This window comes from Neofelis nebulosa, chromosome 14 (assembly GCF_028018385.1).
Source record: "Neofelis nebulosa isolate mNeoNeb1 chromosome 14, mNeoNeb1.pri, whole genome shotgun sequence".
NCBI classification, from domain to species: domain Eukaryota; kingdom Metazoa; phylum Chordata; class Mammalia; order Carnivora; family Felidae; genus Neofelis; species Neofelis nebulosa.
Genome location: NC_080795.1, coordinates 55,774,680 through 55,918,858, shown reverse-complemented (window position 1 = coordinate 55,918,858; position 144,179 = coordinate 55,774,680).

The window sequence follows — 144,179 nt, the reverse complement described above, 5'->3', positions numbered from 1 at the left end:
ATTATCTCACGGTTCCGTGAGATTGAGCCCTGAGTCAGGTTCTGTGTTTACAGTGTAGGGCCTGCTTAGAATCTCTGTTTCCTCTCTCTCTCTCCTCTCTCTGCCCTTCCCTCTGCTTGCTCTCTCTCTCTCTCTCAAAAAATAAATAAAACATGAAGTAAAAAGTAAAACTTTAAATTTGCATTCCTTAAATATAAATATGTTAATTATTTTGGCTGTTGATAGAATAATATTTGTTAAACAATCATGAGACACATGAAAATATGTCATATGTATTGTATCAATAAAGAAATGGCTCAAGAAAACATTTTACTGAGAAAACATCTCAAAAAACTAATCAAATTAAGAAGTCAACTTTTCTTCAATTAAAAACGGCATCTATAAAAAACTACAACTAGTGTCATATTCAATAGCGAAAGGAGGACTGTTTTTTCCCTAAAATCTGGAACCTAGTAAAATTTCCTCTCTCCTTATCCAGTATGGTACTTGAGGTCTAGCCAGTGCAGGCAGCCAACTGGGCAAAATAAAGAGACCAAAAAATACCTGGTTTTAAAACTATACTATTCATAGGAAATATGAATATATATAAAGGAAATTTTAAGAATTATACACACACACACAATCTATGAAAACTAATGAGCTCGGCAAAGACTCAGATAAATATACAAACATCAGATGTATTTCTAGCAATAAATAATCCAAAATAAATAAGAAAGCAACTATATATCATATATCCATAGCATCAAAAAGAATAAAATACTTAGAAACATATTGAACAAAAGAAGGGTAAAAGAAGTACACACTAACTCAAAAAACTTGCCTGAGGGAAGTTTTTAAAAGAGCTAATTAATGAAGAGTATGGTGTCCATGAATTTAAAAATTCATTATTATTAAAGATAGGAATTCCTGATCTGTATAGATTTAGAGCAATCTCTATCAAAATCTAAGCAGCATTTTTCAAAAGTTACAAGCTATTTGTAAAATACGTATGGAAAAGCAAAAGACTTAGACAATCAAAACACTCTAAAAAAAAAAAAAAAAAAAAAGGAAAACTTAGACTAACCAAAAGTTATAAAAAGGAATGACATTAGCAACAATGGCAGGTAGCTTCGATGGCTCATGTCGCCATAAAAACAGTGAAAAAAAAAAAGAGCATAAAGTGTCAGAATCAACTTGTTGGTACTCTGGAAAACGGAGAGGTTTAGAGGAACCAAGGAAATGCTAAATCAAGGAAAAGCCACGTTTAAAATGGTAAGAGAGTTCGCAGCATTTCTGCTTATCCAACACCACTGCACACCCCGACTCACCAGCAGTCTTGAAGACAGCACCCCAGTTCCCAGCATGTGACCTGGCTCCTGACCAAGCAGAGCAGATCTCAAAAAATTGCATTGTCCGTTTTAATCTGTCTAGAGGCTGCCTGAAGAATTGATGCAGGGTACTTCGCTTTGTTACATCTAAATTGGAATTCTCTCAGGGAGGAAAAGGAGCTATGCTGAGGGTACTTCTCGAAAACGTTGAAAGATGAATATAACCTCTCTAGGACAAAAGATTCCAGTTAAGACAAACAGTACTGGAGGAAAAAGCTGAGCAGATACTCTTTGGAGGAAGTAAGGCACTGAAACGCTCCGGCACTCCCTGAAAAACGCGGGCCGCTTGATTTGAAAGCTGTGCGCATGCACGCCACTGGGCGCATGCTCAGAAAAAACCTGCGAAGAGCTACGGTTTTTCCTGTGGCGGATCTTTGTGCGGAACCAGCGGGGTCAAGAGCGCTAACTGTGGAGAAGTAAACAGCGAACCCGAATGTCAGAAGAATACCCTAACTGAGCTGGTCTGCAAAGATGAGAAGGGTAGGTGTTTTCTTACTTTTTCTTTCTTTTTCTTCTTCTCTTCCTCACCTTCCCCCCTCCTACTCCATTTTTTTCCCCTTTAGCTCCAGGCATTTAATGAAACCTCTGTCAACAGGCAACTTGTACTTGTTGCAGAGCTTTCTTTTGTTCCAGGCTCCGTTCAAAACTACTGCTTTTCCGGTCAGTCAGTAAATGGGCCAGAGTAGCACACCGCTCTGAGAAGTATGTTGCCTGTAAAATTTCTAAGAGCCATTGCACGTGCGTGCCTGTGGTAGGAGGGGCCAGATACAGCAACTTCTCCATCACCTTAGAAGGTAGAGTTTATTTAATATGCCCACACAACTGGACCTCTAGAAACTTCACAGAGGTGAGAGGCCCCTGAATTGTTGGATTTCTTTCCCATCTTCTGACATACCAGTGTCTTATCAATATGTCTAAACTAGTTGTACTTCCTGATTACTAGGTCTGATTAGCATAATAATCATCAATGTAAAGGACCCTTGTGATGTCTTGTAGAAGGGAAAGGGGATCAAGATGTCTGTTGACTAAATTATAAGTCTGGAGAGCTGGTAAATCTGAGGTATCTACTCTCCTTGCCAGCTGAAAGCAAACTGCTCTGGTGGAAGAGCAAAAAGCATTTTTCAGATCAGTAGCTGCATACAGGGTACTAGGGGATCAAGTAATGAAACCACGTCTACAACAGCAACTGCACTTTGAGACACCACTTGATTAAGGTTACAGTAATCCACCGGCATTCTCCAAGATGAATTTGTTTTCTGAACACACCAGATAAGTTACTCGATACTTACTCTGTAAGTTCCACATACAGAGTATGTGGAAATCATCACCCCTGCATCGTTCAAGTGCATTGATGATGGTGGCATCAATCTCTGCAGTCCCTCGGGGAATGCATTGTTCCTTTCAGTATATTATACTTTGAGATAGAGGGAATTCTAGTGGCTTGCATTTGATCTTTCCTACCATAGCAGCCTTCACTCTGCGGGTCCTGCAGCCAATGTGGGGATTGTGTTACAGGGTCCAGTAATCCCTTTCGCCATTGTACAAACACCTTGATAAATGACCACTTTTTTACCCCCTTTGAAGAAGGCTGGTAGAACCATAAACATTGCAAATTTTTGTGTATCAGGGTCCTTCCTTAAGGTGACCTTAACTCATCCCTTAATTTGTGGGATTCTGAGTCTGAAAATTGACGCAAGTCTTGGAATTGATTGAGGGGGCTGTGACTGTCTTTTTTTGGTAATTCAGGTTAGACTTCTGTTTACTAGCCCTAGAACTCTTCTGCTTACACACGTCAAGTAAGGATTTAATAAACTGTGCATTTATATATTTTCTATGTATACAATGTTAAACTAGCCAACATTATAAGACTTTGCAAGACAGTGTTCTGATTAGTGCCTTGGTTCTATAGTTCATTAGCATAACCATACCCACCTTAACTTTGGCAATTAAGTGCAGTCACTAGGGCACTGTTATCCAGGCTCCAGTTATTCCCATTAAGTTTTAGGGATTACAGTTTGATGGTAGTAATTTCTAAACTAATCTCTAGCCTACAGACAAGAGCCACCACAGAGGTTTTCAAGGATGCCAGGGCTTCCCTCACAGATAGGTTTTTCATAGTCAAGGTGGAAGATGTATCCTTTGAACCTTCCAGGGGAAGTTGAGCAGATCTACATAGGTACATTCTAACATTACAATATCCCTAGTGTCTGGATACCTGCCTCTACATTGTGCCAAGGCAATTTTAGCATTTTAACTTCATTTAACCTAGGCTGTGTTTGCCCTTTCAGACAGACCCTCAAACTTAAACATCAAATTCAGAATCTTCCCTTAGTGGCCAATTTCAATACATTCAGCCTGACTCAACTTTCATTCTTTCTGTCATGATTGAACATCCTTATGATCCAGTTCCACACATGTTCCCCAGATTTTATTCTACATAAATTGTTCAATAATCCAGTTACTTGGGAGTGTGGTGCTCTTTCTCATGAATCAGACTTTTCATCTCACCTTGTGGAGCCTGCTAGGATTTAAGTCTAGTTGTAGTTTAAAAGCAAAGATTGATGATAGGGCTAGGTCCTGAGAAGAATCAGCTGTGGCTTGGTAGGTAACTATCTCAGGAGATTCAATTACAGATTCTTTAGGCAGAAGAGGGTTAACCCACACAGGCAAGGGAAGAATAGCTGCTTCTACTGGCAAAGAAGACTGGGCAGAATTGGGTTCAGTATCTCCAACTTCATCAAAATCTGCCCATACTTCCTATTCCAATTTTCAGGATCCCATTTCTTCCTAATCCATAGCTTGACTTTAGCAAGAGCTATACTATGTGGTTGATAATTCAATTTGTGCTGTCATACAACCACTTGCAGGATTTCTGGGTTTGATTTTCAGAAATTCCAGAAATTTTCAGTTACAGCAGATAAGGATTTCTTTCAAGGTATATAGAGCTTTTAGGTCATTCATGCACAGTTAGAGCTGGGAATTTAGAGCCCTGAGGTTTTTGTGACCTACTTTCTCTTCATAGGAGCAACCAGCCAATTCCATTATATTCCTTAGTTTGAATAAAATATTCTAAGGCAGTAAATATGTGATCGTGCAGAATCTTGCTTTCTGTACGTATTTGATTAGGAGTATTCAGTGACAGTATTTTCATATTGCTGTTATCACACTCTGTCATAGACTATCAGTGCCCTCTTGATTACTAGAAATACAGTCATTAGTACTTTTAAATCTAATCAAATTGGAGAACCAATTCTATCCCAGAACCAATTCAGGAAACTTACCTTTAAGATTTTATTTCTCTAGGACTACTTCAGTTACCAAAATATTTATCAGTCAGGACTCAGCCAGAGAATCAGAACAAATAGGGAATATATTGAGATAGTTATTGCAATAGATTGACTTATATGATTGTGGATTTGGCTAGGCAAGTGTGAAATTCCTAGTGCAGAACATCAGGGACCCTTGGACACAAGCTAAAGCTGCTGTCCACAGGCACATACATATTTTCTTCAGAGAAGGCTCAGCTCTGCTCTTTCAACTGATTGAAGCAGGCCAGATTATTAGGATTATTCCCCTTATGCAAGATTATTAGGATTGTTGCATATTCCCCTTGTGCAAGATTATTAGGATTATTCCCCTTACTTAAAGTCAACTGATTATGGACTTTAATCACATCCACAAAATACCTAGAGTAGTGTTTGGTTGAATAAATGGAAACTGTAGCCTAGCTAAATTGACATATATGCAAAAGGACTATCTCCTATTGTAAATGTATATATATATATATATATATATATATATATATATATGTATATACATATATACGTATATATATATACGTATATATGTATATACATATATATATATAATTCATAGAATCTTAAACTTTTTATTTTTATTAACATTTTTAAATTCTTAATTTTTTAAAAATTTAAATTTTAGTTTTAAATTTAAAATTATTAAAATATTTATTATTAAAAGAAAGTTACCATGCATATGTCAAATTTATTTGTAAAGTAATGGATCCTTTGACTTTTGGATCAAGAATAAGATAAGGCTAAATGCTATCCTTATTTAAATTTGACTTTGCTGTTAAAGTTTTAATTGATACAATAGATTTGGAAGTAGCAAAATTAAGAATGATTATAACTAATTTGGTTTGAACACCAGATAAAATTTGTAGTTGGTTGGATTTAGAGTCCATATTATGTAATAAATATCTATCATTGAACAGTAGCTTACAGGCAGCACTGGATGCCTATATACCTAAAATCCACTCAAAGTGCTGCACTTCCCCTTGAATTCAGTCTAGGGCATACGTAGAGTGAAATCCACTCTGTTTAAATTACTTGTCTCTCTCTTTTCCCACTTTTTGCTAAGAGTGTAACTAATAACAATAAAGCAAATGAATCTTTAGATAAAGATACATTAGGTCATATCTCAGTCATTTTTATGTTTAGAAAAATTTTTTATGTGCAATTAATTTAAAACTAATATTGTAAAGAAAAAACCCTCGAACCTCTCATACTACTTTTCCCCATATGCCGTATTTATATTCCAGAAAACTGCAGAGCTAGAGAGGTGGCTTGCAGAGAATGATCCTACTAAGAATGCTGGAGGAAAAGTACTGAGTAGCAATTGATTATTGACAGTTTCTCTATCTGTCCCCCTACCCTGGTGGCTCCTCACAAAGAATGATTTGAACTTTACCTCTGAGTCAGATTCAGAATCACTGTGTTTTTCAAAAAAACAAATCTCAATGTGTTTGATACGATTTTACTTTGTTGATAAGATTTCACAGACAATTCTTATCAGCAAAATATTTTAATTTCTGGTAAATCTATTAAAAGAGGTGAGTCCCTAAATTATAAATGAGAAAACTGAAGCTTAAGGAAAAATGGCTAAATATTTTGAAAAGTAGTAATATAAAACTAATATTTATAAGAAACAGAGTATATAATAAATTAGTATTTACAGAACATGACCTGTTTATCTGAAATTTATCATTGTTTGAACCAATATGATTCTTTTGGAGTAAGAGCAATCATATATCACCTCTTTTGGTATAAATCTGTGGTTTTGGTCTTTTTCCTTCAATAAGTATGTGTGATATGTAAAAGATAGAAAATAAAGTGTGATATAAACTTTAAAAATTATTACAGCTATTTTGGAAATTTAATTATAAATTTAAATATACATTTAATTATAAATTATAAATTCAGTATAAAGAAGGGAACTGGACAAGTCAAAAAATTACCAGCTGATATAGAGTGTTGGCATGTGTATATCAGTCTCATGCATTGCACTGAGAGTCTATTACAGAGATTTTTAAAATGTATTCCATTGATCCAGCAAGTCTTTTTAGCTTAATTAAATAAATAAGATATGCATAAAACACATATAAAAAGAGAGTTATTATAGCACAAGTTATCTAGCATAAGTTACAACTTAGCCAGAAGAATTTAATTTTTCCACAAATAAATACTTGTGTAAGTATTTACTGACTTTTTTTTTAATCAGTGAACTTTAATGAGACTTTTGAAATTTAAAGACGTGACCTCCATGTAGTTTCTCAAAACTTAATTTGTAGATAACAATTAAATTTATTATATTAAAACAAAAATATTTTATGAATATATAATCTAATGGAATACTGTTAAAAAGCTAATCAAAGAGAATATAATTCACAGAACACTACATGAACCACAATATTAAATAATATCAATTCATTTTCACCAATCTCAGTTTTTAATCCTCTGAAATCATAATCCTCTCAACTTTTTCTTTTTTTGCTTTCTTCTTAGATGGCACTTCTCTTCTCAGAGAACTATTAAATATTATTGAGGCAGCTGAGGTGTCAAAAAGTCCTGCCTGATTTAGACAATTTATGTAACCGACTCCACGTTATTTGGGAAGTTATTAAATAATTCAAAACATTCCTAAATTTGGCTTACTTCCAAAAGATTATAGTGCCAATCATGGTGATTCATTGGACCACTAGCTGATCAAGAATTCTGGAGTTAGTAATTGAATGATCTGGAAATAGTTTGCCTAGTAAAACTGGGAGAGGAACATAGAAAGATGGTCAGTCAGTTACCATTTTATTTGGAATTTTTATCTATTTCTTTGAAATGGATACATCTAAAGGGCTTTATCAAAAAATTTAAAATGTCTCAAAACAAATATAATACCTATGAACAAATATTTACTCTTACTTAGATGAATTTTCTGTAAAGGTATCAAATTACCCAGTAATGGTAATCTTTGCTCAGTCCTATTTTTTCTTCATAAAGTATTATTTTGCTACTCTTCTTAGAAATTATTATAGTATCACTTTTATAATGAATATAATTTTACTTTGTAAACTGAAAAAAATGACTGAAGATTGTAAAAGTAGTCTTTCTTCATCTGCATTACTCATCATTTTGAGGGATTGAAAGTGGCAGAGTAATGATACACATCAAATGAAAGATCCATGGCTGCTATGAATATTTAGCTCTAAAAGCTAGAAAACCTGTTCAGGAATATTTTTTTAGCTACAAAGTTCATAAAATAGTTTTATTTTATACAGGTAGGAATACATGGTAGCACTAACAAGAGCAAATTAGAATAAAGCAGAAGATACCCTCTGCCATAATTTGATACACAGGAAAGCAGATCTAGAAAAGTATAAGATTTAATAAAAATAAGATCTCAGTGTCACCTTTTGATAGTATGAAAAATCATAATAATAAAACTTGCATTTTGAGTGTATAATATGTACCTGAAATTATATAATATTAAATTATTTTAAAACTAATTTGATAAAACAATTCTAAAACATAGTGTGAAATTACACCTAAGGTTATCCTTATAGTTGTTATAGTTATTATATTAATAGCTATAGTTACTATAATTTTGAGTTCTTAAATGAACAGTGCATATCTAGCATAGTAGAATCTTAAATATTAAATATCCAAAAAAAAAGTACACAAAAGTTTAATATGAAAAAGTAAAAACCAAACAGAGTTCTCTGAAGTATTGACTAATAGTGTTATGAAATGATGAATTTACACTAATTTTTTTAGCATAGTCCACTGTAGTACTAACAGCACACCAAGCTATTTAATAATGATTTATAGAATGTATGAATTAAAACACTGGTTTAGAGATAATTATTTTCAAATTGGATTTGAGCCATATTACATTAAGTAATTTTCGAAGCCCATGTTCATGCATTCTTTAATCATGTTATTCAAAATTTATTTAGCAAACATAAAATGTGGACTCTGTTTTAAGTTAGGATGACATTAAAAATTGAATAGAATATAATTGTTTACTCTAAAACATAATGCAAACATTAGTGGGTATGCAGATGTATTAGTTCTGTATGGCTGTTATAATAAATTGCTACAAACTTGGTGGCTTAAAACAACAGAAATTTATTTTCTCACAAATTGGGAGGCCACATGTTTGAAATTAAGGTGTCACCAAGGTCACATTCCCTCTGGAGACTGTAGGAGATAATCTGTTTCTTGCTTCTTCTAATGCCAGCAATTCTTATTTTATAGCTGCTTCAATCCTAATTTCTGCCTCCATCTTCACATTCCTCTGAATCTTGGTTTCTGTGTTGAAATAACAATATATGGAAAGATGAGGAACACTTGGAATAATAGTTGTATTTTCTAATATAGGGAATACTAGAAGTGGAGTATTTTTAGAGAAGATCAAGTTCCATTTGCTTCTGTCGAATTAAGATTTATTTATGACATCTAGGAAGAGATTTTAAGTGTGTCATTAGATATTTTAGCCTGGAGATAGAGGTATAAATGTGTGGGTTGTCTGAGTGCAGGTGTTAATTTAAATCATAAGCATTTTGGTATTCTATATTAAGATGTAACTGTGAAAGTAAAGTGACCCTAAGGCCAGCCTTGAGAATCAGTTAATAGTTAACAGAACACAAGTTTACAAAGAATAGAGAGAAGGATGGTAAAGAGAATTAAGAAAGAAATAAGGGAAGTTGAATATTAGAGGAGACAATGGGATATATCGTTTAAAGGAGGAAGTGACAAGAATTGTCTAATGATGCTGAGAGGTCAAATGAGATTAGTAGTTAGCCTGGCCAGTGGATTTAGAAATATGTATGGTATTGCTGTGATTACAAACAATACCTATGGGAGGTAAGTGAAAAAATCAAACCAAAATACTGAATGGGAGATTAAGAAGTAAAGATAGGAGAGGCAACTGAGTGGCTCAGTTGGTTAAGTGTCCAGTTTCAGCCCAGGTGATGATCTCATGGTTCGTGGATTTGATCCCTGAGTCAGGCTCTGTGCTCACAGCTCAGAGCCTGGAGCCTGCCTCGTATTCAGTGTCTCCCTCTCTCTCTCTGTCTCTCTCTGTCTCTCTCAGAAAAAAATAAACATTAAAAAAATTTAAAAAAAGAAAAAAGAAAGAAGGATTGGAAATACAAACTTTAAAATATGAGAAGTCCAGAAAGGCTGTAATTGAAGCAGTATACGAATTTGTTGTGTATTATATTGTTTCCTATTTTTAATAACAAGGACTAATGTGAAAAAAAAAAAAAGAAAGTTAACCTGAGGAATCAAAATGAGAGACAGTGGTTTGGTATATATAAACAGGAAAGGGAAAAGGATAGTTCCTGTGAAAGAAGATTGGCAGTCTCAGGAAAAGGTATTATTTTATCTTTAAAGAGGATGACATGGGGCGCCTGGGTGGCTCAGTCGGTTAAGCGTCCGACTTCAGCTCAGGTCACGATCTCACGGTCCGTGAGTTCGAGCCCCCATCAGCCCAGAGCCTGGAGCCTGCTTCTGATTCTGTGTCTCCCTCTCTCTCTGACCCTCCCCCATTCATGCTCTGTCTCTCTCTGTCTCAAAAATAAATAAACGTTAAAAAAAAAAAAAAATTTAAAGAGGATGACAGTCCCTCTATTAAAACTAGATAGTAATATAATAATATATACGTGGATTCATGTATGTTTGCACTTTGGCACTGAGAATGCAAGTTGTTACTGACATTCTCTTTTGTTTGTTATTTTTTTTTTTTTAACGTTTATTTATTTTTGAGACAGAGAGAGACAGAGCATGAACGGGGGAGGGGCAGAGAGAGAGGGAGACGCAGAATTGGAAGCAGGCTCCAGGCTCTGAGCCATCAGCCCAGAGCCCGACGCGGGGCTCGAACTCACAGACGGCGAGATCGTGACCTGAGCTGAAGTCGGCCACCCAACCGACTGAGCCACCCAGGCGCCCCTTTTGTTTATTTTTATCTACTGAAAGAATACAGAAGTGGTGGGAAGGGGTTAAGAAAATAAGTGGTAAGCATGAAAATAGAAAATGCATGAAGTAATAATTTTTAAGTAGCAGAAGTTAATATATGATTTCAAGGGGGCATTAGTGTAAGTAGGTTTCAGTGTATGGTATAACTTATCCATAAGTGCTTGCTGCTCCACTATTTATGATGATATGAGGATGTTTAGGTTTAGGTTTTTGTGAGATGGAGTTTCATCCAGACAGGTAAAAAAAAAAAAAAAAGCCTTTGGTCAAGAGTGTTATTAAAATGATTATGTATTCTATAACAGTACAAAGAAAAATATAGAAAAATGAGTTCTGAGGTGAGTTGTAAAAGAATGAGGGTTTAAAAAAAAACCAGAAGGTAAACAAGTGGATTGTATGCACCTAAAGAATAACTAAAAACCTATAGAAATATATTCTATAGGATCGCACTATGCACAGTTTGGAACTAGCAAAGACTTGGCTCTGTCTGGATCTCTTGGAATCCTATTAGGGGCTTAATGACCTAATACCCTTTGAGGTATCTCAACCAAGCCTGATCAAAAAAATTTTAGTAGATGAAGTACTGTTCAAGATAGAGTACAGTATTACCCAGAGGAAGATAAACTGTAGTTCAGATATTTCCAAAAATTATCAAAGTAGTACTGAAAGAGACTTCCACTGTTAAGTCTCTTTAAGTACTTTAAAGTACTTAAGTACTTTAAGTACTGATAAGTACTACTTATCAAAGTAGTACTGAAAGAGACTTCTGTAAGAAATTCCACTTACAGTAATTTGGATGAATTAACTGAAAAAGCATCCAACTATAGAACATCAAAAATTCTGGGCAAAGTAAAATACACCTCCCTTTTATCCAAACTTGTAATCAAATAAGAGAAATATCACAGACCAAAACCAAAGTGGAGTCAGGATTCCAAAGTGGAAACATAATTTTGAGATCCTAGTGGATATAAGGTCCTTTGCCAAAACCTAGTACCTCAGCATTATGTTTTAATATTCATACAGAAAAGACAGACTCTTAACTTTAAAGAACAAACTAATGGTTTCCAGAGGGGAAGTGGTTGAGAGGGTGAGTGAAATGGATGATGGGGATTAAGGAGTATAGTTGTTGTGATGAGCACCAGGTGTTGTATGTAAGTGTTGAATCACGAAATTGTACACTTGAAACTAATCTTACACTGTATGTTAACTGGAATTTAAATAAAAATTAAAAAAAATCAAAAGACAAGGTCTTAGATGCACCATTGGTAGAGATTCCTTTATTAGTATGAACTTGAATGAACAGAGCATTAGTGAAAGAGTGGGCAGGAAAATCTTGGCACCCTGGGAAAAGAAGAGTCTTCTTAAACTCAGGTGTGTATAGGAAAAAAGGTAGTAAAATAAGATTCCTCTACAAATCTGTAATTTTAATGCTGCATTCACACTGGTGTAAAGTTTAATATTATACTACCTGAATGGTCTGGCTTAGAAACTAAATTAAAGTGGTCTCAGGTTGGTAATAAAAACAGATGCCTAAATAATTCAAGAGCAAATCCTCTCTGGAAAAACAGATCTATTCAAACCCTCATGATCCCTGGCAATGACATTGAATGTGAGTTCACAATAAAACTTTTTAAAACACAGGGAAGCAAGTTGATATAAACAGGAACAAAGAATAGAGTCTGAAAGTATTTCAGTTTAGAATTTTCACATACTACTGTTAGAATACAAGAAAAATAATGAAAAAAACATATAAAACAAACACTAATCATAAGAAAGCTAATTATAAAAATATATTTCTAATATATTAGAAAGCAGTTATATTAGTGTGAGATAAAATATTGTGGCTAAAGGCATAAAAAGGATACAGAGAGTATTTGCTTAATGGTAAAGAGTTTAATGCAGTAACAAACTACATTTAAACACTTATTAAAACTGCTTCGATTTAAAACTTTTATAAAGCATAAAAATAATCTCAAATTATGTGAGACAAAATTTTTCACAAGGGCGGAAAAATGACAAATCCACTTTCATGTGTGGAGATTTAAAAGTTTTTCTGGAGCAACTGATACATTAAACATGCAGTTTAGTAAGGATCAGAGGATCTTAAAATATACAATTAGCTTAATTGAAAGACATATGCATATATACTTACACAATATATTTTGAAAACTTATTTCAAGCACATATTAAACAATTAAAAACTGACCACAAATTGAAAGGATACAAAACCAAAATTTTATCCTACAATAAAATTAGTTTGAAAATTAATTTAAAATTTAATGAAAACTACGTAATAGTGGGATTCAGCTAAAGCACTATTTAAAGCAAAATTTAAACACAATTCATGTATATGAGAATCAAAAGGCTAAAAGTTAATGACCAAAAGATCCAACTTAATAATTTAGAAAGGCCAGCACAGCAAATGAAAGAAAATAGAAGAAAGAAAAAGATCAACACAGTATCAGAATTGTATAGCTAAATATTACTTCTTTCAATGTTAATTATTATGATGAATTTGATGTATAGAAAAATAAAAGAAATTAGAAAGCACTAGGGAGACATAGATACAAATGAAGGACAGATTAAATGTCTTTGAAAGAAACATAGAAACACAGTTCTGCCTGTAAAATGAAAACCTTATATTGTAGCATTCTAATGTTTATTATCAAACATATCAAGAAGAAACTGAAAAATATTTTTAGAATGTAGAATTTTATAAATTTGAAAAATTTATGCTCATATAGAAATTAAATCACTAGTTGAAAGTTGTCCTGGATAGCATCCAAGCAAAACTAAATGACAGTGTGTACATGAGAATATTAAAGTATGAATAAGTAGAGGTTAAACACTGAGCAGCAAGGTGATGCATGATGTGTCAATAGCTGTGAGGAGGAAGCACCAGGAAAACAGATTTTTGAGGGGCTTAATAACTAGAAAACACAGAGATTTCTAATAGGTACTCACCTCCAAAGTGAAGGATTATAAATGCTTAAGGCAATCTCAGCAGGCCAGTCTGATAAGAGCAGCCCAAACTGTGAGGGTCTTTGCAGGCCACAATTCCTGACACAAATATACTAAGAAGAAACTTCTAAGAGTAAAATTCAATGAGAAAAGAAGAAGAACATTAAGGGTGATCAAAAAAGAAAGTACAGATAAAAACATGTAAGGGAAGTAAACAAGGCCATTTTAGAAATTGTGAAGATACATCTTTTAATTATTTGTAATTACAACAGAAGAAGGAACATTAGAGCCAGGAAACTAAGGAAAACTGTCTTCTCCCCAGTACTGATTCCCTTCTAAGAGTATGGGTCCAAGGTCTCTCAACCTACACACTGTTGATAGATTGGACCAGATAATTCTTTATTGTGGAAAGCTGTCTTCTGCATTGTAAGGTTTGTAGTCATATCCTTGGTCTTACCCACTTGCTGCCAGTGGCAATCCACCAATTAAGAGAACCAGAAAAGTTTGCAGACATTTCCAGAAATTCCTGGGTAATAAAATTATCCCTAGTGGAGAGATCATCTCACCTAAGCATGAGCAATAGAAAATAATCGTGGTTGATTGTTGCAAGTTATTGCAAAGAGAAAAAGGGAAAAAGAGAATGAGAGAATGTCCTTATCCACAATGAAGGCACATCAGAAAGATAAATCCGTAAAACACATACTCAAAAGAAGCAGAAAGAAGTGTAAAAAAAAAGCTATTAAAAATCATAAATAATAATTAGGAAAGTTTCGGATATGAGATATAACAAAGGATCTTTTGTCGAAAGAAAGTTGACAAAAGTTAGATAAAACTTTTTGTGAAAAATAAATTATAATGTCATAAATTAAGGCTAAAGTAGAAGGAATACAAGAATGAAGAAACACCATGTTGGTGGCCCTGACCATGAGATCCACTGACGCATTATGTATCACACCATCCAGAAGATTAGGGGATTCACCCAGAGTTAATACTGCCATCTTGAGAAGAGCCAGGGAAACCCCATTGCAGTAATAAAATGCAAAAGTGCAGGTAAAAACCAAATAGGATATCCAATATCCTTTGCGTTAGTCTGAAAATGTAACATTTAAAATGTAATGATAAAAACGAGTTCAGTAAAGTCACAGGATACAAAATCAATGTACAGAAATATGACGTATTTTTATACATCAATAATGAAGTAGCACAGAGAAATCAAGGAATTGGTCCCATTTACAACTGCACCAAAACCATTAGATACCTAAGAATAAACCTAACCAAAGAGGTAAAAGATTTGTACTATGAAAACTGGAGAACACTTACGAAAGAAATTGAACACAAAGAAATGGAAAAGCATTCCATGCTCGTGGATTGGAAGAACAAATATTGTTAAAATATCTATACTACCCGAAGCAATCTACACATTTAATGTAATCTCTATAAATACCACCAGCATTTTCACAGAGCTAGAACAAACATCCTAAAATTGCGTAGAACCACAAAAGACCCTCAATAGCCAAAGCAAACTTGAAAAGCAAAGCTTTAGTCATCAAAATCCTGGACTTCAAGCAGTATTACAAAGATTTAAGCATCAGGAAGGACAGTATGGTATTGACACAGAAATGGGCACAGAGATCAGTGGAACAGAATAGAAAACCCAGAAATGGACCTACAGTTACATGGTCAACTAATCTTTGACAAATCGGGAAAGACTACCCAATGGAAAAAAGACAGTCTTTTCAACAAATGGGAGTTGGGAAAACTGGACAGCAACATACAGAAGAATGAACCTGGACCACTTTCTTACACCATACTCAAAAAAATAAATTCAAGGGGTGCCTGGGTGGCTCAGTCAGTTAAGTGTCCGACTTTGGCTCAAGTCATGATCTCACAGCTCATGAGTTCAAGCCCCACTTGAACCTGGAGCCTGCTTCGGATTCTGTGTCTCTGTCCCTCTCTGCCCCACCCCCACTCATGCTCTGTCTCTTTCTGCCTCTCAAAAATCAACACTAAAAATTTTTAAAAAATGAAATAAATTCAAAATGGATGAAAGATCTAAATGTGAGACAGTAAACCATCAAAATCCTAGAAGAGAACACAAGTAGCAAACTCTTTGACATCGCCTGGAGGAACTTCTTTCTAGATAAGTCTCCTGAGGCAAGGGAAACAAAAGCAGAAATTAACTATTGAGACTTGATCAAAATAAAAAGTTTTTGCACAGCAAAGGAAACAATCAACAAAACTATAAGCCAACCTTCGGAATGGGAGAAGATATTTCCAAATTACATCTAATAACGGATTAGCATTCAAAATCTATTAAAAAAGGTCTCAAACTCAACACCCAAAAAACAATAATCCAGTGAAGAAATGAGCAGAAGGCATGAATAGACACTTTTCCAAAGAAGACATACAGATGGCTAATAGACATATGAAAAGATGCTCCACATCAGTCCTCATCATGGAAATATAAATGAAAAACACAATGAGCTAGCACCTCACCTGTCAGAATGGCTAAAATTAACAACACAGAAAACAAATGATGTTGGGAGGATGCAGAGAAAAGGGAATGCTCTTACACTGTTGGCGGAAAGGCATATTGGTGTAGCCGCTCTGAGAAACAATATGGAGGTTTCTCAAAAATTTAAACATAGAACTACCTTGTGGTGCCTGGGTGGCTCAGTTGGTTGAGCGTTAACTCGTGATTTCAGCTTAGGTCATAATCTCAGGGTTCATGAGATCAAGCCCTGTGTTAGGCTCCATGCTGATAGCACAGAACCTGGTTGGTATTCTGTCTCTCTCTCTCTCTACCTCTCCCCTACTCATGCTCTTTCTCTCTCTCTCCCTCTCTCAAAATAAGCTTAAAAATATATATAACTACCCTAGGACCCAGCAATCGTACTACTAGGTATTTACCCAAAGGATACAAAAATACTGATTTGAAGGGATATATGAACTGTGATATTTATAGCAGCATTATCAGCAATAGCCAAATTATGGAAAGAGCCCAAATGTCTGTCAACTGAAGAATGGATAAAGAATACACACAATGGAGTATTATTCAGCCATAAAAAGGAATTAAATCTTGTCATTTGCAATGATGTGGATGGAGCTAGAGTGTATTATGCTAAGTGAAATAAGTCAGAGAAAGACAAATACAATATGATTTCACTCATATGGAATTTAGGAAACAAAACAAAGGAATAGGGGAAAGAGAAAAGAAGAGAGAGGGAGGCAAACCATAAAAGAGACTTTTAACTATAGACAAACTGAGAGTTGCTGGAGGGAGGTAGGCTGAAGGATAGGTTAAATGGGTTATGGGTCTTAAGGAGGGCACATGTTGTGATGAGCACTGGGTATTTTATGTAAGTGATTAATCACTAAATTCTATCCCTGAAATCATTATTATACTATATGTTAACTAACTAGAATTTAAATAAAAACTTGAAACATAAAAACAATTAGTATAAGGAGGCCTTCCAAAACATAAATAAAATGTAATAATAAAATTAAGGATTATTCCAAGGCAAAATGTCAAGCAAAGGGAAAAATCTTTTTTTCCTTTAGCTTTTCCATCCATATTTACATTGATTCTGGATTCTTATTATTTCAGCTCACTGTCAATATATTCTTTACCTTCTTAATTTATTTTAGGCATTACAAGCTATATATTAATGTGAATAAAGTTCATTTTTATCTGATTTCTGATGGGCAAAACTTGATAGGATGATGTTGTGTGCTTTTAATATTTCCATTTAACATAAATTACTTTATTAGAATTCTTCCAAAATATTGTTTAGGCAAAATAATTTTCTTAGCTAAGAAATTCTAATACTAATTGGATGGGGGTATCTGTTGGGTTTAGAGGTACTTGATAAAATTAAAAATTATACAATGGAAGTTTCCACTTTTACTGATTGCCTTCCAACAATGGTCAGACTAAACACATACTGGATTTTTAAGTATTCTTCAGAATAAAGGATATCCCAATAATTGAGGAATTTATATTCTAATGAAGACTTTCATTCTGAGAAGATTCTACTTCCATTGTGTGATTAAAAACACAATGCTATGTTCTTGGAAAGCATACAGATGCTGACATTAAAGAATACTCAAGATACTAGAAGGTATGTTGTAGTAAAAACTGTGTTTTGATGATAGGAAAAGAAGAATCATCTTGGAAACTAAAATAAAGTGTACAAAATATCAAAGTTTACGGTAATGGACTACAAAGTTCAGTTAAAAAATAAGCTAGATATGAAACAGCAGAAATGTATCAAATAAATAAGCTCTACACGTATACAGATATAATATGCCAAGCTTATTCATTTGCTTTGTTTAATGTTATTAACTAGTTTATTAATCTATACTGTTTTTTTAATATTTAAAGTGAACATTTAAAAAATATTTATTTTGCGAGAGAGAGTATGAGTGTGTGGGGGGGAGGGCAGAGAGAGAGAGAGAGAGAGAAAGAGAGAGAGAGAGAGAGAGAGGAGAATCCCAAGCAGGCTCCATGCTCAGCCAAGAGCCCAACATGGGACTTGATCCCATGACTGTGAGATGGTGACCTGAGCCACAATCAAGGGTCAGATGCTTAACCAGCTGAGCCACCCAGGAACCCTTGAAATGAAACTTTTAAAGAAATACTTTGTGTAAAAAAAAGCATTACAAGTTGTCACGTGCTAATGGAGGAAAACTTGTTGGAGCATATACTATTGTTGAATTAAAGATCAACTCCAAATCCCAGTTCAACTGGTGGTAGTTTAGAAATCCACCTCCGCATCAGGGTATAACTTGAGAGATCTGTGCACTAAAGGGAACTATCTTTCTAGGAGTGAAATCAAGAAATTATGACAGAGCAGAATATAATTGTGTTATTTTTTATTTAAAGAGAAAATCAATAATTTTCTAATATTTTCTTCCTAGGGTAATATGGTGTTTTGTGAAATATTTAGTTGTCTCTTGTGTATCAGCATTTTTAATGAAACAATTGTCATAAACAACACATTTTTACTTTTTAATGTGTTTTTATTTTTTTTTAAATTCACACTAATATTAACATACTCTAACTGTAAACAAAATGTTAGACAAACATGCATTCATAGTAAATTTTGAATATAATTTTCAACACCCAGTTCATGTTAAAGAAATGTATCTGAATTTGAGAATAGCAGATTTTTAAAATAGTTACACATTATGAGTGTTTAAAATCACCCAGTTTATTCACAGCTTGTGAAATTGCTGGTTTTAGTTTGGAGAAAAAAAAAAAAAAAGAAAACTCTATGCCCAGTGTTGAATTTATAGAATAACGTTTGAAAAAGGAAGTATTTATTTATTTGATAGTCATGATACCAAGCCTTTTTGGAAAATTAGCACAAATCATGAAATTTTCTCACATAGGCATTATAAGAAATTCGTCTAAAAATTGTCCAACAGGAAATTGGTATTATCTGTGAAAAAGACCTTTATTAAAGATTCAGCTTGAACAGCTTCATGTGAACCTCACGGAGGGCACTTGGCCCTTAAATCCTCTGATACTGTCACTGGCTTTGTCTGTTCCTTGTGACTGACATGTCAGCTTTCGTTTCTGAATCTCAAAATCCCTGATGAATCTATATTCTTTCTGGTTCCTGATATCTCAATCTCTTTCAAAGAGAAAACATATTTGTACAAATATTTTGTATAACTTTTGGCTCGCTGAATTTGGAGCTGGAGAGGATCAGTGGAACATTCTTATTTATAAATAAATCTACAGAAGGGAAGTAAGAATTTCAGGATTTTTAAATGGCTAAATTATTCCAAAGTCAAATAAAGTTTAAAAAATTAGGATGTGTTAACCACCAGTTTCTGCTTTTAATTTACATTTTCCCCAGATAGCTAAGAAGAGAAGAGAAAGCAGTCAAGTGAACAGTGGTATATATATTTTTGATGCCACTATTTACACCTTTCTCTGTCTCTGGCCTCTCTGCACTACTAGCAGTGGGTTCAACGTCAAAAATGAAGCCAAAAATAGGCTGAATGTAGAACTAGAGCTTTGCTCCTCTGCCTCAGGAAAAACACTTCAGCAAAGCCAGTAAATCAGATAGCATGCATTAAGTGTCTATTGCAAGCAAACCACTAGGTGAAGTTATCTGAGATAAACAAAAAGTATTAAGAGACAGCACCTTTTATTTGGAAGAACTTATGTTTTGGCTATAAAACCTTTAAAGAAAGGAAACAACTAAGGTATAAATACACAGTAATATATAGTTTGTGTATGTGTCCAGAAATTAAGAAGTGCTTGAGGAATGGCGTAACCATTTTAAAACGATATGGAAGCAAGCTTGCATGGAATATACTTACCAAATACAGACTTTGAATATCAATATATGTAATAATAGTATCAGATTATAATCTGAATGAAGTAAGATTAAGTCTATACTCATATAATTAATGAATGAATCAACAAGGGAAAAGAAAAAGTTCTCTTTTGTTTTAGAATACCAGCTAGTAAAATGTATAAAAACTAGTAGAATTAGAGAACCACCAAGTGGCAACCAAAATAGTTACAGTTTACCAGGGAAAAATCATCAATGGTTGCTAAAAATGTTGCTAAAATGAGACATAGGACTTTGTCTAGTTTCAGAGCATCTCCTCACCACACACTCATTAATTACAGACATATAATTAGTAACTTTCTGGAGAAACCTGACAGGTGGCACCTTAACCATGTTACCAAAATGAACATCACCAGTAGTGGAAGAAATCAAAATCATGTATCACCTAATAAAATATAAATGAAAAATACAGTTCTGATAAGATATAATGAAAAGAACATAGTTCTGTGATATTCCTGTCAAAAATTCATAACTACAATCTAAGAGAGGGAGGGTAAGGAGAGACATCAGAAAAACCTAAACTGACATACTCAACAAAGTGGCAACCTTACAGTCTTCGAAATATTAAGATTATGAAAAGACTAAGGAGTTGTTCCACATTGAAGGTGACTAAGGACACATGACAGTTAAATACTAGGTGAGATCCTGGATGGATCCTTTTGCTATAAAATTCTTTATTGGCTATGAGGTAAAGTTTGAATAGAGTTTATAGAATAGGTGGTAATATAATTATCGATATTATTTCCTGATTTTTATGGTTATGCTATATATATATTTTTTTCTTTTTTTCTTAAAGCAGTTTCAGTTTCTTGGCACAGCAAAATAGAGAGGAAGGTTCAGAGATATCTCATATACCCTCCTCCCTCATTAATAAACACTCCTGTCAGAGTGATACACTTGTTATAACTGAGGAACCTTGTTATCTTGAAACATCATAATCAACAGAATTCCATAGTTTGCATTACAGTCCACTCTTGCTGTTGTACATTCTTTGGGTTTTGACAAAGGTGCAATGACATGTACCTACTATTATAGTATACGGTGTATATTTACTATTCTAAAATGCTCTGTGTGCATTTATCCTTCTCCCAACCCCTGGAAATCATAGATCTTTTATTGTCTCCATAGTCTTGCCTTTTCCAGAATGTCATACAGTTGGAATCATACAATATGTAGTTTTTGTTTTTTTTTTTCAGATAGGCTTCTTTCACTTAGCAATATGCATTTAAGCTTTCTCCATGTTTTTTCATGCTTGATAGCTCATTTCTTTCTAATGCTGAATAAAGCTGCTATAAACATCAGTCTGTATATTTTTGTGTGGACCAAGGTTTTCAGCTCCTTTGGGTAAATACTAGTGAAAGTAATTGCTGGATCATATGTTAGTAAAAGCATATTTCATTTTCTAAGTAACTGTGAAACTTTCTTCCAAAGTGGCTATATCATTTTGCATTCCCACCAGCAATGAATAGGAGTTCCTATTATTCCACATCCTTGCGAGCATTTGGTGTTGTCAGTGTTTCAGATGTTAGACCTTCTAATAGGTGTCATGGTATCTCCTTGTTGTTTTAATTTGCATTTCCTTGATGACAAATTCAAAATCTTTTCATATGCTTGTCATATGTATATCTTCTTTGGTGAGGGGTCAGTGTCTTTGGCTCATTTATTAGTTTTCTTATTGTTGAGTTTTAAGTGCTCTTTCTGTATTCTAGATAACATTCCCTTACCAGATACATCTTTTGTAAACAGTTTGTCTCAGCCTATGGTTTATCTTCTCATTATCTTGATAGTGTCTTTCACATAGAGGAAATTTTTAAGTTTAATGAGGTCTAGCTTATCAATTATTTCTTCCATGGATTGGGCTTTTGGTTTTGTTTTGCATCTGTGTTTATCAGAGAGATTGGTCTGTAGTTTTATTTTATTGTAGTGTCTTTGTCTGGTTTTGTATTAGAACAGTCCTGACCCCATAGAACAAGTTAGGAAGTATTTCCCCTGCTTTTGTCTTCCAGAAAAATTTGAAAAGAATTGGCATAATGTGTTCCTTAGATATTCGGTGAAATATTATATATTGTAATTTTGTCAATATTCTAGCTATTTGTTGATTCATGGTTTTGCCACTTACGTCCCAGAGTGTCACTTCTGCCCCATTCTGTTGCTCAAATAAATTAGTAATCCTGACCTAAATTCATGGTTTCTTTGAGATGCTGACCTTCAGCTGTGAAGAAGGTGGGCAAATAAAGCATGAGGTTTAAAGCTTTGATTTGGTTTTGGGAGAATTATAAGTAAAAGAAAATCTTCTCCCAACCCAGAAATCCTTTCCATAAAGTTAGTAGAGAAAGAAAATACGTTTAGTATTGAATAAGCATTAAATCAGAATGTGATGCACATCACAGGCAATCCACAAAGAGATTGCAAAGACAGAAATCTCACTGCCTTATGTAGGTAAACATATACAACCCATTACATGCATGTTTTTCATGATTAAAGAATAGCTACTTCGTAGGTAAGACCTGATAGCACTCACTATCACACACAGTTTACACAAACTTCACGTGGTAATTAGGGGGACCATCTGTTAGCTTATTGAGTCTATCCAGAGGACAAAACAAACTTCTCATGTCTTTATATGAGTTTCGCAACCTGGAGCAAGGTGCCTATTGAAATTAGGCTCCTAACTGACTCCCAAACTGAGAAACAGGAGTGCTATCTTCCCTTGATGTTTACATTTCAAAGTGATGGCTCCTGGGTTTTTAAGAAGGACATCCATGGTTCAGAAAGCCCACAAAAATCCCATTTTATTTTCAAATAATTTGTATGCGTTTCACAGAGAGGAGAAATTATTTAGAATTTTAAGTTTTCTTATGTAAATATTCTCAGAAAAAGGAGAGGAAGGGGAATGGGATCGTATTTTCAGAAGATAATTAAGCTTCTTACTTTTAATTTTTGTTTATTCTTACAGTTAGCAGTTGGCACAACGTCACAGGAAACTTTCTAATCCCATCTTTCCGTGACATTTTTGGGAAGGGACATCCATATATGATTGAAATACACTACATCTCTGCAAGTCATGATCCCCAAGTTTGAAACTCTACCTCCAGCTGATTCATATTTTCTATTAATTGTAACTATAGAGACTTAATTTTCTTCCATTATCAAATATATTTTTGTTTATTCTGTCTCTTATTTCAGAATTTTCTCTTGTACATTGCAAATGTGACTGGAACTTCTAATTACCCATGTATGATTTAGTTTCAAGTTTCTTAAGTATCCTGTTTGTTCCTCTAAATTTGCCCAAGCTTGTGTAAATTTTTGAAATCCCATAAGTCTCCCTTGATCTGGCAGATATTGGATGGACTTAACTCTTTCTTTATAAACTAGACTTCATGATTATTTATTTCCTAATTCAAAAACACTCATATTAGTGTTCTTATGAAGTGTTTCAGTTAAAGTCACGGGAAACAAATATTATCTTTTGATGAGCTATTGAGAATAGTAGTGAATATAACAAATACACAAGTTAAGGGAAAATAACAAGAGTGAACTCCTCAAACATTTAAATGTTATATGGTTGGTCTTTTACTTAAAAATTAAAAGAGACTTACTGAGAAACTGCCAAATATATATGGACGTATCCAATATTGTGAGACATTAAAAGGTTTTAAATAGGAACTATGTAGCGATGCTTCAATTAGTGTGTTCTCTGTAGAAAATGTCCTTTCATAGTAAGTCAGCTGAATTAAAAAATCTTTATAATTCTGATGAAGCAGACTGCTTTGCAGCTGCATGAAAAAATATTTTAATCAGGAGCATCTATTTGTTATGGGCCAATTGAAACAAACATAGCCAACCCAAGGGAAATTTATGAAGTCTATCAAGTTTATTGTCCATGTACAATCTCCTCTTTCTTTCCTGCTATGAGATTGCTAACTTCAATTTCAAATAGAGTATCCTTTGCTTTCCTCATTTTATACTTATCCATGAAATTGGGGAAGACACTGATAAGTAGTTATTTGTAGATTATGACTGTTATACACTTATTTAAACATCTTCAATTAAACAGGTCTTTAAATGTTAAATAATAGATTAAAGGCTTTTGCTTTGCTTATTATTCCTCCTTCTCCTCCTCCTCCTCCTCCTCCTCCTCCTCCTCCTCCTTCTCCTCCTCCTCCTCCTCCTCCTCCTCCTCCTCCTCTTCCCCCTCCTCCTCCTCTTCTTCCCCCTCCTCCTCCTCTTCTTCCCCCTCCTCCTCACACTCCTACTTCCCCCCTCCTCCTCTTTCCCTTCCTCTTCTTTCTTGGAGGTATAATACTACTAGGAGATAAGATGTTAGTATAGTAGATAGGAAACCCTGAAGTTGTAGATTATCTTCTTAATTTTAAAGTAGGTGAAGGGAAGGAAAAATAAGATAAAACAGAGAGGGAGACAAACCATAAGAGAACAAACAGGGTTGCTAGAAGGGAGGTGGAGGGGATGGGCTAAATGGATGATGGACATTAAGCAGGGCACCTGTTGGGATGAGCACTAGGTGTTCTACTCCTGAAACCAATAATACACAGTATGTTAGCTAACTTGAATTTAAATAAACTTAAAAAAATTAAAAAGTACATATGCATACACACACTCAAACAAAATGAAGTGAACCTGTATGGTTATTCAGGTCAACTAATTGTTGTTTTTGTGCATATGTACTTCTGAATATGTATGCAGACAGTTTACTTCTGGTGTGTTCATATTTATACTTTGTTTATAAATATTCATATATGTTTTTGTGTTAGTTATATGTTGCTTCTGTAACATATTACCACACATTTTGGATTAAATCAACACAAATTTATTTTATAGTTCTTGAAGTCATAAGTCTAAAGTGAATCAGCAGCAGCCTTTCTTCTGGAGGCTTTAAGGGAGAATCCAATCTGTTCCCTTGCCTTTTCCAGCTTTTACAAGCTGTCAACATTTCTAGGCTCACATTGACCTCTGTTCACATCATCATGTCCTCTTCCTCTCTGCTTTTGTTATCAATTGCCTTCTCTATCTGTGACCTTCTTGACTATCTCTTATAAGGACCCTTTTAATTATGTGAGTCTACCTAGATAATTCAAGATAATAGCCCCATCTCAAGTTACTTAACTTAATCACGTCTCCAAACTTCCTTTTGCCATGAAGGTAAGATATTCACAGGTTCTAGGGTTTAGAGCATGGATATTTTTGGGAGGCCAGTTATTCAGCCTACCACAATTTTGAAAAAAAATTAAAATAATTTAAATTTTATTTTTTATCATATAAAAAAAAATTTAATGTTTATTTTTGAGAAAGAGAGAGACAGAGCATGAGCAGGGGAGGGGCAGAGAGAGGGAGACACAGAATCTGAAACAGGCTCCAGGCTATGAGTGTCAAAACAGAGCCCCATGCGAGGCTCAAACTCACAGACTACAGGATCATGACCCGAGCCAAAGTTGGATGCTTAACTGACTGAGCCACCCAGGTGCTTCTATGCTTTGTTGTTTTAATTACATTTTCTCCTTTTCTGCTTTCAAGGTTAATATTAAAAAAAAACAAAAACACCTTTAATTATTTTCCAAAGTAAAAGGGCACCGAAAGACTGAGACAAAATAATTGCAAACCACATGTCTGATAAAGTGTGATTTCCAAAATACATAAGGTACTCCTACAGCTCGATGGCAAAAAAAGAAAGAAAAAAAAAAGGCAAAACGAAATCTTGCCAAGGATACGGAGAAATTGAAATTGGAACTCTTGTATATTGTTGGTGGGATTATAAAATGGTACAGCCTGTTAAGTATAGAAATTCCTCAAAAAATTAAAAACAGAACTGCCATGTGACCCAGCATTCCCACTTATGGATATTTATCTAGAAGAACTGAAATCAGGATCTTGAAGAGATATTTGCTCTCCCATGTTCCTTGCAGCATTATTCACAATAGCCAACTTGTGGAGCCAACCTAATGTTCACTAAGCACTGAATGGATAAAGATAGCGTGTTATATACTTACAATAGGATATTATTCGTTTTGAAAAAAGAAGGAGGTCCTGTCATTTGCAACAACATGGGTGAAACTGAAGGTCATTATGCTACATGAAATAAGCCAGTCATAGAAGGACAAACTGCATGATTCCACTCATACGAGGTACCTCAAGTAGTCAACGTCATAAAAGCAGAAGGTAGAGTGGTGTTGCCAGGGTCTGCAGGGGAGGAAAATGGGGAGTTGCTGTTCAATGGGTATAAAATTCAGTTATGTAAGATAAAGAAGTTCTAGAGATCCACTCTACCACACTGTGGTTATATTTAACAATACAAAAATTTGTTAAAAGGGTTGAGCTCATGTTTGTTGTTATTGTTGTTTACTACAAAACGTGTCATTTGACTCAGTTACTATAAGTATTATGCAGATACTGAAACATGATTAACACCGTGAATCACAGAAATAGTGTAGAATAATAATAGACGTATCTCCAACACCATTATCACTTCCATAATTACTATGATGTATTACAGAAATATCTGATTCACAGTGCATTAAGGATACATAGTTTTATACATACATATAATTTAAAGTAAGTTATTGCAATGATTAAAAGGTTTATGCTACATAGAATTTCTAATATGCATTTTATAATTTAAACTCTTGTGTTATAATATTTGAATTTCAAATTACTATCGAGAAAAAATATAAAATTAATTTTACTTACAAAGAAATAATGATAGAAATTTGAAGGCACTGAATTATGATGTCAAAAATAAGCAGTCAAATCCAAAATTATTATCATAACATTACAACTTTAGTGTGTAATTTCACCTAGATATAGCTGTTTGAAATGATATATTTGGAAAATAATGTAATAGAAAATATTTAAGTTGGAACATTGAAATGAGTAGAAGTGTCTAAATGAATTTGAAAAATGGCAACTTGGATATATTTATTTTTTATACATAAAACTGAAAGTAATATATAGTTGGAATCCATAAAATAGTGGTGATAAAAGGATAAATAATCCTTTAAAATTAAAAGCAATATATATTTATACATTCTGCAATTATCTTACTTTATAACCACAAATAATTTAATCTAAAAGGAAGTTTTCAAGAGAATATCTCTATTTTTGGACTCTAGAAAAGAAATAGAGCTGCCACTGACTATCATCTAACCTTAAATATTTAAAATTGAGGCTACTCATGCCAACTCCTAAGAAAGAAACCCATGCTTAATACATTCTGAAATGCTGTTTCTAGAATAAGACTGCTGTATTCTTATCTTTTCAAACACACTGATATCATTAATGGAAATGTACTCTTAGTATAATTTTCCTAAAACATCATACTTATAGCTTCAAATGACATGTGAAGGTTAACAATGAACAGTAATATGTATTGCATTATAGTACTGAAGTAATTATGTGAGAGATAATTAAGATTACATAAAATGACCCACAGCTCATATAAATTATTTGATAACAAGAGACACCTTAATAAACATTTTTATTTGTGATACTTCCTGTTAGAAGGTGGAGGAGGACAGTATAGTATCCTCCAGTCTGAAAAGGCACTTTGAGACCAAAAACTGAATAAACCACCCCACACCATTTACACAGAGTTTAATTCAGAGTGGTTTACTGACAAGGAGATCTGGTGAATGGACTATTCACGTGGTACACAACTATTCTCTGCCCAGTCTAGACCAGAACCCACAGCGTTTTTAGAACAAGGGGATCATTTTGATAAGGTCAGAGAGAAGTTACCTAAACTGACGCCTTCTGTGTGGCACTTTAGGGAGGATCAGAACGAGCATTTCTGCATCCCGGTCAGGGCATACATTAACTTCCACAGGGTCTGGAATACAGGTCATGAGAGAGGTCAGTGTGCAGGCACAAACAAGATGGAGAGCCAAAGAGAGTCTGTATTGTCATCACTCCTACACTTTTGATAGAGAAATGGCAGAAAAATAAATTATGATTGTCTGAATCATGTTAGGAAGTAAATTAGGTGGTATCAGTGTCAGAAGGAAAGATGCTTATCCTAAGGTAGATGAACAAATGGAAATACATATAAATGCAAAATGCTTCGTATTGAACAGGGCACAACTTGGAAGGGAGTTGACCTTCCACAATTATAAGGAAGTGTCCATTTTATACTTTATTGTAGCTTTCAAATAAGGATGTCCTTACCAGTTACAGATATGTTACATTTTTTTTTTCACGAGTCAGTATTGGTAGGTTGTGTGTTTCTGAAAATGTATCCATTTCTTGAGGTTACCCAATCTGTTGGCATATAATTGTTCATAGCATTCATGTATGATCCTTTTTATGAGGTATCAGTTTTACTGTCTCCTCTTCATTTCTGATTTTATTTGCATTGTCTTTTCCCCCCTAGTCTAGCTAATTTATTAATCTTATAAAAACATATTGTAGTTTTGTTGATTTTTTTCTATTTTTTAAATTCTTTATTTCCTTTGTCTTTACAGTAATCTTTATCTTTTCTTCATTCTGTTAATTTGTGCTTACTTTATTTTCATTTTGTAGTTACTTTAGGACTAGTAATACTTTGGGATTTGGATCAAAATTTGTATCAAAATTTTCCTATTGGATTCTGTATGGCTGGTTTTGCTCTCACCCAGGATGCAGGAACCCATTAATTTCTGGATTTCTCACAAATGGAATTGGTCCATGTATTGATGAATGGGTGTGTCCATGAGGGGAAGAAGATTCGGGGCTTCTTATTCTGCCATCTTGCTGATGTCAAAGCCACTTACATTTTATTGGTAAGGAAAATAAGCTTATGGACAACCAGTATACTTTACCAGCACCACACAGCTACAAAATGTCCAAGACTTAATGAAACACGAGGTTTCTCCCTGTTTTCTGTGGAGTCTCTTGTGATGTTAAGTTGGGCAGAAACATTTATTTTTTTGCCTACTTTATATGAAGCTCTAAAATGAAATATCAATGTTAATAGTTTATTCTTTAGCCATGTGGTAATAACAAATTTAATTGACCCAGATGGAATTTGAGCCCACAATTTGTAAGTATCTTCATGTTCTAATAAATAGTAGTTTTTAAGTTTTGGTTTTGGGGGACAAGGCCAAGTCCTATTAACTAAGAAGCTTTCTGTCATTCTTCAGAGATACACTCATAACCAAGGTTTAGTAAGATCTTTTTATTCTTTGAGCAGTAACTACAATATAAAAAATAATTCTTATTTAACATTCTTATTTAACTTTATTCACTCTTATTGGCACCTATAAAAGTTGGAAGAATGTTGCTCTGGTAAGGAAAAAGAATGATTTACTTTCTAATTTCATGTCCTTAACTTGTAAATTACACTTATGTTTTACTGTTTACTTCATTAATGACATGTTTAATTAATTCCTTTTTACTTTTTGTCCAAATATTTGGCATCTGTTATGACCTCTTTGCATTGCATTTCCAAGTACATGTGGTCATTAGTGCTGATGATAGAATTTTGAATTAAGTCCATGCATTTAGGTACCTACTAGGTAAGCAAAAGTGCCTCTTTACTTGAAAACAGACCCTTTTTCATAGCCTAATGAATGCTTGTGAATTTTATGGATATAGTTGTGTCTGTTTAGTTTGACAGATGCTTTATTCAAATGAGACATGTAGAAAAAAAGAAATTAACAATGTCATGCATCAGTGAAATATGATGACCTTGATTAAATGTGACAGGCATCTTAAGGAATATTTGCATGGATCATAGGTCATGTCTAATGTTTTCTAAACTGCTGCAAATTTGTATGGAGCTCCATTAATTTTAACAGAAGTGATGTGGTTACAAATGTGAAATGGGAGATCTTCAAATATGTTAACACAAGTCAAGGATTGTCTAAGCTGCCACTCTATTGAAAATATAGTATGTTGTTTGTGCATGTTAAAATATAAAAAGCAAATATTCCCTCTTAACCAAAAATAAACTGAAGAAAAATATTATTTTTATTTTGCTGATTATTATACTGTTTTCCCCTTTACATATGCATTTGTTTTTGAGAATATTATATATTTTAAAAATATATAGAGCATGAGAGACACCTACTGGTTTTGTAAACTATTGAATATTTTAAGTAGCTATTAAAATTCTGTCTAGTTGGCAACTTTTTGAAATGCTTCATGTTTTCATTTGCTATGCATTTAAAAAATATTTTTAATAGAGTATTTTTAGAGGAATTTTAGGTTCACAACAATATTGAGCAGAAAGTTCCTAATCCCCATGTATCCCCTGCACTTGTTTCCCAGAGCTTTTTTTTCCACTATCTACAACCAACCCCCACCAGAGAGATACATTTGCTACAAGTGATGAACCTTTATGGACACATCATTATCACACAAAGTCCATAGTTTGTATTATAGTTCACTCTTAGTGTTGTTCATTCCGTGAGTTTTCAGGTGTTAGTAATTTCAGAAACCCTTAAGATGCAAACAAATAAAAATACCTATTTATCCCTGTAGAATAATTTTTTTAAAATTGTGACTATTTGAGTAATAACTTTAACCTCGATCTACTTCAGCAGGATGAACAAATTAAAATCATATGGTTTAAATTATATTCCCTACTCTTCTCTCTACCCTTTTGCCCTTCGCTTCTCCTATATTCGAAGCAAGGTATTCATTTCCTTTTTTGAGATTAATCTGTGTTTTCCATGTCATTCACTATCACCTAAATAGTTATATTTTGCTGTATATGTGCTTCAATACACTAGTAGTAACTGCCTGAAGTATTGAGAGGAACTCTGTTTTGGCATGATAACAGCTGCTTAACAAACTTCCAAATATAATAAAATATAATAATGTCTCTAAAAGAAGTAGAAGATTCTTTCTAATTAACCTACAACTCTAAACAGTTTTACCTGTTATCATTTATTCATAATCCATTCTAATTAATTCCAATGGATCCACCATATTTACAGTAGACTTTCAAAGAAACTCAAGCCACCAAATGAGAAGGAACATGGAGGATAGCATGTAGGAGATTTTTATGGGTCAATTCTGGAAGTGGTCATATCATTTCTTCTCTTAGTACATTATTGCTAGACCTGAAGCCAAGAGAATTCCAAAGGACACCTGAAAAAGTAGTACTAAGGAAAAATAGAAAAGAAGTTTGGTTACAAATTAGCTGTCACTGATAGATTGAATCTGAGCTGTGCTGGAAACTACTGCAATGTGTTAATAGAGGACAGTATGGCCTGGGTTGGCTGGATAATCTGGAGCCATGTCTGTCATATTGTAATAATAAAAAGCCCCATTTTCACTCTGAAAAGTCTCCTGGTTATATAATAAACACTATAGTGATTTTTATGTATTACATACATGCTTTATGGGGAATGTCTGTCCAGAGCCTTTCCTGAAGCTTTAAATACTCAACCCTACTCTATTTTAACCCATGTATTTTAGACATGTGTCTCCTCCATTCTGTCCTTGACTACCACATTTCAGTAGTCTTTCTGTTTTGTTCTAAATCTAGGATTTTTTTTTTTTTTACCCTCATCAGGCTACCATCCAGACTTTCCTTGTTTTATTGCCAGATTTTTCATATATGTAGATAGTAAGCATTACTTCTTACTTCTTTGTAATTACTTTGTCTTTTAACTTTGCAAACAAAATCTGTAGCCATCATTGAATGAAATATTGCTTTAAATGAACACTGTGATTTCCAGAGTCAGTCTGCACAACGTTTGGCAGTATTGATTCTTCCTTCTACTTTGATATCTCTTTCTTCCTCCCATAATTGTAAACTGTTTTGGCTCTATCCCTACTATTCTACCTCCTTCTTTCTTTTCTTTTTAAATTACGCTTTCTATTACTATTCCTTTGAATCAGTGTCACCTCATATTTAACCATATCTCTTCTTTAGTTAGAAATATTTTTGTTGTTACTTTTGCTCTGAGAAGTAGAATTCGTGGTTCTTGTGAGGAACTATTGTAAAAGCAATTTCATAAATTCTTTGCTGTTCTGATGTTACATAGAATTTCTGCAATCTGACAACCCTTTGTGCATAGGTCTTTGGCTTTTCTCTCTTAAAAACACAGCAGTGGGTAGTTGCCAGTTGATTATACAATCAGAGGTCAATATGAAGCAAATCAATAGACTTCCAAGAAAAAAACAAAAATAAGGAACAAAAAAGCAACATGAATAATAATAAGACAAATCTCAATAAATAGGATGCTAAGATAATAAAATGAATATAATTAATAAAAGCAGAGGAATAATGATATATCTTATTCTAGAAATGAATCATTTTTTTAAAAGAGAGCTGACTAGGAATTTGAGTGTTGGTTGCCTAATCCTCACCCATTCTTGCTGTTTTATCTGCTTACAGAGAAACATATTTGATCAGCTATTCCTCCATGTGACTCCAGGGAAGACAACCCCATTCTTTTTTCTAAGATGAGCATTTTGTTCTTCTACGCTTATTTCATTTGCTGTTTTATCAAGGTGACTTCATTCTTTGCAGTCTGATTTAGTGGGGGGCTTTATAGTTCATGCTCCAGCATTATTTGGGCAACATTTTTTGCTTTGCCCCTCTCATTCTTCTGAACTTGAACTCGATTGGATGTCATTTTAAAACTATTAGGAAAAGCGGCTTAAAATAATACACCAAAGAGAAGAGTCAAACAAACAAAAAGACAAAAAAGCAAAACGATGTGACAAAGAAATGGGAACTTGGAGGCATAATTGAGCCAATTTCTATTTGTCTAAGCTGAAAGCATCTTAGCTGATATAGAAATGGAAACGACACTTATTATGATAGATCCTAGATAATGGATACAAATGAAAAGTTAGCTATTGAACCTGAAGGTGGAGCATAGGAGTCCTCCCAAAATATAGCACAAATATATAAAGATTTGGGAAAGGTTTACTTAAAGTGTAAAAATGTAAATACTTTATGTAACATTTTCTTATGTTAAAGAGAAATAGAGAAGAAGAAGTTTCAGCACTCATGCTGCCATATTGTGTAGAATAACCTTGGTCTCATATTAAACTATACTTTGTAAGCAAACATGTTTTGGAAGCATTTTAACATAAACATAAATGTCCAAAGTCCGTAAAAAGATTGAAGGGTCTTGGTCTTTTCATTTTATGCTTCATATTGAGTTGACTGTCTTTATTTTCTCTTCTGAAAAAAATAGAGTCCTTTGAGTTTTTGAATATAATTATCACAGATTTGAGAAAATACTCCATTTCAACTATATCGGGAATTATAGAACATATTTCATTCCTAACAGTGTACACTTGAATACTTGTATTTTCTATTTAGCTTTAAAAACAAATCAGATGTTTTTCTATTCGATCTTTATAAAGAATAAGATGTTTGAAAAATTCCATTGTTTTCTAATTTAGATATTTTTATTATGATTTTTATTTTTTCTTCAGATAGTTTTTAAATTTGTTTTATGGGTTTTCTTGCTGTCTTCACTTGAAGATCAATTTCTCTTAGTTTTATTTCTCTTTCTCTTTATATAAATAAAGTTTAATGTAATTCATATATTATATATAGATTCTTAATACATATATACACTATGCTTAATACATTCATATATATGCTTAATGTAATTTTAGTTATTGAATCTGAATAATTGAGTTTTATAATTTCATACTTACCTAATAGTTTTCATATATATATATATATATATATATATATATATATATATATATATATATATATCTCAATAATATTATTCCATGCAAGATCAGTCAGTATGTTGGAAGCTTCATTGAAAGGTATTTGTTAAAATAAATGCCTTTAAACATGCTTTTGGTTACTTGGAAATAAATATTTCCCAGAAGTTTTTGTTTTACTTTTCATTAAGCACAAAAGTCGTTAGGTTTTGTGTTCATTTTTAAATTGATCCATAGAAAAGTTTATCTTGGGGGGGCGGCGTTAGTGGTAGATGGTACTGCCTTCTCTTGTGCAGTGCGATTTATACTAGTTTCGATTCCCTTTGCAGTTTTCCAGTGTATAAAAATGTCTTATAGTTACTACTCATGAGCACACCCACACACCCCCATGTACCCCGCCACACACAGACACACTCACACCCTAGCGTATTCTCACAGGCTTGCAGATATGTTAATGGAATTACTGAATAATTGATTGAATAAAATAATAAAATATTTGGTGATTAGGAACTACAATTTATGTATTATATTTACTTATGTCTGAATATATAGCACTCACTTGATCAATAATATTTTGGTTTTGATATTGCACGATTCAAACTTTTTTTCTGATTTCCTAAAGTAATTTTTGTATGAAAATCTCCAAATGATGCTTTTCTTATAAAATTTGTTCCATTAGCCTATCATATTTTCTGCTTAACATTATTTCCATAAATCTATTTATTTGGGAGACCAAGAGCAAAATCCTATTTTTCTTTGACTCAGTCATATGGCTGGTATTTAATTAAAAACAAAAACTGATTATAAACTAATGATTCAGAACATCCCCCTAGGGGATCAGAGAGGAAAAGCTGACATAATATGACAGATGCTTTCTTTCAACCACCAGTAACAGGAAATACATTCTAAATATGAAAGTCAATTTATTTTCAGAAAATATATTGCTGGTATAGTAAAAACAAAATTAAACAAATAATCTTTGAAAGAGGGAGACATCAGGGTTATGAATAGTAAATCACTGCTGTTTGACCTGGAAAAAAAATAAAGGAATACTATGGTTCATCAATTGTTCATTTCTGTTTGACAGTGAATTACAACAGGGGAAAAATCTGACTTCTGTGCAGTGGATGCTGCTGCATTTTAGAAGGCAGAAGGTAAACAGCAACCTCTGTTAGCTGAGGTTTTTACATATTTCAGTCTACACAAAGTATTTCATTTAAGTGTAGATACTCGTGACTTAGTAAGATAATTTAAAAAGAAAAAGTGTCATTTACATTTCATATGAAAATTCTTCTATATGTAATATCATTCACATTGAACGTACATGTATGTGAGTAATGTGAAAATGAGCGATAACTGAGAGAATAAAGATTTTATTATTAACAAATACTAGAATGTTGGACTTTAGGACACATTATGTCTTTATAATAGTTGCATAGTAAAGATATTTGCATAGAGGACAGAAAGCTATTAAAATCTATTCTAAAATTTGGCTGCAGAAAAACATGTTACTAACGAGGAACAAGCTGATGGAGATCAATGGCTATAAAACTGTATGATATATCAGAATGAGTCTTGCATGAATCTGTGCTTTGTTGTTCAGCTAGCTAAAAACTAATTTCTAGAAGATGGAATTTGTAGAAAGAGAATATATCCAACACCACTGTTTGCTCTTTTTTTTTTTTTTTTTTTTTTCCCTGCCTTCCAGCAAGAGAGTGACCGGATTTGGGCTGATAGGAATCCTGTTATACATTTTCTGGGATGTTTTTTAATTTTCCTGATATAGCCATATCCTTTTCTCTTCTCCTTTCTTCCTGTTGGAATGCAGATATTGTAGTAGAGATATAGAATCCATGTTAAGGTCACAAATAATAAAACTGAGAAAAGGAAAAGAGAATCATGCAGATACAGGCCCTGATATACAGTTGATCCACAGAACTGATGGTCTTAATAATGCCTGTCATCATCTTCCAAAGTCGCGTCCTTTAATATTAGCTGCATTCCATTATCTTGAGACTAAGTCACACATGATAACCAAAACAAGGCTTATTTTTTTCTTACAGCTCATTTTTGTTAGTTGTAAGTAGAGAGTATAAATGCAGAGTTGCTTGGAGAACAAACAGTAGCATAAGAAGATGTAAGGAGATAATTGAAAGAGAAATTTACCAAGGAGTATTAGTGGACAAAATTTCTGGGAAGCAGAAAAGGAGGCTTAGATACAATACAATAAGGAATAAGCACCTTATTCTGGAGTCTGACTGAATCCAAGTTTGTTTGCTGGATTTGCAGTAAAGTAAAGCCAGTCACTGACACATTTAGTATGCAGCAAGGAAAGGGTTTATTTGAGAGGAAGCCAGACAAAGAGATGGGAGGACAAGCCTCAAATCCTCCCCAAAGGGTGAGAGTCAGGGCTATTTAAAGGTAAACTACAAAGGGTCTGGGTAAAGAGGAGACAAGCTACTGTCACTCAAAATCAGATAAAAGAAGTTAGTAAGTAGGGGAGGGTTGAAGTCATTATGTTGTGCTCAAAGAGAAGGTCAGTCGTCCTGACAGGTTCTGGCCAGCTTCTTGGTAAAGCCTTGAGCATGTGTAAAACAACAAAATCAGCAGTTTGTTGTCATGGTGCCACGCAAGAATGTTATCTATAAAAACGTGGTGGCAAGGCACATTCTGAGAACAAGCAGATTTGAGTAAAAAGTTGCAGTTGTATTTATTAGTCTTATTACTGGTTTCAGAAGTGCATGCTGCATTCTCACTCTTGCCACTACTCAGCACTAGTTTGACAACTCATAAAAGATGCAGTGTGTGTGTGGAATGCCTGGCTGGCTCAGTCTGTAGAGACTATGGCTCTTGATCTTGGGGTTATGAGTTCATTGGGTTTGGAGACAGAGCAAGTTTACTGTGATTATAGGTGTTAGTTTCCAACTAGATTGTTCATTTCTTTATACTCGTTCCACAAAAAAGCAGGTATTTATTTGGTGATATGACTACTTAGCAAACAACTGTGGTGCCAACAGAACAGACTCATTCATCAGCGCATAACAGATATTATCCAAAGATACTAGAAACACATTAGGCTAGGGCTTCTTAAATACAACCGCATACAAACTAACCAAAGTTTGGTTAAATTATAAGTCTGGGTAGGGCCCGAGATTTTGCATTTCTAAGAAGTTCCCAGGTGACACAGATAATGATGCTGGATTACAGGCCACGCTTTTTTAAACAATTAATTCCAGTATAGTTAACATACAATGTTATATTAGTTTCGGTTGTACAATACAGTGATTCAGCAGTTCTGTGCATTACTCATTGTGTTACAGACCATACTTTGAATAAAAAGCTTTAGACAGCAGGCAAAGAAAACAATTTAGGTGATATAGTATTACTGATATTATGACTTAATTCATAATTTTAGAAGGGTAAAGTCTTGAGAAATCATACATATTTCACAAACGTATTTGGAATTTCCTATATTTGATATTTACAATAACTTATTATGTTCTATAACACTAAGGTCTCCTTTCCTTTCTGAATCATATCTATACAATGATTTGTATCCATTCACTTTAGGCTGAGAAGATGGAATTAAAAATTGTTCTTTATTCTGTTTTCATTGAGACATCCTAAATATATTTAGCTTCTCTGAGATCTAATGTGCCTCTGTACTATTATACAATCTTTATCTTAAAAACGGAGGCCAGGAAAATTTGCCGGAGAAAGCAGGACACCATAAGACTAAAGTTGGTTTATTCCTTAGAGATCAATTTTATAAATTTAAACAAGAGAAAGGAATAAAAGGAAGACATTTCCTGCTTTATATTGTGTTTTATGATATGGCAGGCTTTGCAAGCTTGCTACTTTGTAATAATGTTTACTAGAATTGAAGGGGACCCACTCATCAGAATATTATACAAAATACATGCCAAAGTAATAAGTAAAAGCTATACTTGGACAGTAGTACTACCTATAACCTCAGAGATTAAAAGGAATAAAAGTCACTTCATGAAGAATAGAATCTGTGACCAGGTCATGCCCAGGAAAATAGACCAAGAGTGAATTATCTTATAAACCAAAGTTTGGAGCAAGCATGATTTTTTTGTTTTTAATTGGACATTTGAAATTATCTAACTCTGATTATTTTTAATGTAATTGTAACCAGCTGGTTTTGATGTAAGGTTTAGTGTAAGCAGAAAACCAGTATTCTTTCACTTCTCCCTTAGATTTGTTCTGTTAATGAATTCTTTCCTGCTTCTTGTATGAAATCTTGAGTAGGTACTCTTACTGCTTTTCAGGTAATAGAGAAATAATTTTATCCCAATAAAGTATCAATAGAAAAATCTCAGTGTTTTCCATTAAAGATTCTCCATTCTAGTAGTTAAGGGGAACTTCATGTTTGAAAATCTTCAGTAACAGAGGAGTTAAGGGGAACCTGCTTATTTTATTTTCTATTCTGTACTGTATAGTCCTTTTTTTTTTCATATATCATTTTGAGTTTTACCAGACCCAAGGAAAATGGAGGAAGGATAAAAGATAAGAAAGATCTTATTTAGTTTAACTCAATTAAAATCGAACTTGATTACCTTTGATATGGAGGATATTCAGTTCTGGCTTTTTCTCTTTATGGGGTAATTTTGTATGTCATTTAAAAATTTCATACCTGACTCCTACATCTGTCCTACAACAGCTGATGCCGTCTCAAACTGCTTGATTTCACTTCCACTTAGCTCTGGTCTTCTACTTCTTCATCTGTTTGTTGGATTCCATATCTACCTCTTAATAACTCACTTGAGGAGAGACTTTTTTAACAGAATTCCAGGCTAGCTCTATTCAGCAGGGCCTGTATATGGTTCTCTGGAAACTTTTAAGCCTGCCTACCATAGTTATAAGTGCAGCTCCTATCAGTTTGTTTGCTTTCCCACCAGCTAAAGCCATCTTATTTCTAGATTAGTTTTGGAAAGTAACCAAAACATCTGTTCCAATTCCTGTGACACTCACACTCATGAGGTTCAGAACAGGCAGTTTAAGTAAATCTTTTGAGAACCCTTCACTCATTTGCTTAGAGTGAGGACCAAATATTTTCTTCTACCCCTCTATGTGGACTCCCTTAAAGACAAAATGGAGCTGAAAAGGATTCACTCTGCTTCACAGCAAAGGCAGATCTTGCTGAGGTTGGATGTGTATCAGTAAGTGCTGGCAGTTTTCTTAGTTCTATTTCTTCTGGATAACTTGGAATCCCTACCCTCCAAGATATACAGAGGAAGAAAGTGATTCTGAGATTGTGCATGTTCTATCAACTCATATCTCCATTTGGGGAAGGGGAGTAGAAAATACACACCAGAATGAAAAAAGGTAGAGACTGACTGCTCAAGAGGTTTAATTATGAAAGGGAGGGCTACAGTGAAGTGGTAGGTAGCAGACTTGGTTGTAATGATCAGTACATTATGCAGTACAAGATACAGTGATGCACATTTGGACATGGAGAAGGTAAAAATAGTTACAACCAACACATCCTCTGCACCTCTTTCATGTTGAGCAAGGAAGCTGACTCTGGTGGTCTGTTATTGTTCTTTAACTAAAATAGCAAGTTGTTACTTTGGCAATGTATTATACTATCTGTTAAAGTACTTTATTTTTTGTAAGAGAATTGGCTTGATGGATAGAGACAAGCTTTTCTTATTGAGATGTTCACTTTTGTGACAACTTTAAAATACATTTTTATCATTTTGTGTTTCTCAAGTTCAATCTCTGCGGGAAGCAATCTATTATAAGGCAGATTTGTTCAACAGGTCCTGCAGAGTTTCACAAATTCCTTCCCTCCAGGGTTGTTATTTTTGGTGATAGGAAACATAAAGAAAATCTTTAAATAAAAGTAAGAAATAGATATAAAACATACACATGAAAAAAACAATATATGTCTTGATTTTATATATTTATAAAAATAGAGGTCAGCCCCAAAGAAAACTCACCCATTAATTACCAAAATTTAGACTTACCTTGATCAAAATTAATATTTAAAAGGCATATAATGTTTTTGCATTTTAGATAACATCTCTCCATTAAACAATTAAATGGCAGTATTTCTTTCAAAAGTATTTGTATTTCTTTAAATTATTTTTAATAAGAATCATCATACCAAGTCCATAGGAGAATACAATGTTAGTATACTAAGGTCATTCCCAAACCACACTCCTTTTAAAAAAGAATTCTAAATAAACCTCAATTTCCTCATAGGCATTATTGAACGAATCAACTTTATGGATAAATGGAATATATGAATGCATATATAACAGAATAGATATGAAGTCAAATAACCAATAAAAGTTTTCATCATATATTATAAACAGTCTGAACTTCAATATCTTGTGTTGAATCTTTAAAAGTATACCACATTTCAGTTTAATAAACACATTGTTTAAGGAAAGAATTTGTTTTGGTTGTGTAGGGACTCTGGTCAAAATGCCTGGGTTCAAAGCCCAACCTTGTCACTTACCAGAAATGAGACTTGACGCAAATAACTTTGCTTTTTTGTGCCACAGTTTAGTTTTCTCATGTATAGCATTAGTAGAAATAGTAGTACCTACCTTATGGGATTTTTGTGAGAGTTCACTTTCCTAGTCCATATGAGCTTCAAACAGCATATGGCAAACAGTAGGCAGGTTATAAGTGATTACTATTAATTTAATTAGCATCTTCTTTGAGAAAACAAGATTACATCTTGGGGAGGATACCTACCATTGTATCATGGAAAGATACTTCATTTCTGGTGCTCAGAACTACACATAAGTCATATTTTTTGCCACGGATAGTTCTTTCTTCTGTTAATCTCTAACTGCTAATTAAGCCCTTACCACTTTCTAATCCTTCTTCCTGCTTCATTGAGAATACCAGTCTCAGGGCTCCTGGGTGGCTCAGTTGGTTAAGTGTCTGACTCTTAATTTTGGTTCAGGTCATGATCTCACAGTTCATGGGTTCAAGCCCCACATTGGACTCTGCTGACGGCTCAGAGCCTGGAGCTTGCTTAGGATTCTGTGTCTCCTTCTCTTTCTGTCCCTCCCCCACTTGTGCTCTCTCTCTTGCTCTCTCTTGCTTTCCCAAAATAAAGGAATAAAAAAAAAAAAAAAAGAATACTAGTCTCTCTTTATCTAAATTTTGTTCAGTTTTAGGGAATGGGATATCTTATTGTTGAAAAGGTCACCTACAACCTGAATGACATTTCCACAAACTATTTCCTGGTCTGTGCTCCTCAGTCATTTGTCTAGTCTATTTTCTATGTTCTTATACTGTTTTGCTCATTCCCCTTCTATCTTCCACCCATGCACATATTTAAGTATCATCATTCTCAACTACCCCCTGTGAACTTTCCTTAATCCTCCATCACCTATCAACTGTCAAGTCTTTTATCTCCTGCTTCTAGCCTTGTTTCTAAAGATTGTTTTGTGTATTGCACTCTCCACTGGCTCATTTCCAATTCTTGTATTCATCTCTGGTCTTTCTCTGGAGTAATTCCCATTAATAGCTGCTGCGACTTCCACATAGCTATTTGTAATCAGCAAGTATCAGCTTTTCTTATTGTGCATCACCACCAAATTGCAAAATGTGACACACCTTATTCCTGCACCTCCACTCTCTGAATTTCATCACGTATCCCTGGTTCTTATGCCTTTGTGCATAATAATTCTATAATGTCTCATTTATTGGCTGTTACTGCCTTTTACATCACTTAAATGTTGGTGTTTCTTAGGGTTCTGGCACAAACACTACTTTTCTTCACTCTATCCTGCAGGACGAAATTCATTTCCTTGAGTTTTCCCTACCAATTCCATATATTTGTATTTTTATAATCAACATAACATTTATGTACAATAAAATGCATAGATTTAATATATATTGTTCAATGAGATGTGACACTGTAACCTAAACAAAATATAAAATACTTTATCCTAGAGAGTTACCTGTGATACCTTTAAATGTATTATATATTGAAATATTGAATTTGGTTTTAAATACTTCAACTGAATAAAAATAAACACAAAAGATATCAACATTTGTGGAATTGGCTAAATCTGTTTAGATAGATATTTTTTTAGCTTTAAATACTTATAACAGAAAAGAAGAATGGTCTCAAATCAAAACTGTAATATCCCTCATACAAAAAAACAAAAAGCAAATTAAACCCAGAGCAACCAGAAGAAGAAAATAATAAAGAATAACAATCAATGAAACTCAAAACAAAATAATGAAGACCAATTAACCCAAATATTAGTGCTTTGATCATAAGAATAAAATTGATAAAACTTTAGCTACACTTATAAGATATAGAAAAATTGATAAATTTTTTAGCCGCAATGGTGAGAGAAGACAGAAGGAGAAATTACCATTATTAGGAATGAAAGACAGAATATAAATATGGATTCTGTAGATATCAAGAGGAATGTAAAAGAATATTCTATGACTTCATGCCAATAAATTTGCTATCTTAAATGAAATAAATTCCTTGAAAGACACAAACTACTGAAGGTTACTTGAGAAAAAATTAAGTAACTGAACAACTTTATACATATTAATATATTAAAAAATTTAATTGAAAAGTCTTCACGTACATACATGTGCACATAGATGCCCAGCCACAAACGTGCATACACGCAAACTGTTAGACCCAGATGCCTTCACTGATGAAATCTCCCAAACACTTAGAACAGAAGTTATACAAATTCTACCCAAACTTTCTAGAAAATAGAAGGGAAAGAAACATTACCCAATTTATCATATGTACTATTACCCTTTTCCTTTCTAATCTTCAGATTTTGTAATTTCTAATGATATATCTTCGAGTTCACTGATTATTATTTTGCTATTTCTAATCTGCTGCTGAAAATTCAACAGCATTTTTATTTCAGTAAATGTTTCAGCTCTAGGATTTACTTTTAAAAGGTAGTTTTTAAATTTCTGTTAGGTATCTACTTTTTCTTTCACTGATAGTGTATTATCCCTTAAGTCTTTGAAAATATTTTCATTTACTATGTAAATTTAGCTGCTTTAAAGTCATCATCTGCTTAATCCATTTCCTTAACCCACTGTGAGTCCATTTCTACGGACAGATCTTTTCTGGAGTTTGGGTCACACTTTTCTGTGTCATTGCAGGTCTAGCAATATTTGGTGGAAAACAGGATCTTATAAACAGTGATTTGTAGCAAGTCTATATCCTGTCATGTTCTGTGAATTATTATCTTTTATTTCTGGTAACGTGAATAAGTTGCAAACTTTACCTCCCCCATAGGTATGCAATTTCTATCTCTTCTTTAATATTATACCTTCCTGTATTATTTATATTTATTTGCATTTATTTATATTTTTTGGTCTAGCCCTTGGGTATTTCCCTTATGATTGAAATAATTGCTACTCAGCTGAAGATCTAGAGAGAGATTAGACTTACCCTATCTGTGATTTCTTTGCTTCTGAGATTGCCCCTTATTTTCAGATGCTCGCTTTCCTTCAGAATCTGCACTCCATACTCCAAAGCCATTAAGTGTCACATTTCTGCCACCTGAGCTGTGAACCTTTGATGATACAGTCGGTTAAGGGATGTACCAATCTGACAGACTGGCTCTAACTTTCAAGAATAGAACTCTCTTTGGTCCCTGTCTCTCTCTCTCTCTCTCTCTCTCTCTCTCTCTCTCTCTCTCTCTCTCTCTCTCTTTTTTAACCAAGGAGACAGGGATGCCCCTCAGGCATGCATAATTTAGCTTTCAATCAGATATTTTGGGAAGATTGTACTCTAATTTGGTTTTCGCTGTTTCTGGGATTCTCTCACAGACAGGATTTCTGCACAGCCTTTCATACAGCTTTCCAAACCCTCCTTCTGACCTGTAATATCTTTAGTAGGTAAGCTGTGGCTTTTCCTACAACTATTTTTGTTTTCTTTGGAGATTAAATGGTGCTCCCAAGCTAGTAAGCCACAAATTCTCAATAAATACTACATGTAGTTGCAATTGTTTTCACCAATTACACTATCATCCAGGTTCTCTGTACTCTAAGCACTGTCTAATCTCTAACTTCCCCTCCACCCATTTTTTTATATTTGTTTTTGTGGGATCACATTATTGTTTATCTCCTTTGGCATTATCAAATTTTTTTTTTATTTCCAAACCATGTTTTTATATCTTTGTTAAGACATATGGACATAAACTCACATATTTAAAGTTTACTTCTTAATGAGTTGTGTCATATGTGTATACCCAGAAAAAATATCACCATAATCAAACTATTTAACATAAATATCACCTCAAAGTTTCTTTGTGATCCTTTTAAATATCCTCACTCCTCACCTCCTGCCTTGTTCTCCTATCCCAGACAACCACTGTTCTGATTCCAGTCACTAGAGGTAAGTTTGTATTTTCTGGAATTTTATTAAAATCTAATCATTCAATATGTACTCTTACCTGGCTTCTTTCACTCATCATATTTATTTTGTGGTATGCCCATATGGCTATATGTATCACTAGTCTACTTTTTGTTGCAGATTGGCTCTACGTTTTATGAATATACCATTATTTATCCATTTACCTGTTGTGTGATATGGTTTGTTTCCACTTTTGTGTTGGGTTAACAAATAAATCTTCTATGAGCATTTCACACAAGTAGTTGTGGGGTTTCTTTTGTTTTGTTTGATGAATATATGCTTTAATTTATCTTGGGTAAATACTTAGGAGTGAAATGGCTGGGTCATGTGGTATGTTTAATATGGTAATAATCACCAAATTATTTTTCAAAGTGATTATGCCATCTTGAAATCCTCAGTGCAGTGGATAAGAGTACCAGTTGCTCCATATCCTTCCCAATATTCCTTGTATTTATCTTGGTTAATTGGTGGTGATTGTTTCATAGCCGTATATACATCAAATTTTATCAAAATGTACATATTAAAAGTGATTTTAATATTATAATCAATAAAATGTGATGACTACTCTTTTTTTCTATTAGCAGTTCTTTCATTTTTTTCAAATATAAATGTGCATTTATTAAATTTCTTCAATGTGTATATGGGTTTTTTCTCAGCCTCTATTTTCAATATTTGTTTTAGCTTACACCAGATTTTAAATTTTTTTTTCAACGTTTTTTATTTATTTTTGGGACAGAGAGAGACAGAGCATGAACGGGGGAGGGGCAGAGAGAGAGGGAGACACAGAAGCGGAAGCAGGCTCCAGGCTCCGAGCCATCAGCCCAGAGCCCGACGCGGGGCTCGAACTCACGGACCGCGAGATCGTGACCTGGCTGAAGTCGGATGCTTAACCGACTGCACCACCCAGGCGCCCCAGCTTACACCAGATTTTAAAGTGTTGACCTTATCTGGCCTGTACTGTATTTGATTTTTTTTTTACTATAATAACATTGCATATATAATTGGGACAAAAGAGAGTATTTCAGAATGACACAAGCCTTTAATCTCTAACTCAGATCTCCTTCTGTGCTGTGCCACACTTCTGATTAACAAATCATTTATAGGTATGGTGAGATTTTTCTTTATCTTTTTTTTTTTTTTTTTTTTGGCTTTGTGGCATCTGAACAGAGCCTAGGGGTTGCCAAAGCTCCTAGATAGTTTGCTTCCAGCCACTACTTGCATTTTGTGTTGCTACTCAGTAGGTTGCCTGAATGACAAACAGCATATCCTGCAATCCCCACAGGCAGCCAGACAACAAAACTGATGAATAGCAACTAATGCTTCCTACTTGGCTTTTAAATACAAAGTGTAGCCACTTGAACATCTATCTTAGCAACCAGCTGGAGAATGTGGCACTGCCCATAGTAGACAATGGGACTTTTATTCCAAGTGCCCAAGAAACTAATACACTACCCAAGATACAGAATTTGGAAGCAGTGGAGCGAGGTTAGACACCTGGCAGGTGAATTGCAAGCATCAGTTTAGATACTGTCTAACTTATATGGGCTGTTTCTCTTCATTTGTAATTGATGTACTTTTAGTGGCATCCAAACTGCAGCATGAGAGCCTAGCCAATATATATGTATTCTAAAAATTAGAGCTTTACCATTGTTTTCAAATGTTTCATATTATGGACCTTATAATTATTATAAGAAATACCAATATTACATATTCCAGTGAAAGAAAAGAATGAACTATAGGAGTCTTTGAATATAAATTGTATCACATGCATTAGAATGGCTGTAAAGAGGGTTTTAAACCTTTTATAACCTATTATAAAACAAAAAAATTCTCATCAGTGGTGATTTTCAAGGTATTCAAGAGACTATTAACAAAAATTCTAGAAAAAAACAATTGTGTGAATCTAATTCAACCTTAATACGTGATATAAAATTATGTTAATGGCAGCAAATATGTTCATTATAAATTTGAGAAAGTTTTATTTGGACATTTATACAAATTGCATATTACTAGCTATACTAACACCTTACATTTATTGTAGTTACATAGTATGGATAGAATTTAATTATTTTACTTGCCAAGTTCATATAGATTCCCCCACAGTCTCTGTAATTTATTAGAGTGTGCAATACCTGTAACATCATTTCATAGAAATGCAATATTGTGAAATTTGGAGAGTACTATCCAAGCAAATGTAATAGCAAATGATATCTAGTGATTACCCATTGCTTCCAGCCCCCTGTGTAAAGATGATTATCTTCTGAATGTTCTCCTTAGCAGGTATTACTCACTTAAAAAATTAGGACCCCTGATTGAAAAGCTGTGTCCATTGCTAGTACCTTATAAGAATTATAAGATGATCTATCTAGAAAAGTAGGGAGGTGATATGAAATTTTGAGTTATTTTCCTCCACTCTGAAATTGTGGGAAGTTCAATCAAATTAATTTCTAGCTTTTTTCCCTTTAGCCTTGGACACGTATTATAACCAGATATGAAGATAGATTTCTAAAACAGCAATAAAGAAGGAATTTTCAGGTATTGATATTTTTTTGCTCCTTAAAAGTACACATGCATATAAAAAAGGGAGCATATTTACATATATCTGGATGAGCTGCTATATTCATCTTTTAGTTCCATTTTCCTTCCCCATCTCTGTAAGGGGTTAATTCCATCCCTCCAGTTACTCAAACCAAGATACTTGGTATCATAATGATTCATCTCTTTCTCTTACACTTACTATGCAACTTATCAGAAAATGCCAATGTCTCCTCCTTTGGGATATATCCAAAATCATACTTGTCTACTCCACTGCTAGCATCCAGCTCTTGTACATTATTATCTTTCTCTTGGATTACTGGATTTACTGAAATAATTTCCTACTAGGTCTTCCTAGTTATTTTCCTTGTTTTCCCTACAGTCCATTCTTTAAAAACAAACAACAAAACAAAACAAAAAGACTAAGGTGTTTATCCATAAATTTAAGTCATATATCATTCCTTGCTCAAAATCCCAGTGTCTTCATTTACTTAAAAGAATAGCAAAGTCCTAATAATCATCTTCAAGAACCAGGAATGATATGTCTCTTAATTAGTCAGGGTTCTCCAGAAAAATAGAATGGATAGGATATATTAGAAAGATATTTATTATAAGGAATTGGCTCATGCAGTTCTGAAGTCTGGGAGGTCCTATGATGTGCTGTCTCCTGGAGACCCAAGAAAGAGGGTGGTATAATTTGGTCAGAGTCTGGAAGCCTGAGAACGAGGCTAGCTGATGGTATAGATTCCAGTCCACGGTGAAGGCCTCAGAACCAAGAGCACTGAGGGCAGGAGGAGACTGATGTCCCAACTCAAGCAATCAAGCAGGAGGGGCAGAATTCTTCCTCCTGTCTTTTGGTCTATTTAGGTTCTCAACCTACATGGATGATGCCCATGTAACTGAGGAGGGCAAATAAACCTGTTTACGTAGTAGTCCACTAATCCAAAAGCTAACTTCATATGGAAATATACTCACAGACACACCCAGAACTAATGTTTAGCCAAAAATCTGGGAACCTTGTGATCCAATCAAGTTGACATATTAACCATCACAATTCCCCCATTAACTCTGTAACATCTTAATTAACGTGTGATTTTGTTCACAGTGTTTGAACTGTTTAATTGAACAGTTCAATTTCAACAGTTCAGTTGAACTGTGTTCAAATTTTTTTATTTCAAAAAAATAAAGTTTATTTATTTTGAAAGTGGGGTGAGGGGTAGAGAGAGAGGGAGGGAGAATCCCAAGCAGGCTTTGTGCTGTCAGTGCAGAGCCCAACATGGACCTTGAACTCATGAACCCATGAGATCAGAACATAGCCGAAATAAAGAATTGGATGGTTAACTGACCGAGCCACCCAGGCGCCCCCACAGTGTTTCAGCTTCTCTGTTTTATTGACATTTCCTGAAAATACAAATAATAACATTAGAGATTTTGCTTATTTCTCTTTGCCTATTATATTCTTTTCCTAGATATCCACTTAGCTTACAATCTCATCTTTTTCAAATCTTTTTTAAATGTCACCTTCTTACTGAGACATACTTAATAATCTTAACAAGACTCAAACATTTCAATTATTTGTGATTAAAAATATAATTTATTTTACAGATATATTCACTGTTTAACGTCTGTTTCTTCCACTAGGGATTAAGTACCATGAGAAGAGGAAATTTATTTGGTGTTTTTCTGAATCCCAAGCACATAAAAAGGCCTCTAGTATAGAATAACTATTCATAAGTTTCTATTGAGTGGATGAATAAATGTATGCATGAATGATGCCTTTTGGAAGGAAAACTGTCTTTCCAGGTCATTTAGTGATTTACCCAATGGTGTGCCAAATTAGACTTCATCTAAGAATCAGAAATGAAATATGGAGGTAGAGTTTCTGCAGTAGGTATCTGGAATAGTAGAATGAATTTATCTTCTGTGAATTCAGTTTTGTCTGTAGAAACATGATTGGAAATAAAATTTTACATATATTTTAGTCTTAAAAACAAAACCTTAGCAGTGTTTAGAGGAGAATGAATGATCTTGATCATATATTCTGATTTAACACATGATTTGAGTAAACCCGAGAACCCCTAACAGAAGAACATTAAAGGAAAAGCTTTCTACCATTAATTCAGTTTAATTTCTTTCTAATCAATGAAAGATACCTTGCTAAATATAACAGTCATTTTGAGGTTAATTATTCAAAGTTATTAATTCCCTTAAGTGAACAATATTTAGAGGTAGACTTGTAAAGCTATAAATCTTATTTTACTAGAGACAGTTTTATAAGATGAGTTATTAGGATAAGCAATTAAATTTAATGGGACTACTTCAGTACTTGCTCCTATTCACATTCATCTCTGATATTGTAACTACTTTTGTCAGCAATGTTAGGTCCCTGTGAAACTGGTGTTGTCAAAATGGGCTCTTTAGAGGAACTGGGGGTTCCTTCCATAGTTGCTATTTCCACAGTTTTAGTCACTTCCTTGCTGTAATTCTTCTGTCATAGAAAATTGAAGACTCTTAGACATTTGATGTCTTTGCATTTATGGGAGGCAAAGACAAAACAAAACTCCAGCAACTTCTCAGTTCATTATCTCCTTAAATTGCAATGTATCTCATTTCTTTTAACCATGGGCAAGTTACAACCTGAATAGGACATAGAGACCTAAGACTTTTACCTAATGGTATTGAGTAAGAATTGATGAAAGGGAGTGTTATACATGTAATCACTTAAGATATACTTAATTAGAGTTATGCATTATTATTTACTGTTCAGCAATAAAGAGACCTAGAGAGATTGTGTAAATTAATAATCAGAAGATGGGAGAGTCAATATTTAATCTTACTCCAGATCGAGGGATTCCTTGCCTTCTAGATAGCATTATCTGCCATGCTTGGAAAATGAAAGAATGTGTGATCTAACCATACTATCATCTCAACCTTGTCTTTCTATATGAAGCTTATATTTTCATTTTGTCCAATCACAAGTCAAGTTCATAGAAAAAAGTAAGAACTTCATCTTTAATAATTTCAAGGCTGTTAATGAGCCATAGGTTTTTAATAAATTTGAAAAACTTTATTGTTGAGACCAAGTTACATATTTTAATTTAACCAAATTAATTGAAGTAGCAGTGTTGAAACTTCTGAAATCTATGATTAATTAAAAATTGAGGCAGATGAGAGCGTGTCCATGGATAAATACATTAATATGTTATGAAAATAATTATTTTATAAGATTAACTGGAATTCTTAATTTGTGCATTCTGGGATGTAATACTCATGGACAAGCTATTCTCCAGTTAATTTTGTGTAGAAGAAGTAATTCATACATACTTAAACTATACCCAGAAATTTTCTATGATTGTAACTAGGGTATTCATTATCCCCTTTACAAATTAAAGCCATGCCAATATGAAAATGCTAATAAATTTGGTAGAGCTAGAAAACAATGAGGGAAGGATTTGTTAATTCTCCAACTTTACTTGTGTATTTCTGCATTCTGAAAGAATTTTAGCCAGTCCCTTGCAGAACTCCAAAGCAATACTGTCCATTAGAGCAATCCCATGATGTGCATGAATAACCAAATTTAGTACCTTCATTCGGTCATTGAATGGGAGCATCCTGGAAATAGTGTCACTGTGGCATGAGGATTAAAGATTTTAGTGGTGCAGCAGCATAAGGCCATCAGCTAACTATGTTACTGTTACAGCAGTTTCCCTTTTAAATGGACATCTGAGTGACATATATCCATGGCTTCCATAGTTCACCTCTTGAATATAACAAATTCACTTCTTCATTTATATTTGTACAGCAGTTCTTTCATGGCCTCTATGTGAAACTTAGAAGGAGTTTAGTTGGATAAATTACACCCCCACCACTGCAGTTTGTCTCAGGGCCATAATTGCTATTCCTTTCCCTCCATTATCTATTCTAACTTTTCCTCTTCCTCATTTTTATCTCTGTGGTTTTGTTGATCTGGGACTATGATCCAAATGTTTGTTCCTATGGTGTCTGACACCTTGGTGATGCAAATCTCATAGGGAAGGGGGTTGCTGCACATGGTTATTGACATTCACAATTTGGCAAGGTAATATCAATTACTATTGAAGTAGGATCTCACCAGTATTTGTCTGTGCTCCCATTGTGTAAAAAAGAATCCCACTTTTATGTTTATCTGGATAAAATATTTCTATCAGAATAATCATTTTGTTTCTCCCTTGCTGGTCTCTGGAAACCAAGTGATAAAAATGACCAGATCACAGCTGTAGTGGTAGTTCATTTGAACGCTACTATATTCTGGAAAGAGTGCCCCCTGCCTTGGGACCAGATCCTCTCTGTAGAGCATATAGGGTTGAGGGATTGGATACACACAGTCTCCCAGTGGGTCATTGGATCTAATGGCAACTAGGGACATTTATTGCTTCCACACGTTGGTTCCTGGACCATGTGTTCTACCTCCTTTGATCTTCAATTATCATCTATATGTCGATGCCATGTTATTGTACCCTATCTGCAATTTAAGACACCCAGTTAATCTTTTGTGAGCCTTCTAGGTGTCCCATGATGTTACAAAGTCATTCAATTTATGTGGTTATGTTTCTGAATACAGTGATCTTCCCAATATTCCACTTGTATTCAACTGAGGGAAGTTGTAGCCTACTCATCCTTTAGTGAAATGTAGGGTTAGGGAGGTAGACTACATGCTCAGTGCATGTAAATGCAGCAGAGCCAAAGGAGGAAGCTGGCCTTTAGTAAAGTAGAGAAAAAAGATATGATAACTGGAAAATGCTGTTGAAAATTGTTAAATGTGTTGTTTTGTCTTGTTTCATTTTCTACAGTCAACTTTTTATATAGCAAATATGACTATGTTATTCCACTGTTAAAACCATCCAGTGCCTTCTGCTGCCTCCAGTCTACCTGTCCATAATATTTGCTATGCCAGGCATCATTGTGTCAGTTGGATACGATGCAATGTTTCAGAGTCTTTGTTGGTGAAAGACCCTGTATTACTGTGCCGGTGTTTACTTCTCCAATTTCAAACTTTTTCTCCCAGCCATTCTGAAACAACTATAGATCTTCAACTCACAGTCCTCTGCTCAGAAATTTCAAGGGGTTTAAAGTTAGAAGAACCAATTCTATTCCTTCCACTACTAATTTGCAAGTGGTTTTTTTTGACCCTAACTTTCCTCCTCTCAGTATTGGGAAATTTTTACCTACCTTCTAGGCAGTGCCCCATACCAATTCCAGTTGTTTTATTTTATTTTTTTTATTTTATTTTTTTTTTTATTTATTTTTGCGACGAGAGAGACAGAGCATGAACAGGGGAGGGGCAGAGAGAGAGGGAGACACAGAATCGGAAACAGGCTCCAGGCTCCGAGCCATCAGCCCAGAGCCTGACGCGGGGCTCGAACTCACAGACCGCGAGATCGTGACCTGGCTGAAGTCGGACGCTTAACCGACTGCGCCACCCAGGCGCCCCTTATTTTTTTAAAGTAACTTACAATATGTGCTCAAGCAAAGAACTACAATTTAGATAATGCTATTTTAAAAGGCAATTTTTAGCTTTTTTGCTACATTTCAAGTATTAGTAAATCTTTAAATCTTCATATATTGATATAATTTGTTTCATATGTGCATATATATGTGAAAGTATTCTGAGAAAGTATTAACCACTGCACATTTGATATAAGTAAGTGTTTTGAATTGCAAAATTATTTTGAGGCAATCTGGAATCTGGGAAGTTGTGGAACTCTGTAAAGATGATCAAGCATTTTATTATTTCTAAATATATTGCAGGAATAAGTGAAGCAGCAATTGGATAAGTGCAAATCCTTCTGAATGGTTGTCTGCTATAAGAAAAAAACAGTTATGGAAGTGACTGACAATTTCTTATATAGGATCAATTATTTACTTGTTTTTAAATACTTATTTTGAGAGAGAGAGAGAGAGAGAGAGACATAGACAGAGAATGCAAGCAGGGGAGAGGCGAAGAGAGAGAAAGAGGGAGAGAGAGAGAAAGAGAAGATCCCAAGCAGGCTCTGCACTGTAAGAATGGAGACCAATGCGGGGCTCCATCTCACAAACCATGAGATCATGACCTGAGTCAAAATCAAGAGTCAGATGCTTAACCAACTGAGCTACCCAGGTGCCCCTACAATCAATTATTTAAAATATAAGTTGGAAGAGTATTAAATTACAAGCATATTAATATGCCTTAATTAACCTATTTTACTGTTTAAAGCTCTTAGATTCACATACGCATGCCAGTATATAAATATGAATTAATCCTGGGGCACCTGGGTGGCGCAGTCGGTTAAGCATCCGACTTCAGCCAGGTCACGATCTCGCGGTCCGTGAGTTCGAGCCCCGCGTCAGGCTCTGGGCCGATGGCTCAGAGCCTGGAGCCTGTTTCCGATTCTGTGTCTCCCTCTCTCTCTCTGCCCCTCCCCCGTTCATGCTCTGTCTCTCTCTGTCCCAAAAAAAAAAAAAAAAAAAAAAAAGTATATATATATATATATATATATATATATATATATATATATATATGAATTAATCCTTCTGTAGTTGAGAATTTTCTGTTCTATAGCTATAAGTCTTGGTCAAAAGGGCACAGAGGCTATTTTCAGTAAATGAAACTTTCAGAATCTTTTGAATCACACTAAGTAAATAAGTGTCTACCCTGTTCCTATATTCTAAGAAGCATAGCAGGGAAAGGTACCCTTTTATTAGAGTCACATGTTCTTGTTAGAAGCTCTGTACTATAAGCAAATAATAACTGAGTTCCTGTGGGCTTAAATGCCAAAGGCAGATGGATGTATTATACCTCTGGAATTCTGATGAGCTTTAATCATTTTAGTATTAGAGAAGAGAAGCACTGGTAATATTACTCTAAATACATAATTTTAGTAAAACCGGGATTATGGAAAATAAAATAAGCATATTAATTATTATAGATAACAAGCATTTTACATAGTGAGAAAATAAAACAAAAAATATTCCAAGTAATTCACAAGGTTTAGAAGCAATGTAAAATATATGAAAAACTTATTACTAATATGGATTAGGTTAATTCATATCTTTTCTTAACATTACATTTTGATTACCAGCTTCTAAGTATAAAATGTCAAAAGAGAGGTGATTGGTAATTCAATTGATTAAGTTTTAAAATATTTATAATATTTAAAATATTTATATCGTGGTTAATAGTATTGCACCTAGCATGCTATTGTTACATCATCAGTTTTAATGGATATAGGAATTATGTAATAAATGTACTAAAGCATTTTTTTTAAATCCCATATCAGACTGCATTTGAATGCCTTCCCAGGGCTTTAGTCATAATAATAAATTGATGGCATTACTGTCACTCTCCTGGCAACAAATCATAAAAGAATGGCTGAGATATAGAGAAAAAGTGTTTATTCAAACACGCAACTTCAACAATACAAGAGGAGTGTAGCCAATTACCAATAAGCAAATTGGTTTTTGTAGACACATTCTTTGTCAAGCTTTCTCCAGTGTGAAAATTCTAACCAAAGATATCACATGTAAATATGCACACATAGCACCATTCTGAAATCAATTCCATAGCATTTCGAGACAGAGGATTTCAAGCAATCTCTGCTACGTGAAAGCAGGAACTAAATTCCTATTCCTCATACATTTGAAAATGTCTTTTATTTTTAGTTACACAATGGTCCATGCAAGTTTCTGAAACTTCAGAACTCAGTGAGCAGTAACGTTTAACCTTTAAATTAAATTACCATTGAATTACATTCATATTAAGACTGCCTTGTGTGTGTGTAAGAGTAGATACATAGAATTATGATTGGAAAGAATATAAAATACTCAAAAGAACAAGACTTAAAAAAAGAATTTGTGAAGATAAATTAAAAAGAGTGGTATTATCTTTATCTACATCCAGATCACAATGTAGATTTAGATACACAGATTTGTAGAGATAGAGAGATGTGGAATGGTATCTCATTATTGAGCGCTATGTATTTTCTCCTTTCCATTTTTTTTTTAAAAAGGGCTTGCACTAAAGAAACCGTCTATCATTAGTAACACTTCCTAAAGAAATGCTTAAAATTAGTGTATAGTTTTTCGTTCTAGAAATCTATGTCATTTCTGCTAATAATACATTCTAATTTGAATATCAATTTTAATATTCTTAAATTTTTTCTAGTGTGAGTGTAATAAAGGCTTGGACTTTTTTTTTCTATGTTTGCCAGGTGGCATCCTTTAAGCTTTATCCCCTTTCTTTTCTCTCTGCCCTGCATCTGAGAAAGCTAATGCAAAAGACTGGGGGCTAACTCCTTTGCTACCCATGGAATTTCACACCATTTAAGCTCTTAGTTGCATAGAAACTCTCTCACCTTATTCCCATCCCTAAACTCCATAAAAACCCAAACCCAGTCTCCTTTTCTTACTCTTTCCTACAAGTCATTTTCTTTTGGCATCTTGGGAAGTCTGAACTGCTCTCCCTAGAAAACTTCATCGTGTCACCAATAAACCTTTTCAGATTCTCTTGGTGTGTGTGTGTGTGTGTGTGTGTGTGTGTGTGTGTGTGTGCACGTGTGTGAGTAATTATCAGTCTTGATATTTAAACCAAATTTTCAGGTGGGAGTCAATCCTAACTCTGAAGAGTGGGTGTAATAGTAAGAATACTATGTTCACTAATATTTTCTTAAACACAGGAATTGTTAAAATTTATATTAATACCATAATTAGAATTGAATATATTTCCTGATAAAATATAGCAACTGTAAAAGAGAAAATATAATCTAAAAATGGAAAAAATAACAATAGTATTACTTACTGTATATTTAAACTTAAAGAAAACCTTTTCTAAAGAGTTATAATTGCAATAGAAAAACACATTTTCATATAGTAAAGCTTATTATGCTACATTGAGGAAAATATCCTGAAATGAGTATTCAATTTTAAATGTTATTCATTTGGCAAAATGGTAAAATAAACATGTTAAGGATCTGTACATTGTAAAATAATGAATTGATTTCCACAGTATGACAGTGTGGAATTTATAACATGTCAAAGGAATTACCTGCATCACAATTCATGAGTCAAGTTTGTTTCATTTAAATATTTTTAGTATCTTAGAGAATGGCTGCAGTAAAATTATATAATCTGTAATTAATGATGAGAATGTCAGTGTTAAGTCCTATCTGCAGTAATTGCTTTTAGTCAGATAATGTTTTTTACTTAATGTGGAATATATTAACAAATACTACAATTTTTATCATCTGAGTATTTTTAAAGAAAACTTTACGATATAAAAATGAATGTAATTTCTAATAGGAAAAAAATGGGTTTTCCTCGTGTTACTGAGTCAACATCATTTTTAACTTCTATTTGTTCATAGCTAAAATTTTCCATAAATGACTTTCTTTTTTACATTATATGTAAACATAATATAATGTAAACATAATGATATGTTATACTCTGTTGGTGATTTCAGGCTCTTTCATGGCTATAAATACCTGCTATTGACACCCAAAGTCTTTTTCCTGATTCTTAGATTCATATCTATTTACCTATTTCAACATTACTTAGGTGTCAAAAGTTTTCAAATTTATCATGTCCAAAACTACACTTGTGATGCAACCTCCTTTTTTTTTTTTTAAAGGGATTAGGCCAAAATAGTCAGAATCATACTTGTTTAATTGCATACGTCACATGCCACATTTAATCTGCCATCTAATACTTCTAGTTCTATCCCCCAAATATATTCAGAATATGTTCATTTCTCAACACTTAAACTTTTGCATACTCTGGGCCAAGCCATCATCATTTCTTACAAGTAGTGCTTCAATGGATTCTGAGTTAAGCTGTCTTTTTATAGCCCTGAGTTCTACAGTTTATACTCAACAAGCAGCAAAAATGATTGTGTTATCAATTAAATCATTCATTTGATTTAATCAGTCTTTTGTTCATATCCATTCAGTGGTCCCCTGTTTCACCCAAGAGAAAAACAGAGACCCCGAAAAAATTACCCATGTCTACAGAATCTGGCCCTTGTCATTTCCCTAAACTTCTGCTGTTACAGTACATACTTGTCTTCAAATGTGCCAATTAGGTTTCCACCTCAGGACCTTTGGAGTGGCCATTTTCTCTGCTTTGAATGTTCTTTCCCTAAATATCTGATAATCTCAGTTCCTCACCTTCGAGTAATGTTTTATGTAAGAATCTATTTTCAGACATTTCCAGCTAATGCCTTTCTAATGCATATTTATGGATACTTCTAAATAATAACCAGTTTCCACATATTCCTGGTTGTACAAATAGACCACATACTATAGTCCCTTTGCTATAAAAACTCTTTATGCAATACTCCACAGGTCTTTTCCCCTTCCATGATTGATGCAGGTGTTCAAATTATCAAGGCCTCAAGACATACAAAGACAGAGTTCCTAAGTCAGGAAAACTGATTTGGAATATATATGAAACAACAGACTAAACTTTCAGATAATTTGGGCTACATACTTTATGGTTTATTTTTTTGGAACAATAAATGTTAATATACCACTCTACATAAAATTACAGTCTTCTCCAACAATCCCAAAGCTTTTCTCTACTTAATTTTTTTGTCTTGACATTTGTTGTTGTAGTATATACAGTATTTTATTTATTGATATCTCCTTTGTACCATGGCACATATATATATTTGTACACAATGCAGTTTTAATGAGTTTAGCATAAGTCTACTTCCGCAGGCTTCCTCACATAAGTTTACATGTGCATCTTTTTGTTTTGTTTTGTTTTACTGTTTCAAGTTTTTATTTAAATTCAAGTTAGTTAACATACAGTGTAATATTAGTTTCAGGCATACAATTTAGTAAGTCAACACTTCCATACATCACCCAGTGCACATCACGACAAGTGCACTCCTTAATCCCCATCATCTATTTAACCCATCCCACCCACTTACCTCCCCTCTGGCAACTATCAGTTCATTCTCTATACTTAATAGTCTTTTGCTTGGTTTGCCTCTCTCTCTCTTTTTTTCCCTATGCTTGTTTATTGTGTTTCTTAAATTCCACAGATGAATGCAACCAATGGTATTTATTGTTCTCTGACTGACTTATTGTGCTTAGCATAATACTCTCTAGCTCCATCCATGTCAAGGCAAATGGCAAGATTTCACTCTTTTTTATCACTGAGTAATATTCTATTATATATATTATATATAATATACATGTGCACATACCTACATATACATACATTTGGGCTGTTTCCATAATTTTGCTATTGTAGATAATGCTGCAATAAACATTCAGGTACATGTATCCCTTTGAATTAGAATTTTATGTATTCTTTGGATAAATACCTAGTAGTGCAATTGCTAGATCATAGGGTAGTTCTATTTTTAACCTTTTGAGGAATCTCCAAAATATATAAAGAACAATAGACATTTTTCCAAAGAAGACATACAGATGGTCAACAGACCCATGAAAAGAGGCTCAACATCACTAATCATCAGAGAAATGCAAATCAAAACTACAATGAGATATCACCTCACACCTGTCAGAATGGCTAAAATTAACAACATAAGAAACAACAGGTGTTTGTGAGGATGTGGAGAAAGGGATGTGGAGAAAGTGCAACCCTCTTGCACTGTTGGTGGGATTGCAAACTGGTGCAGCTTCTCTGGAAAACACCATGACTTATATATTAATGCTTCTGATTTGGTCATGTTTAGAATCTACTCCAAAATCTACTAGGGTTTGAGTCCAACTCTGAGGCTCTTTTCTTTGTTTTGGAGAGTACCAATGATTCTAAAAATGTTTTTCTTATGGTACAGTGTCGTTTATTTTAGGCTTTTCAAGTAATGAAACTCAAGTCTGCCTGCATTGCTAAACCTAATCTCTTGCCTTTCTTATCTACAATGAAACCACTAAATTAATATCAGACTTTGCCATTTGTTTGAATTGAGGATGAAAATTATTTAGTCTTTGTCCTCTCTCCTTGTTTGATTGAGATACCACAAATGACTAGAAAATTCTATGAACAAACTTTTATTCTTCTTGATGCCAGCTAATTTACCATACTTTAGTTATAAAAAAAGGAATTCTGTAGAAATAGTATCTGTCTCCCTACCCGAGTAGACTGTATGCTTTTTGAAGCCTGAAGATTTTGTCGGTTTTATCAGTGCCATATCACAGCACCTAGACTTGTACCTAGCAAACAGACGCTCATTAAATATTTATAGATTGGAAGAATGAATATTTTTCTACTTAACAATTGGCAAATGCAATATAGTGTTTACAGAGTGGGGTTTCTAAGCCTGAAAATTATATACTGCATATATGAAATAAGCAGCTACCAAGCCACTCTTTGTGTCCATTTTCTCATCAAAACAATGGGGATAATAATAAAACTAATCTCATAGTGTTTTGTTTTTTTTTTTTTTGACAATTCAGTGAGATAATTCAGGCAAAATTTTATAAACAGAGCCTAGGACACTTTAAATGTCTAAGATATTATCAGTTTCTAATCTAACATGTTGGAATACTTTTCTTTTGCATCAAAAGTGTTTTATCATATATGTTAGTTTAGCTCAGAATAAGTAGGCTTAAATATTTTTACAGTTTTCATAAGCTCACAATTAAAGGAGTCTCAGCCTTAGACACCAATTTAATATTATCAACACGTGTGTTTTTAAGTTCCTATTGCATTTGTTCTTGTACCCTCATCTGCTTAGAACTTACACTGTGAAAAAACTTTGATTCTTTTTTTTTTTTCTTTCCATTACCACGTGGTGTGCTGTTAAGCCACTTCAAATGTTGTGGAAATATTGCTACCTAAAGTCTTGGTTTCCTGACAGCATTTTTTAGTTTTTGTTTGTTTTTAATCCTAAAGGGAAGACTTGCTAGGTAGTTTTCATTTTTGATAATTGCCCTGGCATAATACGATGCAACCTAGTTAGAGAAAACAAAAAAGCAGAAATATGAAATAACTAAAGAATACATGACAGAAAGGAATCACTGGGGAAAAATTGATAGGAAGTATATATTATATCTTTGTATGCACTAATTTGAAATCAGTCCAATTTAGGTATATATTAATTTCAAGATAGAAGTTAAAATTCATTAGCAGATTGTTCTACAGATGTAACAGCTATTCTTGGAATATGCTCCCTAGGTCCGAGTTTTCTGAGAACCTGAAATCCTTCTGGGAAACTCATGTCTGAAATAAATGAAGTTCTACAAAGTTTCAGGTTTTAATTGTATACATTTTTCAAAATGAAAGGCATTTGTCATCCCTGTATTATTTTTACCATTAATAAAGAAATAACAACACAAAAAACAAACATTTTCTAGTGGTGTACATTCTATAGATTACTGGTATTTATAGATCTCATTTTGCTTCATAACAGCTAAAAACACATTTGCTTTCAGCAAGCACCATGCTTAATCCATTCTTCATTTTCCATGACTTTACCTAATTAAACAAACAAAACAGAAAACCTCAATCTATCAAAAATATCAAAGAGCAGAACTTAGACAAAAAAGACAGCATATTAGAAATGCCTCAATAGCAATATATATACATGTATATACATATGTGCATATGTATACATGTACACACACACACTGGCCATATAATAATTGAATGTAAAATTTTGTAATGTTTAGAATAAAACATTTGGCATCAAATCTATTCTGAATATTGCTAATAATAATATTTGGTCCTTTTGGGGATTCCATCAGTTTTTAATCATATTGTATCATTAATATGTTTGAAATATAAGTGAATGCTTAGTATCTTCTCATTTTTCTTACTTACTGAGAAGAAACTCAATATATGATACTTTAATTATATACTATGTAAGACAAAAATTTCAACCAGACTTATGAACTCCAAATGTCATAAACTTGTATAACATGAAATATAGGTTATTATACTTATATATTATTAATAAACTCTCTCCAAACTCATTTTTAACAAATAATTTTTTTTTCAAATCTTGGTGTTCCCTTTTCCTGGAATTCCCTGTATACTGCCCCCACTTATTACATACAACTATTCAAGTGATAATAAGCCTAAAGATACATTTTGGTAGCTCTATTTTTATAACTGCTATATATGTCTCTTTTTTTGAAAATATTTTTACTTATTTTTTAAATTTATTTTTTAATATTTATTTTTGAGAGAGAGAGAAAGAGAAACAGAGCGTGAGCATGGGAGGGGCAGAGAAAGAGGAGACACAATCTGAAGCAGACTCCAGGCTCTGAGCTGTCAGCACAGAGCGTGACATGGAGCTTGAACTCACAACCAGATCATAACCTGAGCCAAAGTCAGATGCTCAACCAACTGAGCCACCCAGGTTCCCCTAGAAAGATTTTATTTTTAAGTAATCTCAACACCCAACATTGGGCTCAAACTCATAATCCCAAGATCAAGAGTTGCATGCTTTACTGACTAAGCCAAGCAGGCACCCCCATAACTACTTTGTATTTCTTGACTCTCTCAATAGAATTGATTACTTCCTGCTCTATGGTCTTATAGTGCCTGGTGCATTTTTCACCACTGAATTTGTTTCCTAGAGCTTCTGTAACAAATTATCAACAAACTTGGTGGCTTAGAAATGAGAAACATTTGTACTCCCACAATTCTGGAGTTTCACAATCCCTCCAAAGGCTCTAGGGAGCCCTTCCTTGCCTCTTCCAATTTCTGGTGGTTCCATGTATTATATAACTCCTCTACCTCAATTTCTACATGGCCTTCTCTGTCTCTAGGTGCTGCCCATCTGTGTATCTGCTGTAAGGACACTTATCATTGGATTTAGGGCCTACATGGATAATCCAAGAGGATCTCATTTCATGGTTATTAACCTAATTATATCAGCAAAAACTTTTTCTAAATAGGATCATATATATTCACAGTTTCTGGGATGATTGTGGGGACACAATTCAACCCACTACAACTGCTATCCTTATATTATTTCATCTTAACATTTTCTTTCTCCTTCTCTCTTTGTATCCCTCCCTCCTTCCCTCCCTTCCTTCCGTCCTTCCTTCCTTGTACTAAAGTGAGATGAATGAGGCAATTGTATTACAAAATTTAAGAGAATACACACACACACACACACACACACACACACACACACACACTAACATCAATTAAGATAATGATGTTTTAGGGTTGCCTGGGCACCTGGGTGTCTCAGTCAGTTAGGTGCCTGACTCTTGATTTTTGGCTTAGGCCATAATGTCATATGATGGAGCCTTGTGTCTGGCCCCATGCTGAGCTTGAAGCCAGCTTGGAATTCTCTTTCTTTCTTACCATCCCTCCCCTGCCTGCACTCTTTCTCTCTTTCCCTCAAAAAAAAAAAAAAAATAGTGATGTTTTAGGGAAATATTTGAAAAAAGAACAAAAGTAATGCATAAAATCAATGATGAATAAAATATAAACATATTTTTAATAGACAGGATCCGTATTATTAAATTCTCTTTTCAAGCACTCTAAAACAGTGCAGTTTTGATATCTCAGTTATAGGTGTTCCTAGTTCATTCTCTCTCCTTCTCTGTCCATAAACAATTTAAAACCCCTCACCACATTCTTAATTTATTGCTAAAGAAAAATAATTATCTTTATCTTTATCTGTTTCCCATCATAGTTCATCATGTGGTACAAAGAATATATTAAGAAAGCATTATATATATATATATATATATATATATATATATATACACACACACACACACACACACACACACACATTATATATGGAATGAACAAATGAAGTGATAAATGGATGAATGAATTATCTTAAGGAAATCATTCTCCATTCTGTCAGAAGTCATCTGAATGCAAGAAGAAATTGTGTGGTATTAATTTTTCTTTTTTTGTTGTTATTGTTTACTTTTGGTTATTTCAACTGTGTTGAAAGACAAACCATATTTCATCTTTAGGTGCAAAAATTTCAGAACTTTTACCCCAAAATCCCATAAAGTGAAGACAAAACTTGCCTATAAATGGAGAAAGAATGTCTGTGAGTCAGAAATAAGCTGTAATTGGGAGAAATCCATCAGGAATTATATTTGATTCTTGATTTTATTTTTCTATTGATATTTTCATTGACATACCTTGAATACTCAAGGTATATCAGGTCTTGGATAGCCTTGGATTTGAATCAGTGAAAGCAGTGTCTCCCTGGAAGTGTTTTTCGTTGTATTTATAAGGTCAAGCACAGAAATATGGTATTTACCAGTAATGTGTGCTGAATAGTGACTTAAATCTGGAATGTTCAGATAAGCATTTTTTGTGAACCCAATAATTATTTTAATATATCTAATGTGTTTCCTTCCCCATACACCTAGAAGAATGACTCTTCTAAAACCATTTAAAACTTCAGTCAGTTTGAGATTATAAGTATAAAAGCAAAAGTACCCCATACTCAGAAGCTTAATCTCAATGTTTCATTTTATGCCATTCTGTTAATTATTAATTGCCCAATATTTATTAAACTGTTATACAGATGTACCACATACTGTACTATTTGATAGCTCTGTGATAGAGAAGATGACACATGGTGACTCTGTTATTATTGAAAGCACACTCTAGTAAGGAAAAGAGAAAATCATTTAAAGAAATAAATGCTTTAAATAAATAAAAATTGCCATCAATGCCAAGAAATAAATATTAGGGGGTTTTGATGAAGAAAACCAAAGGACAAGGCCCTGACAGTGTTTAGAGAAAAGCCTCCCTGGGAAAGGCTATATTTATGTCTTACATGCAGAAACATGCAAGGTGAGGAGAGAGTCAAGCATAAGGAGACTTGAAGGGCAAATCTTCCTGTATGATAACAATAAAGGCTCTGAGAGGGGAAGAATTTAACAGTTTCTAGGACTGAGAGGAAACCAGTGTGACAGGAGTATAGTGAGCTAGGTAAACTGTGTTTTTCTCATTTCTCTTCATTTCTTCAGTGACTGCTTGTTCTCTTGCAGGATCATTTTGCTTGCATGAAGCTTAACATGAACCTGACTTCAAGTAAATACAACATATATCCAAGCAGCCACTACCAAGGGATTATACCAATAGATAGTTTTCAGAGAAGATGCAATAGGTGGCTTGCCATCCATTGTACTAGCTGCCTTATTAAGGTTTGATTAACTCTATTAAAATAAGCAGTGGCCTGAAGAACATGTCCATATAGAATACAAAACTGCACTTCTGGCTTTGGATGAGGCCAGCTAATTCAAAGTAGTAAATGACATTTCATTAAATACCACCAGATTGCTTTCAAATGTCCACATTTAAAAAATTCTGTAGCTTCATAATTATTTATTGAGCCTTGCTATGTAACAGATATTGCCCTAAGTTTTGGAGATGCATCAAGTGAAAGAAATCCTCTGTTCCAGTAAGAGAAGAAAGAAAATTAGTAAAAAGTAAAATCAAATTAAGTCAATTTTATAGTATGTTAGAGAAGAGTAAAGAGAATAAAAGCAAGGAGATTGCTATGGGCATTGGCTTTGCAATTTTAAATTAACTGACTTACCTAAGAAGGTGGCATTTGCTGAAAGACTTGGAATGATCCATGCAGGGGAAAAATATTCAGGCAGAGAGAAGGCCAGTGAAAAATCCCTGGGGCAGGAACGTGACTGCTTTTTGTGAGAAGCAGAGTGGAGGCAGATAGTTTGGCCATAGTGATCAAAAGAGAAATGGGAAGATGAGGTCAGAGGGGATGCTGATGTGCATGAGAAATTGTATCCACGTTTCAGATAATAACAATACCATGAAGATCCCTACAAAGCCTTTAAGTCTCACTTTTGCCCTGGATCTTATTTTTTCCAGTAGTCTTCACATTTAGTTTCTCTCAATGATTCTCACTCTCTTTGATGTGTAATTGCTTCTTTTACTGCCTGTGTCTTTGCAGTATGTGTGTGTTTAAATATAGCCATTGACCAAAACAAGGAAATGAAATAAATATTCCTTTGGCCAACTTGCTTCTTTTAATATCAGAAGCCATTCCTCGGCAATCCGAGGAACTATTCTTTTTAAAAAACATAGGATATGTGAGCTCAAGTGTGGGCCAAGTTAAAGGCTTTCTGTTTAAGAAAAAGTTTAATATTTCACTGTCATTCTGTCTTTAACTCAGGTCAATTCTGGATCAGAATAAATTTCATAATTATTTACCATTATTACCATTGTTTAAATTATTCATGATTGTACTCTGTAGTCTTAATTATTTTCCAATATTCCTACCATTATGTTTCAGTACCTATTGAACATATCCATAAAGATGTCCTAGATGCTTTAATGATCCAACACATCCAAAATCTAAATCATCTTTTCCTTGAAGTTCAGTTTAAACTGTGCCCTTCTGTCTATCTGTTAATGTCTTAGGCAGGAACGTGGCCACTGAGCAAGCCCAGGTTTGGGGTCTAAGCAATGTGAAGACATCTTTATACTTTGTCTTACTTCACTCTCTATATCTTGAACACCACTGAATGCTCTGCATTTTTTCAAGTTTTTTTCACCCTCATTCCATGCTTCCTATCCCCATTATGCAAATCCAAGTGTTTATTTTTTTCTTATCTGAACTCAAATAATAAGTTTAAAATCTAGTTTCTCTCTCCTCCCTAATCTTCCATGTGTGCAATGAGTTGCAAGTATTACTGCCAAAGTAATGTTCCACATTTCTATTTAAACATCTTAAAGAATTCCCCATTGATTACAGAAGAAGAGTCAATATTATTCCCTGTAAAATGACCTCATCTGACTCAGTTTCATCTCCAGCAGCTCTCTTCCCTGGAAAATATCTAACCCTCCTTTCAAGGCTAAGCTTTAGAGCCACGTTTAACATTTGCTTGCTTTTTATTCTCCTTTCTGATCTTTCCTACCAAATTCACATTCTCAATCTTCAGTGTTTTCTTATTGCTATGCACGTACCTCCTCTGCAGAATGCATTCCGTCTTGTATTCTTGTTATCTGTGAATAGTTCATGCTCTCAGTAAATTTCACTTTTGCTTAGGAAAGACATTATATCTTATTCATTTTTAATTTTTATCACATATTTCATAGGTTAGTCACTAAGTTAAATGTTTTGTGTTGCATATCTGAATAATTTGTATTTTTCTTTTATTAAATGTCTTAATTTTTATTTTAGTGTATTTTAGTATTTCAGAGGGAAAAACTATCCAGATTAAAAGCAAGTTAAAGATAAATGCCTACTTGATATGGAAATTGCACTGAAGTCTTTAAACAGATGCCAGTATGCTAACAGAGATCATTGTGTAATGCATAGGAGTACATGTGAAGATAAAGAATTAATATAATGAAGACTGTAGTGATAATTAGAAACAATGTCTAATTGTTTATGAATTAGGCATGAATTTTGAATGTCTATATATTTGCCTGATTTCAAGATTCAGATATACATCTAAGGAAAAAAAATCAACATAACATACCACTTACTCAAAAAAAAAAAAAAAGAGGGAAAAGATTAAAGGTAAATATGTACATGTTTATCAGATATAGCCATTATGTTTTAATTTTGATCAGTTTTTAAACAGTCTGTGGTGCTTAGAGATTGCTTGCCAAATTGGTAGCATCCAATTATATAGGTGACACCAGTTGCTCAATTTTTAGAGAAACATGGCAAAGACAAATGAAATGGTGTGTCAATGATTGCTCATACTCTTCTCTGGACTAACATGAGAGTCTAGAGATACCCTGAAAGATTTATGATGATTATTATTTTTGAAAATAATATGAAGTACCTTCAATTGTAAACCTATTTACATTTGGTTTTTCCTAATGTCAGGAGTCATGTCTTTTGTTTATGCTAAATCTTTTAGGGCTAATCCACTAGAATTTGTTCTCCCAATTTTCTTTTTCAGCTTCTTTTCACGTGCACATTACACTTACACTTACACTCGGAATATTTTTGCATATATTCATATATTCTTTCATCTTCAGTTAGAGATTCTGCCAGTTTTCATGCCATTCACCAAAGTGTTCAGTGACAAAATTGATATAATGCATGCTAATTAACTCTGTGGCTGAAGTAAGATATTGGTAGATTTGGGGCAAATGTTTAGAAAGACATCAGTGATAGATGATTGTTCACAAAGAGAAGGACACATCTACTTGCCACCATATGTGCATGGAGTGGGACAATTAGAATTCATTCTGGTGAATCTGATAAGAAACACATGCTTATCAGCATGTACATAAGGTATAAAGACACAGTAGGTGTCAGAGCAGTAGGTTCAAAATATGGAGGCACATTGGAATAACCTGGGAAATATTTTTAAATGACAATGATTCCTGAGTTTCATCTTTAATATAGGAATCACTGGAAGTGAGGCTGTGAAATGTACATAAAAACAAACAAATGAAGAATAAACATTTCCATAGAATTCTAAAGCTGCAAGCCAACTGCTATTTTGGAATTATGACTCTCAGAATATTTGGACCTGGTGGGAACAATAAGAACTATAGAGGAAAGTTTTACTTTTTAATAAGCTCACCTGAAAATTTAAGAAGATAATGCAGTCCTCGTATTATTGATCTGTTTCAGGGTGCTTACCTTATGCCAAGTGTTTTGTATACATATTTCTGTCATACAGGAATTGTCATGATTAGAAAGTCAGAACTCATGGAGTTTCAATAATCAGTCCATGGCATGTTTATGGCATGAGTAAAATTCTAACTTTCCCAAATAATGCTTGACTTCCAAAGATATATTTTTGCCCCTTAATGAGTAGATAAGTCTCAGAGATCCTAGAACAAAAAGGAGGCTATCTGATGTGCTCTGTAGTTCATCCTATCTTCCATATCATGAGGAACTTCAAAGTAAGAAGAGAGAATCTCATGAGAAAATCTTTTTATCCCCTCCCACTGGTATTTTGTGTGCTTTTATTTTGTACATGAGCACTTGAAGAGACAGCAGCTGCCATAAAGCCTGATTCCTTTTCTTAATTCTGTCTGCCCTTTCTCTTGCTCCTAGTTAGGCATGATTGGAGGTGGTGTTAGTAACTAGGGTGATATTTGTCATTCAATTTAATTTTTCTTATTGCTACTAGAAGTATATCACATCTGTGATTGCCACTAATTAGGATATCCAGAGCCTGAAAAGACTTCTAATTACCATGATAAATTTAAATTAAAAGAGAGTAGATGAACTATGTTACTAACATAAAGAATTTTAGAAGTATCTTTTTCTGGATACATTTTTTTTTTCATAAAAAAGAAAAAGACACAAGGAAACCATGCATACACATACACTGTATTTTCACAAAGTAATAAGGAACGTGTATCTATTTATCCTTCTATTTTATATCATTTGTGAAGTCATTATGCAGTTGACCTAATTTAAACAAACATATATACACATTATATATGCATATATTTATATACATACACATATATGAACATGATATTAGTTTAACCATATAAAATTAGTGGTTTTTGTACTGTAAAGTTAGCAATTTTATATAGTTCAACAAAATGTTTATATAAAGATACTCTTAGAACTTTTAAAAGTATAAGGCTTGTTTCAAATATTATTATTTTCTTTTAAATTCCTTAATGGAATAACACAGTGAGATTAACTTTAAAAAACACTATTCTTTCTTATTAATTTGTACAAAGTAGATGGCATTTAAAACCCAATCTAGAAATTAAAGGCAAAGATAATTATTTTTAAAGACTTATGTATCCCTTTTACTCTAGACCTAAAATAAGGTCTTTTTTTATAGTACAAAAGTAAGTAACTTTTTTTAAAAGTTCTATTTTTTCAGGAGATTGAAATCAAGTCACATGGGAACCCTAAAATGTAAATAGAATATTTGCTTTCTGCATGAACATTTATTAGAATGCAATTATCTTATTAAACAGTTAGTTGTTGTAAGTCAAAATTTTGCCCTAAAAATTTTTCAGAACAACACTGTCTTCATTTTCATTTTGAAAATCTATCTTGTTTGGATGGTATAAAGTATATTTGCATTTTCTTAGGACTTCCACATTTTAAATGGCTGATGGTGCTTCTTTTAGGGCTTTGTACTTTAATTGAAATATAAAAATTTATTTAATCAGCAATTCAGATTGACCACAATAAAGCAAGTGAAATAAGAAGAGTCAAATTATATCACTTGATAGTTCACAACTGTGATGGAAAAACCCTAAAAAGACTCCTAAATGATCTTGCTTTCTGGCGCTCATGTCTTTGTATAATTCCCTGTCCTGGAGTGTGGGCATGAAATGTAACTTGTTTGTAGCCTGAAGAATATGGCAAACATCATGGAAGATTACTCCATGATTACATCATTTTTCAATAAGATTCCATTTCAGAGCAGATTCAAGCTAAAAACTTTCTCCTTCACTGGCTTTGAAGAAGTAAGCAGGCACGGTGTGAAAGGACCTGGGGGGTGGGGGCGGGCACCACATGGTGAGGAGCTGCAGGAAGCGTTTAATTGCTCAAATACCCTAGACAATAGCTAGCTGGATGTAGCAATCTCATCCTACAACTCTAATTCTGCTAACAACCTGAATACACTTAGAGAAGGATCCATCCCTGGTCAAGTATTCATGAGAGAACTCAGTTCTGGATAACACATTGATTGTCAACTTTGTACAAGAACCAGTTAAGCTGTACCCAGACTCCTGATCCACAGAAATTATAAGATAATATATGTTACTTGATTTAAGATGCTAAGTTTGTGGTAATATGGTACATACCAATAAAAAAACTAATAAACATACTTAACTAAGAAAACAGTCTTAGAAATTGTTTTATGTAACACTGCAGGGAAAGAATTTGGGCAAAATATATTCCTACATAATATTTAAAAAATGAATTTTTTTTCACATGATCATTGTTAAGCATTTTGAATATATCCTATGGCTACCTTTTCTAAGTTACTAAATAAAATACATATGTACTTGTAATATAATTCATTTAATTCCAGAACTGTTGCATACTTCTGGTTACTTTCTGTTAAGTATAATTTTGTCATGTTAATATAATATTACAAAATGTTAGAATGCCACTCAATTATAAAGAATTTTATATTTAGACCTACTTTCCACACAACTCATGATCAGAGATGCTACAGAATTATATCCACTGCTCTTGGCATCTTGCACTCAAGTGATTCTATTGCTCACCTGCCTCTGTTCTTAATATCTAGTCCCTGAAGTTATGGCTTGTCTAAATGCTAGAAAACCCCCTCATTTATGTAAGTTTATTTTGGTACCTTATTTTTTTTTTAGTCCTTAACGTATGACACCTCAGCCCCTCAGATAAATCTGCATATATCAGATTCCCATTTGTTACCTGGATGTAACATGGTTACATAAACCCATCCCAGGGTTTCTAATTACATCTTCAAACATCCCCGAGAATTAAGAAATCCTGTAAGTCCAAGGCAGTCTGGAATCTGCTTTGCCCAAATGACACAAAATTTATCTAGCATATATCATAACATTAAATAACAATCTAACAAATACATATTTATTTCTAACAAAAGTTTTAATGTCATTATTTTTATCATCATAAAACTCAGCAGTATAAAAAAAGAAAACATATCTCTAAAGAGAACACATTTAAAAAGTCCACCATTCGTATACACTACTGTATCTCTTTACCTTGAAGCAAATATTCTAAATTATACTTATTTATAATAAAAATATACAGCATTTCATTTCTTAAATTAATTTTTGGCTTATAAATTTTAATTTAAAAGGTAGAGATATACAATGTATGTTTGTTGTAACATTTGATTATATATATATCTTTTAATTATGTACATTTCTGTATATTTTGTAAATAGATATTTGCATATGCATACCTGTGTGACTTCTATTATACGAGCTTTTAATAATGTACAAAATAATAAAATTCAATTTACCATAGACTCGTAAACATGATACATCATATGATTCTCATAATAATTTTGTGAGGTAGGCAAGATAAATGATTTTATCTTCCTGATACAGTAAAGAAATAAGTACTCCAAAAAACTAACAAATATATTCCCACAGAATTTAGGTATCATTAAAAATGCTGGAACTGGGGTTCAGTTAGAATGTGCCAAGGCTATGTATAATACTGTTGCTAAATTTTATGGAAACTGAACTTAGTAAAATTAAAAATAACCTTAAAATGAGATAAGGGAATGTCTTCAACTGATTTGTCAGCAGCATGGGAATTTTGCCTACTGTCACTGTAGTCTTACACTTATAATCCCAGGAATCCTGATATCTCTGGAATATGATTTTGAGATTACCCTGGTATCTTGTGACTATTTTAAATACAAGAGATTTTTAATCATCATTCATTCCTCCAACTGATATTTCTTGGTTGCCTATCAGGTGCAAAACATAATGTCAGTCTATTCTACCTCTTTATTTGGCTTAGGGAATATATTTTTATATTTTGTCACTGGTTATTTTGTACTTTTGAATCCCCAGATCTACCAAAACTAAGGAGAATAGGCTTAACCTGGTGTTTTAACACCTACTTTTTCTTTCTTATTTATTTATTTTTCCAAACAATATATCTGATCCCATTGAATTCAGCACTGTTCATAGAGTGGCGCCTCTGTGGTTAACTTGGACTGATTTAATGACATTTGCAAACTGAGAGCATGTTTTTTATGCTGATTAGTAGACATTCTAGTAGAATAAATATTTTTAATCTGTGTCATGAATGATTGACATGTTATGATTTTAATATATCCCAAATCATGTAATAAGTTTTAGAATCAGAGTTAGTTGCAGGGTACTAATCCAGCATGAATTGAGCCCTGCTTCTTGAGTGTTACAGTCTTTGGCCTAGCTCTAGCCTCTGTATGCCCAGCCCAGAATTTCATTAAACAACAATGTAATGAATTTAATTACTTTTAGAAATGTTTTCTTTTTTTTTTTTCCCAACAAAAAATTATTCATTGAATGCTTTGCTTCTTGAATGTTTTAACTTTAGCAAAAGGAGATTGTGATTTGGAAATTCCCACTGGATAAACAGCTTTCTGAAAGTGAGGGAATTATTTTGGGAAATTCCTTTATGTCCTCTGGTCTAACCTTACTAGTTTAACTGTACTGAGGAAATAGCTTTCTCTGGTAGATAGAACAAGTTCATGCAAGTCCCACAAAGTGTGCAATAAGCCCCTATCCATGAATTATTTATGAAGAAATCCAGCCCTCCACATTTCTATCTGCAAGGCTTTCATTCTGTTTCAACCCTAACTTGCTTGAGATATTTCTTATTCCTGTCTTTGAAAAATGTTGTTAAAATCAAATGAAACACAAGAAAACAGTTAAATTATTTATATTTTTGTATGATCATCAATCTTTGGAACTTTCATGACAAGTAAATCTGTAACATAAGATATTTAAACCAAGCATATATGACATGTAAAACACCTTTGAAAAGCTAATGAGAAAAGAGAAATATTTTGATCTAGATATTTGTATTATAAATTTCCCCAACATGATTGAAAATCAACTTGTCTTTTTTTCTTTTTCATCAGGGAGTGATCTAAGTAAATAGTCTCCAAATAACAGCTTGTCAATAAGATGAAATGTATTGCAAAAGTCCTATAAATATGAGTTGTGTCATCTCATTAATATTGAACTTAAAGATAGGCGGCTTAACATGTCCAATTTAAGCTTAATCTTTAGGTCATTTGTTATTCCTATAGAATTTACTATTTCAAGTCAATAAATTGAGCCAAATACATTTAGGAAATGTCTATTTTTTTTCAATATATGAAGTTTATTGGTTTCCATATAACACCCAGTGCTCATCCCAAAGGTGCCCTCCTCAATACCCATCACCCACCCTCCCCTCCCTCCCACCCCCCCATCAACCCTTAGTTTGTTCTCAGTAGGAAATGTCTATTTTTTAAATTATATATTTACTATCTTGAAGCACATAAAAATATGAACTAAATGAATGTCATAGTGTGTATCTAAAGATTTCTATGTTCAAAGAACCTTTAAAGCACAGTTTTTTGTTGTTCTAGTAGTGGGTTCTAAAGATGTTTGCTATTATTTTAAGAAAATGAAATTTAAAACGCTGTTATAAACCCAGTTTCTAAAATTAGCCTCACTTAAGAATTATATTTCCCTTGGCCATTACATTCCACTAATTTCACATCAAAATACATTTTTGATTTTCAGTAGCAAGTTCAACATTCTAAATAAAAGTGTGGTAGATGTCAACCAAAGGGAACTTTGAAAACTTTTCTACCCTGAACTTTTTAAAGAAAATGATGTAAAATTTTAGGCAAATACATTTTTGGATTGCAGAATAAGATTTTATGTATCCAGGTTTTCACATGTATTACTCACGAGTTTTGTATAACTAGGAAAATAATGGTGGTAGATGTTATCAGTATTTAAAAGAACAGCTTTTTGTGAAAAAAGACATTTCCATCCCCAAATTATAAGGAAAGGAAAGTTTATTCTAAGGTTACTATTTATTTTTATTATTTATTTTACTATTTTTAAGGTTTTATTTGTTTTTGTTATTTTTTATTCTTATGTAAGGTTATTGTTTAATTAATTTATACAATTAAGATGCCGTGATGTCTTATATGAACATAATAAAACCAAGAATCTCACAGAAGTTCAGGATGAGCTATAGGGCTGGATTCCCAGAATAGGGCAAAGCCTGGCATCAAGACATGTTTTAGGATCCAGCAAGCAACAGCTGACAAGCTATCCTCCTTCCTCATCTTTAGTTGATTGTTCCTGCTCCATTATGACAAAACATAAGATTCTCTGAATCTGCCTGTCTGTACTGACCCAGTCAAAAAGCCAACTAGCTGTTTCTTTTTCATATCCACAAATATACACACATTCTAATTAAATATACATTCACACTTTACAAGGATGCGGCTCTACGTAACATCACAAAATAAACACATTATGGATCAGCACCCAGATCAAGACACAGATCATTTCTCCTCTCTATGTATTTTCTTTTTTCTTTCTTTTTTTTTTTTACATTTTATTTATTTTTGAGACAGGGCAGATAGAGCATGAACAGGGGAGGGTCAGAGAGAGGGAGACACAGAATCTGAAACAGGCTCCAGGCTCTGAGCTGTCAGCACAGAGCCCAACACGGGGCTTGAACTCACGGACCGTGACATCATGACCTGAGCTGAAGTCGGCCGCTTAACCAACTGAGCCACCCAGGTGCCCCCTCTCTATGTATTTTCGATTTATGCTTACTCAAACTGTTTTTGTCTACCTTTTGACACATTTGGTACTTACTGCTTTATGAGCTCTCCTTATTTCAAAATTTCCTTTGAGTTTAGATTCCTGGCACTAACTACTTGACCATGGCAATATGTCATTAGCCAATTTCTGATAGAGAAAACCTGTTGGTCACAGTGATTCATCAGCAACCTTCTTAAGCAGAGTTATTATAAATTATTTTATTCATTAGAAATTCTAGCTATTGCCAAGGGCCATGCTAGATACAACAAGTATATACTTCATTTAATCACAAAACATGCAGTATAGTTTCAGATGTTCCTTAGAACATAATTACATAAATGTTCAATTACTTACTATTCTTGTAAGTTCTATCTAAAAAGGAATGCAAAGTTGCAAATGAATTTAAATTGGTGTACTTAAGCTACTCTGGGGAGCCAAGAAAATACTAGGAAAGGAAAGTAACATTGAAGCAAACACCTAACTGGTCAATTTATTTCAGCTACAAAAATCTCTGCATATGTCTGTGTTTCTTTGTGCCTGTTTGGGGGTTGTGGGAGTGGGAATGCAATCAGAGATTATTCACTCCTCCCGAAAAATCTGTTGTAACCAAAACGTATAAAGTAAGAGACTACGTCGTGGTAAAATATGAGGGCTACAAAATGGAAAAGGACAGATGAAACAGGTCTAAAATCCCTTGAGGACTTGGGATTGTGTGATCTGAACACAGAATGCAATCGCAGAATCTAATCAGGATAGTGAAATGCTCCTTTGTCACTTTTTTGAAACACTTATCAGAACTTCAAACTCTGTTATGTTTGGAAGTAATTACATATATGTGTATCTATTTGATTATTGCATGCTATCTTTTTTTACAGGCTTTAAATTTCATGAAAGACATTTGCATTTTGTTTACTGTTGTATATTCAGTTTCAGTTACAGAATTTGGGAAGGAGAAAATGCTCAATGAAAACTTCTTGGAAAAAAATTAAAATGATGAAGATATTCTTCTGACTAGATGCTAGTGAAGTGATTAACAAGTAGGTTTTTCTTCAGAATCACTAACTAGCATGGGTAGATATCTGGTTGGAGGCCAGGCTTGGATCATGTTTTCAATTTTTTTTTTCAGAAATAAGGAAAATCTCAATTCTTTATGAAAGTAAGGGGTGATTTAAAAAAAAATTTAAGGTGGGGCACCTGGGTGGCTCAGTCGGTTAAGCATCTGACTTCAGCTCAGGTCATGATCTTGTGGTCCATGAGTTGGAGCTCCGCGTTGGGCTCTGTGCTGACAGCTCAGAGCCTGGAGCCTGTTTCAGATTCTGTGTCTCCCTCTCTCTCTGACCCTCCCCTGTTCATGCTCTGTCTCAAAAATAAATAAACGTTAAAAAAAATTCTTTTTTAAATTTAAGGCATATATCACCCTCCCCCCAAACACACATATTTCCAGGAAGGAGAGAATGGTATAGTTTAGAATAAACCCAAATTATTTACAGTAATTAACAAGGGCTTACATAAAGGATTGCAAATTTTAGTGCTGCATCGGCTGAATTCAGCATGAAAGTACTTTTGGTTTTTGTGTTTTTGTTTTTGTTTTTATGGGGTTTGGGAGTGTAGTGTTTGAATCTTTCAGCCAGCTCCATATTTTTTGTTGCTGTTTTTCATTGACTTTAAATGCCTAATTTAATCAGAGTATGAATTCTTCAGATTACAGGAAAAATCTTCTTCCTATTGTATTCTGGAAACTTTATGCATTTAGTTCCCTACCTAGTATGAGGAAGTATTTAAATAAACTCCCTACTATAAGACCAACTAGATTAACAGCTCAGATTAAAGAGTAGCATTAGGTGTAGAAAACCTAAGGTATGGAGGGAGATAGGAAATAGACAATTCTTGATTCAGCAGAGGGCTGCATTGAAAAAAAATACGTATATTTAAGTGTAAGAGGTGGGACTTAATGGCTTTTGTGGAGAATCATATATAAGCAAAGTATATTTAAATTTATAGGTTCAGGGCAGAAATAGGATTTTCTGCAAAAAATAGTTGAAATATACTTAAAAATGCATGCTATTGTAAATTCTCTATGAAGAAAATTTAACAAATAATTGTTCTGTATTACATAGGCAAATATTATATTTAGTGGGATTTTATTCTTTGGCCTCTCACATCATTTGAATATGCATTTTTTTTAAATTTTCAGATATGTTGAAAACTGTGATGGTTTTTGAAGTATTCATAAGGGTGCATAAGATATTTAAACAATTGAAAAGTATGCAAGGCAGACTGGATAATACTATGTGAGAGAAAAATGTGCTCTTGTACAGGGAGGGGAAAAAAAATGTTGTAGTTCATATATAAATAGAGCCAAAATAATCCAAAAGAGCGATTCACATTTTAAGCAACAAAAGCCCAGCCAATAGAAAAGTACACGCTTTAATCAAATAACCATACTTAGTATTTATATAATGCCAAACAAAATTTTTCTGATAATACATTTAAAATAGACGGAATAAACTATTTTTTTCAAGTGTTTTTCAAGCATAAATTGTTATCATTCTTTTCTACGACTGCATAGGAAACTCCAGAAAAATAGCACGCCATTTGTGGTCTAAATATGCGCAGCTCTAAAACACAATGTTAAAGTAACAGAAAGTGAAAATCAAGCCAAATAGAAGAAGAGCACCTAGAGTCACTGTACCTATACAAAACAGTAATTTTCTCAATGTGCCTTATGATTTTTCTCAGATGATTTTTCAAGTCCAATACTAGTTGCCTATTTTAACAGACAGAGAAGACATTGTTTTACGTAATTAATATACAGCCACTCTTATATAAAATCCCCAGTGAACTCACAGATGCTTGAGAATAACCTTTTTCCCCGATATCATTTACAAGTACATTGAGTTTTGTTTTATTGACCTATTTATTTTGTTTCATTATTACAAATTCATCTGATTTCCTTATCTTCTCTATATAGACCCTGTCTCCTCTATTGAGTAGGATATAATGGCCATGATCTTAATTGTAATCAGTGGAGGAAATTGTCAAAATTAGTTATTTCTTATAGTTGTGTTAACTGTAGACATGGTGATAAAGTGAGCAATATTTTCCTTCAATATCATCATCTTTGATATTCTGTTCTATCTTGATGAAGACTCTTGAATGTCAGCTAATCTTGTGCCTTCATCATGTTAGGGTGGGCTTAGGTTCACAAGTAGCCTTCTCAAAAGATGTATTCTATCCATGTACCCCTCAGTTACTCACTTGGCAATGACTTCTCCAGGAAAGCAGTCAGTGTTCCTCTGACATATAACTGATGTCTCTAATCCCAAAGGAGAGTCTGATTTATCAACTGCACACATTTCTTAGTAGCATTTACACTATTCCCTAAAACACCTTCTTTTTGGAAAATATTTTCTCTGTTAGATTCTGTAATATTGTTAACTAATAAAATCATATGATAATATTATATAAAATTATATGAAAATAATAATAATAATTAATTATAATTAGTAATAAATTTATCATTAATTCATCTATTTTTCACTCAACAGGAAGTATTTTTAGGATTAGTCTATATTTTCTGCTCCTAAATAGAAAAATAGAAGTGGATTATCATAAGTAAAGTGTTACTTCCATGATAGTATATAACATGAACAGAGCAGAGAGATGACATTTGTTAACAGTCTGTGGTTATAGTCGTGGTTATAGGCATAAGTAAAGATTTCTTTGAGGGAATAGTACATGAGCTGATCATTGAAAATGACTGTGCACTGGCCAGAATGAATAAAGTAGAAGAAAAGGCCAGTGTAACTTGGAATGGATAGTTTTATCAAAAGGATGGAGATTTAAAAATGTATATGTAGTTTATTATATATGGGGGGGTTATAATAATTATGATTTGCTGGGGTATAAATATTAAAACGTAGAAAGAAGTAACCATAAACAATTTTGTCAGAAGGAAATGTTTCTCCTTAGTCATTTCCTGAATCCTAAAAGTTTTAATAGTATCATTGTATATATGTAACTTCAAAATCCTTGAAAGAGGGTACACATTGAGCTTATGGTGTGAATTAAATCATACTTTTATAATTATAGATTAATATAATTCTAAAAGCATAAACTTTTATTTTATTTTATTTTATTTTATTTTATTTTATTTTATTTTATTATTTTATTTTGAGACCATGTAGTAAAATGAGATCTTAAAGAAAGAATATATATTCTACCTCTGAGCTGCTGGTATTCTTATCTTGAGTTCCCATAATTAGGCTGAGGATTCTTTCTCTTTTTTTTTTCTAATATACACAGATATATGTGTGTATATGCATATATATATATATATATACATATACTTATACATGTACATGTATATATATTACATATATACATTACATACATACAACATTACATATATATGTGTGTATATGCATATATATACGTATACATACACAATATATACATATATATATACTGTACCTATACAGTATATATATATGTATATGTATATGTATATATATGCATATACACACATATATATATGTAATGTTGGAAGAAAAAGTAACTAACAATTTTGCCAAACTGAAAAAAAGTTCCAAGACAACATTAAAAGACCCAAGTAAGATAAATGAAGGAAAATACCTCCAAAGTATATCATACTAAAATATCTGAAAGTCAGGGGCACCTGGGTGGCTCAGTCGGTTAAGCATTAGACTTTGGCCGAAGTCATGATCTCCTGATTTGCGAGTTCAATCCCTGTGTCAGGCTCTGTGCTGACAGCTCGGAGCCTATAACCTGGTTCAGATTTTGAGTTTCCCTCTCTTTCGGCCCCCCCACCCCCCACTCATGTCCTGGCTCTCTTTCTGTTTCAAGAATATATAAAAATTAATTTTTTAAATATCAGAAAATCAAATAAAATAGAATATTTAATGTCATCCAGAGGAGAAATATATATATATTATCTTCACATGAATGGAAATGATACTGACAGCATTCTTCCATATATAAAAAGTAGACACCAGGAAAAACTAAATGGTAGTATAAACATGTTAAAACAAAATAAGAACTCTATGCCTAGTAAAAATATCTTTCAAGAATTAAGTATAATGCATATGTTACGTGGCAAACAGAATTTGAGGGAATCTATTATACACAGACTGACACAGATGGAAACTCAGAAATTCATCAGGAGTAAATCTGTAGCTATAAAATGAGGATTGATTGGACTAAAACCTATGATGTCTTAAGGGATTTGAAAAAACACAGAGAGTAAAAATACATGTAGCATGTGAGACTTGACAAGTTATATGGATTTAAAGTGTTCTAATGTTCTTGTATTATTGTGAAAGTTGTAAAAGTAACAATATATATTAGACTCTTAAAACTAATTCTGTGTATTTAAATTTATAGTACTCATTTAAAGAATAATAAGTGAATATATAAAACCCTACTAGGAGGAATAAAGATCAATAAAAATAATCAATTAATAGTGAAAAATACCCAGCTTAAAAAAAACACACTAAAGCATGGGATAATTTAAAATCAAGGGAAAATAATAGTAAGAGGAAATATTTAAACCAATACATCAGATTTTACATTCAATGAAAATGAACTAAATACACTAATTAAGGAACTACATTTTGCAGTCTGTAAAAAATTCTATCTAAATCCTTCTTAAAGAAAATATAAATTTAAATATAATGACACAGTTATTTTATAAGTAAAAGGAAGGAAAAGGTATTATCATGCATATAGATACAAAAGTAGGTTTTTGGAGATCCACAGAAACCTGCCACAGAATTAGGAGGAATCTAAAATATTGTGGTATGTTTACATCTAAGATAAAAAATGCATTTTTGTGTAACAATTTGCAAGAGCTGCTAAGAAGATGAATAGGTGTCAAATTAGTCACTCTATTTAGCAGTAGTAAGGTTATCAGCAAGCTGAAGGATAGCAGCATTGGTGGATTATTGGATTGGAAATCAGATTACTGTGAGTTATGGAGTAAACAGGATGTAAGTAGAAGTGGGAATGAGAGAGATGTTATGTGTGTTAATTGAGGTACATGTACGGTCTTACGGAGGGCTATCCTTAGGATAAATAGAAGAATATTGTGAGTTTGAGGATTTGTTTGTAGGAAGATGAGAGTACTCCTATGGTATTTGTTTCAATTTTCTCTGAGAGAGATTTTAGCATAGTGAAGTTCTTTATCAAAGAGTTGATGTTATCCAAATGAGGAGCACATCATTGAAAAGGGAAATTTTAATAATATTTTAACTGTATATTACTTCTTTTATTTTTTTTTTTTTCAAATTGTCCCTTTCCATCTGATTTTGTGTGTACCATTTAGATATTTTGTCTCAACTAACTGCAAGAGTGCTTACTGGCAAATTGGAACATTATACTCGCTGCCTTAATGTTAGTGGCACAGAACTGATTTCCCACTGGACCCTAAGAAGGACATTGGTGGAAGTTAAAAAAAAAAAAAAAAAAAAGCAACATACAAAACTAGACCCAGAATGAAAAGCAAGAATGGATTTGAGAGAGCAAAAGTCAACTAGTCATTATCGGGAGAGAGGATAGCAAAATCAAAGATTCAAAGGGGATATATTTTGAGGGGTGCCTGGGTGGCTCAGTTGGTTAAGCATCTGACTTGATTTTGGCTCAGGTCATGATCTCATGGTTTGTGAATTCTAGCCCTGCATAGGACTCCACACTGAGTGTGGAGCTGCTTGAGATTCTCTCTCTCTGCCCCTCCCCCACTCACATTTCCTTTCTCTTTCTCTCTCTCTCTCTCAAAATAAATAAACTTAAAAAAAAAAAGGGGGATATATTTTGAGAAGAGAAAATTTTACAATGTCATGGTTATTATTAAAGAATGTGACAAATCCCTTCACGGTCACTGTAGCAATGTTAACTGGGATTGTTCCCAATTTGACACACTGTTCTAGGTTTCAGTTGTCTCATAGGACCACAGTTAAAATATGAGACCAATTTGGGCTTACAGATACTGCATTATATGTTTAAATGCCAACACAGGCACATCTAGGTACTCTTTGTCTTAAAGAAGATAAAAAGTATTTTAACAAATTACAAGAAAATGATGTAAGCATTAATAATTATGTATGTGTGTATCTATGCAACATGTACACATATGTACATATGCATATGTAAATATGTCCGTATGTATTGTGTGTTTAGACGTGTATATATTAAATATATCATATGTTTTATATATAGGCAGAAGTGTGGATGTGTCTCTATATATATTTATAATATATACATATTATTATATACATATATAATTATATATACACACATAATTCTAAAAAAAATTTTTTTTTCAACGTTTATTTATTTTTGGGACAGAGAGAGACAGAGCATGAATGGGGGAGGGACAGAGAGAGAGGGAGACACAGAATCGGAAACAGGCTCCAGGCTCTGAGCCATCAGCCCAGAGCCCGACGCGGGGCTCGAACTCACGGACCACGAGATCGTGACCTGGCTGAAGTCGGACGCTTAACCGACTGCGCCACCCAGGCGCCCCATATACACACATAATTCTAAAAGAGAAAACTTGTGAAAGGATAAAAATAATATTTTTCAGTAATAATATTTTGAAGATAAACTCATCATTCCAGGAAAATTATAAATATATTGACCAGATAATCATCATCTATTTCTTTCCATATTTTGAGAGTCAATCAGTAGAAATACATACCATTTAGTTTATTGTTAGAAACAGAAAAATCTGTTAATGTCTAATTTATAGTGTATAAAGTTTTATACAAGAAGCTCTTGATTGCACATTGCTTACTTGTTTATGTTTGATTTATATCACAGGGTTCTTAATCCTTTGTTGTTCTTGCTTTTACCTTTGAACTATTGCTTGGTAGAGTTTACCATCTACCCACACCTATGCTGTGAGGAAAGCCTGTTTCTTACAGCTCTTCTGTTTTTAGTTAGAATTTTTCTCTTTCAGTCTCTTCCAATTGTGTCTTTATTTTTTTCTAACATGTATTCATTTTTGAGAGTGAGAAAAACAGAGCATGAGTGGGGAGGGGCAGAGAGAGAGGGAGACACAGAATCTAAAGCAGGCTTCCAGCCTCTGAGCTGTCAGCACAGAGCCTGACGCGGGGCTCGAATCATGGACCATGAGATCATGATCTGAGCCGAAGTTTGATGCTTAACTGACTGAGCCACCCAGGCTCCCCGTCTTCCAATTGTATCTTTAATGCATTCAGCAAAATGTGATTGATTGATTATTTTGACGGTTTATTTTGTTGTAGAAAGTTATCTGTTTCTGAGAATTCCAACTTCCAGTTGTATTTCTATTTTATGACTTGATATACAGCATCTCTCTTTGACCTGTGGCTAAAACATACTTTTCTACTAATTTTCAGTTGAGCTCTTCATATACCAAGGGTGGCCTTAAGAGATTTTCTTACCTTATATGTCTCTAATCACAGAAGCTAAGGGAAGGGCTTCCATTAAAATAATTTATTTTAGGCAATAATCCTAATGAAAATGATTAGTGAACCTGGGGAAAGTGAAATGGTTGAAGCAAAAGAAAATCCTAGGTTGTAGCATTAATGTAGTTAATGTGGGGGCAATTGGAGCTAATGCTCCTTAAAACTACCTGAGGACCATGCTACGTGTATCTTAGAATTGTCTGTCTGATACACAGAGAGAATATTTTGCTACTGACTCTCATCTTCCATTGTTCAATGGTTTCTCCTAGGGTTTTAACACTTGCATTTTCAGATTTGATAGAAGTGGCTCCTTGATATCATATACACATGATTTATGCAGTGGCATTAGCAGATATATTAATTACAGAAAGCTAGATATGATGTGTAGTTGAAGCAATGTTCAGTCAGACTACCCTTTCTGGCAATAGGTTAGACCAAAATTGGGGCTAAAACATGTGAGATGGGTTATTAATTATCTGCTCTTTTGGTCATTCAGATGTACTCTTTTCCTACATTAAATTCAGCCTATTACAGAGTCTTCAGGGTAGGTATTTCGTGGCAGTCTCTAAATATATACTTAACTACAAGACAGTAATAGTTAAAACTATATTTTACTATGCTGTTCATTATATATCCATATTGGCATTTATCCATATTGATATTGAGTGTACCATTCATTCTAGATATCCTCAATCTTTATTAGCACTGGCGTTCATCTAGGTTTCTTCCCTGATGGGATTTTTCTAAAACTTTATCTCAAAAAAGGCAGAGAAAGAGAATGAAGGATTGAAAACACTTGCAGGGACTGGACAAGAAACCTGTTCCCCGAAACCACTGATGGGGAAAAAGTAGAAAGTTTCAATATCACCAGTTTTCTATAAACAGTGACACAGAGAGTCTGAAATTTGGGAGCTCAGTGTCTGGTGGTGCCTTGGTGAAGAACCAGGGTAAATCCCTGGAACAGGCAGAAAGGTCTGAGGGGTCTGTGTGCCACAAGGGGAAAAGCAGTCCCCCTGCTTTGAGTGTTTTTGGTATAGGCAAAGAGCCTCTCCATGGACAAAAGTACAGCCCCAGAGAGCTGCCAGGTTTACTGAGACAGGAACAAAGATGCTGGCTGAGAGCAGAAAAACCTGGCATCAGTGGTGTGTTGCCATTTACCATACGTTGAGCCTTTGCTGCTGCATGGTCGGGTAAATGTTTCCCGGGACAAGTTGATATCCAGCCATTGCTCAGTGAGACCCTCCCCCAGAGGAACAGTGCAGGTCCGAACTGTGGGGGTCTCTGAAGTGTGGGGTTTTGAAACACAGCCCCATCTGAGCTAACACTCTGGAAGGAGACACCACTTGGCAGGCAGACATCTTGGACTCAGACAGGATAAAGGAAGGGAACTGATGGAAGCCTGAGAAAAAGGAGGAGTGATTGACTGCATGTCTGTGAGGGTGCCACATTCCCACTCCAGAGACTAGAGAGTGTGGTGAAGCAATTTTCACCTCTAGCCCACCCACACTGATCTACCCCAGTGAGTTAAGCAGAGCCACCAAGTAGAGAACCAAGCCTTTACAACAAGCCCCACCCAATGGCACCCTCCAGGCACATCCCCCAGAAGACCAGCACAAATCCTTTCCACCCACTTATTCTTTGGATCATATTGTGCTGCAAAGTTTCAGTTCTAGGGGAAATTGGATCTAGCTTCATTTGGTTTTCTTTTTGTTGCTTGCTTATTTTCTTCACTTCTCTTTTGGTTTATGTTGTTTTTATTTTCTTTCTTTCTTTTTCTTTTCTTTCTTGGATACAGAAAGGACAATTTTTTTTCAATTTTATTATTTAGATTTATTTTAATTTTTAATTTCTTTTTTTAAACTTATTTCTCCTTTTTTCTATCAAGCTCCTCTTAATAAGCACACTGAAACACACCTAGGAGAGAAAGAGAATGGAAGAGAAAAAAGCTACCTCTTTTCATTTGTTTTGTTTTGTTTTTAATTTTTTTTTCATGTTATTTTATTAATTTCTTTCTTTCTCCAAAAGACAAGATTGAGAAATTCACCCCAAAAGGAAGAACAGGAAGAAACGACTGTCGTGATTTAATCAGCACAGATATGTCAACACTAGAATTTAAAACCATTTAAAACCACTAGCTGTGGATTGAACAAAAGCATAGAAGACACCAGACAGTCCCTTTCTACAGAGATAAGAGAACTAAAATCTAGTCAGCCCAAAATTTAAAAAGCCATAACCTAGATGCAATCTCGAATAGATGCCATTATGGTGAGGATGGGTGAAGCTTGATACAGAAGATAAAATAATGGAAAATAATGAAGCTGAAAAAAAAAGGGAAACAAAGGCAAAATATCATGATACATGACTTAGAGAACTCAGTGACTTATTAAATAGGAATATCTTGTATCATAGGAGTCCCAGATGCTGAAGAGAGAGAAAAAAGGACAGAAGGTTTATGTGAGCAAATTATAACTAAAAACACCCCTTATCTGGGGTAGGACACAAACATCAAAATTCAAAAAGCACAGAGAACTCCCACTAATGTCAACAAACACCTACCATCACCAAGGCATATCATAGTCAAATTCACAAAATACATGGACAAGGAAATAATCATGCAAGGAGAAAGGGGGGAGAAAAGTCCTTAACCTACAGGGGAAGACAGATCAGGTTCCCGGTAGATCTGTCCTCAAAGATATGCCAGGCCACAAAGGAGTGGCAGCATATATTCAACTTTCTAAGTGGAAAAAATATGCAGCCAAAAATTCTTTATCCAGCAAGCTGGTCATTCAGAATAGAAGGCAGGATAAAGAGTTTCCCAGACAAACAAAAATTAGAGTTTGTGACCACTAAACCAGCCCTGCAAAAAATTTTAAGGGTGATTATTTGAGTGGAGGAAAAAACAAAACAGAACAAAAGACCAAAAGCAGCAAAGACTAGAAAGGACCAGACAACATCACCAGAAACATCAATTCTATAGGCAACACAATGGCACTAAATTCACAGCTTTCAATAATTACTCTGAATGTAAATGGACTAATTTCTCCAATCAAAAGACAAAGGGTATCAGAATGGATAGAAAAACAAGATCCACCTATCTGCTTCCTAGAAGAGACTCATTTTAAACCTAAAGACACCTGCAGATTGCAAGTGAGGAAATGGAGAATCATCTGTCATGCTAATGGGTATCAAAAGAAAGCTGGAGTATCCATACTTACATCAGACAAACTAGATAAAGGGTCTATCCATCAAGATCTAATGATTGTAAATATTTATGCCACCAACTTGAGAGCACCTAAATGTATAAATTAGTCACAAACATAAATAAACTCATTGATGCTATTACAATAATAGTAAAGGACTTTAACACCCCACTTACAACAATAGATCATCTAAGCAGAACATCAATGAGAAAATAATGCCTTTGAAAGACATACTGAACCAGATGGACTTAACAGATATATTTGTAACATTTTCATCCTAAAGCAGAATACACATTCTTCTCAAGTGCACATGGAACATTCTCCAGAATAGATCACATACTGGCTCACAAATCAGCCCTTAATAAGTACAAAAAAGATCAAGATCATACCATGCATATTGTCCGACCACAATGCTATGAAACTTGAAATCAACCACAAGAAAAAAGGAAAGACCATGAATACTTGAAGATTAAAGAACACCCAACTAAAAAATGAATGGGTTAACCAAGAAATTAAAGGGGAAATAAAAATGTCCATGGAAGCCAATGAAAATGAAAACAACAAAGCCTCTGGGATGCAGCGAAAGTAGTCATAAGAGGGAAGTATATAGCAATCTAGGCCTTCCTAAAGAAGGAAGAAATGTTCCAAATGCACGACCTGACCTTACACCTGAAGGAGCTGGACAAATAACAGTAAATGAAGCCCCAAACCCGCAGAAAGGAAATTATAAAGATCAGAGCAGAAATCAATGATACTGAAATTGGAAAAACAAAAAACAAACAAACAAACAAAAAAAAAACAGTAGAAGACATCAACAAAACTAGGAGCTTATTTTTTTTTAAAAAATTAACAAAACTGATAAACCTCAGACTTATCAAAAAGAAAAAGGAAAGGACCCAAATAAATAAACTCAATAATGAAAGAGGAGGGGTCATGACCAACACAACAGAATACAAATAATATTAAAATAATATTATGAGCGGTTATGGGCCACAAACCTGGGCAATCTGGAATAAATTGATAAATTATAAGAAACATATACTCTACCAAAACAGAAACAGAAAGAAGTAGAAAGTTTGAACAGGATCATAAATAGCAAAGACATTGAATCAGTAATTGAAAATCTGCCAAAAAACAAGAGTCCAGGGCCAGATGGCTTTCCCAGGAAATTCTACCAAACATTTAAAGAAGAGTTAATACCTATTCTATTAAAATTGTTTCAAGCATAAAAATGGAAAGACAACTTTCCAAACAGTCTAGGAGTTGAGCATTACCTTGATTCCAAAACCAGACCAAGACCCCACTAAAAAGGAAAATTACAGATCAATTTACCTGATGAACAAGGATGTAAAAATTCTCAATAAGATACTAGCAAATCGAATCTAACAATACATTGAAAGAACTATTCACCATGATCAAGTGAGATTTGTTGCTGAGTTGCAGAGGTGGTTCGATAAGAACCACATGATCCTCTCAATAGATGCAGAAAAAGCATTTGAAAAAAAATACAGCATCCTTTTTTGATAAAAACCTTCAAGAAAGTAGGTATAGAAGGAACATGCCTCAGCATAATAAAGGCCATATATTAGAGACTCACAGCTAATATCATCATCAGTTGGGAAAAGATGAGAGCTTTCCCCCTAAGGTCAGGAACATGACAGGGATGTCCACTCTCACCACTGTTGTTCAACTTAGTACTGGAAGTCCTAGCCTCAGGAGTCAGACAACAAAAAGAAACAAAAGGCGTAAAAATTGGCAAGGAAGAAGTCAAACTTTCACTCTTTGCAGACAACCTGATAGTCTAGGTAGAAAACCCAAAAGACTCAACCAAAACACTGCTAGAACTGATACATGAATTCAGCAAAGTCATGGGATATAAAATCAACATACAGAAATCAGTTGCATTTCTATACACCATTAATGAAGCAGCAGAAAGAGAAATCAAGGAATGAATCCCATTTACAATTGCACCAAAAACCATAAGATAACTAGGTATAAAGGTAACCAAAGAGGTTAAAGATCTATTTGCTGAAAACTATAGAATACTTATGAAAGAAACTGAAGAAGACACACAAAAACAATGGAAAAACATTGAGTGCTTATGGATTGGAAGAACAAACATTACTAAAATGTGTATACAACCAAAAGCAATCTACACATTTAATGCACTCCCTATCAAAACAAAACAAACATGTTTCACAAAGCTAGAACAAACAATTCTAAAATATGTATGGAACAAAAAAGACCCTGAACAGCCAAAGCAATCCCAAAAAAGAAAACCAAAGCTAGAGGCATCATAATTCCAGACTTCAAGCTGAATTACAAAGCTGTAATCATCAAGACAGTATGGTGCTGGCACAAATAGAGGCACAGAAATCAATGGAACAGAATAGAGAACCCAGAAATAGACCTACAAATGTATGGCCAAGTAATCTTCGACAAAGCAGGAAAGAATATCTAGTGGAAAAAAAGATTCTTCAGCAAATGGCATTGGAAAAACTGGACAGCAACATGAAGAAGAATGAAACTAGATCACTTTGTTACACCATACACAAAAGTAAATTCAAAATGAATGAAAGACCTAAATGTGAGACAGAAAACCAACAAAATCCTACAGAAGAAAACAGGCAGCAACCTCTTTGACCTTGGCCACAGTAACTTCTTACCAGACATGTCTTCAGAGGCAAGGGAAACAAAAGCAAAAAGGAACTATTGGGACATCATCAAGGTAAAGAGCTTCTGCACTGCAAAGGAAACAAACAACAAAACTAAAAGGCAACCAACAGACTAGGAGAAGATATTTGCAAATGACATATAGGATAAAGGGCTGGTATCCAAAATCTGTAAAGAATTTATCAAACTCAACACCCAAAAAACAATCCAGTGAAGAAATGGGCAGAAGACATGAATAGACACTTTTCCAGAGAAGACATCCAGATGGCTTATAGACACATGAAAAGATGCTCAACATCAGTCATCATCAGGGAAATACAAATCAAAACCACAATAAGATACCACCTCACACCTGTCAGAATGGCTAAAATTAACAACTCAGGAAACAACAGATGTTGGCAAGGATGTAGAGAAAAGGGAAAACTTTTGCACAGTTGGTGGAAATGCAAACAGGTGCAGCCACTCTGGAAAACAGTATGGAGATTTCTCAAAAAATTAAAAACAACTACTCTACAACCCAGAAATTACACTAATAGGTATTTATCCAAAGGATACAAAAATGCTGACATGATGGGGCACATGCATCCCAATGTTTATAGCAGCACTATCAACAATAGCCAAATTATGGAAAGAGCCCAAATGTCCATCAACTAATCAATGAATGAAGAAGTGGTGTGTGTGTGTGTGTGTGTGTGTGTGTGTACACACACACACACACACACAATGGAATATTAATGAGTGACCAAAAAGAATGACATCTTGCCATTTGCAAGATAGAACATGGATGGAACTACAATGTATTATGCTAAGCAAAATAAGTGAGAGAAAGACAACTATCATATGATTTTACTCATATGTGGAATTTAAGAAACAAACAGATGAACGTAAGGGAAAGGTAAGGAAAAATAAAAGAAAATAAAAACAGAGAAGCAGGCAAACAGTAAGAGACTCATAAATACAGAAAACAAACTGTATTCCTCCATTTTGCTAGAGGTAGGGGAGACAGGCTCAATGTATGTGATGGGCAGTAAGGAGGGCATTTGTTGGGATGAGCACATGGGTGTTATTTGTAAGTGATGAATCACTAAATTCTACTCCTGAAACTAATACTACGCTATATGTAACTAACTTGAATTTAAATAAATAAAAAAGCTTATGAAATGTCTATTAAAGGATATGTCATGAATCTTAGCACCCATAGTCCTCACGATGTGTTATATCTGCATCTATATTATCTTATGTCTATCTCTGTCTCTATCTCTATCATCTATAGCTACATTATATATCTTCTCTAGCTAATATATAAATATATAATACATATATATATATATATATTAGGAACGGTATGTATTTATATTATAAACATATAAATATAGATTATAAATGTAATAAATATGTGTAAATATATATAATGTAATATATGTTATAAATATATATGCATATATGTTAGGAACAGTTGTCTTGGTTCTTTATCCATTGCTACAAATTTGGTTCTTAGTTCTGAAAGGCTATTATGTAAAATCCCATATCAGTAAATCAGACCTTACTTAGCTAGGATTGCAATAGTTGTGGGGACAGCAATACTTTGGACAGAGAAGGCAAAATAATTTTTGGAATAGAAAATAACTTCCAGAAGGATGAATTTCTGTCCTTTCCTGGATGGATGTGGTCCAAAATAATTTTGTGGTACTGATGATTGCTTTACTAAAGCATAGCACCACATTGAGTGCACCAAGTTATTTAGCTGCTTGCATTGTGGGCAGCCAACAGTGGCAAGAGCTAGACCAGCATTAGTCAGACGGACAATATGCAGTGAATTCTGTGTAGTTTCTATTCCTACCACTATGCCCTCTCTGCTTGTAGAACTATGATCTAATTATTGGATTAGCCAAGAATAGAAACTAGCTAATATCTACAGGGAAGTCTTTCTGTCTACCTTTTAGTCGAGTGGTTCTGAATTTATTACAATACGTTGGCATTGAAGTAAGATGTGCATGCTTTCTTTCTTTTTTTCTTAAGTTTATTTATTTGTGAGAGACAGCAAGCAGAGGAGGGCAGAGAGAGATGTGAGAGAGACCTAAGCAGGCTCTGCACTGTCAGCGCAGAACCCAATACTCAGTCTCAGGAACTGTGAGATCATGACCTGAGCTGAACCCGAGTCAGACGCTTAACCTTCTGAGCCACCTAGGCACCCCGATGTGCATGCTTTCTGCCAAATAAATATGTCCATCTGTATACCTTCTTTTCCAAACATCCTTGTTCCTGATAATCTAATTTTCGTCTTTCCAGCTCCCAACAAACCTGCCATGCCATTTGACACTGCCTTCAAGTCTGTGTATGTCTGTACTTCAAGCAACTTCTCTCTGAATACAAAGTAAGTGACTGTGTTATTTAAAGATTGGCGGGGGAGGTTTTCCCTTTAGCACTCTCCTTCTAGGTTACCCTTAAGTGTAGTTATTGTGAATGTAGTATGTTTTTGCAATTTCAAACATATGGAGCCAATATATCTGTCAGCCAACTCAAGATTTTTTTTTTTCCTTTTCTGGTAGTTCTTCTGGGATTTTAAATGAGTAAACAGATATAGGCTGAGAAAGAAATGTTGGTGATCTGAGATAGGTGATTTGGGGAGTCTGGTGTACACATTAACCCAATTTACTTGTGGCCTTTAAACATTCTCAGGACAAAACAGATGCAACATCATTGTATAAGAGACTGTTGCTCAGCCTACTTGACCTTATGAGTGGGTAGTTCATGTTTTATATTCCACAGCCATCAAAATTTGAAGACCTTGTTGCTGGTGCTTTTAATGTCATAACTAAGAATTCATTGCTAAATCACAAAAGGGCAAGCAACAAATTTGGAGGGCTTAATACTCAACTTTTAATCACTATAATACATTGCATTAATAGAATGAATGATAAAAGCCACATGTTCATTTCAATCAATACAGAAAAAGCATTTGACAGAACCAGCACTGTATCATGATAAACACACCTAATAAACTGGGAATAGAAGGCAACTTTCTCCGCCTGGTAAAAACAGTTTAAGAAAAACTCTCAGCTGGTATCATGCTTAATGTTGAGAAACTGAAAATCTTCCCTCTAAGATCAAGAACAAGACAAACGGGGCACCTGGCTCAGTCAGAAGAGCATGTGACTCTGGATCTCAAGGGCATGAGTTTGAATGAACCCCATCTTGGGCATAGAGATTATTTGAAAAAAAGAACAAGACAAAAGTGAAGTAGCTATATTAATTATAGAAAAAGAAGACTTAAGAATTAGGAAGATTACTGAGCCTGGGTGGCTCAGTCAGTTAAGCATCCAACTTCGGCTCAGGTCATGATCTCGCAGTTTCTGAGTTCGAGCCCCTCGTCGGACTCTGTGCTGACAACTCAGAGCCTGGAACCTGCTTCAGATTCTGTGTCTCCCCCTCTCCCTGCCCCTCCCATGCTTATGTTCTGTCTCTCAATAATACATAAATTAAAGAAAAAGAATTAGGAAGATTACTAGGGATAAAGAGCATTGCATAATGTTAAGTTTTAATTCATTAAGGAGGTAAAAAACACCCTAAACCTTTATTCTTTTCACAAGAGAGTATCAAAATACATGAGATAGAAAGTGATCAAATAGTGAGACAAAATAATCAAATACACTATTATGGTGAATCATTTTGTTATTATAGTACTTTGAGAGTTTACTGAGTACCTTATATCACTCTAAAGAAGTAATATCACAATATTATCCTTAATTCATTAAAACAGTCCTATGAGTTACATATTATTGATATATTCACTTTACAGGTAAAGAGTCAGTGAAAGCTTAAATAATATGTCCCTATCAAGTAGCTAGCAAGCCAGGCAAGTTGTGTTAGCATCAGACTGCTATGGAAGAAATTAGTTAGATAATTCCTTTGGTAAAAATAATGCAACTAAAAGACTGCCTGTCCTGAATCAGTAGCTCTATAGTTATAGAGAGGGCTTATTCAATAAATGTATAGGAAATAAAAGTAACTTGACAAGGAAGTGTTACACATATGTTAAATCTAAACACATCCCTCATGTTTTGAACATGAACGAATTTTGGAACATGGCTTGAGGTCTTTTATGTAATTCATGAAAAAGTGTTTGCTTAGCATGTGTGCATATGGGGATTCTTTCAGTTGTGGCAGGTTGACTGTTAAAGGCTCTGGCAGCATGTATAAATGTTGAGCAGGTGATGGAAACACAGAGCTAAAGTGCATGGTCTGCATTGGAAATAATGTTTTGAATTTTCCCCACCTGTTACTAAATTTATGGAAGAAATTACTTTTTTCAGAAGAGAAAAATAAAATAAAAACAGAGGGCTATGGTCATCATCTTGTAGGAAAACAACACTTAACAAGGGAAGTAAGGCATGTGTAAATAGTATGGCCAAAGAAAACGGGGATGGCCTGTAAGATTGAGAATAAGCAGGCATGGAAAGACAGACTTTGAGGATGGGGCAAAAGGGCACCTACATTCAAAGCTGCAGAGATAGAGAATGCAAGAACAGAAAATTATTGTTAGCTTGGCCTTTAACACTCCCAATTGTCCAGAGTTAAGGAGAGAATGCAGACAAAGTCTTATGAGAAAGTTTAAACAATGTAAGCTACTCTTTTGAGAAAACAGAGTGTAAAAGGAAAGAGAAAATTCAGTAGCTGAAAGGAGGCACAGATTAGAGCAACTTCAGCCTATTTAATTTATAATGGAAGGTTTGTGATTGTTATATAACTTGTTCTATGTCCCCCTGTCTTAATTTATGTAAACACTATCAACATGGGGAGGGAAAACTTCATATTCAGTACAATACTGGCAGTATGAAAAGACTACAAATTAGCCACAGCTGAATGTTAAAGAAATATTTAACTCAGCTGACCTTTGAGAAAGAAACAAAGGAATCGTACCCTCTTTTTTTTTTCATCCCTGCCAAGTGGAATGCTGGAGCTTTTATGATACTTATGAGTCTCTTCTACCAGAAACAATGACACTGCTTAAATGACTGAATCTATTGAATGAATTCTTCAGGCTTTCTTATGTAGGCACATTAAGGGAAAGCATGTAAAATTGCATTATAGTAATACAGAATTGTAATCTTTGTAGAGCCACAAAACAAAAGAAGATGTTTATATTACAAATTGGTTCCACCTCTTTGAGCCTTGAGAACTGGTTTAAAGTGCCTTATTTACAAACATTTCAAATTTGTATTCTTAATCTTTTAGGAATTCAGTGACTAGAAAAGTCATTAAAATCATTATATTTAGCTTCTAATGTTTGCTGTCACATTACAGTTTGTACTTTCTAAACATACCAACATGAATTATTTATGCTCGCATATTGATATCATAGCTTTAAATAATATTTTCTTCTGAAGGTATTGTTAAATATATCTGTGCATATATTTATGCTAGACACAGAACATACTAAAGTGTCCAGTAAGAGTAATTTAAATGTTTTTCTCTATTAAGAAAAACTTCCTATGTTTCTGAGTATTTATCTAGAAGAATTGAAAGCAGGATCTCAGAGTTACTAGCATTGCCATGTTCATTGCAGTACTGTTCACAACACCCAAGATGTAGAAATTACCTAAATGTCCATCAATAGATGAATGGATTAAACATGTAATATGTATATAAAATGGAATAATATTCGGCCTTAAAAAGGAAGGAAGTTTTGCCATATGTGACAATATGCGTGAACCTTGAGGACATTGTGCTATATGAGATAAGCCAGTCACAGATGGACAAACATTGCATGATTCCATTTATATGAGGTACCTAAAATAGTCATATTTATAGAGACAGAGAGTAGAATGGTGGCTGCCGGGAGCTGGGGAGAGGGAAAAATGATAGTTGCTAATCAATCAGCAGGTATAAAATTTCCATTGTGCGAGATGAGTAAGTTCTAGACATATGCTGTACAACACTGTGCTTACGGATAACAATACTATATTGAGTTCTTCAAAATCTCTTAAAATGGTGATCTTTTGTTAAGTGTTTACAATACAATAAAAATTTTAAGGGACACCTGGGTGGCTCAGTCGGTTAAGCATCTGACTCTTGATTTCAGCTTGGGTCATGATCTCAGGGTTCCTGGGGTTGAGCCCTGTGTTGGCCTCTGGGCTGAAAGTGCAGAGTCTACTTGGGATTCTCTCTCTCTCCCATCTCTCTCTGCCCCTCCCCTACTCACTCTCTTTCTTTCTCTCAAAAATAAACTTAAAAAAATTTTTAAATAGAAAGTTCTAGGGATATAATGAAAATATTTCAAAACCCAATTTCCATTTCCAACAGAATATCTCCTTATCGTAGGCAAATTAATTTCAACCTTGCCCAAGATAGTCATTTGGTCTCCAACAGAATCACTAACCCATCTTCTCTATTTTACCATACCTTACATACCATCTTACTTTAAATAAGTAAGATTATTACTTTATTGCCCTACACATCACATAGGCATTTGGTTATGTGTCATGTTAACTAAATGACCCTTAGAAGATCCCAGGTGTGGCACTTCTAATATCGTCATTTCCTGTCATTTTCTCTCAGCACTTTCATAATTTTCTGCACATAATTAATTCCCCAGTAATCTTGGTAAGAAAAGAAAAGAAAAGAAAAGAAAAGAAAAGAAAAGAAAAGAAAAGAAAAGAAAAGAAAAAAAAAGAAAAGAGAAAAGAAAAGAAGAAAAAAAAAAAAAAGAAAGAAAATCCTAATGCTATATTTGTTGTTTATGATACCATCTTGTTTTCAAATGTTCCAGTTCCTAGAAACTTGATCATTAAGGTGTATTATTATTAGGTAGTTAATAAATATATTCTATTTAATTGTCTTTTTTCCCATAACATCCAAATGTTTTTTTTCCCACTATTGGTACTAACAGTGAGATATGGATACTAATAAGTATATTGATTTTAATATGAGTAAATTTATTCTATGTTAAATTATGAGATTTTAGGAGAATAAGAACTATAAAATCAGCATTCTCTTCCAGTGAATTAAAAAATAATTATCAAACAAAATATAATCACCATGGCATATATTTTTCATTATTGTTGAATCCAATTAATGGTATCTCTTAATTTACAAATTTCCTTTGATGTAATTTGATTTAACAGATACCAATTATCTGTTTATTTGCCAAACATTTATTATGTGTAAAATAAAGTGCCAGTTACTGTGAAAAACAAAATCAATTCAAGTAAAGATGTTTTCCTCTGCCTAGTAAAGAACAGAATATTTTTACATAAGTAAGTTTTAAAGAATGCATAATTCACTAAGGAGATGTTCAGAATACAGTCAATGAAGAGCCAGAGGAATATATAACTTTATCTCCCCAAAAGAGCTCTTGACAGTGTAGCCGGTGAACTCCACATTGCTAAATCCCTAGCCAATTCCTATTTCTCTTCATCATAAACTCAACAGTAGCATCTGGTATCTTCAAGAACTTCTGTGCCACTTTACTGTCTTCATTCTCCTTCTAATATTCTGGCAGCTCCTTCTCAATCTCCTTTGCTGTTTCTTCTTCATCTTCACAAACTCTGCATTATAATTTCCTAAGCCTTGTCCTACAATGCCTTTTCCACTGCATCTATTGTCTTTAAGACTATGCACGTGTTGAGCATGTCCAAAGTTATAACTCTAGGCAGAACATCTTGCCTGAACTCTAGTTCTGTGTATGCAACTACCTTCTACTTATTTCTACGTATGTATCTTCAGGCATCTCAAATTTAGCATGTACAGAACTGCTCTCATGATTTTATGCAGCTCCCCAAAATGGTTCCTCTTTCAGTATTTCAAATCATATTAGTAAATGCTAATTCCCTTCCTCTAGGTGCTCAGAACCACAACTTCAGGAGCATCTTTGATCTTGCTTGCTCTTTGTTCCCAACCATATTCGATCCGGTTGGCATTCATTCAAAATATGTTTAAAAAAATTATCCTGTCCTTTCACCATGTTTATTGTTATGCCTTAATCTAAGCTACCATCAGTTCTCAATGAAATGACTGCAATGACCTTTTTTATGAAAATAAAACAAAATATTAGCCAGTGAATGAGATAAAAAAAATAAACTAAATGTGTAAATTTGAAAGAAAAACAATAAATAAAATAGTTTTCATTTACATTGATATGTCCATGTTGTATTCGATCTTAAGGAATTTGCTAAACTTCTTTTCTTCCCAAACTAAAACAAAAACCTAGAGCTAGTAAGTAAAGTCAGTAGGGTTACAGCATATGCTGTTAATGTGCATAAGCAATCGCATGTTTGTATTCTTACAAGAAGGAGTCCATCACTTAAAAAAGCAATTCAGTTTGCAGTAATATCAAGAATTATAATATACTTTTAAATAAATTGAAAAATGACATATAGCACTGCAAAGTACATACAACACAATGCTGAGAGATATTGAAGAAGATGCAAATGTTTGGAGAAATTATACCATGTGCATGGATCAGAGGTCACAATAATTTTAAGGTGGCAATTCTTTCAAATATATGTGGAGATTTAATGCGTTTACTATTAAAATCTTAGCAGACTTTTTTGTAGAAACTGAGAAACTGATTTTTAAATTCAAAGTACTTAGAATAATTGACAACAGTCTTGAAAAGAACTTACAATATCTGGCTTCAAAAACTGCAATGAAAATAAATAATCAAGACATTATGATGCTGGCATTAGGATAGATATATAGAACAAAGGAACATATTAATAGTCCAGAAATAAGACAATGAAAAGATGCTCAACATCATTAATTGTTCGGAAAATGCAAAATAAAGCCACAATCCGATATACCTGCATACCCAATAGAATGGCTAACATTAAAAATAATGACAAAATCAAGTATTATCAAGTATTGGAGAGGATGATTAGAAACTGAAACTCTCATACATTGCTGTTGGGAATGTAAAATAATGCAGACATTACTGCAAACACTGTGGTAAAGCTTATTTCCGTGATAAGAAAAAAAGTTGAAAATCACTTATTTATAAGAAGGATAGTAGGAGAGCAGTGCAGTTACTCTCTTTCCTAAGATATGCTAACTTTTCAACTCTCTATCATACTACAATATATGGACCTTTAACATATTGATATTCCACAGAGCATCACACGATTTTACTGTACCAATAATAGCATATTAATCAGAACTGATTAACCAAAAGTGAACAATTATAATGCATGTCCTAGTAAGTCCCATATCTCAAGGACATGATAATAAACTCTGCAAAAAGAGGCCTTCCCTATTTGTGATATTTCAGGAGTTCAATGATCTAAATCATATTGAAATATTTCTTCTACAGTGGAAAAGAAAATGAACAAGGTATTTCACTTTATACTCTCTTACTACTGAGAAAGACACCTAGTGTTGTCCTTCCCAGTTAAGGCATCTCTTTACACATTCTCTGCAACCTTAGTTTAGCTTTAATTGACATTTATTAACGCTGTTTCTTCTCTCAACCACTGTCCATTTCTTACTAAAAATGGTAATTTAAATAAATACAAAGTTCACCTTTTTTTCCCATATAAGATCACAAAAATCTGAGAAAAAATAAACAGTGTAAATTGTAACCTCTACTCTCCAAATTTCACAATCTCAGAAGTATAAGTCTAAATTGAAACAATTACAGAAATTCAACTAATACCTAGTATAATAGCTAACTTATTACATATAGTTATTATAACATTAGATAGTGTTGTATATAATGTGCTATTACGCTAACTCCTTATTATAATATGCTCATTTACTGGGTTTCTACACTCCACCATATGAATATCATGAATAGAACAATTAGAGCCACATCACGTTAGAAAAGTACATATGCAGTTTAAAAATACATAAATTTCTAAAATAATACTCTTATTGTTCCTTATTATATTTTAAGACATTTTGAAACATAGCTAAAAGTAGAATTTTGTTTAATGTTTATTTATTTATTTGTGAGAGAGAGAGAGAGAGCATGCACAAGGGGGGAGAGGGGCAGAGAAAGAGAGGGGGGAAAGAGAGAATCCCAAGCAGGATTCACACTGTCAGCATGGAGCCTGACATGGAGCTGGAACTCACGAACCTCGTGACCATGACCTGAGCCGAAGTCAGACGCTTAACTAAGTCACCCAGACGCCCCATGTAAAGTATAATTCCATTCCTTTCTATGAGTCTTGCAAAGTCTGGGCTTTTCAAAATCTATATTCCTCTGGATTTATGCATTTTAGAAATATGTGTCCCTAGAAGACATGAGTCCATGCCGACTTTTCCAGCAGTTGTCAACTTTTACTGAAAGTTTGGGAAAAATACATTTCTTTAATATTAAAAATTCACATATATTATTTAAGGTAATTACATCAATGTTAAAATAAAATATGCAACTTCAAATATATTTTACACTTACCGATATTACTTTGAGCTACAGCTCCAGACCCCAGAGGAACAAGTTCACTCTCCTCATTATACATCTAAAATCAAAGTTTCTGAAGCAAATTTTAGATAAGTCTCTAGTAGGTATAAAAATTCAGTAGTTCATATGCTATTTCTCCTTTTTGGTGGGGTGGGGGAAGTATTATCGTGTGACTCCATAAGCTTATGATGTCTGTTTATTACCTGAACCTATATACCACATCCAATTTTTAAAAAAGTAAATTTCCATAAAGTTAATGCCTGTGAGGGCAGTTTTTGAAGTGCTCCTTTGTGTTCACGCCCATGTGTGATCCCCTCCTCTTGAGTATGGGGATTAGTATGAATCTTCTGAAGACAGAATAGAGCAAAAGTAATGGGAGTATACATACATTTGTTTGTGTCTGTATATGTGTGTGTACAGCAGAGTTAGCATGAACAAATGTTGAGAGGTTGGAGGGTCATGGTCGTAGTAATAAAAGCTGAAAAAGTTATATGCATTTTATACAAAAACCTGGAATGTACAAGCTTCTATTTTCAAAATTTTTCTTTTTGAAATGGTGCATATGCATTACTACATCTCTTAGGTAATTTTCAAACATTTCCCTTTCATTGTTCTATAAATCTTCTCTTGCCAAAGGGATCAATTGGAATTAGAGGTTTATCCCATGGCTAAGATACAAAGCAAAAAGGCAGAGAGTAATCTTACCTTTCAGGCAAATACACTTCAGCAAAAACAGCAGCAGGTGTCTCTCCTTTGTAAGTTTTTCTCCACTTGAATATGGTTCTAGTATTTAAAGGAACAGTGTTTTATGTTTTAACACAGCCCTAATGCAAGCTAACTACCTATCATATGCTGTTACAAAGAAATATTGATCCATCTTCCTGTTGTAGAAAAAGTGGCTATTTCAGACATATTGAGAGATATGTGGATGTCCAGCTTGTTGCCTTTCTAAGGTATTTAAGTGGTGGCTTTTGCTATAAAATAGAATAACAATAATGTTTTATTTATTATTTGCTCAGTCATAATTTATCACTGTTGCAGTATTATCAGTTTTCCTTTTTAATATAAAAGCTGTTAAATATATAAAAGCTGTTAAATACCTAGTTATTTAATTGTTCAAAAACAGATTGATAAAGGTATAAGGACACTTTTGCTGTCAATTAAATGGTTTGAAAAAGGAATGTTCTTACACAGTGATTGAACAGTAGACTTAGGTTTTCTATTTGAGCTTATATAGGTACATTTTAATTTTATTATGAGCCTGTCATAAATGGACATTATAATACTCACTGAATTTACAAACTCTAATTATATAACCCAATAATAAGACTCAGTAAACCCTCTTTTAAATGTATGTTAATATGCTTAAAATCACATACTGTCGTTTAATAATGTCAAAGGTTTAACAAAATACTTTATTAAAATTCACAGCATTAAATGTGTTTTTAGTTATTCAAAGCCTATTTTGATTCTGATGTGAGAAAGTCAAAGTAGTGACAATCGTAGGCAAAATGTATATTAAGCTAAATCTTTATGGATTAGTTTTTTAATGTAATTCCCTGTAATCTAGGCTTTCTTAAAGATTTAGCATGACATATGCCACAACATTACTCTGGATATATTGTTCTAGACTGTGTTCAGGATTTTATTTCTATCATCCCCACCATCAAATTTCACATTTATTCTGAATCTGCTTAGCTGCCCATGATCTCCAGAGCCTATGGATGCTAACTAAATATATTGGAGTATGCATTATTTTAATTCAAAGTGATATACCTCTGCTATGGAACAATATTTATGTCCCCAGATAATTAATATATTTTCATTAATAACTCAAAATATTAAATAAGTCATATTTTCTCTAAAAATAACAGTATCAAAAATTTATTAAGTTCCTTACATCTTACAATAATTTCACATAAATTATCCCCTTTAATTCTTAGAGAGACTCTTTGAAGTAGGTAGAGACAATAGCATCCTATTTTTATAAATGAGGAAAGTGTGTGCAGAGAGCTTTATTGACTTGCTAAGGTTCATAATCCAGTGAGTAAAAAAATCTAGAATTCACATATGGGTTTTCTGATTGTTTGCCCAGTGCGCTTTTTCACTGCAGCCTGGAATCATTCAGTGAAATAACAGTATGTTGTTAACGTTTAAGATTAAATTGTGCATGAGAAGTAAAAATTAGCAGAAAGGATGAGGCTGACAGTTTGAAAAGTAAGTAAAATATTTCTGATTTCTAATGTAGTGAAGATGGCATACTACAAAAGTGACATTACTAATTGATATAATACCTAATATTTACGTTCATGTATCCTGAGTATGCACTTTGTGTGTTATGGTTCCAAAACTTCCTGAGAACGAAATTTAAACCTAACAGAATATTTCCATGTTTTATAACACTGTTGAAGATACTTTCAGTTTGCTCTCCAAAACCTTTTTCAGTTCCTTTGTCTAACTTCCTTCAATACAAACTGGAAAGCCAAAAGCTCATTTCTCAGTTTTCCTTGCTTTGCAATCCATGAGAAGTGACTGGAAGCTGGTTAGGAATAGTACAGAGAGCTTTTAATGCCCTTATTGCCCTTATAAAAAGAGACAAAGGTAACTGAAGGAGCTCGTCCCAGTTTTTCCATGTTCCTTTCTTGAAGGTGAATGGGGTGGGGTGTCTGGAACTGCAATAGTCACTCTGGCAACTATGGGAAAAATACTAAAAGAATTATGTACATCAGCTTTGATATCATTGAACCATGAAACCAACACAGGCAGTACTATATACTGTTGGACTACTTACTACATTAGAAAAATGAAATCCTGTATCTGTAATAAATTTTGGGTTTTCTATGTCAATTGTACCTCAGTAAAACTAGGGGAAAAAGTTGGATTTTTATTTACTTACCAGAACACGTACTCTTAATTCTTACAACTGTTCTTTGATTTTTCACTTGAAAAGTAGTAAATATAATTACACACTTAGAAGGAAAATAAATGTCATGTGTGAGCTATTATATCATTATCAAATGTGAACATAAATATCACTGAAATCAATATTTTGGTAAGTGCTTTGCATGTTCAATTTGAATGGGGCCATACATGTCATCAGATTTCCTCCCCCCTTTTGATTTTGTTGACTGAAGGATCACGCAACTAGCAGATTCACGTCAGCAAACTACTTTGGGTAGTAACTGGGAGAAATTCATGGTATCTCATTATGACCCTGTGGCAGATAGATGCATAGGCAAACTGCATACTTCTCTTTCATAATCATAATGATGGACGTAGAGCAATTACTTGATTATTAGAATATAGCTTGATAATTATAAATATGCCTTATTAAAATATACATAGGGACTTACTTTTAGAAGGACAAAAATGATGTAGAAATTCAATATATTTCGTGAATGGTTTTTCTACTTTTCAAAAGATCTCCTTCCCTGGGCAATAGCTGATACTCTATGACTTGGTTTCAATTACTTGCTTTATACTTGGAGATTCAAATAGGTAGATTTGTAGTTCCGAATCATATACCTAACCACTTGGTGCATGTCTTCCAACTGAACTTCCCTCAAAGCCTGCTTTATAATCATGTCTCACAAAATTCTTTCTCCTGCTCTCTCTACCACCTTATAAGGCACTTTACCTTATAAGTGCCTCCACACTAGTCACTGTTTAACCCAGCTCCAGTCATTTTCATTATATTTCCAAAGTGTGTCTTAACACCCTAATCTTTCACTTGTTCCCACTGATATTTTAGTCCATTATCCTATCTGGACCACTAAAATAGTAGCAGCAGAATAAATCTCCCTACTTGCATTTTATATACTTGCATTTTATCTTTCCATTTTATATACTGCCTTCTCCTGTCTCCTTAATGATTCTTTTTTTTTTTTTTTCCTTTTGGTTAAAAACATTTTAGTAGCTTTCTTTGGCAAGCAAACCCCTTACAACCAACAAAGGCATTTACAATATGACGCTATTGATATTCAGCCTTACATCCTATTCTTCCCTGAACAAAACTACTCTTTGCACAGAAAAAACTACATGTCCTTCGATGAAAACAATGATCTTTTCTGCCTTTCGTGAGTTGTTCTTATTTAAGTATCCTTCGATTTGCTTCTACCTGTTATGTCCCATTCATCACGTAAGACATAGGCTAAAGTGTGACATCTACTGATAGAACTTCCTGATTTGATAAGGTACAAACTGCCACATAAGATTCTGCCATATTGCCTTCAGAAGAAATGCCTGAGTGAGCTTGCTGCAAAGGACAGAAGGCAAGAATTACTGTGTTATGTCTGAATGTATTTTATTGTGAACTTTTGATGTAATGATTTCCTCTGCCCTCATAAAAATCTGAGCATATTTGTAACTTGCTACTCCATATATTATATATTAATTATTATGCTTCTCACCTCTGAGAGTCTCTTTGAGAAAGGAACAGTCTCTTATACTTTAAGTACTTTATGTAGTGTCTGACAAAATGTAGATCCATAGTCTATGTATTAAATGACTGTATCTCTCTCCTTTGGAAATAAATAAACATTAAAATTTTTTTTTTAAAAAGCGGGCACCTGGGTGGCTCAGTCGGTTGAGTGTCCAACTTAGGCTCAGGCCATGATCTCATGGTTTGTGGGTTCAAGCCCTGTGTCAGGCTCTGTGCTGGCAGCTCAGAGCCTGGAGCCTGCTTTGGCTTCTGTCTCTCTCTCTCTATCTCTCTCTCTGCCCCTCCTCCACTCACACTCTGTCTCTCTGTCCTTCGGAAATAAGTAAACATGAAAAAAAATTTTTTTAAATGACCAAAAAAGGTCCATAGGACTAACATTGAGATAAAATAGTTGATATTGTGGCTATATATCTCACTAAGCAATTCTTGTTGTTTTAACTTTACTACAGTTAAGCCTATTGAGGATAAAAACACAGGATAAAAAGCATTTCAAGAGTTATTTATGATATATCATTTAGATGGTTATTTTCTCCCAACACTGACTTAACTTATGATAACATTATCTTTTTAACAAAAAACAATAAAAATATATACTGGAGTGCTACCTGGCACTAAACTTAATGATGTGGAGTATATAGCAATGAAAAAATTACATTTCCAGACATCAGTTGTACTTCTACAGATATACACATAATAGAACTTTATTGAAAATATGTATTTCTCCTAAACTATTTGTCTTCAAACTTTAGTATATATCATTTTAAAAAGACAAACACATAATTTTGAGAAAAGATGGATCTGACTAGAAAGATATGGAAATAAATGATGTATGCTTCCTGATGCCTGGAAAATGAGAATTTGAACATTTGCTTTGCCTTAATGGGAAGTCACATGGGAGCACCACACAACTCTGGATTGCTGGTTTTAAATAATTTGGGTCAATTCTTGGCTTCCAGCATCTAGTGGTACACAAAAAAAATTCTGGATACACTATGAGTTTGGTTTCCTTTGAAGGTATGTTATGTTTTGTTTGAGGGTTTTTTGTTTTGTTTTGTTTTGTTTTGCTTAATGATTTTTGTTTGGTGAGTTGGTTTTGGTTCTTTGGCTATATGCTTGGTATGATTTTTTTTTATCACAGTTATTTTAAACGTTTGCCTGTGGTTATTGGACACTTTTCATGAACTTGACATATATTTTCCTGGTAATTAAACTCTTTTGATGAGCTTAATATATATTGTACTGGACTCTTTAACCTCTAGAACAGCATTTTTTAAGAATCTGACTGCCTGTTTTGAAGACCAGTATATTTGGGGATTTAACAGATTTTATGCAAAAAAAATTCTGTGACCAAATATATTTTAGGAAACTTGGGTTATAAAAATAAATGAATTTACTATGGAATTATAAATATGTAAAGTCCTATATAGTTCTTGAATTTTTTTAGAACATATACTGTGAAGAATTTTCAACCTTATTTGAATATTACTTTTTTTAAAATTTTCCTCATGAACTCTTTCAGCTCTCATTTATAATTTTGGAAGAGGTAATCTATGTTTAGCTGCATTTTAAAGTTCATTTTCATTTAATTTTTTGTTGTTCAGGTTTTTTTTTTTTTTTTCCCTAGCTTCCTTATTAGGAGCTCTTTCATTTGGCTCCTGTCCATCATTGTTTTTTTCATTTGAACACTTCCTTGCTTTCTGACATTACAAAATGTTCCAGCCTCATCTTGTGTATTTCTGGCCTCTGTCCTAAGATCAAGCTTTTCTGTAAGTTTTCCTGGTTGCTTTTAGGGGAGCATGGTGCTTGAAACCAAGATCTGAAAACCAGGTTTACCTTTTGCTTCTGGGATGTTCCTGTTTCTAGGCCCTTTTAGCTGACAGAGCACATATATGTGTGTATACTAACCCACCTTCAAATACATATCCATAAAAATTTTTATATGTAACCACTGTATCATTATTAAGCTAAACATGAGTTTATATTGATGTCTCAAACTCTGATCCATTACCAGGTGGATCATTCTAGACTCTTCCCTTTGCTTACCTATAACCTCACAATCCAAATGTGAGAAACCTTGCTCCCATCATCCACTATCCCTTCCTTAATTGCTCATTTTAAGTATATGTGTATGGGTCCAGACTTGACAATTCATATTCCAGTAAGAAACAACTTTATCAGCTAGAGAATGGTGCCAATGATAGTACTCTGTACCTTTATTCTTTCATATGCCATTCATCTGCAAAGTTACTTCGGTTATCACTTCCTCCCTCAGAGACACACACACTTCAATGAAGTTTTCCCCTACATTTGTCATTCATTAAAATAATTTTGTCACATTTTGCATTCTATCCTGGGATCTGTCAAAGTCCTAAAAAAGTATTTATTTTAATTTGCATATCTTAGTTTTCAGTATTTCTGTTGTAGTTCACAATGGTGTTATAAATTCCTGTTAGTACTGACAAGTGCATACAATCATTACAGCTTCATACGGAGTAGTTTCATGACCTTCTAACATCTCTTGTGCTTTATCTAATCCCCCTCTTGTTTGGAATGCTGACAATCATTGATCTCTTTCTACTTCTATAGTTTTATTTTACAGAATTCCATAAATATTTTCCATATGCAACCTTCTTAGAGAGGCTTCTTTCACCTACCTATATGCATTTAGGACTCATCCATATCTTTGTATGGATTGAGAATGCATACCTTTTTATCCTTGTATAGTAAGTACCCCTTTGTATGGATGTAACAATGTTTGTATATGTATTCACTTATTGGAGGATATCTTGCTCACTTCCAGTTTGGGGTGATTATGAATAAAACTACCAAAAATAGTTATGTGCAGGTTTTTGTATGAACATATGGTTTCAAAAGTTGGCTAAATCTTTTGATTCCTAAGAGTACAGTTGTTAGATCTTTTGATAAAATTATGTTCAGCTATGGAAGACACCACCAAACTGTCTTCCAAAGTGGTTATACCTTGAATGAGAGTTCCTGTGGCTCTTCATCCTCACCAGCATTTGGTATTGTCAGTTTATTAGATTTTTATTGTTATAAGAATTACATAGAGGTGTTTCATTTTTATCTGTTTTTTATTTTATTTTTTAATAAACATTTTTTAATTTAAAAATTCTTAATGTTTATTTATTTTTGAGAGTCTAAGGCAGAGCATGAGCAAGGGAGGGGAAGAGAGAGATGGAGACACAGAATCTGAAGCAGGCTCCAGGCTCTGAGCTGTCAGCACAGAGCCTGACAAAGGGCTCAAATTCACAAACCGTGAGATCATGACCTGAGCCGAAGTCAGATGCTCAACTGACTGAGCTACCCAGGTGATCCTGTTTCTTTTTTAACTTGCATCCCTAGTGACAAATGGTGTTGAGCATACTTTTACAAGTTTGTTTGCCATATGTAAATGTTTTCTGATGAGGTGTCTGACCATATGTTAGTGAATTTTTAAATTGGTTTATTGTCTTATAATTGAATATTAAGAGCTCTTTGTATATTTTGGATACAAGTCTTTTATCAAATAAGCATTTTGCAAATATTTTTTCTCCATTTAGGACTTGTTTTAGCATTCTCTTAACAGTGTTTCTCACAGAGGAGAACCATTACATTTTGATGAAATCTAGCTTATCAACTGTTTTCTTTCATGAATTTTTTGGTGTTATATCTTAAAATTTATTACCACACCCAAAGTACATAGATATTCTCCTATGTTTTATTCTAGATGTTTTATAGTTTTGCATTTATGTGTTCGTATTCCATTGTGAGTTACATTTGATGTACATAGTAAGTTCTGTGTAGTACCAAATTTTTGCATATGGGTGTCTAATTATTTCAGCACCATTTTTTGAATACACTCTCCTTTCTTCATTGAGAGTTATAGTAATTGAATACAACAGTTCTCTTCTTGATAGATTGAATGAATGTAAGGCATACAATATTCATTTAACTGGGCTTGTTGTTAATGCTGTTTTTAATAAGGTAATCATAATAAATGCCTCAGTGGGAAAACATTTAGGAAAAAGTCAATCATGAGTGACTCAAGTGACTTCCTAGATATCCTATTTGGTGGAGCTTTACAAATTAAGTAGAATTGGGGGTGCCTGGGTGGCTCAGTCGGTTAAGCATCTGGCTTTGGCTCAGGTCATGATCTGACAGTTCTTGAGTTCAAGCCCCTCGTCAGGCTGTGTGCTGACAGCTCAGAGCCTGGAGCCTGTTTCGGATTCTGTCTCCCTCTCTCTCTGCCCCTCCCCCACTTGTGCTCTTTCGCTTTCTCGCTCTCTCTCTCAAAATAAATAAAACATTAAAAAATTTTAAAAAATTAAATTGAATTGAACAATTAGAACTCAAGGAGTAGATATTAAATTTTCAATATTACTTAGTGTTCTTGTATTTCAAAATTTTCCTTTTGTCTCTTGCCTTTTGATGATTAATTTATTAATTAGAAATTACATGGAATATTTTTTAACTGAGGGAACTTATAGTCTCCTTTTGTGAGTATATTTAGATAGAGGTGAGGTTCTTAGGGGTATAATATGGAAACTAGCTGAAGTCAAACATTAGATAAGATACCTAATACCAAAGACTCACAGTATTTTTGACCCAGATCATAGCTTTCAAGAACTAATGTATATCTTGGGGCAGCTGGATGACTCAGTCCTTTGAGCATCCAATTCTTGATTTTGGCTCAGGTCATGATCTCTAATATGTAAGTTTGAGCCCCACACTGGGCCCTACACTGACAGTGCAGAAGCTGCTTGGGATTCTGTCTCTCCCTCTGTCCTTCTCTTAGAGAGACAGAGAGAGAGAGAGAGAGAGAGAGAGAGAGAGAGAGCGCAAGCAGGGCAGAGACAGAGAGAGAGGGAGACACAGAATCCAGAGCAGGCTTCAGGCTCCGAGCTGTCAGCATGGAGCCGACATGGGGCTTGAACTCAAGAATCATGAGATCATGACCTGAGCCGAAGTTGGACACTTAACCAACTGAGCCACACAGGCACCCCAGAAATAAACATTTTTTTAAAAGAACTTATGTAAATCTCAAAAAAAATAAAAGACTATATATTCTTGTCAGCAGTTGTTTAGCAGTCCTATTCCTAGTTGGGATAAGATGTCATAGTTCTTGCAGCTTTAAGGTAGAAAAATTAACTGAAAAGTAGTTTTAATGTTGAAACACGTATCATTATTTATACATTTCTGTCAATATTAATTTAGTGCTATTTTTAACATGATCATGTGTAGTTCCCACATTTTCTTAAATGACCTTCTATGAGCACTTTAAATTGGCTTCTGCATGGAGTCAGTGCTATTGAAATGACTGGGTGTCTGTCTGACTTGTGTTGTCTAACATTATTAAATACCCACATTTTACTAGTTCCTGAAAATTATAGATAGAGGGACAAAATGTGAATTATATCGTTAAACAGTTTATCATATAGGAGTGGATTAATACCTCAATATAAAAAAGCAAAAGTATTATGAAAGCTGAGAGGCCAGAAGGGTGAATTCTAATTTGATTAGATTCAAAAGTCTATTTCCTTGTTTTAAAATAACCTATTTGTTCCCTAAGTATAAAAATAACACTGAAAAGACAAAATAATAAGCACAAAATTTACATATTTTTAAGAAGTTGAACAGAAGAAATGAGATAATATTATTGAAAATCTCAACACAATGACAAAACACAATTTATATACCAATGAAATATATATGTCTGCATACATACATGCAGTAACATATGCAACCATACATACTTATTGGAAATATATACACAATGTTAATTGTGTTTACATATATGCATGTAAGTGCATATTGTGCATGTATATAGGTATATACACACATATGTAACATATATAAACACATGCATGTGCTTTTACCTAATTGAATTATACACACACACACACAAATGCACACACACGCATCAGGTGTGCTATTTTTCTACTAACATTGCATAAAAAATTACTATACTGGGACAGTTCTTCCTACAAGGTGTTCTCTTTCTATGACAGACTAGATGTGCTGAAATCCTCCTGTCATATGGATGAATACCAAATATAACAATATTAGATATTCAAAAACTCTGTAGTTTAAAATGAAAAGATAAATTTGAAAGTGAGTAAGGTAGCTCCTTTACCATGAGAGAAAAACACAAACTTTGAAGTATCTGGCTCTCCTATGATAATTACCAATACAAACAGACTAAGTGTGTTGGATTTAAAGACAGGATGGTAAGGTATGCAATATGGCAGTGGGTAAGGGGGCCTTGGACCCATGCAGAATGAAAAAATAGCCCTGCTTAAATGTCTCAAAGGAAGTGTATAGTATATATTAAATCTTGCCCAGAATAGACAAAAGTCCAGGAGACTTTGAGGTGACTGGTTAGTTTTATGTAGGTGTGAACCTGAACTGACACTATTTGTATGATCGAACCCAGGATACTGTATTAATATCAATTTAAAGTAGACCGCAGACTTCTGAAAAGAACAAATAGAAAACTTACTGGGAGGGATAAAAACGAATCATATCTTTAACTGAGATCTGCAAGAATCTTTAAAAGCGGATTTTAAACAAATAGTTCAAAGATAGTAAAATCTCTCTGCAAATTGATTTTTGGCACTGGAACATGATGTCACAACAGTAATGGCACCCAGGGTGAAAGCTCTAACTAATCAGAATATACTTTGATTCCTCTTTCTTCAATGCTAGACTATTCAGCATCAGTCAATTATGCTTCAAGAGACGATTTGTTGGGGTGCCTGGGTGACTCAGTCTGTTTGTTAAGCGTCCGACTTAGCTAAGATCATGATCTCACAGTTTATGGGTCTGAGCTCCGCATGGGGCTCTGCACTGACAGCTCAGTGCCTGGAGCCTACTTTGAATTCTTTGACTCCCTCTCTCTCTGCCCCTTCCCCTGCTTGACTCTGTCTCTCTCTCAAAGATAAATAATAAACATTAAAGAGAGAGCGAGAGAGAGAGAGAGAGAGAGAGAGAGAATTTGTTAATGAAACTCCTTTGAGTATCTTTATTTATTCCCCAACCAGTATCTTCGTCTGCATTTGGTAGTCTTTTAGTGCTTCACTACATTCTCTCACCTCTACTATTTTTTACAAAATTTGTCAGTTCTCTAGTTATGGGGATGGCATTCTTACACAGTGTTTACTGGTATTTCCCCTGCACATATTGTTTATTATAATGGCATTTGATTAAGAGGTTCATTCAGTCTACAAATAATTAAATTCAAGTGCAAACTAAATTAAATAAATGATAATTTATGTTCTGATGCACTGGAGATTTAAAAGTAAGTGAACTTCAAATATAATAGGATTAGCAGTAGTTTAATACAGCTACTGAAGGGCCCAGATTCTTTTCTTCCTTCCAGTCTGCTAACTCCACTGGTAAATTTTGCTCTTGATGACTCCCTTTTGTTTGGTTCATATGCTTATCTTTAAACCCATCATTCAGGGCTCCTGGATGGCTCAGTCGGTTAGGTTAAGCATCCATCCAACGTCAGCTCAGGTCATGATTTCGTGGTCCATGAGTTCGAGCCCCTCATCGGGCTCTGTGCTGACAGCTCAGAGCCTGCAGCCTGCTTCAGATTCTGTGGCTCTGTCTGTTTCTGCCCCTCCCCTGCTCGCACTCTGTCTCTCTCTCCCTCTCTCTCTCAAAAATAAATAAATGCTAAAAAAATTTTTTAAATAAAAAGAAAAGAAATCCATCATCCTTAAGCGTCATGGTTCCACTAAAAATGGGTGAATCATGATTTACATGTAAGCTACAAACATAATCATCTGCCTGTAAGTAATGTAGTGGCAGAGTGATACATAGCTAAATAAAATCAATTTATATTGTTAGTTGGCAAGGATGTTATATAGGTAACCAAGCTTCTAGAGGATGCATAGTTAAAACAACTAACTTAATTATTATTTTAGGTCAAATGAAACTTAAACATGCTTTTACTGAATTTAAAATAGTAAAGTATATGAATATATTAAAATTTACTAAATACTTCTCATATTATCTATAATTTCCATCAGTTTTTTCTATAACATAAATCATGTTGTGATGAGAATCTTTGTACTCAAAATTTTATCTGAATCCCTGGTTATTTCATTAGATCTATTCCTAGAAGGCTAATTTCTATTTTAAATTGAATTTAAATATTCAGTCCTTGATATAGTGTGAAATTATTTTTCACACTGTTAGAAACAATTTGTTTTTCTACCAACAATGTAAAATATTTAAAGTCATCACTTTTGAGCCAGAAATGAATATTTTTGGTTACTTTAAATTACTGACCAATTCAACTTAATAGATTTTAAAGTGGAATTTCATTACTGTTTAATTTACATATTGACTGTTTTTTAAGAAAAAAATTAACTTTAGTTATTTATTTTGAGAGAAAGAGAGAGAGAGAGATTGAACAAGTGGGGGAGGAACAAAGAGAGAAAAAAGAGATAGAATCCCAAGCAGGCTCCGTACTGTCAGTGCAGAGACAGATGCAGGGCTCAAACCCATGAACCGTGAGATCATGACCTGAGCTGAAGTTGATCACTTAATCAACTAAGCCACTCAGCCTCTACATTGATTATTAAAGAGCTTGGATACATATATATGAATATGCATGCTATTAGCATGAATCTTCATGTGTCGTAGTGATGGGGGGCCTATTTCTTTTATTTACAAAAGGAAAATTTTGATAAAAGATTATGAAAATATTGCCTGTGAATCAAATAATCAATTATTTGATGAGTTAATCAGTAGGTGCTAAATCACCAGTTAGGATCAAGTACTATACACTGAGATAAAAAGAAAGAATATGGTCATTATCATAAGAAACTTATATTCTAGATAAGATAAAAAATAATTTTAATAAGAAAGGATATTTGCTGAGGATCCCAAACTAAAGAAGGGTAGTCAAGGAAGATATCTTGGTAATTAATCACATAACTAGAGAATTAAAAAGAGTCGTAGTTTTCCTAGAGGCCAAGAAAGACAAAGTGATTCCAGGAAGATACACCAGTAACGGTAGGCACAGTCAGCACACCACTTGCTGAGATATATAATAATTAAGACATTTTTGTTGCTGTTGTTCTAGAACCTTGTAAGTTTTTGCTTGTTTGCTTGCTTTTGTTGTTGGAGGTGGGAGGTCTATTGTGTGATGTGGAGAATTGTTAAGAACTAAGATGAAAGAGAAAGACAAATTTTTTTTTATGTGATGGAAAGGAATTAAGAGTTTATACTGTAAGTTCAGAGTCACTGAAAATATCTGTGTCAGATGTCCAAATCTTTGTGCCATAAAGATCACTCTGGTGGGAGTGTTGAGGATGAACTAGAGAGGGATTAGCATAGAGGAGCCAATTTCCTGGTAGTCTGCTGTATAGGTGTGGGAGCTGTAAATGAATCCTGGCAAGGGATGAGGAAAGTTTGCAATGTCAGTGTAAGTGGGAGTAGAGAGGAAGAGGCTTATGGAAGATGTTTTAGAAGATAGAATAAAGAGAGTGATTGGATGTTTAGAGTGGGTGAATATTTCAGGAATATTGTCAATTATCTGGCCCTTAGACTTTTAGCAGTACTCCAAATAATCTCTGATGAACCATGTTCACATGAAATGGGGGAGAAGGGTCCAAACAACATTTTATTTTGCCCTCTGAAACTACTGTAGGAATTCTTTTTAGAAAATTATATAGGGCAGGGTAAGTAAAAGTCACAAACAATTATGAATACCTTTTTCTACATCTAGGTATTTTCTAACTTTAGGACCGCCCATAAAACTAGGATATAGGTATTCTTGTTTTATAATTAGAAAGGTAATATATCATGTAGCTATTCATTTTTAAGAAACCATTTCTAAACTCAGAGTAATAGCACAACAGTAATACAAAATATTTTATAATTATAGTTCATTTTTCACCAGGGGCTACTAATCTCCGTGGGGCTTACTTAGCTCATCTAGTTGCCTGAAGTACCTGGGCAACTAAGCTCGGTATCCATGTCTGTCATCTTTTTCTTGAGACAATAAGTTAGATTGGGGCATGCCCTTCTCTGGGAGATGGCAAAGCACAACCCCCCATCTATATAGTCACTTTTCAAAATTCTACATGTCATGTTTGCTCTCCCTGTATGTACATTGGCTGAAGCAGATCACATGGCCAAACTGAGGTGCAGAAAATTGTACCTCACTCACCAAAGAGCATAAATGTAAGGAGGGGTGAAAATCTGGATCTATTAGTGTAACTAATAGAGTACCACTTCATTTGTGAGTTTCTAAAGTCTGTGAATAGAATTCCTGGGTGCATATCCTGGTCTTACCATGAGCTCTGTGACTTGGACAGATTATTAACACATCTAAGACAGGTTCTCATTTCATTTTAATAAATGAAAATATTAATAGTGTTAACCTCAAATTGTTAATGTATGCATATTTATGCGCTCTATAGTTGTCTCAAAATGCATGTTCAAAAATTTAACTGTGATTAACAGTATTATTCCTTAAGTGTGGAAATTGATGTTCACAGGGATTGACACACTTAATAATAAAAGTTAACATTAGTGGGGGTATCTGCGTGGCTCAGTCAGTTGAACATCTGACTTTGGCTCAGGAGTCATGATCTCATGAGTCCTGAGTTCAAGCCCCACACAGGGCTTGATGCTGTCAGCACAGAGTCCACTTCCAATCCTCATCCCCCTTTCTCTGCCACCCCCCTGCTTGCACTCTCTAAAAAATAAATAAACATTTTTAAGTTAACATTAGTATATGTATCGAAATTAGTACTTGAATGCAGAAGTACAAATTACTTGACTTTTAATCTGTTGTGTTATTCACCATCTTCTATCACTATATGAAAACCATTAAGCATGATTGATCTCCACAAACAGTATAAATATACTTCACAAAGTATTATATTCTTAAACTTATTTTGTTCAGGCTGTATTATAAAAGTTTCAGGTTAGGGAAAGATAATATCTAATTTGAGTCTTTAATTTGCATTGAAATATAAAGTATTTACTTTTTCCTGTTTATAAAAAATTATGTGAAATAAATGCCACATTGGCTTTATGAAGTACACTAAATGACCAAAACTAAATCACATGTATGACCCACAGATTATTGGATTATTGGGTAAACAATATAATTACATTTTAAAATGTATGCTCTCTGATCCTGAATGTAAAACTAGGTCACTTGCAAGGTGGCATTATAGCCACAAGTTTATCTTAATGACATTATGCTACTTTAGTATAAGGAATACTATGTAAAAGCATGAAATCAACACTTTGAGGATACCCAACTATGTACTGGAAACTGACAATTATCTGCAATCCTTGTTACAGATACTTAAGATTCTTTTAAGGAATTCATAAAGACAACCAGCACCTTCTGACAGAAAAGCATTTTTGTGGAAACATGCCAGTTTCAATTTTATATTATGTCTGACACTATCCCATATGTTCAGAGCTCACACTTCTGAAAGAAATTTGAAAAATTGTTTGCTATACATAGATTTGTTCTGACTTGAATAAAACTTCCTTGTCTATGGCAACTTCTAAAGAACAAGTTCTCCACATGTGGCAGGTGGGTGACTTAGTAGACAAATTGTCAGGATTCTGGCCTATGTTGCTTGAGCTATTTACCTTTCAGGGATAAATAAACTGTCCCTCCTTCATGGGTCCATGTGCTCTAACATTTTCTCCTAAAGTAAAAAGAACAAGAGGTCCATTTTATCTTTATTCCTTGTGGAAATATCCTCCTCTTCATCACACCAGAACAGTGTCACTGTTTCTGCTCCTCTATGTGAAGGTGTGTGAATTTAAACAGTAATATCAGGGGCGCCTGGGTGGTGCAGTCGGTTAAGCGTCCGACTTCAGCCAGGTCACGATCTCGCGGTCCGTGAGTTCGAGCCCCGCGTCAGGCTCTGGGCTGATGGCTCGGAGCCTGGAGCCTGTTTCCGATTCTGTGTCTCCCTCTCTCTCTGCCCCTCCCCCGTTCATGCTCTGTCTCTCTCTGTCCCAAAAATAAATAAAAAACGTTGAAAAAAAAAATAAATAAACAGTAATATCAGTTTACCTATGTAATGTATCATGAGGTTTGCTAAATTTCCTCATCATACTCAAATGATTTCAGACTAAAGTTGATTGGGGGGTACTTTATAAATAGTATTGAGTTTTATCTGTTAATACAGTTTTATGTACATTTCTAATATTCCCTGAGATTTCTGGTGCTATGCTCATCTGTAAAACTAATGGTATAATTCAGGCTTTAAAGTTTTGTGCAAATATTCCTAAAACAAACATTTATTTCTTTATTTTATAATTAACTAATTCCATGAGGTGCAACATTGAAATACGAGGCAATTTCTAGGCACATATTTTCTTACCCAACTTCATTTGGCTTTTCATGTGAAAATATTTTTGTGAATGAAACATCCAGAAAATCAGTCACTGAACATTACTTATTTTATGTGTGTATGAAAGAAAAAGACAAAGACAGTCATAGAAAGGGAGATAGATAGAATAAGAGAGAGAAAGATAGTGAAAGTAGTAAGCACAACTTATGTAGCACTTAATATGTGTTAGCCACTGTTCTAAGCAAGAATATTCATTCATCAAGACTCATGACATAGGTACCAGTATCATTGCCACTTGCCAAATGAGAACACTAGTCACACGAAGTTAAATGACTTGACCAAGTTCACACAGGTAGTTAATATTCAAGGTATTTTGTTAAGATCCAAGCATTTTTTCTCCAGATTTTGGCTCTTAACTCCAGTTAAGAATTATGTTCAGTGTTCCAAGATAGGGTAAGAGACGCATAAAGAACACAGCATAGCAGCCCACAAACATAGTGCTATTAATGACTCAATTATTTAAGAGGTAAAATCATACTTTTAAGCCTTTGTCTTCTCTTCTAACATAATTATTAGCCTTTCCAATCCCTGGCAATAGGTTTATTGACTTACTGGAAACAAGTTCATTGAATTCACCACACATTATGGCAACTTGGAAACAGTATGAGACATACAATAAAATAACAGGCGTATGTCACCAATGTGCCTTTTGCTGGATGTGTGATTTTTAGAAAGCAATTTTTGGAATTTAATCATATGCATGCATGTTTTAATCATACACACACACACACACACAAACACACACACACACACACAATGATTAACTGGGTTAAAGAACATAAATTTCTGGGTATTTCACAAAGGAAGAGTTCAATTAAAGTGAAATTTAAATATAAAATACATGCTTGATCCCAATAAAAACAATTTGACCTGACCTAAATGAGAGTGTTAGTGCATACCAGTGACTGCAATGTAAACAGCAGAATCATCTGGACATACTGTATGGCCTCAGCCACTCCTAAATCCTAAACAGATTTTCTTTGTCAGAAGGATACTATATCTGCATCTCCCTGTATCCCCTTGTTACTCCTCAACTGAAGAGGAAAACATGAACTTATTTTCTTTAATCATAAATGACTCCCATAAGGAAACCCAATGAATAATCTGGAAGTTAAGAGTCTTGGAGTTTAAGTACCAACAAACCATGTGACTGTGAGCGAGACACAATATAAATTTGAACTTTAATTTCTTCATATAGAGAATGAGGAAATTGCAAGTATTTATATGTGGAATCATTTAAATTTTTACCATACAATGACAAAGAGTTCATAAAAGTAACAATGATTTAAAGAACAATATTTAGATTTACTAATGAATGTATAAAACCTTATGGTTGTTGAAATTACCTTAAGGGAATTACCTTAAGGGAAAAATGTTTCAATATTTATGGAAATAATTTATGGTTTTCCATTTCATAAGGTTCCTTTTTCATTAACATGCCCTTTTTTGAATAACATACAAGTATGAAAGAGACTATCTTTGAATTGGGCAAAAGAAATTAAGCTGTTAATCAATAGATGCTATTACACAATATGTTTATCCAAATTAAATTTAAGAAAATGGTTTAGAAAGGAACTGACAAAACATAGAACTATAAAGGAACAGCAAGAAGGACTTATTAGGAATATTTTGTGAATGGGAAATTACAAAATAAGATGAAATAGTGAAGGAAAAGAAATGTATGAGTAAGAAAATAAGCATAATGAAAATAAATTGGATATACTGTTTGGAAGTGTGAATAGATTCAAGAAGTTTGTAGTCATTTTCAAGGAGTCTTTCAATGAAAGAGCATGGCATTTTAAAAGGAAATTTCCAGGAACTTTACATTTGGTATTGGTGTTCCATTGAGTGCACTAACCGAATACTAACATTATTACAAGACTCAGTCACAAAGAAATCACATGTTTTCTTTTGAAATCATTTTTCTCTTTCTTTTTCTTTCTTTCTTCCTTTCTTCTCCTCCTCCTTCTTCTTCTTCTTCTTCTTCTTCTTCTTCTTCTTCTTCTTCTTCTTCTTCTTCTTCTTCTTCTTCTTCTTCTTCTTCTCCTCCTCCTCCTCCTCCTCCTCCTCCTCCTCCTCCCTCCTCCTCCTCCCTCCTCCTCCTCCTCCTCCCTCCTCCTCCTCCTCCTCCTCCTCCTCCTCCTCCTCCTCCTTCTTTGAGAGAGAGAGAGAGGGTGTGTGTGTGAGCTCAAGCAGGGAAGGGGCAGAGAGAGAGAGAGGGAGAGAGAAAATTAAAAAAATAATAATGTTTTTATTTATTTTTGAGACAGAGAAAGACAGAGTATGAGTGGGAGAGGGGTAGAGAGACACGGAGACACAGAATCCAAAGCAAGCTTCAGGCTCTGAGCTGTCAGCACAGAGCCCAGCAGGGGGCTGGAACTTAGCAAATCATGACCTGAGCTGAAGTCAGGTGCTTTACCCACTGGGCTACCCAGGTGCCCTGAGGGAGAGAGAATCTTAAGCAGGCTCCACCCTCAGCAGAGAGTCTGACACTCAGAGCTATGAGATCATGACCTGAGCTGAAATCAACAGTCAGATGCTTAACTGAATGAGCCACCTAAGTACCCCAAAATCATTTTCTTTGAGGCTAGCTCTACATTGGTTTTTAGTCATTCTTACTTTAATTTGATGTGTTAGAAACATTTGGTGACCTTAGATTTCCTTTTAAAACTGGTAATGTTTAAATCCTTTCCAAATTCCATAGCACAATGTGAAGATATGAGCCTACATTATCAAAACAAGCTTTAAAAATATTTTATTTTTACTTGTAGCTTTACAGAGTGTCATTGAGGGTATATGATTAAAATTTATAATATACATACATCAGTTTTGAAAACACGGTTGGGGTGCCTGGTGGCTCAGTTGGTTAAGCATCCAACTTCGGCTTAGGCCATGATCTCATGGTTCATGAGTTCAAGCCCTTTGTCGGGCTCTCTGCTGACAGATCAGAGCCTGGAGCCTACTTCATATTCTGTGTCTCCCTCTCTTTCTGCCCCTCCCCCGCTCGCATTCTGTCTCTCTCCTTTTCAAAAATAAATAAACATTAAAAAAAGAAGAAAACAAGGTTAAATTAAGCTTTTGGATTATAAATAAGCATTTTTACCAAGAATTCCTCTTTACTGCATGTGATATTTCACATCGCAGTGTGCACTTTCTTTTCACCTTATGTAACTTCTTTTTGTCATCTCCCAATCCATTCATGGATTCTACAGGAATTCTCTTCTTCCAAAAATATAGATTTCTGCATTTCAAGCTCTTTATCAGTGTTCACTTTCCCTTATAGTGGCTAGGTACATTTTTCTACTTGTAAAATCTTCCATTTAGTTTCAAGTGAAACACGACCCTAAATCCTTACATTTGAGAGTGGTGGTGCTATAAGTTTTTAATTGCTGTGAATGATTTCTGTATATAGATCATCACAGTTGAAAAAGGTGTCCTCCATGTTTTCATACTTGGTGATTCCAGACAGAACACTACCCTGATATTTTCACAAATCAATTTCAAACATTCAGAGCTGTGTGGGAAGAAAACTTTTGTTTAAAGGTAAGAAACCTGGATAAAGGGTTTATATGGAAAAGGGTTTACCTGGAAGAATTTTATATTGTAATACCAAGTCTAACTTGATTTTGAAATATTAGTTATCCCCTTTTGAGTTCCCTTGGCCACCTCCAATTTCTGAGGTTTAGAGTTAAAAATCTCATTTCACAGTCTTTCATATCCAATATTTAATATTTCATGCTAGCCTAACTCCTAGAATTTCTATTAATTTCATATGCAAAAATACATATTTCTTTTTCAAGATCCAAAGTTGCTTCTAAAGCACATGAAATAAAGAGTTCACTCCTTTAGATAAAACTCTGCTGCCAAGTGTTTAGAATGTTTATTCCCCTTCTGGTATTGTCTTACAATTCACTCTTATAAAGTAAAGAGTGTAAAGGCTAACAGCCAAGTACTAAACATATAGTTCCACATAAACACAAGTCATACATTTTATAAAAGGACATAACTTTTTACAACTGTATACTTTTTACTCACATAAATTTTTGTCAGTTGTATAAATTAATTCAAATTTATGTAAGAGAAATTAAGTTAATATATGCTGAAAGTGAAATGTGCAAAAATATGAATGCTAATTTGAGATTGATATCTAAAACTTAACATGCTATTTTTATCATTGATCTGTTATACTATGGCAATTGTTATTTCTTCAAATTCACATTCTATTAAGTGATCCTAATACACTTTAAATAACTAATAGTAAAGATTGGAAACATGGTGACTTAAACATATCTATGTTATTTTCCCCTCTAACTCTCTGGTAGGACAATTCAGTAACTATATAAAGCAAGTAAATCCATACAGTGAATGAAGAGAGCTAGTGTAGACACAGTCATGTTTCATACAGGTACTGTTTTTAAGACCAAGGGACTCACTCCCTTACCTTTAAGAAGTATGTGCTGCCAACGAATCATAGTTCTGAATGGGGATTCCCCTACCCCAAAGGGAATTGCCTTGCTGAAGTTTGTATCCCTCCCCACGAAAGATTCTGGGATACAAAGCCCCAGCTCTCGTTTCTCAATTGGAGATGTTGGAAGGGCCATTCCAACTTCAAAACTCGCTCTGGGGTTGGCTTGAGGTATCAGCCCCATTCTGCTACCCTTACCCCCTTAAAAGTGTTATTATCTGGAGTATGTTATATTTAAACATTTGCATGCAAATGTCTGTCTTAAAGTCAGTTGTCCTAGAAACTTGACCGATGACTAATTATTTAAAGGGACTTAATTTACTTTATTAATTAAAATAATGTATAATGGGTTAGCTCAGTTTGTAGAGCATGTGAGTGCAAGACCCACTTTGGGTGTAGATATTACATGTGTACATATATACATACATATGTAAAATTAAAAAATGAAGGAAAGCCAATTAAAAAAAAACACTATAAGTTCACTTACCCAGGAATTAAGACTTTTTATGAAACCTTTTAATTATGCAGGCATAGTTAGAAGCTGAAATACCAAGTTATGTCGCCATGGTATCCCTACTCATGAGAAGTACTTTTATTTTACTTCTATTTATCTGTTTTCTGATAACTATAAACTGTGATTAGATAATGTCTGTATTATTCCATATATTTAAAAATGTTGTAATTGATTTTTCTTTTGTGTATTAAACCATGATATTTCTTAAGTATTTAAGCTTTCTCTTCATAAACAATAGTTTTCCCCTCTAGGATACAATTTGTTAATCTGGAGAAATGAAGGACCGTTATGCATGTGGCATGCTTGCAAAACATAGACAAATACCGAGATGGTCTTCTTTTTCTTGGAGGATTCAATACTTGGAGACAGATTTTACTCTTCAGAAACTCGGCTGTAATGCTTAGTTTATTACCCATCCTTGTCTAATTATAATCATAATAGCCAACATATAAAATGTCCATAAAGATTCTGATTTGTTTTAAAATGTTTAAAGATTTTATGTTTTTATTCCTAACAGTTCTTTTTTTTCTGTTGATTATTTTTCTTAGTGAATGATTTCTCATCATAGAAAATTGTTCCATTCATGTTAATGTAGCAATTTTCTTTACCTGTTTCTGCTTAACTTTTCAATGTTTCCAATTTTGTTAAATTATCTTGTTATAAAATTGTACTTTGCTTTGTAATTACTTAGTTATATTCAGTAAGAGGGAAAATTAAGAGATCTATAAAAATAAGCAGGAACAGATTATAAAGGATAATGGGGAGCTGGAAAACAGTAAGCCCAGAAGTGCTGCATACATTCTAAATATCACTTAAAACCAACAAAACAACAACAACAACAAAACACTTCCAATCTATTTGTTAATGAAGAACAAAATAATGAGGGAAATACTTTCAGGAGGAAATAGATTGGCTACTTATGCCATTGTGAAAGGTTAAAAATAAACTATGATTTTAATGGTGACATTTTATCAACTTATTATGTTACTTTTTTCACTTAAATTATAGCATCTAGTAAATGATATGTATGTCTAGAAAAAGTGGCAGTAGATGAACTTAAAATATTTTAACTCTGCATCAAATTGAAATGGTATGAGTCATTATTCTCAATCCAAAATATTCTTGAAATTACTTTTTGTAAAATATACTGATTCTAGTATGCTGGTTAGGATATACAGACAATATCTATATTTCTTAGCTATTTAATTAACATCTTTATTTAAATTATGTATTTTATTCCAGATTAGATTCATGGTTAATTTTAATAATTTTTGCCTTCTCCTGCAGGAGAAAATCTGAGTTGCAAAGAATTTTGGCAGAACTATGAAAAGGAACTTTTTTTCTTGTGAAAGGCGTATACTAACTTTCTTTATGACTAACACATGAATAACTATAATCAAACATATACAAGACCGTAGCACTGAACATGTGGCAGTTGGGGAACATTTCTGATTTAGTCTGTTGTCCCAGAACAATGATTAATAGGGATCTTTTTTCATTCTTCAAAGTGTCCCATTCGGGTTAATAAATTACATTGTCATTCTGTTTAGATAATGGAGTTTGTACTTCTGTGTAGTTCTCCTTAACTCCATTCTCCTATCTAGTCTCACAAAAATGTAGCCTTGTGTACTGCTATCGAAACTCTCTGAACCCAGGGACCAGTTTCTGACACATATTTAGTATTCAATTTGATCTCTTGAATTATACCTAAATTTACTACGAGACCACCATGTTACCACAGTATGAACTTTGTGAAATAGATCTTAATCTCATTTTATAAATTAGGACAATTGATAGTAATTACCTTGGTCTATGTCACAGAAATAGTGTATACTGGTGCCTGGATTATAGAATTATTTTATGCATTCATTTATTTGTGAAATACGAATATCAACAACATGCTGAAATTATAAAGATGGGTAACGTAATCCAGATACTCAGAAACTTTTAACATCCTAATAATTTAATTTAAGCTTCTGATTCTTTTTTAAGCTTTATTAAGATATGATTAATACACCCAAAATTCACATATTTAATGTATACCGTTTGATGATTTGGGACTTATGCATACCACCATGATACCATCACAATAACTAAGTTACTAAACATATCCATTATATCCAGAAATTTCCTTGTATTCTTTTGTGTATATATAAATGTATGTGTGTGCATGTGTGGGCGTGTGTGCATGTGCATGTGGTAAGAACCAACATGAGAACTATCTTCAATATATTTTAAAGTTCACAGTATGGTATTGTTGATTATATGTACCGTGTTGTACAGCAGTGCAGCAGATATCTAGAACTTACTCATCTTGTATAACTGAAACCTTAAATCCACTCAGCAACATTTCCCATTCCCTGTCCTCTAAGTTCCTGGCAACCACCATTCTATTCTCTTTTCATGACTTTGACTATTTTATGTGTTTTTTTAAACGTTTATTTTTGAGAGAGAGAGAGCATGAGTAGGGGAGGAACAGAGAGAGAGGAGACACAGAATCTGAAGCAGGCTCCAGGCTCTGAGCTGTTGGCACAGAGCCCAACACTGGGCTCGAACTCATGGACCGTGAGATCATGACCTGAGCCAAAGTCAGATGCTTAACCGACTGAGCCACCCACATACCCCTATGACTTTGACTATTTTAAGAATCTCCATTTAATTGGAATCATGAAATACTTGTCCTTCTGTGATTGACTAATTTCACATGGGATAATGTCCTCTAGATTCCTCTGTGTTGTCGCAAATGGTGGATTTCTTCATGTTTTAAACCCACATATTGTTTTGTTGTGTATAGACTCCATATTTGTCTACCTGTTCATTTGTTGACGAACAGTGGGGTTTTTTTTCCAAATCTTGGATAATGATAATAATTCTGCAATAAACATGGGAGAGCAGTATAACTTGGAGATCCTGATTTCAATTCCTTTGGATAAATACCCAAAAGTGGGATTGATGGATCATATGATAGTTCTATTTTTAATTTTCTAAAGAAACTAAATAATGTTTTTCATAGTGGCTGTACCATCCTACATTCCCACCAACAGTGTATGAGGGTTCCAATTCCTCCAGATACTCACCAACACTTGTTATATTTTGGATTTTTTGAGAATCGACATCCCAATCAGTATGAGGTGATATCTCATTGTGGTTTTGTTCTACATTTTTGTATGTTTAGTGATGTTGAGCACTCTTTCATATAACTGGTAGCCACTTGTCTATCTTGTTTGGAAAAATATCTATTCAAGTCTTTGGCCTATTTTTTATTAGTTTTTTTATTTGTTTTTGCTACTGAGTTATAAGAGACTCATATATTTTAGATATTATCCCTTATCATATAGATAGTGATCAGGACAGAAAATCAATAAGAAAACAGGATTTGCACAATACTACACTATAAGGACACAACAGAAATATACAGAATATCCCATTCAATAGGAGCAGAATACACATTTTTTGAATACTACACTGGGCATTGTCCAGGATAGATCATGTTAGGCCACAAAACAAGTCTTAAGAAATTTAAGAATAAAAATCGTATTAAGTATCTTTTCTTGCTACAATCAATTCTACAAAACTAGTAACAGAAGGATAATTGGAAAAGTCAAACTTCTGATTTTTTTTAATCTAGTACTTTTATCACCATAAATATAACACTTACCTTACTCTTACCAACATGAATACAACATACTATGCATTTTTATTAGCCATGGTGTATATACATAGGTTTATGAGGTAAAATATCACAAATTTCTCTCCTCTAGTGGTTTTCTTTCTTCTGATTTCTTCACATTAGAGTGTATGTATCTGAAGTATTTTCAGAGCCATATTCGTTGAAACTGTATGTACTATAATATATCATATTTAAAATAATGATATTCATAAGCTATTTCATGTACACACATAGAACACCTTTTCCTTTTGCATAAAGAGTAAGACTGATCATAAATAAAGAGTGATATATAAAAAAATGATCATAATTACCACAAAAGGACAATATAAGACTTTAAATTACATATTATATATGTTGAATTTTATTTACTTTTTATTCTTTAAAAAGGTAAGTCATTGAAACTAACAGACATATATAATTATTTTTAAATAAAATTAAATTACATTCTAGGAGATGTAGAATTTTTTAATTTTATCTTTAAAAAAATACTTCTCTCCAAAATTTACTCCTATATTGAATTTGCACTTTTATTAAGATAGTAAATTATATTTAATGAATATGTAGTGTCATTTCTTCCAGACAAAACTGTGAATGGAATTTGCTTTAACCAAGACTAGAAATTTAAAATATTGACAGTCAATGACTTTTAACATGTATTTTCTTTCATTACATTTCATTTGATGGCAAAAACAACTAGCAGTTCCATGTAAAACTCATCACATAAGTAAAATTGGCACAAACAAAACTTTCAAAGAGAAAATATGCATAATTCATAATTAAATTATAAATTGCAATGCATTCATAAAGTATCCTAAAGAGTGTTCCATGAGAAGAATATATATTCTGCTGCTGCTAAGATCGAATGGTCTGTGTATGTCTGTTAGGTTTAATTGGTCTAAAATATTGTTCAAATTCAGTATTTCCTTTTTTTATTTAAGTCTGAATGGTCTATCCATTCTTCAAAATGAGGTACTGAAGTCCCTTAGTATTATTGTATTTTTGTCTCTTAACTCCCTTCAGATTTGTTAGTATTTGCTTAACATATTTAGATGTTCTGGTGTTGAGTGCATATATACTTAATGATTGTTGTATCTTCTTGTTCAGTTGACCCCTTTTCGTGATTTAATGACCTTTGTTTCTTATTACTGCTTTTTAACTAACATCTATTTTGTCTAATATAAAATACCTATTTCTGCTTTCTTGGATTCCATTTGCATGGAATATCCTTTTACATTCCTTCAGTTTGAGCCTATGTATATCCTTGAAGCTAAGATGTATCTCTTGTAAGCAGAATAAGGTTGGTTCTTGTTTTATGTTGTTTTGTTTTTGTTTTTGTTTTAATCCATTCAGTCACTCTATACCTTTGGATTGGAGAAGCCAAGCCCATGAACAGCTTTGGGGGCCATGGCTATTGGTGGCATAGCATTGGAAGCCAGTGACAGATGACAGGTGTCAGACCGGCAGTGTGCAAATACATGGGTTGGCCTCCAGGATGCACACAGCAGTAAGGGTTAACTTTGCAGGTGTAGCATGGCATTTTATATAAGTTAGCCACAAAGGCCTGGCCTGGCTGCTGGTGCATGTCCAGAGCTCCAGCAGGGGTCAGGAAGGGAATGGGGAGGGACTCAGATGGCTGGCATGAATGCAGATACCTGTGGAGCAAAAGTCAATGAAATGCACAGGATTTCTCCTGCAGCTGTCCTGACCATTGATTTCTTCAGTGGTAAAAGCTGCTGATGGTTATCTGCAGAGTAGACTAGGGAATGGTGGCTGTGCCTGCTGTTTGGCTGAATATAATTTTAAGAATTGGAATACACAATGAGAATGCCATCATATATAATGATGCTTTCTTTGTTAGCCTTTAGTACATACCATAACTCAACAAAATTTTGATGATTTTGGAAAACAAAAAAAATATGTATGGTTCATTGAGTATTATAGAGTGGTAGGTACATATCCTAATAGATTTTTCATTTTTTATCTGATCAATACAGAGAACTGATCATCTGTATCTGATCTTATCTGGTACAACATTAAAAAGTTGTATAACATTATTCTAATACTAAGCCCTTGTAGTCTGACCTACAACTTCAAGCTATATTGTTAACTAAAGAAAAGGAGAAAACAAAATTTGATTCCAAATGAGTAGTAATATAGCAAAAGCATATTCATTATATGTACATATGTACATAAAGCATTGAAATAATTCTATATATAACTGTCAAAATTTCAAGAGTGGGAGTGAGGAGAGTAAGGATGATATTATACTTTGTAGAGTTATAAATTATTTGCATTTTAAAAATAGTATATTTATGTGTTGCTTATTTTTTTTAAGCGGGAAAATTATACAGTAAAATTTTCAAATTCTGAAGTAGCCAGATTACTGGTGTTGCATATAATGTTGCATATTTTGGCATTTTTAGTGCCTTTTACTGACCTTTAATTTGTTTCAGTTCCTGATAGAAAAAATGCACCAGACAAGTTAAGCAGGTGAGGAAAACGTTTTTCAAAACTATCACCATAGAGGAAAAGATTAAACTCATTTCCACAGAAATGAGAAATAAAAAAGAGTTTAAGCACTGGAATGAGCTAGTACAAAAGCACTGCAGAGACTTTAAGGTGGAGATTGGTGACTGTCATTTGGCCATATGTGTTTGGTAATTGGTGCATATCAAATTTAGGCTCCTTCCCTCCCACACAGATTAGGAGATAGGGTCTCTATAGTATTTGATGCTGACATTTCAAAAAGATGGCTCACAGGTCTTTGAAAAAGTCATTCCCAGGTTGTAAAACTGGCAAGAGCCTGGGGAAAGGTTTACACTCCCAAGGGAGAGAGAAAGAGTTTACAATTGTAAGTTTTCCAACATAAGTAAGTTTTTTCTAAGAAAAGGGGGCTCAGGGATGTATAATCAGGAGAAAACCTGTCAAAAGCTTAGACAAGCTTAGAAGAATGTTAAGGCCTTCTTGGTCAATACTGTATGTGTAACTGTTCCAAAGAGGGCTTTTTACTTGAAAATAAACAGACTTTGTACTGGAGACCTTAACTAATTTTTTTTTTTTCTTTCTGTTTTTCTTTATCTCTTCTCAGTCTTTCCCTTTTCCTCCCCCTTTCCTCCTTCTCCTTCTCCTCCACCTCCTTCTTTTCTGTCTTTTAACTGAGAAAAAGATCACAAAGATAATTTACTACCATTTGTAGGAAATTAGATTTAAAATATATTAAAACAAGAAGAAAACTCTAATATTGGTAAAGGTTTTCCAAGTTAATAAGCTTTTCCACCATGTTATTTCACCAGCAATTTTCAAGCTTTAATTACTCTACAGAATTGCAGAGTAAATTATTGCAAGCTTTTCTAAGTGTTTTTCCCTATTACTTACTGCAAGGAATTGATTATTAATATTTAGAAAAAGAACAGAAAAATATTGATAGACTTTTGTTATATTTTTGTAGTTTTTGAGTTGATATTCTATACAGATAATTTGTAAGTAAGAATGTACTGACTTACACGGCCTCTTTCTCCGAAGTATGCAGGTCATAGACTATGCCTTTCTTTTCTGTACCTCAATGAATTAAGTCAATGCCTCGGAACAATCGGTGTTCGATAAGAACTGGACAAATTCACAAACAAATGAATGATATTGTAGGTGTTTGGTCTGATGTTAGTTGTAGGAAGATTAGCACTAATCCTCAAAGTATCAACTAAAAGCCCTGTTATTTTTATGAAAAATTAAGTTCCTTGATTCAGCAATGTATAAAGAATTAGAAGATTGTCTTCAGGGATAGTTTTGAAAGGTCATTTATACTGAGAAGGACTTGACTTTTAATAGTGTAGGAGTCAATTTTATGGGAAAAAATAGTGGTCATTAAATTAGCATATTCTCTTATTGCTAAATTACTACCTTTTTTTCTCTGGTATTATTTTGGAATATCATTCAAATTCCTCTTTAAATTAATAGGTGGCCACTTGCAATAGGTGGTCTTTTGACCACCTCTGGAAGAGATCCCAGCTTCCTTTTGGTAGCAATTTTGAAAAGATTTCTCCTCCTCCTCCTCCTCCTCCTCCTCCTCTTCTTCTTCTTCTTCTTTTTCTTTTCCTTCTTCCTATTATTTTAATACAAAAGCCACCCACTCCTTCTCAGCAAACTTTGGTAACCATGCCACTGTCCTGCTCACCTCCCTAATACTACTTCTGGGTCTGTGAGCAGTGAGATATATGAAGGAGAAGGGGATGTCTTCTAGGGGCATTAAGAGGAATCCAAGAAATAGGGTTCAGGGTTCCCAGGTAACCTCAGATTGGATAAGACTGTGCTTGTTCCTTTTCTAGTGATTAGAACCACTGTCAAAGCTGAACAAACTTGAATCTGAGGCAGTTGTCACTGTTGGGGGCCCTGCCTCAGGTTCGTTGGAATTATCAACAAGCCCAGGGTTAAGGGGTAAAGGCAGACATAAGAATACTTGATACGGAGCCAGTAAGCCAGTGTTTTCAAGCAGAAGATTCTTCTTATCAGATGAATTCTCAAACAGAATCCTCACATGTAAAACAGTGGAACTACTCAGATCTGATTGAAATGGGCTATTCAGAGATCACAGCCTATCATCTTCTCTGAGACATCTCCACAGAACTTTGGTGCTCTGTGAAGCAGCTCTAACCCCAGGATATCTGAAATGAAGAGTAAAAATAGGGCCCAAAGAGGTTAGGTAAGTTTCCCAAAGCCATACAGTAAATCCAGGTCCCCTCATCCGAGGCCAGCAGGCCTTTCCCTTCACTGCCTCCCTTTTTTGGAAACAAACAAAACTGGTTATGTGGTCATAAGTGTACAGCATACATATTTATTTCATATGTAACATTTGATAAGTTATCAAATGTAGCAGTCCTTGAGATGTTCGTCTATTCTAAGCCTATTCCACTATTGTAATTTAGAAGCACTTAACGTTTTCGTCTCCCAGGTTCCCAGCTGGAAAGGAATTTTGTCTTAGGATGAATCACACCTTGAGACTGACCCATATCTGATTTAGATGATATTTAGATGAGACTTTGGATTTTAGACTTTTGAATTGATGGCAGAATGAAGTTTGGGGAAAGTAATTAATTAATTTGCATATGAGAAGAACATGAATTTTGAGGGACCATTGGCAGGATGTTATATAGGCCAAATGTTTCCCCCTAAATTCATATGTTAAACATTGTCTCTTCATCCCTCCTGATGTGACAATATTAGGATATGGGGCCTTTAAGAGATAATTAGAGTTAGATGAGGTAATGAGGGTAGAGCCTCATGAGGGAGATTAGTGCCCTTATAAAAGTTACCAGAGAGGGGTGTTTGAGTGACTCAGTCTGTTAAGTGTCTGACTTCGGCTCAGGTCATGATCTTGGTTTGTGAGTTTGAGCCCCACATATGGCTCTGTGCTGACAGCTCAGAGCCTGGAGCCTGCTTCAGATTCTGTGTCTCCCACTTCCTCTGCTCACCCCCCTGCAACTTGTGCTGTCTCTCAAAAATAAATAAATAAACACTAAAAAAAAATGTTATGAGAGAAAGACAGCTTGCTTCTCTCTCTGCCATGTAAAGACACAATAAATTGGTAGTCTGAAACCCAGAAGGGAACTCTCCAGGTTCCCACCAGCTGGCACCCTGTCTCTTGAACTCCCAGTGTCTGTAACAATGAAAAATAAATCTCTGTTGTTTAAGGCCACCCAATCTATGGCAGTTTGTTACAGCAGCCCAAACCGACTTAGGTGTTCACGTTATCACATACCATTCTCACAGTTAACATTATCTGTATTTAAAAGATAGGAAAATTTATTTCAAAGATTTCCTCTTACTGGATCGAGATTGCAGAGCTATTACTATTTTAGAGTTAAGATTTGAACCAAAAGCAGTGTTTCCAAGGCCAAACTATGCCTTCAATTACTCTTCCCATACTCTTTCTTTTGTTTATTAAATTATTGTGAAAAAAGAAAAAGAGTATGCATGCTTAGATTTCTGTTCAGGTTCTCATCATTAAATATAAGTACTGTATATGCATGGTTCTTGAAGTCCATGTTTCCAGAGCACTTGGGGAAGAGAGGAATTAAGTGAAATAAATCTCTGAATTCTGTCCTCAAGAAGTTTATAATATAGTTAGAGAAATAAGACAAAAAACAAATATATAAGGCTCATAGATTTCTTTTTGTGATAGGAGCACTTAACATAAGATCTATTTCTCAGTAAATTTTTAAAATATACAATACAGAATTCTTAACTATAAGCACACTATTTAGTGCAGACTATCCCTTCTCCATTGAGTATTCTTGACTCCTTTGTCTAATATTAGTTGACCAGGGGTTCCTGGGTGCCTCAGTCAGTTAAGCGTCCAACTTCAGTCAGATCATGATCTCACAAGTTTGTGAGTTAGAGCCCCACTTCGGGCTCTCTGCTGTCAGCATGGAGCCTGCTTCAGATTTTCTGGTCTTCCTGTCTACTACTCCCCCATGCTTTCTCTCTCTCTCTCTCTCATTCTCTCTGTCTCTCTCTCTCTGCCTCTCTCTCTCTGTCTCTCAAAAATAAATAAACATTTAAAAATATATTGGTTGACCATATATTTGTGGGCTTATTTCTGGGTTTTTGATTCTGTTCCATTGTTCTATGTCTGTTTTTATGCTGGTACTATACTGTTTGATTATTATAGCTTTGTAATATATTTTGAAGTTAAAATATGCCTGTAGCTTTGTTCTTGTTAAGAATGTATTTGTCCATTTGGGGTCTTTTGTGAAAATTCTCAAATGAATTTTAGGACATTTTTTTCTATTTATGGGAAAAAATGACAAGACCCATAAGGGGCTCCTGGGTGGCTCAGTCGGTTAAGCGGCCGACTTCGGCTCAGGTCATGGTCTCGCGGTCCGTGAGTTAGAGCCCCGTGTTGGGCTCTGTGCTGACAGCTCAGAGCCTGGAGCCTGTTTCAGATTCTGTGTCTCCCTCTCTCTGACCCTCCCCCATTCATGCTCTCTCTCTCTCTGTCTCAAAAATAAATAAACGTTAAAAAAATAAAAAAATAAAAAATAAACTTAAAATGGTTAATGTTTCAAAGTCAAAGATTGAATAATTAAAATCAGTAAGGTTAGGAAGGGGATCAAAACTGAAAAGCAAAAAGAAACAAATGAACCTAAATGTACTACAAATGAATATCATAATTACATCCTAAGAGAGAAGAGGAGAGAACAAAGAACTAATCTAAGTAATTTTGCAAACCTAATTTTGTCTCTCTTACATAACATTAGAAGTAAGAACTATAAGCATATATGTTGCTCTAGTCAATAGTTTGATTTGCATAAAGGTATGGGTTAGTAATTCCACATCTATATAATATACAATCTAAAATTGAGCAAATAAAAATTTTGTGAATAATGAAAGCCAGGTTCCTCTCTGTCAGATTGAGGGGATAAAAATAAAGAAAAAGAAGGATATTATTAGCCCTGTGGTGTTGGGCTGGTATTGAAGATGTCAGTGTGAGTTCAGGTAATACAGGTAACAGGTAGGTAGGTAGGTAGGTACGTAGACAGACTTACTAATGTGTGTGTGTGTGTGTGTGTGTGTGTGTGTGTGTGTGTGTGTATATATGGACATATATGTAATTATAAATATAGATATAGACATATCTTACTTCTGTTCTCTAAGAGTACCTGTAAGCAGTGACACCTCAATGAGTATGCCTAAGACCTGGATCTTAGTTTTTGCATTTCATCCTCCAGCATGAGAAACTCAGGCTTCTGGGACAAATGAATAGTTTCAGAGCTAGGGCATGTATGTTCAAAGTAAGATTAGAACAAAAATGAAACAGTTGCAAGAGAGTACTCAAAATATGATGGACACATGAAATAGATTTTAAAAAGCCTATTTAGAGAAGCTACCAATGGCCAATAAGAGACAATTTGAGCAGCAAATTATAATGATCCATTCTATAGTAGATTTTTATGCAAACAATAAAATCAGAATCCATGAATTTATACTGAAGAGCATGAGCAAATAAACATATAAATTAATAAAACATGAAGAAAGAAAAGTGATTTATCACAGCAAAATTATAACTTATGAAAGAAATGATGAAAATAAAATATTTCCATGACAGATATCATAGTGATAGGTGTTATAAGCAAACTTCATCATTGGATGATAAAAAATAATGGAAAAGTATAAGAAACAATCTCAAAATATCTCAGCAAAAGATATTTTTAATTAAAGAAAATATCAAGTTTATGAGAAACCAAGCAGGTAATACTAAAATCAAGTGACAAAGTAACAAAGTAACAATTGCTAGCCAAGTGACAAAGTAATATAACTAACAGGACAGCATGTACCTCCTGATATGATGCATTAAAAATACAAAGTCACTGTTGCAGCATTGCAGCCAAATTTGTGTAATCTGGATTTAATCCCAGGAAAATATCACACAAATCCACATTCAACAAAATAACTGGCTGGTACTTTTCAAAAATGTGTAAGTCATAAAAGACCAAAGACAAACTGATAATTTTTTTCAGAAAAAAAAGAAAACAAAATAATATGACAACTAAATTTGATGCTAGACCAGCATTAGTATGGCAATAGTTAAAATATGAATACAGCCTACAGATTTGATAACACTATTGTGCCAGTGTAAATTTTTTAGCTTTTGTATTTGTGCTGTTGTTTTGTAATTAAATAACTTTTGAAAAATATAGTTGAAAAGTATATTGGAATTCTTTGAACTGATTTTGCACCATTTTTAATGCATCTGAAAATTCTTTCAAAGATGCACCAACACTAATTATCAAGCAAATGAAACTTAAAACCACAAACCTTACACCTGTTGGAATGGCTAAAATCAAAAATACAAGAAATAACAAGTGTTGATGAGGGTATGGAAAAAAGGAACCCTTGTGCGCTATTTGTGGGAATTCAAAAGTGGTGAAACCACTGTGGAAAACAGTATGGAGGTTACTCAAAAAATTAAAAGTAGAGTTCCCATATGATCCAGTAATTTTACTACTCGGTATTTACCCAAAGAAAATAAAAATATTAATTCAAAAATATATATGCACCCTATGTTTATTGTAGCATTATTTACAATAGCTAACATATGGAAACAACCTAAGTGTCCATCAATAGATGAATGGGTAAAGAAGATGTGAGATACACACACACACACACACACACACACACACAAAATGAAGTATTATTCAGCCATAAAAATGAATGAAATTTGCAACAACATGGATGGACTGAAAGCACATTATGCTGAGTGAAATAGAGAAACACAAATATGATTTCACTCATATGTGGAATTTAAGAAACAAAACAGGGGCGCCTGGGTGGCTCAGTCAGTTGAACATCTGACTTTGGCTCAGGTCATGATCTCGTGGTTCGTGAGTTCAAGCCCCACAGCGGGCTCTGTGCTGGCAGCTCAGAGCCTGGAGCCTGTTTCAGATTCTGTGTCCCCTTCTCTCTCTGCCCCACCCCTGCTTGTGCTCTGTCTCTGTCTTTCAAAAATGAATAAACATAAAAAAATTTTTAAAAGGAACCAACAATGAAAAATGGAGACTAACAAAAATACAAACTCTTAAATATGGACAACTGGTAGCTGCCAAAGGGGTGGTGGGTCTAAGGGAATGGGTGAAATAGGTAAAGGGAATTAAGAGTACATACTTATACTGATGTGCATTAAGAAATGTATAGAATTGTTGAATCATTGTATTGTACACCTGACTCTTATAACTATGTTAATTATATTTCAACAAAGAAGAAAATATAAGCATTAAAAAAAGTTAAGAAAATATTAAACCTGGGCTGAGTTGTACTGTATCTGTTTTTCGAACAGAAAAGAAAATAAATATACAGAAGTCATTTTGAAAAGTTCACAAATGAGAGAGGATTTATGGAGGACCTTGAATAGAGAAAATACAGGCGTTGTTTCTTTTTATATAAGGAATTATGTAAGTGGAAGCAGGACTGTATACAGAATATTTGTTTGGGTGAGAATTTAGTGAGGATACAAATGTCATTCAAGGAGTAATTTATATTTTATGATGATAAATAAAGACGGCAGCAACCAAGAGACCACCTTCAACATTTTTAATTTAATTAAATTGCTTATAATACTTGCTGTGGTCAAAAGTGATTGCATACACTTTGTTATAAAACATGTTTTCCTAAATGATTAATATTTCTCATACTCAAAAATAAATAACTGAAATCCACAAGGAAGAGATGGCAAACAGTTTAGAAAACAAATAGGAAAAATGAACCTACTACAAATGAATTATGTAACTGCACTGAAGGAAAGGGGTGGAGGAAAATAAGCTAAGTAGCTAAGTAGCTTTATTATATATTATATATAATATTTTTTTGAGAGAGAGAGAGAACAAGCATGCTCATGAGCAGGGAGGGGCAGAGAGATAATCCCAAGCAGGCTCCAGGCTGTCAGCACAGAGCCCCATGCAGGGCTGGATCTCATAACTGTGAGATCATAACCTCAGCTGAAATCAGGAGTCAGAAATTTAAGTAACTGTACCACCTAGGTGCCCCTCTGAGCGATTTTTTATCTCCTTTTAATTTTGAGTTATTTTCTGAAAAATAAATAAAACACTAATTTCTATGACAGCCTTATTTAGTGATATAATATCAGGAATAATATTCACCTTCGAAGAGTATGTAGTGAAATGGATATAACCCTGAATTGGTGGTTTGAAGAACAGAATCTATGTTCCCTGTTTGCTTAACAGTACAGGACACTGACAAGTGTTTTGATGGATGTGAGTCCTGTTTTTCTCTCTCTTAAAATGTGATGAAGTAATAATAAAATTGGATTTGGAAGTATAACTAACTCAATATACATATTTTTATGTGTTTCTTATATATCATTGTAAACTTAGAATATGTTGTTGTTGTTGTTGTTGTTCTGAGTCTCTGTGACTTTGTTTGAAAATGAGAATGATTATTATGAACCATAGAGAGATTTTATCTTTTTAGATTCAAATAGAGTAAGTATGAGAATGTTTTTTAATGCATGGAGCTTTATGTGAACATATTTCATGACAGTGGTTGCTTTTTTAAGAATAAGCTTACTGATGATAGGAAACATCTTGTATTTTTTCTTAACTCCAGAGTTGGTCATGGTGCCCAGAGCATGGATATGCATCCGGGCAATTACTGACTACTATTAAATACACTATAGCATGGATTCCTGTATTTCAAAGTGGAGAAATCATGTGGTGCACACACTTTTCAGCTTTAGTGGATGGATTGCACTTTGAAAATTATTGTAAATACTTTACAATGTTTTCATTATTCAGAAAATTGTTAACAATTTTTCTCTTAGCAGCAAACTTCTGTGTACTGAAATCAGTAGATGTTGGCACATCATAGCACTAAAGTGAAATGGTATTACTTAACACGTTCTATTATACACTATTGGATATAGGACTTTTGTGCCATTATCCTACTTTTAATTGTTAAAGTCACTCAAGTCTTGAAACTGAGACTATGTGATAGCAATTTCTAAACAGAAGTTAGGTAAATATTCTTGTAATTTAAATTTAACATACATATGTATCCAGTTATTAGCTTAACATTTAAATGTCTCTTTTTTTTAGGGGCAGTTCTCAAGGTAAATAACATTTGTAACACAGCTACAAATCATCTTAGTTTTAGAATAAAATCATAATGTTTATTTGGATAATTTATTTTTGTTTGTAAAATAATTGCATATGCTGTAGATATATATAATGCTTGAGAGACAAAACCTAGCTTTTTTTGCAGTGTTATTTTTTATTTGAGTGTGATTTGATATGGGCTATACTTTTTTTCTGGGCTGGCTTATACTGAATAAAAATATATATGAATTATTTAACAATATGTTTTTCAACAGTTTTTTTTTATTCCGCAATATGAGAAACAAATTTTACCTCCTGCAACAAATAATAACTAGGTTTAATGTGCTTTCCTAGAAGAGTTTAGATACAGTTTTAGCAAGTAAGTTTCTAACCTCTCTTTGAATAATCACCTGTTGCAGCAGAAATTATGTGTCTGGAATGGAAACAATAACACTATTAAATATAATAGAGATTATTTGCTAATTTTGGTACTCTTCATTTTCCTGAACCTAGTAACTTCTTTGAGAAAGCTAAATAACAGCTGTCAGGTATCAGTGATGTAAGGATTCATCAAATTACTAAATATATATTAAAATAAGCATGGCATTATTTGATCTGCTGGTTGCCTTTGTGTGTTCTTTGTAATTAGTGGAAAGTAAATTGCTATTAAAGAAATGGGCCCAAGAGCATTAACAATGTATGCCCAATCCTATGTGCAAGCTTAGAGCTTTTGGGATATTTGGATATAATTCTGATTATTTATTTTAAATCCTGTAATTATAGTGCCTCCAGATTTACAAAATAAGGAAAATAACTCTTCCTAGAATTTCAAATAAAATTCTTGGCTAGCATCAAAGCTTTCACACCTTTCCAGAAAGTCTGCACATTCTGATGTTCTTGAGTTGAATTCATTAGTAATATACATTTATGACTTGTTGATTGAAAATATATCTGATTCCAAACGCTGTGTATCATTTCAGATGAAATAAAAGTAATGTGAACCTTAGTATATATGCATTTCATTTTTTTTTATTTTTTTTAACATTTATTCATTTTTGAAAGACAGAGAGAGACAGAGCGTGAATGGGGGAGGGGCAGAGAGAGAGGGAGACACAGAATCTGAGCAAGCTCCAGGCTCGGAGCTGTCAGCACGGAGCCCGATGCGGGGCTTGAACTCACGGACCGTGAGATCATGACCTGAGCCGAAGTCGGACAGTCAACCGAGTGAGCCACCCAGGCGCCCCTATATGCATTTCATTTAGAAAGTATGCATTCTATTCTTGCAGGAAATGACCTATTTTACTTTTCTTTTTTAGTTTTTTTAAATTTTTTCATGTTTATTTTTTGAGAGACAGAGACAGAGTGCAAACTGGGGAGGGGCAGCGGGAGAGGGAGACACAGAATCGTGAGCTGTCAGTGCAGAGCCCAACATGGGACTCAAACCCACAAACTGTGAGGTCATGACCCAAGCTGAAATCGGACGCTTAACCAACAGAGCCATCCAGGCACCCCTACTTTGCTTTCCTTTTTAAGTAAAATATATACATGCACGTTATTCAACTAGCCAAACGATAGTCCTGGAAACTGAAAAGAGTAAGTAGGATTAAGATGAAAAAAAGAGAAAAGTGTAGGCCATTTTACTTGTAGAAGTTTATTAAAAGTCCTAAATAGCATACTAACTTGAAAGCAATAGTGTATTAAATATACTTGAAAGCAATAGTATGTTAAAAATCATAAAACCATAATTGTATTACTGAGAATATACAGGCTAAGATGTTAGAAAAAGGTGGCCCTAAAATTCAGTGGTTTAGTAATGACAAATATTTAATTATCTCTCATCTAATAGTCAAAAACAGGCATGGTTGGAATGCCTCTGCCATTCTTAGCATGTGGATTCCAAGGATGTTACAATCATAATAAGAAAGAAAGTCTAAAATAAAGGAAATGACCCAGAAGTTGGTCACATCACTTCTACTGACAAACTTTGTCTTAAGCCACATGGGTCAAAAACGCTGTAAGAGAAATTAGGAAATGCTGTCTTCAGTTGAGAAGCCATGATCCCTCCAGAGAGAGAAAGAGGAGAATGGACACTGGGGCATAGGTATTAATCACCACTATAGTGACCTATGCCATTATCCATTTGAGTGTCCATTGTATTGTTCTTCCTACAAAAAAAAATTTGCATTTCCTTCCCAAGGAAGCAAATCAGCAGTGCTATCAGTTATGGCATCTGACTGACAGTGTAGGAACTCTGAGTTGATTAATGCAAAGTTATTTCTATTATGTCTTGTCATGGTTCTAATACAGTCTGATGTCTTATTAACTGAAAGAAAAATTGTTCTCCCTTTTCTACTCCCCACCACAAACTTATTACACAGTGTGGAACTGAAAGAAGAAAATTACATTTAATTTATTCAGGGCATAAACAATGAAACCCCTCTTAGTCAGTTGCCCCTATCTACCAGTGGGAAAGGTTTACAAAATCTCCTTGCCCTGGTAATGGAATAAATTCCTTAATTAGCCTATATTGACAGCCCAATATTCACCTTTATTAATTTCTTATTGTTTTCATGGCACCAGTATTAATTTTGCATGTTTGTTTGTTTTTTGTTTTTTGTTTTTTTTTCTATTTTGCTATTGTCATTCACAGCCCAAACTACAGTTTTCATAGGCAGCTTCCTGAAGGGACAAGTTTGGCGATCTGAAGATTGCATTGGGGATTGAATTTATGTAGGCCAAACTTGTAACTCTTCTGAAACAAAATTCTCTCAAAAAATCTGCAAGATTCAGCAGCTATCAATAAATTCTATGTGAAAGTAGTGTATGTAATGTTTTCTTTCCAGTAATTGTTCATAAAGTTGTCAAATAATGTGGTAGTTTTAAAGCATGTCCATATGTCTCTTGAGGTAAAACAGGGAGTAGTTATATTTTCATAAGGCTTTAAAAATGCTATCTAAATACTTTGTATTCATGAAGGAAATAAATATTTCTTTCCCTTATGTGCATATGTAGAAAACCTGACAATAAATAAATTTCAGATGACAAGGATTGAAAAGAGTCAACGAAATTGGAAGCTAATAAGTGATATGAGAATTTGATGGCTTAGTGTTAGAATAATGGCATATAACCTTTTTATGTTATAAGAGAGTAAAAGCTTGATCAAAAAAGACATGAAAAATTCACTAGAATTTCCACAACTAAAGTTGTGGAAGAAGAAGTATTCTGTAATTCTATAATCATTCTATAATTTTTAATAAACTAAACATATTACTTATATTTTGCAAAATCATCAAATTTTTATTGAGCTATGATATGTACTAAAGGTTGATAAAGACAACATTGTTTTATGTGATAGAATTTTCTAATTTTATTGCCATTCCTAAAATTGTATTTAAAGGAAATTATGTTCATGTTTTTATATAGACAGAAATTGTAAAATAGTACATAAGCACACTAATTTGAGCAGCCTTGAATTGGGTTCTATAAAAAGTGAAGCAGTAAAGAGTAGAGAATATATTTTTATTCACTCTATTAAAATAAATCTCTCACACGTGTACTGCAGTTAAGCTTCAGCAATAGGAATAATAATCTGGAATGGAGCATTCAAGTAGATATAGGTATGCTCTATTCTGAAAATTCTCTACTTCAGTATCAGTTAGAAACAGTAAAAATGGTGATGGATTTTACTAATGCGAGCACAAACCACTAATTAGAGGCCAGTCAGTAGAATTGTTTTGAAAGAAGAGAACTGTAAGTCACAAATTAATCTTATCAGGAATTATACAAAAGAAAATGAGGGAAAGAGGAACGTTACCTTTCAGTACAAAGGCACATAAATTGGATGCATTCAGTAACACAAAAGAGAAAATTATTTGTAATGATTGTGTATTCTTTCTAATGTTTGAGTTCCTTGTTCCATAACTTGATGAGATTTTTCTTACAAATACCTCAGACAACATTGCTGTGTTACTTTGTACAGTATTCCTAAATTTCCATGGTGAAATTTATTTTTTTTTTTTTTTTAAATTTTTTTTTCAACGTTTTTTATTTGTTTTTGGGACAGAGAGAGACAGAGCATGAACGGGGGAGGGGCAGAGAGAGAGGGAGACACAGAATCGGAAACAGGCTCCAGGCTCTGAGCCATCAGCCCAGAGCCTGACGCGGGGCTCGAACTCACGGACCGCGAGATCGTGACCTGGCTGAAGTCGGACGCTTAACCGACTGCGCCACCCAGGCGCCCCCCATGGTGAAATTTAAAACATAGATGGATTTTGAAATACTTTAAAGAAAGTAACCAGATAATATGTAAATAATAAACACAAGACATAATCTGATGCAGGCTTTTTAATTTTAACTTTTAGTTTTTGTTCAATAATGGGAAAATTTTGATTCATACAAAGGTTAAAATAATTGCAAGGAATATTGTCAATCTCATAATATTTCAGCTATAACAGTAGCAACAATATATTCAACACCCACCAGAAATACCTCTTCTTGGAAATTTAACTTTCCATCCGTATTTTAAGGGCATAGAAAAAAACGTGTAGGATATATTTCCCAAACTATATTTAATGATTCATACTTAAGCATTCTCTAATAGGAAAATGGAGAAGAGAGTTGTTACCACAACACAGATGGTTGTCACAGTGCAATGGTGGCATCTATTGGCATCTGGTATATATGACATGAAATTGCCTGGATTTTTTCCCAAGTCTTGCTTTCCTAGAGCATGCCATGTCTAGATGCTGAGAAGATATGGTTCAAATCAGCACTTTCAGTTTGATATGAACAAAACAGTTTAAAGCCAACACTACAAACAATCAAGAAGATTTTAATTTTTACTATGGATCATAAAAAAGAATGAGAAGAAAAAAGAGAGTCAATATTTATCTCATGACAGTTCAATGTTTGCCACTATGCTCCAAGGTTGTTCAGATACAATATGCTAAAATTTAACAAATGAAGATCAGAAAGTCTATTATAGACGACGATGATGATAGATAGACAGACAGACAGATAGATATAACAAGCATTGAGCTACACAATGGAAAGTAAAAAGGAGATTATAGCCCTTGGAACTCTATAACCTAGCGATAACAGCATGTATTAAATAGAGGAAGGATCACAGAAATATGTAGTTACTCAGCATGACAATAAATTAAGAAAAATAAATGTATGAAGCAAAATAATTCGGGAAGAGAATGTCAAGATACTATAGATGTGCTAGAGATTACAGTATTCTATAAACAGTGTTGTAAATCAAAGTAACTTTCTTCTGTTCCTTTTATATTGTGATATAAATGTTAATTGATTCATAAGTTTTTCACTGTTCCACCTGGAAAATTAATTTCTGAACTTGGCAATTAGTGCACTGAATTACAGCAGAGATGCCTTATTGTGGTTGCGTTGATACTGTGAGAGCTAGGTGGGTAGCTACCGTGAGGACACTGTATCTCTGTGCCTTCAACACCCCAAGGCTGAGTCAACTGAGGATAGTGTCCCGGTCTTTGAACCCTTGCCCTAAATGGAATTTGTTTCTTCTGAAGTACTTTTATTAACTCTTCATTTACCTCTTTTTTCCAGAATCCAATAAGGCAATTTCTTACTCCACAAATGCGGGTGGCCCTGATATATGCACTGGCAAAACCTGTCTCTCGAGGTATGTAAAAATAGAGAACTGTGCTACAGCTGTGGTTGGTCATAGGCATGTGTTTTAATCTTTTTTATTAATTCTGTGTATTATCATATTTTGACATAAAAAAAAAAAAAACTAGTGTTCCTCCTGAGACCCTACAAAGTACCTCTGGTTCCTAGGGGAACTGTCATTAACATTGAAATTTTCTTTCAGTGCATTAATCTCTCCATGTCATCACTCAGTCACCTTTGTAAATTAAGACCCAGACACAAAACAGCAAGTTTCAGAAAGAAACGGATATAGAGACAATCAGTTAGTTGGCATTTACATTGCATTAAACTAACTTAATGAAATATCTCCTGGTATTAAAAAATAAAAAAAAAAAAAACTTTTGTTTTGCCAGAGAGCATTTTTCCTCACAAGCACAAAGCTTTGGACTATTATCGATATAGAAAAATAAATTTCCTTATTTGTACAAATACTGCAGATAATTCTGCCAGTTTGGAGACGTTGAGATACGGATCCTGGATCATTCTTCCTGGCTGTCAGCAATCAAGTTCCATACACAATTGCTCAATTTACCTTCAATCTGAATAAGCACTAAGCACTTCAGTGCTGATACAACACAATATATAAAAAGAAAACTATGCTATCATATGATAGATGAAAAAGATTCCTATTTTATCATTGTTAAAGTTTTCTATGGATGTAAGAGAGTATAAGGTTTTGAGTAGCTATTAAGTAACTCAAAGGTTTTTGACAATCTTGATCAAAAATGTGGAAGTTTCCTGATAACACAGAGTGTGCACAACTTAGAACCTGGTTGACTTATTTCACCCAAGTACTTCAAGATCTGGAGACCTTACTCTACCCAGTTACTTTTAATTTTGGTGGGAAACTGTTGTTTTCTCTATGAAGCTAAGGGCACTTGGTTACAGAGGCATACTGGGCCATATCTGAAATATCTCATGTGAACTATTTCTTACCATTGATGACTTAAAGAAGAATAGTTTGGTGAGTGCCGGAGACAAAGACCAGATTGGAGCAAATTCACAGGGATTGGGAAGAAGGGAGTAGGGAACAGAAGTAGAGAAGCCCTTTTTGGAAAGGCTTTACTCTAAAGTGGAGGTAGAGAGATTTAAGAAACATTATTTTTAGATATTTGTATAAATCAGTGCAGACTTAATCATGGTCTGTGTCCCTATGAAAGAGTGTCGAGCATAATATGTGGACTAAGGGTAGTTTAGCTTGGTCAGATCATGGGTGGACATCCTGATAGCAGCTACTACTAAGTGAGCAGTCACTGTACAAGAAGCACTCTTCTAAGTGCCTCATGCACATAATCATGTTATAAGTGCATGAATGCATGTGCACACACATAATCACACAAGAACAGAAATATCATTATCTTATTTTTGTAGAAAGAAACCAAGCCATAGACAAGTAAGTGATTTGCCAAAGATAAAAAGATACATAAATGGAGAACAAAAGTCCAAACAGTACATTCTTGTTACCAAAATGGGTACCCTTTCTGTTACAGAAAACTGTTTTTGCTTTGGGAGAAAAACCCAGAGACCAGGGTGAAGCGTATTATATATGATCCAGAATGGTTTGAAAAGAGTTTGTAAATAGGATTAAGGATATCTTTGAGGCTTATGTGTGACTTCAAAGTGGCTTGTAAGTGACAGGGATACCTATGAAAGATTTGCACATCTGAAAGAGATACTGGCCATGAAATGGCCAGAATGCAGACTATTCCAATAGACCATAAAATAAAGGCATAAGATCATACTCATTGTATAATCACATGCATAGAGAAGGGAGAATGAATTCCAGAAAGTACATCATCTTTCCTGAGACATGAGGGCAAAGGGGAGAGAGAAAAAGGTATAATATTCAGTTCCAAATTATGAAATTGGGAGACTTAGGGGATATGTTATCAAGATCAAAACCAGAGTCGGTTTGGATTTTTAAAAAATGGTGGGGCTATCTTAAAAATAGTTTTATAACATAGACAAATATTTAAAACATAAGAATGGAAGTCAGGAGACGGATCCTAATGGTAAATGCAACTTAAGATGTCATGTGCATGAAATTAATATCCATTAATTAATTCATTCAGAAATATTTCATCATCTGCTCTCCTCTGAGCAGAGTCAGGTATAGCAAGTATAGGATTGAAATAGATAGAGACCTAGTCTGCTCTCAGCAGTTTTACTGCAAAATAAAAAATATATATAAATGCATAAACAAGTAATTAAAATACATTGTGGTAGGGCACCTGGGTGGCTCAGTTGGTTGACCGTTTGACTTTTCATTTTGGCTCAGGTCATGATCTCACAGTTTGTGAGCAGCATGGAGCCTGCTTAAGAGATTCTTTCTTTCTCCGTCTCCTCTCCGTCTGCCCCTGCAATGCCAGCACACACACACTCTCTCTCTCTCTTAAGTCAATCAAACAAGCAAGCAAGCAATAAAATTGTGGTAATTGCTAAAAAACCAAGGTAGATATTGTATTACTGTATATGAGAAGCCCTAATCTAAATTTGAAGATGAACACCAGGGAAGGCTTTCAGAGTACATAAAATTTTCATGAGAGAAACAAGAAAATGTTCAAAATATAGAAATTTGGAAAACATCTGAAAATAATGACAAGAGAGTCAAAGAAGTAACACTTGCCTAGATAGAAGCCAAGCCAATGTATAGATTCTTTTTTTTTTTTTTTTTTTGGTAAGAACTTTCAAATAGTTATTTAACAGGAGATGTTTAACAATTTCCAGCTAAAGCTTTCTGATATAAAACTAAAAGAATGCATATGACTTGTAACTGAGTAGCTCCTCTCAGACAGAGGGAAGACAGCTCTCTGAACATGTTAAATTAAAGAACATAGGTCTATTTAGCAAGCAAAGACAGGAAACAAGGGCTGACACCCTCAGAAAGGAGAAAGGTAAAGCACAATAGTGAGAGAAAAATATCAAGATTTT